The sequence below is a fragment of the Pseudopipra pipra genome, chromosome 9 (genome assembly GCF_036250125.1).
Source record: "Pseudopipra pipra isolate bDixPip1 chromosome 9, bDixPip1.hap1, whole genome shotgun sequence".
Classification (NCBI taxonomy): domain Eukaryota; kingdom Metazoa; phylum Chordata; class Aves; order Passeriformes; family Pipridae; genus Pseudopipra; species Pseudopipra pipra.
This window is the reverse complement of record NC_087557.1, coordinates 12,552,962-12,668,591: the sequence shown is the minus strand read 5'-3', so window position 1 is coordinate 12,668,591 and position 115,630 is coordinate 12,552,962. Positions and strand designations below refer to the sequence as shown.

Genomic DNA, 115,630 nt, shown 5'->3' with positions numbered 1-115,630 from the left:
TGTACCTCTAAAAAATTTTAGCATTCCTGATCACAGAAGTTCCATTTTAGAATGCATTTGCTGTGATGTTCCTTATTTACTTTGAAACAGTTCATGATATGATAGTTTATCATTTTTGTTAAAAACAACCTTTAGCACCTGTCTAGCATTTTTATCTGTCCCAAAATTACAGTAAATCACAGTCTTTACCTCACCTGCTAATTTAGTTAGGCTATGTCCAGAACAAGGGGCCACAATAAATGCCAAAGTGAAGGCTACACCCACTTGTAAATCACACAGTCCCAGGTCTCTCAGTTAGCAAGTTAAATATTTACTAGATTATAACTGACAAAGTAGGACCACAAGTAGGTCCCTTAGATGACAACTGATTTATCAGAGGAGAAGTCTTTAGCAAGTATTCCTTAGCCCACCATGGACATTTCTGAAATAGCAGTCTCCATCTGCTTTTTTTAACCCCACAAAAGAAGGTCAGATTTCGCCTGGATTGACATGTGCAAGAAGAAAGCACAATAACACAGCATCAAAGGATTTATCGTCTCAGCCTGTACTGCTCCCAGTCCTCTACTTTGTTGTCAATTGCAAACTGGGAGTGATAAATGTGACATCAAAATGCAGTCTCACACTTTGGTTTCTGAACACCAACAACAAAAAAGGTAAGGTCACAATTTCTTAAAATCTATTTAGGCTGCATACTGCTTTCAAGAAATGTGCCTATCAAAATCTGTCTTTACATAACATTTTGATTCTGCTCTTTATTCTGCTTTTCTTACTAAAAAAAAATCCTAGTTTATACATCTACAGTTATTGTATGGGTCTGGATTATGAATTTCTGTGCTTTCAGATGTGAGAGGACCTGACAGAGAACTATTTTTACGAAAGCACTATACCTTCAATGCATTTGTGCCAGCTCATAGTGGATGAGAATCTATTTCAAAGTTAGAACTACACAAATCTCAAAATATTTGTGTGACTGGCTATAGCTGTTCTTGAGAGACAAGGGGGAAATGGGGAGAGAGGATAGAAAGACAGGTGGAGAAAAAAGAAGAAAGGGTTGTCGAAATGTAGTTAAATTTAATCTAATTTTTCTAAACCTGCTTCTGTGATATTAAACAGTATTAGAGAGTGATTTTGAATACTGTAGTCACTGTGCTGATTTGGTCATCAGCAAAGCAGCAATGCATAGCAATAATCACACCTTACACAGATACAGATTGCACAGTTCGGCCTTAATTTAAACCAGACTTTTCACTGTCAAAACTAGAATAATTTATTTTAATACGAGAATCTAATTAGCCAGTTCTAGTTTAAACATTCTGTATGATCAGGAAAGGCATCAAAAAGCACTGTGAGGAGAGCCATCACCAAGTAACAAATATAAACAAAGATTACTTCTGCCTTGCTTGGTGCATATTCTTTGGACCTCAGAACTATATCCAGCAATGGATTGCCTTAAACATTCCCCACACTGAATTTCCTACTGTCTTATGTGGTTACTCCATTATCAGAAGTTGCATTCTCATGAAGCTTATGTCTGACCTAACTTCTCAGTCTCTAACCTCCATAAATTACAATTCCTGCTCATCTTTTCTCACTCTTAAAATTGGTTATTTCACCTTTCAAACACTCCAGTACCTTAATCTTCTCCTTAAGTTACTGAAAAAAGTAACAATCTTTTCTCTCTTGCTTTTCTAAATTATATCCTCAGATTGTCCTTTTATTTCAGTCTCCATTTTCTCTGTTGCATTTTACGCCTCCCCTCCTTAGCCCCCAACCTGTCAATGGAATTTGCCTGCACAGACAGAGCTTTTCTGTTGCATGAAGAAGACATTTCACCTGACTGTTTACCTTTCTATCACAATGGGCTTTAACAGTGAGACTCAGAATATTAATTTCAAGTTAAAGTCTCAAAGAAGAAAATTAACCACAATAATTTTTGCCTGCTTGTTGTAAATTATAGCCTTCAATATTCATTGTTTTCCATCTGTTTTGGTAGAGACATTTGTCTGTTTTAGGGAAATAAGCAGGTGAATCAGGAACTGATTTAGAAATTACCAAGTTTCTCCCATGCTTTTACTATAGCTGTTGGTGTTCATTATTTCATTTAAATAATACCCATAACATAAAATATGGGGGTTTTTCCTTTAATATGCTAAGCTACAAATTAAAGTGTTCTCATGCAGATTACCTAGGAATGTAGAATCTCAGTTCCACTAACAATCAACATACCATGCATGTCACAATAAAAATTGAGGCTTACACAAAGGGATCCAGGCACACTAGGTGAATGGACACAAAGATGAGAAAGGAAAATCAAAGCTGGTTAATGTGGGATGAATTCTAGGACACTTTGCTGAATTACCCACAGGTATGTTTATGTGGCAATATTTGGTCAATAAATGGACATCAGTATTTTCTTAGGCAAGTGAAGATGCAGCTGTGTACACAGCTCTTGCCAAAAATGCAAAGAGGATATGTAAAGGCTGAAACAGAATGTTAAAGAATGTTAACAGAATGTTAAAATGTGCTTATAGAAATCATTATCACAAATTTTCTAGAACATTGTATGCACTCTCATCTCTGCATCTAGGTAAAGGGTTTTTGAGAATTAGAAGAGATTTGGGGAAGGATAAATAAAATACTTTACTCCTTGAAAAAGAAAAAATACTAAAATTACTTATTTTAGAAACACTGCAGAAATAAGCAGACAATGTCAGAAACATTAACATCTAATCTGTGTGCATCTCTGTTCAAAAGCAAGGAGGCATTTTATAAAAGTGAAAGGTAGAAAAATTAAAATATTTTACACTCACTGCAGTCAAACTAGGAGGCTGAACTAGGAGGCTGTTGAAATCTATAATTCAATATTAAGAGAAGGATAGAGTAGCTATTTCCAGAATTTTCCATTTCAACTAGAAGATGAGCTTTGTAGAATTATTTAATGTTTCCAAATTCAAGCCAATCTTTAATTGCTACAGATCAGATAAGGCCCATGAGGGAAGAGCAGTTTATTCCTTCTCTGCCTACTGTGAGTCTGATAGGCCTTTGTCAGAAGTATCAGGATTGGACTGTGCAGCATTGGCAAAGGGATAACAGACATAGATCCAACTTGGTTCCCTTCTGGGATGGCATTTCAGTTTTCCTAGCCTTGTCAGTAGTCAAGTAGTCCAATAGGCTTAACACTCCTGAATGCCCATATTAGAGGGAATAAAGAATTTACATTAACCTGAAAATGCAACATGAATACTTCTGTTCACATTAAAATGTTTATTTAATATATTTTCAAAGTGTGCAGAATTTCATTTGCCCACATACTAGACTTGTTCTAACTTGCATTGTTTGGGGGTTTTCATATGCAAAGAATCAAGAACATTGTTTTGTTAACAGGAAAACTAACACGGCAGAAAGAGATGCTGTAGTCAGCAAAGGGAGTCAGACACTTTCAAGAAGCAATTAATCTAATTTAGGAATGGCCAAAGTGCCTCTGGAGCCACCTATCCCCACTGAGTGCACAGAGAATTTAATTTCTACCTTTTACAGTGAAACTTGCACATGGAATTGGTAGAATGACATTCTACCACAAACTTCTAAACAATATTAGTATGTGATTACATTAATCTCAGGATATCAAACTCAACAAAGAACTGCTCTGCTAACTTCCTGTGAGAGGCATGCAGGTTGATCTGAAGATTTTTACTGATTTTGGTTTTAAAAATATCACTTATTTTAAAAATGAAAATAAATCCAACCTCAGGAACAGAGAAGGCTGAAACTAAATTCTGGCAGCTTCAGTCCAAAAAATGGCCATTGGACAGAACGTGGCTATATAGAGCAAAAGGCAGGGAGCAAATAGCAGCGCTGTGATTGCCTGGCACTGCCCGTATCACCTTCAGGCTGGGACTTGTGTAAATCAGTCACAACCAGCTATGCAACTGATAGCAAAGTTTATCTGCACACAGAGCAACAGGAGCCCGTATGATTTCACTAATTTAAGTACTTGGAAGCAGCAAAGAAAAGGCGTAATAGGTCATGTCATGAAAGTCTGAAGGTAAAAGGGTTCAGGGGAGGGTAGGAAGGCTGGGTGTTGAGGGAAGTCTGGACTGACTCAGAGTGACAGCAAAAACAGCCTGTTCCACTGCAGTCTATCAGGGCACACAGTTTCCAGCAGTGCTACACAGCAGGACTCAGTGGTGGTCATCATAGCTCAACACCTACCCAGCTGTTTCCAGGTGGTATTTTCTGTAACAAAACAGAGTAACTTTATGGAAGCATTTGAATCAGAGTAAACTTGTACTCATGGAACACGCTCATGCCTTAAGAGAGATGCTTCTATTTGTTTAAAGAAACTTCAAGTTTTGGAATTCCGGGGGGAATTCACAATCTGCTATGGAAATACACTGTCAGATTCTCCAGTACTATATGTTTCCATACATGGCAAAGGACAATGTGATTCTTAGCAAACACTATGTATATGTGGTTATAGGGGTTTTTTTCTACCTATGGTTTTCTACATTTAGCATCAAACTTTCACTTATTATCATTTTGGAAAGTTTTCCTCTGCTTGTGCTAAAGCCAACACAGTCCTCTTACTCCTTTTAATTCCTGCACCCCTTGAAGTACCTTTGTCCATACTGATGACTAAGGAGGTTACAAAAGTCGAGTTTCCCAGGGGCTGTATGGCAAGTGATAAGTGTGAAAGGGAAACCGCTGATGAGCAGCACTTGCCTATTAGTCAGTACCTAGGGAGACTCCCACTCCATCTGTTGATTGAGGCACAGTTCAACAGGAAGATTACCCAGATTTGATAAGGAATATTCCCAGCATAGGAAGGACTCATGCTTAATAGATGGTAATAATATTAGTCTAACATTTCACGTGTGTCAAGCAGTGCAAACAGCCTCAAAAATATTTGATTATGGATTCCTTGGGGTATACATTAACTAAACTCAATGGTGCTATGCTGATAGTTTAATTCTCAAATTCGTATGTAATTTTCTACTTTGGAAAAGCCATGCATTGATTGAAATAGTCAACATAGACTTCTGGACAAATTAAATCATGAGAGAAGAGGTGAATATTTTCCAGGTTTACTTTATAACGCTGTACTTAGTTTCTGTCTATAATAAAATCCCTGAAATGAGCATACCAGCAATTTTCAGGCAATTAACAAATATAAGAAAGATTTTGGAGAGATCATTGACACAGCAAGCACCTGACAGGCCTGCCAGTGTTTTCTTATGAAAACAAACACATAGAAGCTACTGCATTTCTTTAATTTCCCAATAGTGTGCTCAGGTCCAGATATCAAGTGATGGATGACTTGTCACACTCTATTCCTACAAAGCAACCATTTTTAGTAATAGTCTATATAAATATGCAAGTAAAGTTATAGAAACCAGTACTTTTTGCTATTTTCTTTACTTGTTCTTTTCTGTCAGCTGCTACATGAAAGCTACAGAAAAGCATGCTTCCTCTGTAATATATATATATATAAACAGAATGACCATTCAGTAAATAATGGATTTCCATTTCCTAATCTCATTTTAAGATAGGGAGATCACAATATCTTAATATTTAACTGTGAAATCTGGTCTGTCTAAAGCTTGTTACAGAAAGTTGGAATATATTTATATGTCCATTTACTTGTAGTTTAATTTCTGCAGTTCTGTATTCCAATTGAGGCAGTTCTAAATGTGCAAAACTTCCTTAACTATAAAGTTTTCCCATACACTAGGTAAATCTGAGAAACAACTCAGAAGATCAACATTTTCTACCCTGAACAAAATAGTACTCAACTCTGACTGCAGATTGCAGAAAAAGAATAAACACAACAATCATGCTCTTTTGGGAAGCCTGAAAATGCTGACTAGAGGAAAAAAGGTTCAAATTTGTAGGATCCTGCAGCCCTGTCACAAAAATTATACAAGACCTGTCCTAGGTAGGTTACAGGCATCTCTGTCACTGTGGTTGCACCCGTAATACCTGACCACTCCCATTTATAGAACAGGATCAACCTACTGAAAGTATGTCAGGACACAGGCTTGGAGATCCTTGCACTTTAACAGCTGCACGTGGAGGTGGACACGTGGCCCCTGAGCCCAGTTATAAAGTTTCTCCTGATGACTGGAATGGAATTTGGGTGTGAATCCATTCATCTTCAATTCCTCTATCTAGAATGTGATAAGACCAAGCCAACAATTCAGGCTACAGTTGTGCTTCTTACTTAAATGCCTTCTTTTCCTGTTTGCCACATTTCCTTTTTCAAAAGGCCATCCTGTGGGAATAAAGAGCTCAAAAGCCAAATAAAATAATAAATTTTTGCATTTCATGATGACCTGTTTAGAGCACTAATCTTCCTTCACATTCCCATATGTTTTTCCAGCTCATGGCTATTTCAAAGATGTATTTGAGGTCTGGACACAAACAGTGATTTATTTCTATATTTATGATAAGATCTCATTTCTTTGCATGTAAAGATTACAGACGTTTTCCATTTTCAAATAGATGGCATCACAACTTGCTTCATTCAGAAGAAAGTTTCCACTAGTTTGGAAACAGCTAATGTTGGCAGTGCTAGCTGAGCAAACAGTAAGCTGGAAAATACAGCAGATGTTATATGAAAGAGAAGAAAGTAGGAAAACTAACAAGCATTTGTCTCCAAGCCTGGACTTGTCCATCAGTTAGTTTCACTGTGATGGTCTCCCTAAAGCAAGCACTTGAAGGTAGGTATTTGTCTGCTGCATAGACTGGAATGTCAAGTATTTGCAACTTGCTCTAGGTTGCAAAAGATGTGAGTCAGTCCTGTTGAAATCATTATAATGTGATGGTACGGTTGGAGTATTGGGGAAAATCTACCATGGGGATTACCAAGTACAGAAAAAAACAACTTAATTCTCCAGGAAAAAGCCATCACAAGGAATACAAAATAGTTGGAGAAAAAAAACTGAACATGGGTTATACTCTTCCTGCAGTTGTGGGATCACACAAGCATTTATGCAAACAACTTCTACTGCTTTTTGTATCAGCTTAAGAGGTAGATAAAATCAGTCCCTACTTTAAGAGTTAGGGGAAAGGAGAACAAGCATTTTTTTTTGCTAATGACCTTGACAGTAACCTAGGTCAAAGCCTACAAAGACACCGGGCCTACCACGACTTTTTACACACAGCAGAGAGTATGAGGTAAAGAGACAGCACTCAGATAGCAAAAGGAACCCTTTGAGTCTTTTGGGTATCAAGAGACCTTTAAATGCAGTAATGGAAAAAAAAAAAAAACAAACATTGTCACTGAAATGCCTTTTACCCTAGCTGACCCGTCTCCTCATCAACCCACAGCATACTGATGGGCCTAAGCAGGATTTTTAATTGTTTCATGAGATTTTTTTTCATGTTTTGCTGAAAACTGAGAAAAGGCAAAACCACTTCTTTGCAAATGCATCTTTTGAGCAGGCAGCAGTGTGACTCATGATGAATAATGAAAAGCCACGCTAAATAGTGCATCCATTAGAGAAAAACTCTCAAAAGGGGATTCTCCTGTGAGATTCAGCAGAGTCACTATACTAAAAAGCTTCAGAGTCAGAGGAGTTATAACTGTACTGACTTGAAAGACACCCAAAGAATTAATTTGGCCCTGTTTGTTTTGGTAATGGCTGACTAGCCGAAAATGAAAGCTAAAAGAATTGGGAAACACCAGAGTAATCTTATTTCCTTTTTCCCTAATGCCGCTGGTGCAGAGTTCCAGTTGACTATAAAATACCCAGAATTATGTCTTTTTTGACTGTCATTTGTCCACATGTTGCTGCTAGAAATCAAAGATTTATGTTCTCAAAAAAACTTCTTGGCAGATACTCCCAATGGTGTTGCAGAGTAATTCAATGTACTGAAGCACATTAATGCAGTTTGTCTTGTATTTGGGCAGGGGGCAAATATACTCCTCTATAGATTCAATCCTTAGATGCCATTTCCCATATTTTCTGTCTTGAGGCAACAAGTTTGAACTTGAATCTGCTGACAGTTTTTAATTATATGTTTTGAACTACAAATATTTAATATCTAGGTGCTCTTTGCCTCCTCAGCCCCTGCATGGTAGAGATTACCGTGCCCTGGGATTGCTCAGTTAGGTTCAAAAAGAGTCAGCAAATTTCTTGGAAGAAATTTCTTATAATGAGATGAGAATATTTTCTAATTAATCCTTGTATTTCAAGACATTGTTTCGCACAGTAAAACAAAAACTAAACTCTATCAACATATTACTGCATTTAAGAATTAAAATTTAGGGAGGCTTAAACTAATTATGCATGGCTGCTGTTTTGGTATATGCATTGTGATCCATGCAAAACTGAGCATAAAGATGGACACAGTCCATTCCCTAAGTGGGATTTTTAGTTCAAGTTCAAGAATTTTTGTTTCAAAATAAACACTTTCCAAGAGGTTCACAGAGTACACGGAGATTACCATCTTGAGGTAAGAACTGAACTGCAGTAAGAAGCGATTAATTCCCATCTACATGGAGTTTTTCAAGGGCTGCCAGGTAGAGGATAAATCCAGGTTGTTTATTAATTCTAGCATAACTCTACAACATCTCTCAAAATAAAAGACAATGATAATGTTCCTTACAAAGTCAATGCTAGGAGGGTAAAGATTGTATTTGTGTCTTTAGAAAGACATACACAAGAAACATTATTTTAGAAAACTACTCCCAGGAGTCTGAGTCAAAACCTACCTTAAGCATGTCACTGAAAATTACTTCCAGCTTTCCAGTCAATTTTGAGCATTACAAGAGTAATGTTCTTTTGCCTGACTCTCTCAAAGCAGATGAGGTGTTAAACTCTTTGGCTGGCCCCTCCTTCAGTCCAAGCTTGCCATATCCCAGTGCATGCTATAAAGAAATTACATTGCACAGCCAGAGCCTTCTTTAATAAATTTGATGTCACGAATAATTAAAGCTACTTCCCTCGACTCCCAGGAGCAAACTTTGGGCTGTAACTCAGGAGATGAAAGCTCTTTGGAACCTCATGCTGCTTGACAGTTCTCAGAGGTGCTCACAAACAGGCCTGATTCTGTGCCCTGTTGGCAGAAACTTGAAGGTTTCACATCAGTTTTAGGGGGCTTAGGATGGATATGAACTGATGAACAGACATGAGGATCAGGTTCTATAAACTGAGGTTTCATGAATTTCTGTTCTGTATAATTAAGTTCTAGCCACACTGAGTTGTTAGTATTAATTTCTCTATGCTGCAGGCTGGAAGGGTCACAATCAATCACTATGAAGTGTGTGCTAGCACCCACATGGCTCTCAGTCACACCATACAAGCACCTATGGACACTTCCTTGCCAACATTAGCTTAATCCAGAATAGAAACATGCTAAGGGAATTAGTGCACCCTCAGAAAGTATCATTATCACATCAGGACTTCAAAAGAGGGAGAACTCTCTCAAGCAGTGTCTTTTTGCTCTTGACAATTTTCATGAAGTCTGATGGTTGTGTCACTGTGTTGTTCCCACACAGCTACTGTGTCATCCCGCATTTACGTGTCAGAACACAACACAGCCCTCTTCCACAGGCAGTGCAGAGCCTGCGAGGGTCTGACGAAACAAGTCTAGAATGTACCCACGCACCACAAGGAGCAGAAATCTACAAGCCCCAGCAGGTTCATCCCAGGAGGAAAGCCAGTTTCTGTGCTTCCTTTTTTGAAAGTGCTTCCTTCACCACAGCTGAACAAGTAATACTAGATGTGCTGCAGGTTAACCTTTCTGGGCTCTTACTTCTCCTACAAACAGCAGTTGGGAGAGGTTTACTCTACTACTGTTTTCACTGATGCCACACAGACTCCTGCTCTGTGTCCATCCTATAACTCAATTTCTTTGTCAGAATGAGGTATCAGCTGAGCAAGCCCTGCCTCATTCCCAGCGTGGGAGCTGAACTGCTGATCAAAGAGCTTTCAAGTTGTGTTATTATATACCTGCCGAAGGCCAGACGAAAAGCCAAACTATAGATCACGAAACTGCTTCTTCAGCAACTTACTTTCTTATGTATCAGTTAACTTCTTTTCCGAGTGTTCATCATCAGTCTCTGATCCGTGATCTCTTCCCTGGTTTATGTATTCTTGATGTTCCAATTATAATGTGTTCAAGCACGATCTATTTGAATGTTTCCAGAGATACACCTATAAGTTAGTCACTGACATGAAATAGTACCAAAAGTAAAATGAAACCAAATTAATCAAAAGCAAGTAGTGGGATTCCTGCGTGCTTTCATAATTTTTTCTTTTTCTGGTCTTAAATACTTTTCTGGGGTTAACTTCCCCTCATCTTGCTCACTGTTAATACTATAGCCCAGAGAAATCTCCCAGTATCAATGAGCACTCATCAGAAACTCTCATATTTTGCGTATTTGGGACCGTGACCCACTATGCTCTACCTTTCCCATTAAAATTTGTAACCTTTCAGGTAGTGAAATGCTCTGCATCTTTCCCAAACTGGAAGGTATGGTTAGAAAAAAAAACACTATAAATACCATAATCCAGGCTATTGTCCAGAATAAATACAGACAACTGAGTCAAAAAAGGAGTTATCCAGTAACAGCTAAAGTTAAGAGAGCAGGAGGCTAAGTAATTCCAGCTAGTTTTACATGAGCTTTGGCACAATTGAATCATGTTATATTATTTAAAGTATATTAAATATATGTTTTCTAACAGCACAATTTGCCTGGTATTGATGAGGTCTCTAACATAATCAGAAAAGGTAGCACATACCAAGCATCACAGATACAAAGCCAAGACTTTCATTTTCTTAGTTCACAAGCTCCCCACTGGCCCCATTGCCCGCCCAAGTGTTTGTAAAACACCCAGTGTGACTGGAGTACAATATGTTTCACTGGTGGTACAGGACTGCACAGACTGTGTTCTATCAGTGGTCAGATCTCTGAATGAAGGAGCAGTTGTTTACAGAGATAAATGCACAAGGATATCTGAATTTATGGATTTTACATTCATAGATGCACATTTAACTAATATGTGCAGACCTCATCACCAAACCAAGTGCTGTCATCTGCTAATGTATGACATCAATCTGGTTGCTCATTTAGAGAGGGCACTAAGGTGAGATCATAGACTCATAGAATCATTAAGGGTCAGAAAAGACCTCTAAGATCATCTGAACTACAGCCCTCTGTGAAGTTAGTCAGCCTGCTACATTCAGACAGTCTTCAGCATGCAAAGAACTGAGAAGTCAGCCAAGTCACACAGAGACATTTTCTGAGGGGGACTAAATCACATGACAGGATCTTCCCTTGGCAAATCAACAGGGATGAGCTGCTTTTAGCAAGTGCAGCTACTCCTGAAAAAGGATGGTAATGGCATAAAATGATTAGCATAGGACACTGTTCAAGGGCAAAGCACATTTGCTAATTATGACTATAGTACATTAGTCTGCTGCTGGGTCCATGCCATAAAAAATAATTTGTTAAAAGGTAAAGTTCTGGACACTAGTAAGGCACAGCAGCCTATTGCAACAAAAATAAAATAGAACAGAGACACTCTCTGAAACACAGGCAGCTCGTAGTTCATGGTGAGCACTTGCTTATGACTTCAAGGTTTTCAACAAAAATCAAGCCATTCTCTCCTGGGCTGGGATGGCCTGAATTTTGGTAGCACAGAATTCCATTTTTGCTATGATTGGTTGCAATTGTTATTTTATGTGGACATCTATACATCAAAAGGCTGATTAAAATTATTTTTTCCCAACATTTACCAAATTATCAACCATGGTTTTAGGTACCAAATGGTTTTAGGTTCCAAATTCAAATCTCCTCTAAATGGTTGTTCATGTTCAACAATGGCACTCTTCTCTGTGAAGTAGGAAAGTACCATTCTCCTCATCTGTCAGGTGGGAAGCAGGAAGCTGCTTCACTGCTACACAGTGGAGCAGGGTTGATTTTCCTGTCTTACACAAACTCATTCACAACTCACCTAGGCTCATGAGAAGACAGTCAAAAGACACAGCCTTTATAATCACATTTCTTGATTCAGACCACCAAAAAAAATGGCAAATCCAGTCCCTATTTGAAAATCACTGGTTCTGGATTATAAAAGCTTACTGCTTAAGATGTACACAGTTCCAAAAGGAAGGTTGCAAGGAAGCAGATTCAGCAACTGTCACAACAAACATGTTCTGTAAATATGTTCTGCAGCTGGCACAGTAGGACTGTGGATGATATAAAACTGACAGGCAACTGCCAAAATCACCACTGACCCGGGACAAATAGAAAATTCCGCGGTCTTAAAATTTTTTAAAATTTCTCCAGGAGATGTTAAAAGTCAGAAGGTAATTGGAAAAACATCAATAAGAAATCTTTTCACATTGCACTTGATTAAGCCATTTTTGTATCATCTAATTAGTCACTTACTTGAGCATGCTAAGAAATTTCTCAGGTTTTGCCAAGGATTTCATCATTTTGCTTTTGTCATTGCCCTGGAATTACTGTCCATTGATTATAAGGTCAACGGAATCAGCTTTTTAAAGCTGAAGCAATGGTGACTACACTCAGACCTTGTTCCATCAACTTCGTAATATCCCTCTTAAAATTCTCTTCTCGCGTGCAGAAATTTGAATTCTCAACATTCAATCACTGAATTTTGTTATAATTTTGCTAAATTTTGCTTTTTACTATCAAATTTCTGTCTGTAAGAAACAGTGTGTTCCTGAAAAACCAATTAACTCTCTATTTAATGAGTTAGACTCATTCTGCAGAATATAGTTGCTATTAAATCCTTCTATTATTCTTCTCATAACAGTCCCATGAGATTTCAGCATGCCTCTTGAAACATTGTCAGCAAAATTGGACAATCTATTCCCCACAACAGTTGCACTCATTCCCAAATACAGAGGAAGTTTCAAATTCTTTAGAACATTAAACATTTTAGCTACAGGTTTGCCATCAGAGTTAATATTCCCCTGATGATTCAGCATGACTCCCAAGTTCTCCTCAGAATCTTGAGGTGTCAGGACTTGCCTTAATATGAGGCATTTCATCCTTCCTAAACACGTGGCCCTGCTTTTGATAGTATTGAAGTAGATGTTGGTTATGAACATACATTCTGCTAGTGATCCAATCACCCCATGCCAGGAAACTGTCATCTTTACTCCTTACCTCTCACAATCTCTGTGTTCTCAAGTTGGCTTTATGTAAATTTGATTACTATTTTCATTGATACCTTCATATCTATTCTATTACTTTTCCCAGAAGTGACATCAAATCAGAGTAATGGAATTTATTTCCCATGTGTTAGTACTCACTATATCACTTTCGTTTAATGCATTTTTAAATCTTGATCCAACACTTCGCCTGAAACTGATGATATTAGACTGACAAGCCAAAAATTATCTGGGTCACACTATCTGCTCCTTTAATAGCAATGCATATTTCTCTCAGAAATTTTGAACCGCAATATATGATACCAATTAAAGCAACAACTTTTTTTTTTTGAAGACAACATTTCTACTTCCTATACTAAAGAATGGTAAGAAAAATTTATTCCTCTCCATTCAAAAGAAAAATGACATCTGCAAAGGAGAGAAACCAGTCAGGGCTTTAAGGTTTTGTGGAAGCAGTTTGTATTCTCTTCAGATATCACAGCAGTTTAGTTGGAAAGTAGCATATTTGATAGAAGTCACTAGAAAATCTGTCAGAATTTAATATGATGTCGTAGATGCATAAACTCTTTCTTGACTGTAGCATTACTCATTTTTCCTTTAATGCAGGACTGCGAACACTAATTCTGATCCCTCATTGTGTTGATGGGTGAGAAAAACACATAACCCCTCCCCATTTTAGTGTTCACACAACTGCTCAAAATGTTGCCAATTTATTCTGTACTTCTGTATCACAAGTTTGTCTTGCAAAGAGTTTTTATATAGCAACGAAGATAAGCTGCAATTTCCTAGCATTTTTTATTCTTGTTTAAAGGAGGAAAGAAAAATTTGCAATTATTACATTATTTTCCCAGTCAATATATTAATCTTCCAACAAGAATTGTCTGTTCAAGATAACTAACAGGAAGACATTACCAGTTGAGTCAGATGTTTTTAGATTCCATTGCTTTGCATCAGTTTCTGTTTTCAAAGCAGTTGCCACAGATCCAGACACTGAAGAGTAAAAGAGGCCACTTACAGTTTGATTTACAAGCATAGATTTTCTATTTCACAATGGCACATCAAGATCTCAACCACTGGCAATACTGTACCATTTCAGCTCTAATCAGTACTAGTTTTGATTTATAATAATTGTAAAGTAGTACTGTCATTTCTATTATGTTTCTTATATGTGTGAGCCTTAAGAAAAAAAAATAAGATTCACTTCCTTAGCCCTACAAAACACGTGGAGCAATTTGTCATTTCTGATTTGCAGAGGGCCATGGCAAGGTTCTGTTTGCCATGTGTAGGCATAACTGTGAGTGAAGAAATATGAAACACTGCTAATGAAGGACCTTCATGAGATGTAGGAGTCCAAAGGAAAACAGAGATCTTCAGCTATTCCTACATAAGGCTTTGTTATTTATTTGAGCCTTGTGAACCACAGTTTGAAAAGAAAAAACTCAAAACCCTGATTAGGCAATTCTAACTCTTTTACTTGTAATTAAGCAGATTGGAAGCAGATGCCATCAGAGACTCTCTAAACTTATGAAGTGCTGAAATTAACCCAGGCATACTACTAATTTAGTCTACAGTTTGAGAATGCATGACAGATCTCAAACTGTTTATTAATCATCCCACATACACATGGAAAGAGATGGCACCCTGTTCATGAACTGTTGTAAACCTTTTCATTACTCATGAGAATCCAATTATTTAGAATGATTAAATGACAAAGTAATTGAATAATCAAAGTTGGACAAACCAAAGAATTAAACTAATTTCTATCCCGTCTTCATACCTGAAACCGAGAGGATCTAGTTAACAGAGGTAACTGTAAATTAGAGAGATTAGTCATTGTTCTCACTAGATAGAAGTGTTCCTGTAAATCAGGCAAAGGTTTGTTGGTGAATCACTCAAAAGGTCAAGTGAGAAAATTAAAGGCAAAACTAGATTTTAAAAAAAAAATAACTAAAAGGTTAACATAGAATAATAGACTGTAGGATCTAACTATTTTAGGATTCATTCATAGCATGCAGATAGCAGTAAAAGGGTGTGTGAGGTAGGGAATGGAACAGAAAGAGGATCCCAAAATGTTGATTTATCACAGGAGGATTTGTGTCAGTCTATAGTACATTTGCCTTTTAAATATGTTTGACAAGCTGTACTACAGGTAGCTTTTACCTACAGCAATTAGAAAATCACAAATTAATCAGTGCTTTCAAGAAAAGGTTAAGTAAAGAATTTAATTTTCTGCGAGAGAAACAATAAGAATCAACAGTCAGGATATTTTGCAGATTCACATTCCTCTTTGAAACCTCTATGTCACCAGAATAAAATCCCACTTGCTTCAGTCATGCTCATGATCTTTCAAAGTCTGTCCTATATACTACTTCTTGTATTATTCATGTTGTTTTTGAAACTGGCATTTAAATTTCACTCACTCAATGACAGTCCTATACTGCGAGCATTACAAGCATTATACACAACAAAACATAAAGGAGCAAACATTTTCAGAATGTTTGCTCTTTATCACGTTAGGGACAACTAAACGGGGAGATTCAAACTGTGTCGACTGCAGTCTGGCAGGGCAGACGGTGCTCACTGAGAGCTGTACCCTGGACCTTCCTCAGCAAATGCTGACAGAGGTAGGCAGATTTGCTCAGGCTTTATGGGATTAGTATAGGATAGGAGAAATACTAAGGATTAGGATAATGTCTAGCAGAAGTGGGAGGAGGAGGTGGGAGAGGTTGAGGCTCACACAAGGTGTTTTGGAAAACAGATGCTATCTGTTTGGAGAAAGTACCAGCCAGCAGCTCAGCTGTTCCTGTCAGTTTTGCTGAAGCTGTCCATAATAGTGAGGTAATTAAGAAAAAAGGCTGCAGTCAAAGGAATGAGGACTTGGAGGAAGAGTTGCTTTTAAGCCTCTACCAGGAACCACTGAACAGACCCATTCCACTCCCAGTGTTGTCAATTCTAATTGCAAATTTACATATGGTAGCACACAGCTGCAGTGTTAGATCACCTCTGAAAAAAAAACAGCTAGTGCAAGCACAGGACACTCATACAGCTCTGAAAATTCCCATTTCTCAAATCAAGTCCCCAGTTCACTATCTGAACACAAAGAAACTAAACTAAACATAGCCAGGAGCTGTGGTCACGAGGTGCAGAAATTTCTCCTTTTCTGATCTAAATTGCACTTCTTGAGAACTCATACCCGTATCTTACAGAATGGTTCAGTTACCTGCAGAAAGCCAGCAATTGGATCTCCCAATAAGGGGAGCTTGTTTCCAAAGTTCCCTGAAGCCAAATGGTTACTACAAAAGCCTTTTGCTGCCTCTGTCAAGAACCACCATGCCTCAAGACATCTCTTATTTGCAGGAGTTGTTGAATTTGTGATGGTAAAGGGATACTCTTAAAAATGCAAATTCATTAGACTTTTTTTAACCAACTATGCTTCAACAAGTATTCAAAATAGGAACCTGAAATCATGACCTGTCAATACTTTATTTAAATATTTACAGAATTATGAAATGAATGACAGGCTAGAAGAGGATATAAGAAAAATGCCTATGTGATTAAAAGGCATTAATTTCTCTAGATAAGACCAACATAAATGAAATGAAACCGTGTCAACCATTAAATAAATTCCACGCACTCAAACTGGTAAAAAGAATTACTTCAGAATAATATGAACTTTGATGTAGGACATTTGTTAGGACTAAATAGAACTAAGATCCCTCAGCTGTGTTTAAGGCTCCTTCAGACAGATTATTAGGTTCCCCCAAAGTCCCTCCCTCTGCCAGCTGGAGGTCTAAATTGATGTTATTAAAGTTGTTTGATCCATCTAACTTTAGTTCTTCCATTTCTGAGCTACATTAAACAAACCAACAATAAACCACTGCAAAAATTACTGAGATTTATGGTACAAATTCCAAGCAATACTGATATAAGTGGCTGTTGCCCCAGAGAATGAATTATTAGTATGAAGATACCAATTATATCATACAATGAGAGAGAGGGTATTTCCATAAAGAATGTTCCTGAATCTCAGCAGAAAAAAATGTACATGTATAAATAAATTCATTATTGACTTGTACTGATGTTTGAAGTGTAGACTATACGAAAAGATGTTGATGCTACTTACACATGGTATTCCTTCACTGAAAGGACAGATTACTGTGCCTGCTACTCATGCTTCTTCTCCCATTGATGACAGTCCACTGGAAATCAAAAATATAAAACTTGTCATACAAGCACTGAGCAGCCATGAGATACTGACAACTTTTGATTGCAATCCTGAGCTGCATTAGCCAAAATAAAAGAACAGACCAATTAAATTAGAGGATGACGGCTGTTAACTAGAGTGGTTTAATTAATTGTGTCCAATCCAATGTGACTATAAGCAAGAAACATGGATTAAATTTTTAATCCAAACCCCAACAGGTTTCTTAGTGTCTTCTAACTGTATCAGCTGTACAATAAAGCTAGATCCACCTGGCAGCAAGCTGTTAACATTGTGAAATGAGAAATTACCTGACAAGCCCCTTTTCCAGATAAACACAATGCATCAAACCCTTTTCAAACAGTAATTTTACCTACTGGCTAAACACAACAGTATTTTCAAATTTAAAAATGTTTTGTCAAAATAAATTATTAAAATAATATTTGACTCCAGCCTTTGCAGGCCATCAGTCTCCAGGTGCATTGGGACAGTGAGAAATCTATAAAGACCGTAATGAATCTCCAAAGAGACCCAACTAAAGATCCTACTTGCTATGCTGAAGAGGCATTTGCAAAGACACTCTTCAGAAATAATGCCTAATGAAGCAGTACCATGAGCTGCAGATTAGTTTGGCTTTCCTTAAGTCACGGTGTAAAGAACCTGTTCACATCTGAAAAGATATGACAAGGAAAGAGCTTTTATATTCTCCAAAATATTCTTTCATACAACTTGCAGCCAGATTATTTTTTGCATTATTCATGAATGGTAAGAAAATATGAACCTTTGATCTGCCAAGTGTTTCAAAGGCCTATTCAGCCTCCAGGGGTAAGAAAAGTAAAAAAAGAAAGTTTCCCCACATTGTGTTAAATAGTCTGTAAAGGTAAATTTACATTTAACAGTTTAGTTTATCTAACAGTTTACCACCTTTCTTCCTTCTATTTTCCCTTTCTTCCTACTTGTTCCTCCTCTTCTCCTGCTCTTTTCTCCTCCCCTGCATTTTCCAATAGCCACAGTTTCACCCTCTACTCTCTCCCTTTACCACATTTTGGCACTCATCAGACTTCTCTGGGAAATTATTTGACTTTTTAGCCTAGCAGTAGCCACCTTTTAGCTTGGTTAGTTGTCTGCCAGCTTAGTGAACAGATTCAGTGAGCAGACAGTCAAGACAGCTGTGAGAATACATGTCCAGGATAGAGAGCAGCAGAATGCCTCTCAGCACCACACGGTCATAATATCAGTTCAAACTTCTCATGTAATTTCACCCTAAGTGAACACCAAGCAAACAGCAGAATATATCACTAAGAGGATCCACTTCAGATTCAGGTGAAAAGAAGGAAGAATCATTCTGATAAGAAAATGTAGCTATGAAACAGGTCTGAAATCCTGACACTCAAAACAAATCTTGCAGGAAAAATTAGGAAATTGTACTATATCAAGTTTTTTTGCTCCTAGTTAATAATCACCCCCTAAGGTAAAGGGTTAAGTAAATATACTGTGCTGTGAGAAGCAGTAGTGAAATATCTGAATCTGTTGAATAACAGAAGTTGGTGACATACTCTCACAGGCATCCGGATGACTACTCAGCCTCAGCTGCTTGTGCTGCATCCCTGGCGCTCCTCACAGCAGGCTGGCCGGCCAGAGTCCCCTCCCCGTGTTATTCAGATGACCTACCCGGCCCTGCAAACCAACCGGGCACAGCTGAAACAGTTTGAGTGACTGACAAGCTGAGAGTTTTTCCTCAGCCGCTGCTTCCAAATAACAAACTCCACAGCAAAAACAACAGGTCTTCAATGAAGAAACTAGGCCTGCATTTGCAACACCTGTTATTTGACATAAACAATCTTATCTCTGCTAACAATAAAGTTTAGCATAATTTTATCATGTATTTTTTTCCGTTAATACTTGGAAAGGCTTACGCAAAACAAATTGTATGTGGGATATTTTTTGCCCACACACAGCACAGGATACCGAATATCTGGAAGCACAGGAAGGATTGCCAGAGTCTGAAGTCATCATGTTTCCACAGCAGTTTCAAGTTTCAGATAAATAGCTAAACACACATGCTTATTATACACGTCAGTATGAGGCCTCTCATGGTCCCTGGACCACTTGGTAAGGTAAGCCTGAGGCTTGCAGGGTGGCTCAGTTCATCTGGCCACTCATCACTGCCACAACAGTCATGTTTCTTACACTTTTCTCCTCTCGCTGCTCATCTTCCAGCTGGAATCCCATTCCTTCTTACTCCTCCCTAATGCTACTGTTCCTGTCATCTCCCATTCAGCCTATGCAGTTCACCCAAAGATTTGAGGGTTAAGGTTTGCTTTTGGGTTTTCTTTTTAATTGCTCTCCTGACAGATTAGCAAATTTAATTGGTTCACAGATTAGTCAGACGAAAGGAAGTGAATGGAAAATGTGGCTGGAAGTGTGGGAGGAGAAAGCAGTAATTTCTCTTTGCTCTGCTGGGAGCTATCAGATAAGGTTCATCTCATCTTGCAGAACATCTGAGCTCCAGTAGCTCAGACCTTGCTACAGACACAGACTGGTTAGGCAGCTTCTCAGAGGAGCAGCGGGAGAGCTCTGCCCATGCCTCCGGAGATGGGAATCAACTGACGTAACCTAGGCAGGTTGCTGAACGGCTTCACCACCTCCAGCCTTGTCCCTGTCTCTTCTGCAACACACGCTCCCCAGCTCCAGCTGCAGAAGGAAGGTTTTCTCTTAAAGAATTCCTACTTCAGCTCATGTCCTATAACAAATTATCTGTACTTCTAAGGCTTTCACCAGCAGCACTTGTACTCAGAAACCACACCTGGCACAAAGTGTTCGCAAAAATATGTCTTCCAGGCCCTAGTTTTGCTCTGCCATCTTACTGAAGCCTCTTAGACCCAAACACCACTACTGTTCTCTTTGTGTTTTCCAACAGCATCGTGAAACCAGAATCAGAATATAGCATGTAGTTTACTTACTAGTGACAGCACAGTACCTGTGGTTTTTTTTTTTTTTTACTTTCCCCAGGATTTGGCCCCGGTTATGGAGTGTTTGTTTTCACTTAATAAAACACAATCAAACTACGCAACAACTAAAGCTGGTTCTCAGAGCCCTGCTAAACATTCCCCACACAGTTGGCTGGGTAGGATTTAAAACTCTGCCCTATTCTTAGAAGTGTGTATCTGCAGCAGTTGGAAAATGCCAGGTTGCAAGCAACACATTCCACATCATGTTTAAGGCACCGATCCTGAGTATTTCAGATTCTTTGTGAGTTTATTTATTTCAGTTTACATTTTAAAAAACCAACCAAAAACCCCCCAAAAAAAAAATCCCACAAAACAAACACAGTCCTATCACTTATCTAGGCACCCAAACACTTTCTGTTCAGGGCCTTACATTTATTATCACCACAGTAATTACACTGAAACTATTCACTGAAGTGTGGTTTTTTAAGTGTGACACAACCGAGTTTGTTAAAGGTGCTTTGGAAAGGGTCCCACATTCAGAGTTTCATAAAAGATTTCAAAAAGATACGAGGCCAAGAACTAACAAGTGTCTGGGAACATAAAAAGGCTACGAAAAACACAGTTATCTGGTTAAAAAATAATCAGTGGACTTTGACAAAGGGGCAAGATGGTCTAATTTCGCACAATAACATTTATAGGTGGGTTCCACTGTGCATATAGGACACACACCTACCATAGAAGAGATGTCTGAGCCCGTGCTGCATTCTAAAACCTCTCTATAATACTGGAAGGTATCTGAACAATAGACGTATTATAAAATATGATTAAAATAATTAGTGTATTAAAAACAATTGAAGATAATGACCAATAGCTGTTTCTTTACTTTGACTGTAATGATTCAATATACTCATAGTTATGAATAGCAACAGGAAGGGAGTTGTACCAACAGAAACGTAATAGTTCAAGGCTTTTCCTCCCAGAGATTCGGGGGGGGTGTCTACTCAAGCAAGTAAAGGAGATAGAATTTAACTTCATAAAACTGTATAAAATTGAGATATTCAGATATCGTTTTGCTTCAGCGAGAGGACCCAAGAAATTCATTATGTTAGAGAACTGCCTAATAGGGCATTACTTCCCCAAAATTGGCCTTCAGGGCAAAATTTAATTCCTCCTGAGGGGTGGCAGATATTTTGTTATGAACTTCCTCTAAGATCCTAAAATGTACACATTTTTTAAAAATTTCAAATGTATAATTTGATGGAGGGACAAGAGCTTTCTTTTAGATTTTCCATTTTCTATTTCTTATTGGCTTATTGTTCACTTTAAAAGGAAAAAATCATGGTTCTAGCTGGAGAAAAGACCAATCAACTGAGGCATCTCCCATACCAGACCTTTGGGTCAATTGACAGGATGGCTGCAGTAAACATTTTCAATGAGCCCTTCACTGAAATTTATCTTCTCTCCATTCCTGCTGTCAGAGATTTAAGGCTACATGCAAACAAATGCATAGTGGCAGCACATTTGCTCACTGCAAGAATATAAAACTTTCTTTGATGCCGAGTCCAAAACACCCTTTTCCTGTTTCAAACACAGTTACCAAAGGCAGCTCATCACAAAGCAAAATAATCAAAGTAGTTAAGATTCACAAAATGTTGGTTCATGAACTCAGTAACCACTCTTTCCAAAAAGTACAGGCTATGTTTCAGCTGATAACAATCTGATCAACTCCAGTCACTTCAAACTCACTTTTTGAAAGAGTGACTTGCTCCTTACCTTTAACACAATGTTTCTTCTCAGAGGCAATTGTTTGTTTCTACAATAATCTATGTCTCACTCTATGTGTATTACCCCAGGTTAATGATGTACAAGGAGGAAGAGTAGAACTGAAGATGGTTTTGTATGTAGAGTAAGTCCCGGGAGAGCTGCTACAGTTCTGAAGTGACAGCATTTCTCTATTCCAGTACTCAGACATTGCTCCAGAAATGGACAACAGAAATTGCATTTTCAGATGTGAAAGTACTTCTGTGGTCCTACTTCCAGATTTTGGTTCTGGGTGTTGCATTCTTCTAAATTACAACCCGCTTTTCTGTAAGAATTCAAAATGCAACTCTTTCACCTTGTGCTTTGGATTTTCATTATTACTGCTACATTAGGTACACAGTGCAAAATGGAAATGAACAAAGGAATAAGTGAAGCCAAAAAATCCAACCTGTATGACTCACCATACGATACAAAAACATTTTTTGCATAAGTCAGAGAACCTATTCTACGAAAAGAAAAATACGCTTCCCCCCCCCCCCCCCCTTAAAGTTGTAGATTAGGTAGGTGGTTTCCTCTGGATATGTTTCTGGCAGGCAAGTTCTGAAAAACCTTGTTCCAAGAATCCTGCAGACTGAAAACACAGCTGTTCAGATTCACTGATCTAACCTTTACTCCATGGGTACTCCTATTGGTGAAGGAGGCTTAAGAGCAGACAAAATGACAGCTGGTCCATTCCTTCTCTTGCACATAAATCCCAATTAGAATAGGATTAAGATAACTGGAAAACAACCTATTGATTGAACAACAAATCCTGCCTAGCAAGGGGATATATATGATTTAAACAATTTAAAATGTTTCAAGTGGCTTTTAAATACTCTCGTAATAATGGTCACTTGAAAAGAGAAGTAACATTTTAGAAAACTCCTTCCAGCTACCTCAGTCTACTGGTTTAGATCAGGGAAAGACATGTTAAATACTCTTCTGGTCTGTAACTATATAACATCTACAAGTAGGGTTCTTTAAAACATTTAAATAATTTTAGGGCATAAATTTAGGAGAATACTTTAGACCATAAAAATTCCAAGCAATGCAATCCCATTGACTTTAGTTTGATCTTGAAATACAGATCTCATTCCTCCACCCACTGAGAATAGATCCCATTTATGTCAGAGTACAAATTCTGGCCCAAACCAGACTTCCTTATTTCTGATGTAAACACTTGCTGCTTTAAATATTTTTAAGCATTCCAAAGTCCACATATGTACTTAAATTTTAAGATGAACTTCACAGAAGGTAAAGATGAAATAAGTGGGGGGAAGGTTCAAAATATGATAAGGCAGACTAGACTAACTTACAAAAGCTTAAAGAGAAAGACTCTCTCCATTGGTTTCTGCAGCAAGAATTCATTTAATTCCACGTGGTGTTTGAATTCATTCTCAAATCCATACACCAAACTCATATAAATTCCCATGTAATCTATCTCTTGATACACCTCAATGCACTTGCCTTTGAACATTTGCTTTTATGTGGTAATTTTTTAAATTTCAGGTGCTGACCAAATTAGGTATACATTAATATTTAAAAAATAGAAATAAAATCTTCACTGGAGAATAAAACATGGGGTCTCTGCAAGTTTGAACAAAACCTCAGGGTGGATCACAGTATAAATAAAACAATAAAGCATCCTTAATTCCAGTGCAGAGGGGGATAATCTGCTCGTGTACATGGGTGAGTGATGACATACTAGAAAGGTGAAATTGAACTAAATATCAATTTCTATTGAATTATAAGGCTGTAATTTTACCATCAAGTGTGCAATTCTTTAGCACCTTAGAATTTGCTAGTAATGAGCCTGATTTGCCACCAAGATTCAGGTCACTGTACTGACCTGCAAAATAAACCACCTCACCAAATCCTGCTGAGTTTAGTCACTCAATGAATTACCAGGTAAAAACCCAAACATGCGGAGCGGCTCTCCTGCTGGTGTCCTTACAAAGACTTGAGTTACATGATACTGAAGGTAACAAAGAGATTCCAGATTCACATTACATCTTTATGCTGTTTGATTTGCTTAGAATTTTTTTCCACAACTGGATTTTCCTAGGGCAGTTCCACTTGTTCTGCAAGTTTCCTAGATTGATTTTGGATGGCTGACTCTCACTTAGGTAAATGAAAAGGTCAAAATGTATGCCATCCCTTAAGGCACATAGTGCTGTTTTCAGCAGAAGTCCACAGCAAGTCAGCTGAATGGAAATGCAGTATGAGAGCCACTGGCATTTTACACTCATCTTGGTAACACTGAAATGATGATCCCAAAATCCTTACTTAGACAAAGCTTCCCCTGAGTCCCAGATAGCTGATCAGTAATTGCACAGATTAACACTAGCATTCAATGACAGACCTGGCTGTTTAAAGTTTATCTTACTTTAGGTTAGCAGTTCTAAAACATTCTTCCAGCTATGAATACAGCCTTTCTAAAAATTTTATCTAGGAAACTGAATTAAAACTACTATCTCAAAAAAACCCATGCCATCTACAGTGCTAATATTACATGTTAAAACACATGCAGGTGAAATAAGTTTAATGAGAAATGGGAATACTTAATAAGTTTTAAATATCTGTTTATCACCAGAAGCATAGAGAAAGAAAATAAAAGAAAGAGAAATAACAAAATAATAAAAGTTTACTTCTATCATGGTCCTGTAAGATTCTGGTTTGGGCATTTAAGAGTTAAAGAAGCAATGGCACGCTAACCGAGCACATTAAAACAAAGAGTTGGCAGCTTCTGAAGGAAAAGGGCTTGTGCTCCACTGTTCCAACTTGTCAGTCAACTCATGCCAGCACTCTCCTTGTCTGCCTCCTCTCCACACCCTCCTTACATGTGTCTGTCTGGACTGATCTGCTCATCTGTTCAGGGACTCTTCTGACAAGTCAAAAATTCTGCCTTCTCTCTCCTCTGGAATTGGATCAAATCACCTCAGCTTTTTTTGCAGCCCCACCAGGAGGCTTTTTGCTTATGGTCTGATTCTGTTTACCTTCACTACTTGTCTGTTTTTGATTTGTAGAATGGAGGAAGCCGAATTGCTGAAAGAAAGATTCCAGGCCATAACAGTAAGTGCTTACGATTATAACTTGCTACTAGAAAAAAAAGGCTTAGAAGTAGCATTGTCTTAATGAGCTGCTGTGTGTTTGCTGAATAATGATTTATCCCAGGACAGAAAGAGATTTTATGTCTGCTTGAAATTGTTATTTTTAAATACTGGTTTATAGACTATTGCTTTAAAACAGCTAAGTTGCCTGTACTGACTTTATTATGGGTTGTATTGCACTTTCAAATTAAATTCAAAGCACTGAAAGTATGTGTGCAAATCACTACTGGACAGTCTAAAATACACGTTACTGTCATCATACTGAATGTTTGCCTGAAGGTCAAAAGCAAGCTAGAGAATTCCAGAACAAATCAATTTTCTCATTTCACAACATGACTGAGAGATTAAAGATTTTTGGTTTGCATTCTGGAATTAAATTTAATATCTGAATCATTGACAATCTATCATTAGTATCGCTGCCTGGACAGTAAAAAAGGAGAAGCCTGGATTAAACAAATTCCTACCTGTCAGTTTTCAGAGGAAGGACTCACTGAAGTTTATGCAGAAGACATTAGAAATCATTTGCAGTTTCTCTTCTAAAGGGAAATCTGAGTCAAAAGATTTATAATTTGTAAAAGGAACTACTGAGCTATTTTTAAAGTAATATAACCTAATGTAACAAAAACTGGCTGAATCCTAATTCACCTCTGATTTGATCTCCACTGAAACTTATTCAGTTACAAAAGAATTGAACTGAAGCAAATTTTGGCCCTATGGGATGAAAGGAAACCTCCAGAAGGATCACTCACTCTCTCGGGCATTTGTTTAAAAACAAATGATGGAAACAGAGATATTTTTCGCACTCTTAGCATGACAGACTAGTTGCGAAACAAAAGCTACTGGCAGAATAAATAGTGGGCAGAGTTAAAAAAAACTCATTGGAATCGAAATAAATATGAGAAGGGTAGCTGGAAATCTACAGGAATCTAATAGGTTGCGATTTAAGTTGGTTGAGTTTTAATTGTGGCACTTGATAAAAGCCAACAGATCCATTTATCGTAATTACTTGAGACCTGACGCAAGCCCACAATAGGGTAATTTGAAATGTTTTAGAGGGTTTAGAGTACATTGATTTGTTTAACTGTAACGGTGCTTGAACCAGGGTCAGAACCTGGACTTTGCCTCTAGAGTATGGGCTCAAAAGATAACAACTGTTTGGGCACTCCAGAGAAGGCCAGGCCTTACGATGTTTTAGACTCCCTGGGATCCAGGAGAAGGAATGGGCAGCACGTTTGCCTGATGAGGACTCTATGAACATGCTGGAGTGAGTGTCCTCCACCTGCACCTGTGCCTCCAGATGAATAATGAAGTATTTTTTTAAGGAACTGGGGCAGCTTCCAGTGTCTTGCATTACAAGAAATAGGAAATCATATTTAGGCCATGACTTCATTTATTACACTTGCTTTGTAAAGAAACTATTTGTTCTCTGCTTTCATCAGTCAATAGCATTTAGTTGAAACACTTGATGTATTTGTTCTAATGGACTGCAGAAATAAAGCAGCCCAAATAAGTGAGGTTATCTTCAGGCTTAAGAATCTGTAGTATGAGTTGTCTAGGAAAACAGCACATTACAGTTACAATTGCAAGTTACTCAGTGGCTCTGGGAAGATTTGTCTCAAGTAACAGGCCTGGGAATTTCCAGTGCTACCCACCAGATGTTTGCTGTAAAGGATCTAAGAGAAGAAAGCAAGGGGCACTCAAAGTAATAAACAACTGCACCTGCACTAAACCTGACTGGTTTCTGTTGTTAAATGCCTGGCTCCTTGACAGCATCTGGCTCTCACAGAGCCAGTAGGGGATTTCAAATTGTTTTTCATATCTTCTCTACGTGGCAAATAAATTAAAAAAAATATTAGTTTATGATTATATATTTTGATGCTTACATGGCTCTGAAAAAGAAACTTTTTTCTTTGTTATGTAGCTTCCACCTGCTGGTGCACATAAAATATAAGAAGTAAAACATCAGATGCATCCATTTTATCAGTGAGATTGTAATATCTTAAAATATGAAAGCTGCAATATTTTTAATGTTTGATGGGGTTTGACATTTTTAATCTCTGGAAAATTATATGAAAAGAAAAATATATTAGCTAAAACATTAGCCGCTCCTTTGACTGACAATAGGTGGCATTTGCCATGGGACCAAGACCACCAGCACTGGCACCACTGTAGAACAGTGCCACAAATTAATGGACTTGGCACACGAGACACTTCACAAGATGCTGCTCCGTGGATGCGTTTCCCCTTCTTTCAGACAGATCCACTTAGAACACAATTCATTTTTACTCTCAAAAGTCAGGAAAGATTCCCACCTGTTTCAGTAGTAGTGAAAATTAGGACCAAGGCTCAAGTCTTACCTTGCATTGATGCACAAGAGAAAGGAACAGCTGAAGGTGTTCACATCCTGCTCACAGTAACAAGAGCATAGTAAGAGAGGATTCAAGGACTTCTGCCAGAAACATGATTATCTACAGGGGCAGAGCATGAAGTTTGGTAGAAGCATGGATCATTTAGCTATCCAGGAATAAACATTTATTCCACTAGATAGGTATAGTATAGTCAAAGCTTTGTAAAGCAAGACATGATGTGCAGACAAGTTTTCTAACAGGTTTTAAAAGTTATTCTGGTGCACAACGTCAAATAGATTCCTCATACTTTTTAGCTTCTGGCATTAGATTAGAATATATAAAGATATAGACTAGATATATAAAAGACAATCTATTTCAATTTCTAGATAATTGTATAATAGATACTTAATACCAACCAGTGAAATTAAAACATGCTAGAACACCAAAGGGTACAAGTAGAAAGCTTTCAGAAAAAAAAATATTGGATGTAAAAGAAGCATAGACTTAAAAAAGGAAACAGGCAAAAGTTTTGCTACTGAATAAGTTCCTTATTACACAGTTAGTTTAAAATGCAGTTATTTATGCCTTTACACTGATTTCTATCTGCACAGTAGTTTGTGTACAAATTCTCATTTCAGACTCCTAAACTCTTATTGCATCTCCACTGGTACAAAAAGAATATTTAAATTAACTTAGAATATTTTTTAATAGTATAAACCAAGTAAAAGTTCATTTTCTGGTTAAGCGTCTTACCTAGAAACTTAGTAAAGAGAAAAAAAAAATGTTTCCTTAAGAATTGTAACAAAGCTCTTGACACTCATTCACCTACTAAATCCCAGCATACTATGAGTAGTGCTTGGCCACCTGTAGTCCTGCCCTCCATCTCCACAAGGCTAGGTGGTTTCTTCCACTTCCTTCAACAAAGCATCCTTAGAGCCTGTGGTCATGCTGCTGATTTCTAATTTCCAGTAACAGCAAACTGATTCAGCCAAGCACACCATGTCTCTTCCTGTTTCCAAATCCCAGATCCTAGGGAAACGGTGGAGAACAACTCCCAACCTTACGTCCAGCACTTCCTCACTGACTTTCTACACTCCTTACACACAGCTGGCTCCTCAGGTGGACTGGAAGGACAAGTCTCTTCCTATATTTGTGAAGAACTTACCTCCTTCCAAAACCATACTTGTCTGAAAACAGACTGTTAAAAAAAAGCTATCAGTCTTTTAACAAAATCCAGCTGTTCTAATTGAAAGGAAAGAGGCACTAGCCTCCAGTCAGCAAACAATTCTGCACAGAACAACAGAAGATTCCATTTACTTCTCTAAAACATACCAAGAAACAAGTGCAAAATATGCTATGCCAAACAACAGAATTTTACGGCATTAAGGCTGGCCAAGAGAATAGCCAATTAATACATCTTATAAAAGTTAGTTTCATTTGGCATGATTTCTTTCCCACTGGCTGCTGAGGACACAAAGTACTAAATCAGCGTTTGGCCTCATACAGAGGAGCCACAAGGGTACTCCATGTGGCAGTGCTATCCAAAGACACGAGAGGCTCAAGCATTGCCAGCATTCAGACACTGTTCACCCATTTCCTTTGTTCTACAACCTGTAACAAAAAGGATGAAGGTGGCACTATGACAGATCAGCACTACTTGAGGTTTTTCCTTTTAAAATTCAGCAACCATGAAAATAGCCTGTGCACAGGCAAAAATTTTATTTTTTCTTAAACTGAGAGGTAGCAACAACATATATGAAGCATACCACATTTCTCTGTGTTCATCTTTACCATTATCTGACTAACAAAATAAATTTCTAAGTCTTTGTTTATTCCTGTTTATTTCAGCTATTAGCCACAAGATACACAAACTCAGTGCTGGATTCACCGACAGCCCATTTCATTTAGTGATGTATCACAGCTGCACAGTGCAGACCATGCAGGCTCTTTCCTCTCCTAAACCATGTGTGGGCTGCCTTAGGAATTTGGGTCAGGTCCCATTTTTAGTCTCACTCTGCATGTACAATTCTGCTCAAATATACTTTCTTCCTGTTTTCTTCCCCTACCCTTGCTAAGAGTAAATAGTTTCTATTTTGTATCATCCCTCCTTTGTGGTCATTAACATGTTTAAACATACTTTGGAGAAAGAGCAGTGGAAACTATACCTGCGCAGGACGTGAGCTGTCGCTACAAAGAATTATGCACTGCCTAAGCATCACTTAAGCTTTAAAATAAGGCTTTATTTGCATGGATTGATTTCACCCTACTGAACAACACTTAAACGATATTTTTGTTAAAAAGTAATTTCTCTAAACAAAGTTTCATTGTTCTCTTAATTTATAGGACAAAAGAAAACTGCAAGAAGAAATTACACAGAAACGTCTAAAAGTGGAAGAGGAAAAAATGAAGCACCAACATTTAAAGGTAAGTAAAGTGTTGGATTTATGTAACTAAAGATAGCCTCAAGTAACACAGCATGAATAAAGGTTTTGGATTTTGGAGTGCAAATCTTCATGCATTTAAGTCATGCTTTTACTGTCAAATTTTCACAGCTTTTTGGAGTCTTGCCAGGACTCCATTTGACTTTAATAAGCATCATTCTTTGAAAAAAATTACATTCCAGAGCTGGTGTTATTTGATCACTTTCATGGCATAAAATGAGATCATAACCAGGAATAACTCACAGATGAAAATTAAGCCTCACATGTCAGACTGGGTGTGTTCACTCCCTAATCCCACTACAGCAACCTTACTTGGTACAGGGTGCAGCACAACCATTAAGTCTAATTGCACTGTTTTCTAGAAAAAAAGCAGCCTATTTTTTGGGGGTGGGTTATAGGCTTTTTTCAGTTTGTTTAATGACTCTTTAGTAAAATAATGCTGCTTCTTTATATATTATAAAAAAGAAAAAGAATAAATAATGCAAATATTTCCCTCAAATATAGCCTGGTAAACTCAGGATTACAAATTCCAAGTTACTAAGAAACTAAAAGATGCATCTCTGCAGAGACTTGAAATTGCAGTGATTTCTACCCAGCACCACTATTCTTTAAACACCTGTTGCAGTTTGGCAGTACGTGTCATGTAGGGAGATAAGACAAAATCTGTGCTTCCAGAAATATGCAAGTCTTGGTATTTTACATACCCTTTTCATTATGTGAGCAGATAAACAGTTTCAAGAAGATATGTTGAATCTAACACCAGAAGCGTGGCACATCTCCTCCAGGAAATGTGAGAGAAGCATATTTAAAACAGACTCCTCTTCAAAACAGACACCGGATCCTGGGTTTCATCCACCCTCTTCTTTTGTGTCAAGCCAAAAAAAAATGAGAAACTATGATAAACTATTTCACTAGTGGGCCAGGAGAGCTAACACAAAAGTCACCCATGCTCAGGTTTTATTTTTATTTTACTCCAAGGACAGGCTTGACCAACTGTGTAACATCTTATTTAAAAGGAAGAGGAATATCTTTTTCAAGTCCTGTAACTATTGAGCAGCAAACATGTGACTATCTTCACCTTAGTACATGGTTACATGGAGTACTGAAAGTTATGTTTCAAGTTTCCATGTCTATAAATTCAGAATGACTCTTTTGCCCTTCTTTATAGAAGGATAAACTGATCTGTTCTAGACAATCAGCTAATCCTCACTGCTGCTGTGTGCAGAGAGAACCTTAGGGCAGTTTCCTTACAGATGTAGTACATTTGTAGACAAAATTAATAGGTATAATGGAGCTTTAAAAGTTAAGAAAGCAAAAACCCACCTTGCATTTATTCTGAGGAAGTTTTATGGAGTTTTTACAGAGGCTAAAATGCTCCTGGAAAAATGTTACCGAAATAGTTTTCCTTTGGAAGAGAACAGAGGATATGATTCCTTTGCCTGTCCCATGAAAAATCATTCAGTAGAGTTTTTAAATTAAAATCAGTGGTATTGCATAAACAAAGTGAATCACAGATCTATAGAGAAAATTATTCACTTGGCAAAGAAGGATCAAGCATACATTTAAATACATATATGTATAAGGTGTATAAACACATACATATCACTAGCTATTTGGAATACCCAAAATGTAAGTTACTTTTTACAACTAAATAATAAGACAGGCACCCAATATCAAATGCAACATTACTGCTGAACATCCTCTGCTTGATGCCCTAGAGGTTTTGTCCTTTAATGAACATTTATGCTTCAGACTAATCTAGGTATTTCAGTGGAGTAAAACAACGAAAGGATCTAGTACATAAATTGCTTTAAAACATATTTAGACTTTTAAAACATTAGGACACTGGTAAATTTTATAGAAGAATCATTTCCCTAGTGACTGATTTCACTCATTTACACTCTTACCAATTGTTCACGGTGAAATCTAGAGCTCTATGACCTACTGAACATAACTCGCACCTGTCCCCTAGGTTAGTAAATCTCACTGTCATATGGATGTTCCTGTTAGCTGGATATCACTGTCCTGTTCCTCATTTTGTCCTTCATTCCTATTTATAACCCTTAGCAACAGGTTTATTAAAAGGCTGTTGTTTTGTTTGGGGGGAGGGGTTGGAACTTTTTTTTTAGTGTTTTTTTTTGTTGTGGTTTTTTAAAAAAAAAAAAAAAAACTTCCTTTTTGTAAGTAGGAATCTCTGTCCTGGCTTCCCAATGACTCTGTTTGCTATCCCCAAGCAAACTTCTTACTAGAAAGACAGGGATGAGGCATCATAACAGATCTTAGTTACCTGGTAGAATTGTAAGGGATATATATTTCTTCTCCATTATGTGTGCACTTCTGCCACATGAAGTAGAGGGCATTCAAGCAAATACATCTGTGTGGATAGGGCTGCATAGAACTGCAAGGGGCAATGGGGGCTGCTAGTGAGGGTACAGGGCAAATTTCATCAAGTACTTCTAGATGCACCAGTAACTAATTCTTCCTTCTATCTGGAATCCTTCTCACTGAGGCAAAAAGAGAAAGGACTAGACAGAGTTGCTTGAAATGCAGTCAACACTGATTTGCATGTACTTTCCATGGGCTTTTATAGTTTAACTTATTAAGTTTCTGGCTTCTGACAATGCCTGAACTCCATCAGTGCTCCCCTGTAGGTGCTAGTCACACACTTTCTTGTTCCAGCAGTTAACAGTGTTGAACTACATTTTCTGTGAAAAACTGAAAATGACTTATGCCTTCCCAAAAATGCCACAAGGTGAACTGCCACAGCCCTGGGAGAGCAAGACCCACAAACCCAAAACACCCTTGCCTTCCAATGAAGGATGAATCTTTCAGTGCTAGTCCAGCCTTGTTAAGGACTAAAGTGGAGTTATACCTGGAGCACACATCGTAAATTATTCACAGAATTTGCAGAATATTGTCACACTACTCCTGATGTGACCATGAACTACAAAAATAAAATTATTCCTTTCATTTAAGTGGTCAGCACTCTGGCCATTCCCAGAGTCTTACCACATCACAGTGTATAAGTATCCCTTTCCCTTAACATACTGAGCCTAATGCAAAATGAAAATGCTTTTATGTCAGTGCTATAACACATGCATGACCCAGTACCGAGATAGAGACATTTTGCCATGGAAGAAAATGCCAGACAGCAGAAAGAACCTGGCAGCCCTAAAGCAGCTGCTCCTGCACTCATTGGTGCCACTGCCTGGATGGAGCAGACTTGAAAACATCTTTTATTCAAAGGCTGTTTCCAAATACACAATGTGTCATTCTTTTAAAAATGGCTAATTAAATGAAAAAGGTTACATGGCATTCAGTTGGGAGCAGCAGCAAACTACTCCAGAAAAATGCAAAAATAACACTATTGTATTATGCTTGTATTTGGGGAGTTCGTTTTCTTGGGCCTAACCCTATACATACACAGAGCTTTTGTTGATTTCAACAGATGTTATCGGGTTTTGAGGTCTACAGTGGCAGCCCTGCTGTAAATCTCACAAGGAACTATAGATTTATTTTTGGAGATATCAATGCTAGACTAATTCAGTTCCATCCAGGATCAAAATCTCACTTTCTAGGAGCCCTACTTATCATTAAAATCTAAATAGCTTGATTGAAAGGGAATTAATAACTATGTTCCCTCCAGCTTGAGAACACAGTATTTTGTGGTCAATAGGAGTTGTGCCAACATCTACCAGACCACATAGAACTATTCTATTAAAATCTGCATTTATTTAATTAGAGCCTAAGACACAACTACCAAGAAGTGCTGCCAAGTGATTCTATAGAGTCAAGGCTCGGGATTGTCTGGAGCAGCCCTTATTTCCCACAGATTTCCTAGGATCCAGTGTTGAGAGAGAGAAAGAAAGAGAGAATACTGTCCTGAGGGACTAAGGCAACTGTAAACATTGCTCTTACATCCCACAGGTAAAAAAAAACAAAACAAAAAAAAAGCACCATGAAGTGCTACAGACTTCCCAACAAGCCTGTTCCAGACAGGCTTTCTATATCATATATGTCACACATCAAACAACTGCAAAACTGCTTTTAAATGCAATCAGATCCAACATACCTGTTCCTCTGCCAGTTGGACCTCAGTAATAACCTCATGTAAAGTACACAATACACAGAAAAGAGTAGGAAACAACAGTTTAAGTGACTCAACACAGGATGCAGGCAGGGATCCCAACAGCCACTGCAAGCAGCCTTCTTTACCAGAGCTGGCACAGCTCTGCCTCAAAGCAGCAGTAGTCAAAATTCAATTTAATCAGGTTGCCTTATGCCAAATAGAGCACAAGACTGTGGATTGGGTCTCTGGCATCAAGACAAATACAGTAAACGGTTGAATACCCTAACTCTAGGGTTCGCTTACTTGTCTGTTTTTCCCCTTCAGAAAAAGGCCTTGCGAGAAAAATGGCTCTTGGATGGCCTAAGTTCTATGACTCCAAAAGAGCAAGAAGAAATGCAAAAGCAGAATCAGGAGGACCAACAACGGACTCATGAGTTGGAACAAGACATTTTCAGGTAGGGTAGTAGCCCTGCCCTCGGGTCTGGGTTAAAATGGTCCCTTCTGAAGAGTCCCTTATTTTGTAAAGGATTAAAACATCAGCAAGGGCTAAACATCCAGTTTACACAGAGTAAAGCAAACTTTGTTATGTTTTCTAGGCAGCTAAAATTATAGAATACACAATGCAAGCTTCCATACTGTGAATTTTATCAACGGTACAATAAATATATTGCAGAGTATTTGTTTCTCTAATTCCAGATATCCCTTCCATGCTGTATTCAATAGACATAAGCCACAATACATGGGTTTTGCTCTGAGATAGCAATTGTTGAATCAGAACTTAAAAATAACAGTAGATAGATTTAAAAATTCATCAATTTTACTAGGTCCTGCACAGCCTTTAGTACCTGGCTTTCACCATAACACAGCACTTCACAACAGCACAGGCTGCTTAGCCCCAGTAATATCACTTGCCTTATTTTCACTTTTCATGCTGTTTTGTATTCAGTTTATTCCCAGAAGCCTGCTATAGCAAAGGTCTTTTCCTACCTTTCATTAGAGATGTTCCTACAAATCTCATTGCCCAGTGCCTCCCTATCCCATAGAGCTAACATTAAACTGCAAAGTCTCACAAATGACTCCTTTATTTACTAGGAACATGATTCTAGGTTGATTGATAACCACAGTTGTAGAGTCTTTTGGTACTGTTTTTGCAGTAATTGTCCTGAATTTGTCATCAGCTCAGTGGCTTTAATTTTTATTGACTTAGATATCAAAACTGAACACATATACTGGGTTTTACTTTTCTGAATATAGCCATTTAAACTTTTTTTAGGATTACTAGAACTTATCACTATTACAAATAGTGAAACAGTAATTCAATTAGAGTTTCAAACCTGAAAACCACCTTTAATTAATGTATGAAAATTAGCATCAAAGGAATATTCCCTCTGCTTGAGACCTACAGACCCAAAACTTAACAAGAGGTTATAAGTTTTAAAGATTAGCTTTCAAAAAAGATGCCCATAGGAATTTGAAAGAAGATTTTTAAATATATTTGTGCTTTAAGGAAGGAGAAATCAAAGAGCCAAACCCATCATTGGTTCCCAGTTGTTTTCTTAAACAGGGAATTTTGTGTGTGTGTGTTTGTTGAGGTTTTCTGTTTGTTAGTATTGGTGGTTTTTTAATTTCTATTTTTGTGCCTGCTTTTAGCAGAAATGTAGGTAGGTATGAATTCTTTTCCTGCATAGTTCCAAATTCAGCTAATTACAAGCACAAGTAATGTTTGTATATCTAGGTGGCTGTTCATGTGACCATAAAGCAGCAATTTAAATGCTAAGGAAAATTAATTAAGTAAGTTTACTTGCAACTGTAAGCACTGCAGTGGAAAAAAACTCCAATAAATGTTTGCTTGCAGTTGCTGGGCATTCTCCTCTTATTAAAAACATTCTTCTTTTCCCAAGAATATAAGGCTATTTGTTTTATTACGCTTGTTCTTTAATAAAACCTGTGAATGGTTATTCTTATATTTTTTTTATATGCTGCTCTTTCACAGCAATTAATTTTTTCATGGCAAACTAAGCATTTTCACAGCTATTTGTTAATACCAGTGTTACCAACCAACTTTCCCTGTCTCTGACCTTTTCCTGGGAAGTTCCAAGAAATTGCTTCCTCCTTAAAATTACTCCTTTTTCTTAACATAGATATGAAATGATGATTAAGTGACAAGGACAGTATAACACCAAATGACATGCTGTCTTCACTCTAACACAAGTATAACACATCCTAGAAAAGAAAATCAATACAGAAATGCTCCCTATTACATTCCTGAGCCACCCTGCTTTTAATTCACCATCGGTGAAGTTCTAAAGACACTTTAGATATTTGTAAGGCCTTGATATCAAAAGAAATATTTTCATTACTGATATATTTACTTTCCTTAGAAAACAATATATACACACCTTAGCCTTTGGCAGCTTTTATCTTCACAATACACAGAGGACTCGGACAAGGACATTTGATTTTACAGATGGAGAATGGAAGCAGAAGAGCATACCTGGAGTTGTGTGGGAACTTTCCCCTGAACTAGGAATTTACACAGGTTTATTCACATCAAGCATTTTCTGCTATAAATATTTCCTATCATTCCTCAACAGCTGTCTAGCAAAGGCCTCTAGAAAAACATCCATGTTGCCTTCCAAATAGCATTACATTTTGTTTATACATACCCAGGACAGTTTCAAACCAGCCAGTAGCAATACAGAAACCTAGTAATACAGAGTTCAGTGTGAACAAAGTCCACTAAAAAAACCCATAAAATATGCACTATTCAGTACTTGCACAGGGCCTTTGCTATGCCATAGATATCACCCAAGCAAACAAAAGCTTGCTTGACCTTTGACCTATCCTGTAAACCAAAGATTGCTGACCTGATCATGTTGACATGTCATACAGTAAAAGTAACAAATTTTGAGAGGCTCAGTAAAATTTTTTCTTTTAAGCATCTGACAATTAAAATTCCCTTGATTCAGATACATTCTGTCTCCTGTGACATACAACCCCCACATGGGTTTTATCTTCAGTTAAAAAAAATCTGAATCACTTTAAAGACTTTTTGAATACCCAATACAGTCTTTGTTTCTTTCTGCTGAGAGGACAATTGCAATTGCAGAGAGATTTACAGTAGCATCATGATCCTTCCCATCACCCTCCTAAATGGGACCTCTGTTTTGAAACACACTTTACTCCAGTGTCAAGTTGAGCTAGTGTATGTCTGCTAATCAGTTCAGATTTGAGTATTTTTTGATAAAAGGGAGAGTTCCATTCCCTGTAACAGTGACAAAACAGTGAACAGCAAGTGGCCTGAACCACTTTGCAGACAAATGGCTGAATGCTTTGGTTGCAGACAAAAAAAAAATTGCATTTACATTATCAGTTCTATTAACCCTCTTTACATGTTAGAAGCTTCAGTGAGCAAGTGAACACATCCTGATCAGGGTACAAGCTGAGTGAAGAACTAGGAGTCCTGTTTTCTTGTTTAATCTTCAGCTGGTAACATTCTTGATGGAATTAGTTGCTAAACAACATACTTAAAAATGCAAAACAACTAAAGTTTATTCAATTGTTTGTAATGTGATACATGAAGGCGGACTAAGGCTATACTCCAGAGCTGCAAAAGCATTTGACTCACCTCAGAACATGTGAAGACTTGCTTAACTGCCTTTTCCTCTTAGTCAGGAATTCTTCAGGGTGGTATCCTCCTATCTGCTTTTCATTCTTAAGCCCTTTTTTTTTTCCTGGGGTGGCAGTGGTGCCAATCCCAGCAGATCAGCTGGTGGCCAGCAGCAGCCAGGAAAAATCCATAGATTTTCTTAATTCAGCTACTACTTTGGCAGAGAAATCTTCCATTTAGTGTCTTGGCTTCTAAGGTTTCCTCTTTCATCCACTTATTTTTCCCTCTCAGATAAGCACTACTCCAGAGAAAGAAAATATTCAAAGGATTGATTTAATACTAATATTAAATAATAATTTAATAGCTATATCATACTTCCATTTCTTTACAAAAACCAGAAGCCCTGTCAAAAAGATCATTTCTTAAATTGCTCATGTAGCTCCTACACCCTTTCAAGACAAATACAAACTGTGATACAACTTCATAAAGATATCATTGATTCAGAACTTTCTAAAGATTTAAACACACCAGAAAGATCCTGCCCTAACATTTTAACTGCATAAAGTCCATTTCTTTGAACTATACAAATCACATATCTTAAAAGTTTTCTTTACTCAAATTCCAATATACACATTTACAACATCCTCTGAAAACAAACCACCAAAATCTACGTCTATATGAGTGCAAAAGAGATGCTTAAGGTCTAGATGCAATCCCAAGTCATAGGTATGAGAATTTTTCTCTAACCCCACTGAGCACTGAATCAGTTCTCTTTATTACCATACAAAGTGGGTGTTAGTATGGGTGTGAGAGCATATATAAACTTTAATACTTTTCTTGATCACCCAGCTAAATATATGCAGTTTATAATCGTTGATTTATTTGCGGTTGTGTTTTCTCTCTCTCCCCACTCTCTCTCTTTTTAATATCTCCAAGATTTTTCCTCCTCTTCTTCCACCTGTGTGTCTTCAAGTGTTTCGAACCAAGAATAAAATAAACCCACAGTATAAGTTAATGATTTTTCAGTTCATTATGCTTATGTGCATTTTTCATTATTAATTTTCACATTATGATAAAATTGAGATCAAGTCTCATCTAAAAATACAACATTTCAATATATTAAATGAAGACTGTTCTGTAAGAAGTGGAGAAATACGGCGCACACCGTCATTACATTATTTTATGGCTGTCCAAGTATATTCATCCCCCTCATTATAAAATTTTTAAGTTTTAGCACTATAATCAGTACCTTTGATCAGGGTTCTAAGGCCATCTTGCAGAGCTCAGGTCTGAAGTGTTGGTAGCTTTTACATATTTTTTTTTAGCTTTTACTTTCATCCTGAATTTTTATTCACATCTCAATTCCAAGATCTGTGATACCAAAAAAGATGTTTTCATTAACAGATGAAAGTCCATGTAGTACTCTATTAGTGTAGCTCTACTTATCTGAGTTTAAATAGGGCAAGAGTCATAATATTAATTCAGATTCCTCAAACAGTCACACAGAAGGAAACAAATAATGCCTATCTGCTGGCCTGCATTCAGCTCTTCCAGTCTGCTTACTTTAGAAGGGATGACAGACTTTTATTATTAATGTTGACTGTGGTGTAATATTGTGAATCCTGGCACATAGTAAAGAATAAGTCAAAATACAACACATTTTTTCCCCTCAGGGTTATAGGCCAATATTTCTATTACCCTATTTGTAACTGTGTCTCAGATCATCTAACTGTAACTATTCTTACTGATCTCAGCAACTAGTGATACCAGTTGCTGCTAACTTAAGTCTACAGTCATCAATTTCTGACATGGATTCAAAAGCAAGGGAAGGCATGTTTCACTCAAATGTGGAAGGTTTTGAAATTTTCCTTTTATTTCTTTAAGGTTTTTTTCTTAATCATTGTACTCAGGTTTAACATGTAAGAAACATATAATATAGACTTAACATATAAGAAGAATGAATCTGTGATGGCTTTTAAGCAATACAAACCTACAGCAAGTGTCAGTGGCCCAAAAGAAATTCTGACTGCTGAGCCTCAATCTTCCTTTTACGTAACAATAATTAGCCTAGCAGCCAAGATTAAACTGGCAAAATAGTTCTGGTTTACACTGCTAAAATCTGACAGAGAATATCCAGATTGTATATTTGATATCATTAAGAGGTAGGCTTATAGCTCTCAGACTAGACCTGGGCACAAACAAGGCTCCTCCTCTAACAAAAAGCCTCTCAAAAAATCGTTCCTTAGTGTTGGAAATCTCACTCAATTGCAATCTTAGAAAGGGAATGCTATTAGCATTTGATGCAAAATGTATCACACCTATGTGAACTACTCAGTTTTCTCTTGCAAATTCCCTTGTGAGGATGTTGCTTGAGCAAACAGTGCAAACATGACCCTTCCCAGCTGCCTGTCCTAGGTGCACTGTACCAGTGTGCATTACATGGTTGCCACGCTGCTGAAAAGAAATGCTCCACAGAAATGAGATTCCAGCAGTTTTCCCAGAGAAATAAGAACACAAAACGCCAATGAGTGACTAAGGACACATGAATGTCAGTAAAAGCCTTAGTTCACAGTGCCAAAGAGAAGCCCTTAAAACTTTCTAGTGCTTTTAAATCTGTGGCTACACAAGCTCTGGACTAGACCATTATGAATGCTACAAATAACATCAGATGAGCATATCTTGCATTTTTAATCAAGATTCTTCCCCTGAAGAATCAACCTTCAGGCTGTCAGTCAAGCACTGTAACACTTGTTTTATCAAAGCAAAGAATTTTGAAATTCCAGAACCCACATTCACACATGTAGAACCGTGGAAAACTATCTTAGCATCTTGGATCTGAACACAGACAGACACACCCTCAGAAAGCCCCTGCGTGATCCTGGGTGTTTGCAAGGTCTTCATTCTCAATCCCATACAGACTGGAAAACAATAGAGTTTAGTCTTTTGAGCAGGTTTCTTCCATTTCAAAATTCACACCATTATGAAGTTATTACTTCTTAAAAGTAGTGTGAAAGCACATTGCTATTATTATTTATAGCTGTATTAATTTTCATAATAGAAAGTTAGTTAGGAGTAGTTTTATCTACATGTACTTGCAAATACCATTATTATTTTACCAAAACATGATATCTGTTCTACATCTCAGAAATACACATGCAATTTGATTTCCATTGATAGACATGGTTCTCCTGAAATTGTAGCTTCTAATTATAGACTGACTGGAACTTTTCTCAGGGGGGGATCCTCCAGAATATGGTTTAGCTCCAAAAAATAAAATACATATGAGGTGATATACTGTAGCCCTTTAAGTACTACTGGGTACAAGAACATTCTCCTGACTCTCTTTTCAACAAAAGAATTTGCTTCTTTTCATAATCTGTACCAGTATACATGCCAAAATCATGATTCCAGTGTCTGTATACTAGATTCCTACATCTTAGTTACAACAGAAAAATCACATTTCTTGAGACAATGTAGAAAATTTGCTTAGAAATGAGGAAATTATGTGCAGGGCCTATATTCCTTATCTATTCCTTCCCTAAACAAGATAATTGCAGTCACTGTTTTCAAAGTAGGCTCATAAGTAATCTATGGCAGGTTTTGTTTGTTGTTTTGTTGGGGTTTTTTAATGAAAATACTATTTCACACTTATTTTCCAATGCATGTGAAATTGTAAGCTGACGTCGTATTAGAGCAAAATTTTTCAGGGTAAGTAAAGCCAGCTTTACCGATGTCCATATTCACAATGTATCAACTCTGCAGTGCTGTTCTCTGGTATTAAATCAAATGCAATTGTGATTGCAGACTGGAGAAGGAAATTGAGGCTCTGGAAAGACAGGAAATGGAAGTCTCAGCTAAGGAAGAAGCGATCTTAAAGAAACTGAAGTCTGTTGAGAAAACAACAGAAGACATAATAAAGGTTAGTTCCAAATTATTCCAGAAATAGAGTTTATTACTCATTCATCATCATAACCAGGGAAAGGGGAACTAGCTGGATCCCATGAGTGGTCATAAGCTTTTGTCTAAAATGACAGCAGTCACAAGAGGGGCCAAGATATTCTATTGTTTAAGTGCCCAGATGTCTCAATTTGCTTGTTTATGGGGGTGGGGAAGCAATTCCTATTATTACTCATCTATAGCACATTGCCAAAAAATAGCACTGCCACTGACACCAACCAGCAACTTTGCATCTCGGCCACAGACAGACATAACAGGTACAGACCAAGTACAGACACAGGTGTTTTCATACTCCTTCAGGTGATGTGCCCAGCTAAACTGCATCATGCTTTCCCCTAAGCCCCTGAGAGGTTGTGATGAGACAAAACTTAATGCTAGCAGTCATGAGTCTTTGTCAAAAGATCATTTTAGTATTTTAAAATCATCCTAAATCATCTCAAAAAATATAGTGATGAAACTAAACTTCAGTTCTCCAGTTGTTCTTGTATACGCACATATACACACGCTCTCTAAAGATACGTAGGGAGATAAGTAAAACTGGAAAGCCAAAGTGTAACCTTTGAAAAATCTTTGAAGCCAACCAGGTTGAGCCACAGTGGGAGGCTAAGTTACTGTTTAACACTTCATGATATTTTGTCCTTCCCTGTATGACTTGGAATCATATTGGCAAAAAAGACCACAGAAATTTCACTTTCTCCCTTGCCATGCTCCAAATGAGCATGTTTCACTTTTAGCCCCTTCTCTGTATGAAGCTGTGCACTCAAAAGGGTAAAACTATCAGGGAAGCCTAAGCACTGTCTAATTACACCTTAAAACTAATTATCACATTTATTTTTAACGGTTCTCTTTCCCACCTAGTCTGTGAAGACTGAAAAAGCAGGATTTGAAAAAGGTACGTTTAGTTAAAAGAATATTTTTTTAAAGGTTCTTGTAGAAGTCAGTTAAAACACACTAATGCTTTATGGATCTGTGGATGTTCTTTACTCAGAGTCAGCAGACTACATCTATGCCAGCATACCTGACCTTCCCAAGCACTTCAGGCCTTCCGCACTGAGAAGTACAGCACATGCTGCCACTGACGATGAAGAAAAGAGAAAAGGTACTGCTTACTAATAACTAGGTGTCAATATGTGCAAAAACTTCCTATTAATTGAATCTAATAAACCTTAAGCAAAGAGTAAATATTACAGATATGAGACACTGCTGTTCTCATTTAAGCTGTGTTACTGATTAGGTCATCAAAACTGAGAGGTGAGAAACTGGTGTAAGATATGTGCCACTGAGAATAAGTCTTTTCACTACTGACCCTTCTTTCCAGCACTTCATTCCTTTGCCTGGCAAAATTTTAAGTACATCCTCCCTTCATATCATACATTTCACATTTTCTACCCACACTTACAGCTGTTGGGCAGCCAGCAGCAGCCTGGTTATTTCCCCAACTACCACAAAAGCCTCCTAAGCTTCAGAGTGCCCAAGACTCTTTAGCATCACAGCACATTGATCCTTTTCAGCTGTTATTGCTCAGCACAACACCAGGGGCAAGGTTAAATCTGGATTTCTCAGTCTATCATGTAATGCAAACTGGCTCCTCAGCAGTTGATTTTTCCTCACAGAGTTAGATCCAAATGAAAGTATTTTTTTCTGGAGGATGACAGGGGACATTCAAAATGAGAATCCAATATATTGGTTGTGTATGTGATAACATCAAGTATTTGATAATTCATTCCAATAGTCATTCTCTATCACTGTCAGAACTCTTCTATATTTCTTGTAGCTGCTGCATTATCAGTTTAAGCACTTGTTTCTTTCAACAGCATTGTTTGCCATGGAAATTAAAGTTGAAAAAGATATGAAGACAGGAGAAAACACAGTGTTATCAACAATACCTCTTCCATCAAAGGAGTTTAAAGAGACAGGAATTAAAGTCTACGACGATGGCAGGAAGTCAGTCTATGCAGTATCTTCAAATGGCAGCACAACACAAAATGGCATGGATGAACTTGCTCCTGTTGAAGTGGAGGACCTGCTACGGCAGGCAACTGAAAAAAATTCCCAGTCTCCCACAGAGTATCATGAGCCTGTGTTTGCGAACAAATTTTGCAGGCCAGTTACTCCTCAGAAAGACAAATTAGTCCCTGGACCAAAACAGGAAGACACTGACAGAAGAGAGATGAATGGATTCAGCAATCAGACAGAATTCTCCCCCAAAACAGAGCCCTTTATGCAACAAAATAAAGAGAACGGGCTTGATCTGCCAAAGGTAATACAGCCAAAGTCTCCCTCTCCAGTAATTTCCCATTCAGAGAAGAAAGTGCACACTGATACTGAGAACAGGATGATTCATAATGAAGAAAGAAAAGCTGGACATGAGGAATTAAAACCTTACCAGAACATAAGAGAAAGACATAATGAGACAAGGCTTTTAAGTCCCCGCCATCTTAGTGAAACATCCCCTGCACCTCAGGAGGAGGAAGATGTTCGATACAACATTGTCCAAGCTGTGCCATGTTATGTGGATGATTCTGAGCCAGTAACAATGGTTTTCATGGGTTATCAGCGCATTGATGATGACGATGCAGAAGCAGACCAAAAGCTGTCACGATATGATGGGGTTATCCGTGCAGAATTGGTTATCATTGATGATGATGATGAAGATGACAGCAAATCTGAGAAACCAGCATATCATCCCATAGGCCACTACAGTCAGGTTTATCAGCCACCAGGCAGGAAAATCACAGAAGCCCCACAGACAAACCCCGTGAGCAGTCTGGGCACAAGCCTGAACAAGGTACCCCACAAAAATTCCATCTCCCTACAAGAACAAGAGGAATGCTTAAGCTCGCCAACACGCCATACTCATCTTCATGGCCAGGTGTCTGGAGACGGTACAGAAGATCCCTCACTAACAGGTAACAGAAAAGGAAAATCGTGTCACTGCTGTTTGCTCATGTAGCAAACTGATATTGCTCTTATCTGCTGGCAACTGTTTCACTTAGTATATTATTTGGATTGTTTCACAGACTAATATGCTACTAATAATCATTTCTTTGCTCTTGTTTGTTAAGAAATGCCAATCTACATTTTGGAACTCTTGAATTATTTTGTCTTTAGTAATGCACTAGCTACCATACCAAAATTTGGAAAATAAAGTATCTCAGAAAAGCCATTTCTGTAACCTTCCAAGATTAAAAGTGGTTCTCTTTAAAGTTCTATTAATGCTACCTCAATTAGCAGAATTCATTTTCATTTCTACCAGGTAACTAACATCATTGCTACTTATTGCTTCCTCCTCACTGGAATGTTTCCGTGCCTGTCTGCATCCCAGCTACTTCCTAGATCATCCAAATTGCTCTTTAAATGAGAAAGACAGCTTAATAACCAGCTTTACCTTGTATTTTTCTGAAATCAGCATTGCCAACATTGTCTTGACAGTGTTTATGCAAATTTTAACCTTTTTTCATTAACCTGAGTTTGATATTTTTATAGCTTCATAAAGAGAATGAAACAGTTTTCATCACTACATATGGTTAGTCCAATAGTCCATAGTATTATTTTTTAATACTTTTTATATTCTATTATTACAAAAGGTATCTATTTCTTTCTATAAAGTTTTTATTATAAAAGTTAAAAGAGCAATACCAAAATCTTCCAGAATCATGGAAAGCTCTTCTTATTATTAAACTGCACTTAATTATACTTACAGAGCAGCAGATTTCAGACAGTAGTCACGTCCACATCAAGGAAAGAAAGAATACTGTGCTTGAATTACGGGAAGATCAGGGATCTTGATCCCACATGTTCTCCCTCCAGACTATATTTCTGCAATTCAGCAACAGAGGTGTAAGGTTGGGCCCTGCCTAAAGCTGTATTAACAGCCCAGCAATTCTTTACACTACAGGTGAAGCCAAGAGAGAGGGTGATCATTGGATCATGTGAGGAGTTTTGAGTATTTTTGCATCAGTAGGCACTGATTATTCAGTAAACAATGCTCTCAGCTTATTGAAGTATCAACCTCATGGAGTCACGTACTCAACAGCTTGAAATACTCCAGCAGTGCTGCCCAGACTTTCTGATCAATAAGGTCACCACACCTTTTTATCACTTGATAGACCTTTCCTTCTCTCAAGCACCAATCCTGCATATTTCCCTGTATCCTCCCGTACCAAGGGCTGCTGCCAGCAGCTCTTATGCCAGCAAGTGAAGCTAGTACAGGCAAGATAAACCCCTCCAGCAGCTGCTCCAGCCCATTATAATTTGGGGATAGCTCTTTAATCCCCACATAACATATATATATATATATAGGCAGACAGAGAAGTGACCCACCAGCAGGTTGCTACTGAACAGTTTTTTCATCCCACAGCCTGCTGAGTGGGTGCTCCTGAACAGACCCTGAGAAAGAGTTTTTCAAGTAGTAACGATAAAATCACAGTACCATTCAGGTGGGCCATATACAGACCATGAGATGTTAGTTGAACACCTCTATCTGTAACCATCTCTGCTTATTTTTGTCTCCCAAGAGAAGCATCTGAAACTTCTACATTTTGCCCTGCCACTTGAACACTTCCCAAACAATCTGGGTTCTCTTTCGAGGTTAATGGAAAACCAACACTGACTTTCAGGAAAAGGGGCTAAGTGTAAATCCAGCAAAGACATTTGAGAATCTTATGTAAATCTGTATTGGGTCTCACTCATTTTCTTATAACTATTCCAACCACCAATAAGTAAGTAGCCAATTAGGAAAAAATTATCCCAAATAAATTAAAAGCAGTTGGGCAACTGCTTCAAAAATTCTCCCAGTCAGCACTGCCTCCAAGAGAGTGTCTTAATGCCTAGTACAATTTGGAACTAGGCCATATTCTTCTTTACCCCTCCACCTATTTATTGCCACTCCCTAGGACATTTTTGATCAGAGGAAAAAGCCAGGAAGTGACTCAATTTTTCCCAAGCAGTCCCATAATCCTACTGAGACTTCTAAAAGGGAAACAAAACCAGGAAAGCCTCTCAGTCTAAAACAATGTATTACACAGAGCTGTTTCTTAGAGAAATGAATTGTTTTCAAAGCTGATGTCCAGCCTAGCAGGTTCACCCTAAACATCACCAGTGAAAAGAGAGAAGTCAAAATTATTTTTGGTAACTCATCACTCATTACTAAAACAACAAACTGTACAACAGAAAAAAAAAACCTCTCTGAAATTAGAGCTTTGGGAGGCAAATGCAGCATTTAAGCATCAAACAAGCACTGAGAACTCTCTGAAAGAGAATGGAAAGCAAGGAAGCACAGGACACACAAGGAAGACGGTCCCTTATGTAACAATCTTGCTTTGGGAAAGAAATGAACCTTTAGAGCAAGTTACTGAAAACATTAGGGATGGCCAAGGACAACTAGGAGGTAGAGAAATTGTTCCATGTGCCAAACTGTATAGAGAAATATCAGACTAAATCAGGAGCTTTTGGCATGCCCCCAAACTTACAAAGATGTAGGACATACCTCTTTCCATATAGGAACAATTTTCCTTTCCCCCTAAGCTTGGTGGGGGACCAATATCTCAAAGTATGTGCCCTCAGAAAAACCATACAGAGAGAAGGATGACAATGCTATAATTAGGACACCAGTGTTTTGCATTAGTAGAGCTTATTTTCTTCTTTAAATTTCAGGCAAATTAATTCAAGTGCAAATGTTTTGAAGATTCAATACTCATTAGGGAAATAAAGAGTCCTTGGGGGGAACAAAGGCTAGACAGAGTAAAATGAATAAGGAAATGGAAAACAAAAGCTGAATAAGCAGCAAAACCTACTGACAGTGTGGAACAGGCTCTCATGGGCACAAAGGCCCAAGGCTCTTGGCAGTCTAGATGAGCTATTCTGTTTCCTTACCACTGGAACCTTTGCAACCTTCAAACAACACAATGGAGACGGCTTCATTTGCATTGAAGAAAGTAACATACAAAAATCCTTTTTAATGAAGACTCATGCATGCCATCTACGTCTGTAATATATAGAGTAAGACAAAAACGGACCAGGACCAGGACTTGAATCCCTTAGAATTCCTCAGCCTGCAAGCAGTACACAGTCTTACAGGGCCTTTGTAAGAGCTAAGGTTAACATCACTGGCCCTATGATATAAAGTTACACTCAGATGCCTCTACAATTTGCAACAACTTCAGCATTCAAAACATAACTCAAGCTGGACATTTGCTGACATGTATAAATCAAGCAAACAGCTGCTTTGACCCCCTGTCTCAGTACAGAGACATATGCAGGATGAAGGAACGAGACAGGCTATTTTGGGTGACTCTTCAAACTAACAGGTCAGAGGACTGGAGATTATTCCCACTGCATTCTCAGCTCAACTGTGTGCTGGGGGGGGAGGCTCTTACATATCAAACAACGGCATTATATTGCTGTTCTAAAAATAACCTTAAATCATTTGCCCTGCGCTGCCACTTTCAAAGTAACCCACATTATACCCAGTTGCAGGCAGTAGCCATGCTAATGTTTATACAGATACTGTTACTCCATCAGATGGAATCAGGAATATGACTAACCTCCACTCTGACTCAACACCAGGAGAAAAGACAGTTTTCTATGAACATCAAGAGAAAAGGAAAAAGCTTCCACACAGTTACAGCTCCCACTGAGGAGTTTAGTTTAAACAAAGAGTTTGTTTAATTATTCATGCATCCTTTTAATCTGTCAGCATTCAGCCAAGGACAATACCATTTGTGTTCAATGTGTTAGTGAAGGTAACAGACAAACAGAAGATAGCTGCACTAATTTTCAAATAGCGATAATGGAGTAATTGCTTAATATACTTGCTTTATTGCAAAATTACCAGAACTAACACCTTCTACTGATTTCTTTCTATAATATTAAAACAATGCTTATTCTGCTGGATTAACCACTGGAGGTATGTGTATTTTTTTTTTCTAAATTGGGAGATTTTCTTCTTTTTCCTTCAGAAATAGAAAGAAAGTCTTAAAATGTAATGACTTTGGTTTTTCTTTTTCAGCTCTGAGGATGAGAATGGCAAAGCTGGGGAAAAAGGTGATTTAACAGCTGTAGTGACATGGAAGTAAAATTTATTACTCAAAGCAGAATAAAGCTAAGAAGACTTTCTTCCACATGCTTTTTCTGGATCATAATGCTTGTTTTGTCCTCTGTTTTATGGGCTATTTTGCCCTCTGCATAATCCAATGGACTTTAACAGACTTTCAGATTTGACCAACAGCCACATACACACAAATCACATCCTGGATTTTGTTAAAAGTAGTGGGAAGTTACCTAAGGCCATAAATGCAGTGTATATACAAGCATGAAGATGTGTGCATATCTGTTCCCACAATCAGGAATATGCTGTTGCTATATACACAGAGCAGATAAACACCCACTGCCATGGAACTTCATGGGACATTGCTTCACATCAAAGTGTGCCAATCTATCCCATTTTAACCAAAAATGCCATCCCAGCATTTTCTTTTTAAAAGCACTGGTTAATAAAAAGCTAAACATGAAAGAGAAGATCTGGAATAAATGTAAATATAAAAACTGCTTTCCAATCATGCTACCTTGGCTGAAATTTAAAGCATTCCTTTTTAAGTGACAGCAGAACAAACCAAAAATAGTTAAGTCAGCATATTTAAATATTTAGCCACCTTCTAGAGCTCCACAGTCCATTCACCCTCCTATGTTACATACAACAGTGTAGCCATCCTCAAACCTTGCTCCCTTCCCTGTGTCACATATGTGCTGCCCACTCACAACCCCATAGATCAATCCTGTATATAGTACTACAAACAGCCTGACCTTCTGAGCATAGTTTCACCTCCCAGCTTGCTCAGACAGTCCTCCTTTTCCAAGAAACTGGTCGCCAGACAGGCAGTGCCTGTTCGTCAAAACAAACAAACAAACAGAGACCACAAAAAAGAAAACCAACCACAGTGTTTGGTATTCAGGTTTCAGTTGGCCAGGGAGCTAAAATTAAGCAAGCCTCCCATCAAAAATATAGAGTTGCCAATGGCTTATCCTGCAGCCCCAACAGAAGGTCTGTTATAGCTGCAGCCACTGCTGGGCACAGCTCTCCAGCAAGGTCCAAGGCTGCCACCAAGGAACAATTCTTTTCATAAGGGAGGAGCTAAGGGCCCTAGAAGCAGCCATAAGGTACAATCATAACTAGAAAAATAACATCCAGGGCAGATTTTTCCAGTACATAGTTTTGGGGGGAAAAAGTGCCTCATAGCACACTACATACAGCCTTATATTCAAATCAGTACAATAGCTTTAATTTGCTAGGCCTTAGCCTGGTTTGAAACACTAAGCATATAAAGCTCAGGTTGTGTTATTCTATCATAGCTGACTCAAGTTATGTACCAGCAAAAAACCACTAACTTTTTCACTGGTCTTCTTTTCAAAGCAGGAAACTGAAGCTACTACCTCATACTGAGGCATGATAGTACTAATTGGCTGACTTGTAGCCTCTAAACACTTGGTGGCTCCCAGTCTGCAGATTGTAATAATCTCAAATTTTAAGACTTGTCAGAAATGGTTACCTGGAGAGTGAAATAGTAAATAAGAACAAATAAATTTAATTGTAGTACACTTCCTCTATGTCTATCCTGGGTTTTTTTTGTTGTTGTTGTTTTACAGTGTTTTTTTTTTCTTATGCTGCTTCTGTTATTTGCTGGTTGTGAGACCAGAGAGCTTCACCCTCAACCGAAGAGTTGGACTTGATGATCCTTGTGGGTCCCTTCCAACTCCGAGTATTCCAGTGATTTTGTGAACTCTTAACAGGATACACCAAAAAGTGAGAGAGTAGGAAAGCAACATGATTTAGCCACGAGCAGTTTTTGTAACAGCAGCAGACGGCTATGCCTTCCCCCACAGTCTGTGCTATTAAACTTAAAAGCTCTGGAAAAGAGAGCAAAAATGCAATGACCAGTACTAGTCAAAGCAGTTCAAAGGAAAGCAGACTGAAAAGAGACTTCACAATAGGGAATTCATAGTAATCTACAAGTGAAATTCACTACCAATACATGAAAAGTAACGTAAGAGAAGCACGTTCCGAAGAACTTGTCCTGTGCTGATTGTGCTGTGCCACTTCCTCAGGTATATGGAACAGTTCTTCCCTTCACACACACCCCTTAGAGAAGCTGGGATCAGATTGATGTGAGTGAGCAAAGAACTCAGACATACTAGCAGAATATCCCTGTTAACCATCCCTCTACTCACTTGGACTCTTCCTTCAGTCTGTACCAAACATCTAAAATCACTGAGATATTAACTTCTGCATTGAAATACTTAGGAAAAACTGCAATATCCTGTAACTGCCATTTCTCTTAAGTTATTTGGAAAGGGATGTTTCCACACAGAGCACAATTTACATGCATGACAAAAGAAAACAGTCCATACCTGCTCAATCAAAAGCTTAAGCACAGGTATCAAGCAAACATCCATTCCAAAATGTCCATCCGTACGAGCTAACTTGAATTTAAAGACTGGAGTACCTTAATAAAGCTTGAGATTCTTCCCAATTAGTTCATTTAGGAATACTTCCTATTTTGGACAGCCTTTACACGTCTCAAGTTTAAAGAAAGCAAGTAAATGAAAAGCACTGTTATCTGAACAAGGGCGCCACGCAGTGTTACAAACCGGGATGGAAAACACAAGGCAGGCGATCTCTCTCTAACCTTCCCTAGGTAAATGAAAAACATGGCCGTAATTACTCCGAACATAATTACTCCCCATCTTGTGATTTTTGACAAAACAGGAAACAATTTAGAGCTCAGTGTAAGGAGGAGAAACGAAGTATACCTTTTTCTGGCTCATTCTGCAGCCTGAAATGTCAACGAGCAAAAACTTACTCCAAGTAAAGCACAGCAGCAATGAATTCTATTGCACTTGAGCTTTGTGCATCAATTAATTTTCCTTCAAAGCATAGGCACAGAACATGATTTGTAGCTAAGCCAAGAGCAGAGGACAAGTATTTGGAGGCTGCACCTAACAACTCAATCAAAACAGTAAATTACTTGTTGTGAGACTGATCACAAATTTCTACTTGGCTGGGAGTGTTTGCCTGTCTAGAAGAAGCCAAACAGAAATATGCTAACTTTAATTTGTCATCACAAGTTTGAGATGAAAAGAAAACACTGAAACCTCAATCTCTTCTGGCAAAGAAGTTTTCTTGACCTCATTGTGACTCTTTTAGGAAGCACAGCAATGGGAGTTTTAGAAGAAAATGCAATATGCAATATTGTATATTATACAATATACAATATGCAATATTGTATAATTCAAGGGGAAAAAAATATAGCAGCCACTAGTGTCTCTAAAACAAGACTACCTGTCACCTCTTTTCCTGCCAATATCAAACACTTCCATGGACTTTTTTTTTTTCAAAGGAGTATACCAGAAATTTTGGAAGTCACTAAATACAATGACATTTTTCTTCCTCTTATCAGTCATGCAGGAAAAGGGCAGAGGTGGTTATGTGAACAGACATTACATAAAATTAGCAAGTCCTTCAATCAATTCAGTTACAATACTGCACATAAGGGCTCATGTAAGAAACTGCACAATCTTACAAGCAATGGGAAGAAGCAAGTTCTCCAGAGCAACTGACAAATTTGCCAATTGTGAAGTTGTATTAGACATTGAACAAGGAATTTTTCTTATTCCAGAGGAAAAGAAACTGCATTATGAAGTGAAATTTTAATATTAAGTTTCAATACTAGTTTGTCCGGGAAGGATTTAGATAGCTTTAATTTATAAAACAACATTGACAAAAACCAGACAATCCATTTTGCTCCCAGGCAAGACTTTTCTAGTTTCTATTTGACAGTGTTTTCACATTACTAAAAAGGGCAAAACCTTCTACTGAGATATTTACATTCAAGTTTTAAAACCCCTGTTTATGTGTTCATTGTCACACATAAATGAAACAACACACAGTACAGCTCTTTGTATTCTTTGTACAGAAAGAACTGCCATTGCCTTTAATTTAAAAAGCCATCAGTCGTATCTATGTTGAGTGATTTGTCTTCTATACACATGATATATGAAGGAGTCCCAAAAAACTGTAGCACTAGACGGGCCTGAGATTCCCAGGCTTTTGAGATCAGAGTTCTCTAAAAAACCCACAAACCCACACAACTGGTCCTATGCTTCTTGCCCTTCAGCCTGAGTTGTGACTCATTTCTTCTTAGTCCCCCTTTCCCAATCGGACTGACATGACTTTTTCAGCTTCCAGGAGGAAGGTGGATGATTCAAGTTATACTCACTCACAGTCAGCTGCTGCTGATGAAGGGATTAATCTCAGCTCTATAAATGTCCTCATAGATAAATCATACACTTGAGCAGCCAAAAAGAAGATAACCAACTACAAACAAACTTGTAGTTTTGTGAATATTGTGTCCCTGCACTGTGGACTTGGGGAGATGGAGGAAGATACAGAAATAGACAGCTTTAGTAAATGGAGAGAACCACCATCTGACCCACACCTACAAGTATTTTAGAGCTGTCCATCAGGTAGTAGAGACATGTTGTTGTAAAAGTCTATACCAGGCCAGGCCTTACTATTTACTATTCTATCCAATACTTCAACACCTTCATTCCCAGCTAGCTTAGTAGCCCTGGACTGAAAATATATTTTGAAATGTTGCAACTGAAAATCGATAATTTCCAGTACCAAAAATGAAGACACGTGGAAACAAGCTGTTCAGGGCCATAAAACAAATGTAAAGTACTGTACTGCATAGCATATTAAGGGCTTGTTTCCAAGATGCCATTTCAGGAGTGTCCTTCCATACTTAGGCAAACCATGAACCAAAAAGGTTAAACAATATAGTCTCTTTCTGTTCTCTGTACCTAGTTCATATACTTAGATAAACCTTTTGACTAAAAAAAATGCCCTCCCCTACTCTTAAAAAATAGAATTGTTATAGAATTCTTTTAGTTTCGTCTTCTAGATATGGCAGCTAAGCGACTCTCAACATTAACAGAAGCTGCTTTTCCTTAAGTCATCCTAACTCCTAATCCACATTTCACTCAATAGCACAAATACAACTGCAACATTCCTGAGCAAGCATTTTCACTTCCATTTAAGCATCAATTGGCATCGTACTCACACAGAAAAGTAATTCAGAAGCCACAAGCAACCAGGGACAATAAAACACAGAAATCCATACACAAAGAGAGGTTCTTCCTGTTTGAGTTTTGGATAAGTACAACTGGGTTTAATACACTTATGTTGCAAATGCTTTCTCTTTATGGTTTAGAAGCACTGAGGGGGGTGAGATGGAAAAGTATTCTGAATGAGGCAGATGGTAGTTTTACTAAAGGACTGAAGTTCCCACGCTGCTATGTTTGTCATGTAAGTATACTGCTCTTAGAGCACAGAGAGCATTTCTTGCTTTTAACTGTTGTGTATTTAGTTCATGCCTCAATCTGAGTTTGTGACATTTTTTCACTAAGTTCTGTATTTTGGTTTTGGGGTTTTTTTAATGCACAAAACTATCACAAGCAGGAAGTAGTCACATCACATACCACACAGTGAACAGATACGACAAAATCCAGATCAATCTTTCCAGATTCCCCAGTGATATTTACAAAAGGTTTAGGGAATTGATGATCAAAACACTTTCAGCACATCTTCTCAGTCTTCTTAAACTATAAGCTTCAATCAAGTTAACTACTGTGCTTAAAAAAAAAAAAAAAACTTCATTCCTTACTCAGGCAAAAATTCCCATTAAAAGTCCTGCTAGAAGACAGCTTTTGTAGGACTGCAGCATCCTTCTATAGATTTGAATTTCAGATCTCCCTAACACCAAGCATGACACACAGGTGCTATTTTTCTTCCATTACATCTTCAGGGAGGTGTTGAGAGAAAAGTTGTAATAGAAACCATTTTTTTCATATTTTTTGACTGCACAGTATTTCATCACAAAATTTTCCATTACTTATTTCATATTTTGTTGACTGCTATCAGAAAGGCAACAAGGAATACTATATTTCCACAGACATAGATGGTTAACACAACCTGTTTAAACAGATGACCCTGCAAGAAAAGGGGAAAAAAGTCATTGAACTGTCAGGTTTTTTATTGGTTTAAACAATCATCTCATTTCACAATAGTTATTTACCAAATTGTGACTCACCTCTGCTTCTGCAGATGTTAGTGACTGCAGTATCTGTACTCTGTCATCCTCTATCACTTCAACTGTTCATGGGAAGAAAAAAGAAGTTAAATCTGCTTTTAAGAGGAAGGGGGTTTCATTTTTATACCACAGAAGTTTTGATCCTGTGACAGTCTTGCACAGCATCAAGTCTGAAAAAGGACCTGGAAGCTGCATTTGACACTTCATGGCCTGTGCTATCATACTCACAACACAAAAGAAAAATTATTCTGAGGCTGACCTACAAAAAGTAAATTCTGGACACTGAAGTGGAAAAACATTTTGTCTCTTTTGCTAGACTGAATAACCAAAACACTGAGTTTTAAGTTAATATCCTTTCCTTTTACATGTTAAGATAACTAGAATTCATTAAGAAGTATTTTTCATTAGCCAACATCAGAAAATTAATTGTTCAAACATTTCAGATTAATTTCTCTATTTCTAGGAAGTAATTACTGCAGTTAAATCTAAATTCACGTGTTTTATAATCACTCCTATTCCACTTGCCACCTTACACAACCTCTTATTTAATTACACCTCTTCAATTCTGCAGATGTCTCATCTTTGACTTAGATACAGGTCATTTACATGCGCAGTCATCTCCTCTCTGTGACACCAGCCAGTGAAGATAACAATTCCAAGGAAAGTACTACCTGTCTCTTCACTAGACACACTAGAGTCAGGATTTCACCTTCATTCTCCATTCACTCAAAAGTGCAAGCATCTAAGCTCAAGTTTCTGATCATTCTGTTCACGCAATAAACAGCCATTCATAGCAGCAATTTGTCAACAATAAAATGCAGACTAAATCTGTGACTTAGCCTAGACTTAACATATCCACCTGGGATCAAAATTGCCAACAATGACAGATTCTTAGAAGATATTTATGCATGTCAGTCTGCCCCTATGAACCGTGGTTTGAGAGACGAGAGGCTACTATTTAAAAAGGCACAAACCATTTTTCAAGACAAAAGCATTCTAGAAAAATGGGGGTTACTTCCATATTAGTTTGTACAGAAGATATAACACTATTACCCAAGAGTTACTCCTTTTCAGCTTCCGAGTTAGAGGCCGAAGAGCACTTCCTGAAATTCAATCCACACTTAACATTTTTTATGCTCAGAGAGCGAAGTGACAACAAGAATTGTTCTGGATTTGTACCTTTACGTATGAGACAATAGCTGTGTATTTCCAGAAGAACATCAATACCAACATGCCAAGCTACGAAGCCAATCATTGTATAGGTGTCCCATGTGTCTGGCAGGTCAAGGGCTGGTAGATCCATTCCCAAGAACATAGTCACCACTAGTCAGTAAAAACAAGACAAAAAGATGCTAAGAATGCTGTGCCAGGCCACTTCTAAAGCGCTCTCAATGCTTTTGGCAATAGATTTCCCATGAATTGCTTACAACTGCTAGAGTAATGAGGTTAAAGGAGTTCATGCAGCTGAAAGTTTTTTGGTTTGTTTTTTTTTTTCTGTTGGGGGGGTGGGGGGTTGTGTTTACTTGGTGGTGTGAGAGGCAAGACAGGAAGAAAAGGAAAAGGCCAAGACAGTGCACTAAGTAGGTTGAAAACTAACACATTACAGCATTTGTGACTTCCAGCAAGACCACAGCACCACACTATTTGTGCTTAAGCTGCCTGTGGAAACCTGTCTCTATTACTAGAATTAAATCCAGCTTCTGGTTCAATAAGAGACTTCCTTCTCCCATTAAATAACATTGAACTATGTTACTGTAAGAACATTATCCTCAAATCTTCCAAGATAAAAAGAAATTACTGAAAATAAGAACAGATTCTCATTACAGAGATATTTCAGATTTGTCAGTAATTTTCCTCTCTAGAAGTGGTACATAAAGGCCACTTAAAACTCACACAGGAGATGGCCAGCAAGAAAAAGAATCTTCACACATGCCTGGACTGAATGTCCATAGATGTTTTAGACCAGTAATAGGCCAAACAATGAACAAAATTGCTTTAAATCAGTTAAATGGAAGTTAAAACTATTATTTCTACTCACCAGCTAATATTCTAGCTGTTGTGCCAGTACTCCAGTGAAACCAGTTAAACAATTGCCTCCTACAAAACAATTACACACATTTTATTGATTACATAGTTGGGGGAGGGAGGAGGAAATCAAAAAAATGTTTTTGCCTACTTTAAAGTTGTAAAAGCTTTTTGTTGTAAAAAGAATTTGTAAAGAAACAGGCAAGTTTAATTCCTGTGGCTGTAGCTTGATGAGTTAGTTGTACCTTGGGGCATGACGAGATGGTCTGAAACCTGCCATGAGTGGTTGAAAGATCGTCAAAGCCATCACAGCACAGCCAAGATAGGGATGAAAACCTGCTTGCTAAAGAGAGAGGACACTTTTTAAAATATCATACCTATATAAGCATAGAGAAAAAAATACCAAAAGGTTGAAAATTTTATTTATTCTTTTATTAGTAGGTTACAATGGTGGAGCAACACTGGCAGAGGCAACAGGACACAGTAAGCTGCCCTGCAGCCAGATGGAGATTGTTTACCTTGGCAGCACACACATTAGTATGTCAGCCCAGGGCTTGTCCCACCTTTTTGCTGTACTGAGAAATTCTACAAGCTGAAGAGCAGAGTAATATGACTGTAGAAGCTATGCTCTAAGCTCTTCAGCCTTGATTCTGTGTCTTCAGGAGAGGCTTATTTTTTTTAACTCCTCCCAGCACGGTCTCCCTTCTCACCCTGTCTATTCTAATATTAATCCTAAAACACTTATTCAATTTTCCTAGCTCCTAGTTCATATCTGTGACCACATTCTCCCATCTTGAATTCAGATAATCTCTAGATTTTCCAATTTCTGGTGTCACCTTGTACCAAATATAATACAGATGAGAGCAACGGGTATATAATCTCTATCTACTACTCCAGACTAAGGTTATCACTGGATACAGGTACTCACATCTAAATTCATAAAAGCACTTATTTCCAGCAGGTTTACCACACTAAGGTCATCCTCACTCCCCTCCCAAATTCAAGCTCTCCAAGGAAATATGAAGACCAAAATAGTATATAAAGAAATCATGAGCAAGGAATTATTTGGGAGAAAGAGAAAGGAAGGAAAGCACTGTCATTTTTCAACTGCAGGTAAAGGAAACAACATTCCTCTTTTGTGTTGCTAGGATTTGAAACCAGCCTACTTAAGAACTCCTTTCACAGCAATTTGCTTGGAAATAGTCATAATGTGTTAGTCATCAGTGGACCTCTTTCTCATTCATTTGGTCCCACCTTTGTATTAGAGTTAACAAGACAAAAGCACACACTTACTTGGCTCCAACCTCCTCGGTAAATGAAAGGCAACACAAAAGAAATGCTTGTAAGCAAGACTGTGGTCAACATAAGCATACGATGCACCTAGAAAAGTTAAGTTTGCTTTTAGAAACTCTACAGCTTTCTTAAGACATCATTGAAAGACATTAAACAGACATCAGTTAAAGGTGTTCTTGGTGCCCTCTTTAGACTTTGCTTTTACTAGTAAAGTAGATAAACTGATTCATAATTGTTTCATTTCATAAAATCAAAGAAAGATGTAAATCACACCATATTTAGTCTCCTATTTCTTGAATTTAGTAGGTTTATAGTTCTACTTACAATAATGCTAGAAAACAGAGCTGGAGATATGGGTATTTTGCCCACCTGAAACCACATCTCCTTTCCAAACAGGAATGAATGAGCCCAAACAGGTTTGAAGAATCGTGCAACAATAACACCAATACTAACTGTGGTAATCCAAGCAACAAACATTAGAGCTCCTGAAAATTGAGGGGAAAAAATACAAGGTAAATTAGTAACTTAAGAGCGCTTGAATACAACTTAAAACACTATGTAACAGTTCAGTCCCTATGCTCAGAATTTAACAATGAGTAAAAACTTACCACCTGGTTCAGACTACAGCCTTACAGCATTTATCTTGCTAGAGGGCAGAAGCATCCATGTAAAAGATAATCATACTATGCCCACACAGCACAACAGAGCAGCTCTGTTCTATACAAAGTGCACATTTCATACATGCTAATACAGTCCCTGCATACTGGTGATAGACACCATTCTGTCACCAACTCAGACGTCAGAGGATGAAAGATGACATTCCTACAATCTGTGTGAGAAATAAATGAGTGACTCTCATGGACCTGTGTTAAAGTCCAGTACTGTGAGAGAAAATTGCCATTAACTTCAGTGACTCCAGACAGCCAGTTGAGTGGTTTCTTATTTCAAATAGAACTAAGCAAATAATGCAGTTAGAACAACTTGAACCAGAGAGTAAGAGGTAAAGAGAAACAAGTCCTAATCATAAATTTTAGGGAAACGGCAAATGCAGGTTCGTTTTCCAGGGCAAAAAGAAACAATGCTGCTCTTGAAATGAAAAATTATAACTTCACTCTGCCACCACAGTAGTGGATCTTGCTAGTCAACATGAATGCCAGAAAAACAGGAGGAAATACCTACTCTGCAATAGCTCTACAGTCGCAGGAAGTCTAGAGCTGGAAGACAAAACTAGAAGCTGCAGCTTACCATGAGCCTTGATAAGTCGTGGGGACCGGGAGCCTCCAATATCCCGAGGAGGACCCGTGACATTGTACAGTCTGTCGGTGATCAGGGGCTGACGACGATGTTTGTATATTAGTCCACCTAAGCAGTGACACAAAGTGGTTTATTTATTGCTAATGAAAGCCACTGCACCTGTAAGTGTGCCCATTCCTTATTCATGAATGTCGTGCCATTGAGCATAATTGTACAAACTAAATTTTGACATGCAATACACTAAGAACCTAAGATGTCATCTAAGGTATCTTGCACACTTAATGTACAAGAACCAATCCACCACTCTACAGGAAATATATCTTTCTCCTCCACATGCACAAGACATGAAGAATAATTCCCTTAGATGCTAGTTTCTATTTCTAAAAAAACAATGTGTCCAGTTCTCAAGAAGCTACCAATTCCTAGCATCAAGTGGGCACACAACAACACATACATGAGTAAGTTTACAACTTCAAAAAGCAAACCCATGATCCAGAAAGGTAGTAAAGGTGTCTAGATTAAGGCCCTCAAACTTGGGAACCTTAGTTCAGACACTAGTTCTCAGCTAAGCCATATCTTACAGAAGGGTTACTAACTCATTTAGAGCTGTTTAAAGAAAAGCAACCACATGTAAGTTAAAGTTTACCTTCACTAGATTCCCCATCTGCCAGAAAGATGTAGTAACTGGCATCCAGATTAAATCTCTCTTTATATGCAGGAAGATGAATACTCCTTCTGAAAGAACATTGAAGAACACCATCCACAAGCCTCCATGACACATCTTCAAGGGCATTCTGTGAAACAGTAGATACTTAATACCCAGTGTTTTCAGACTGGCAGAGTAATAGGCTTAAAAGTAACCCTCCAAGAGTTACTTAAAAGTAATCCTGCACAAGAATGTCACTGTTGCACAAACAATATCAATGATCTGAGGAGGGGGAATCTCTCTTGCATGCCAGTAAGTCAATACGGCAACATAGGGGTTGGACTTATTATCACCAATTTTTCCAGCTCATGATCTCCTCTTCCCTTTCAACCTTTAATCCAAGATATATCAATTGCAACTGCAGCTCTAGCAAAGGGATAGAGTAATAATAGGCAGAGGTTCTCAATCCAGTAAGCTCCCACCATGTGACTTATTTTTACAAGTTAAATTTAGACTTCCAAAGTTAACATTTACTATAAAGTAAGAGTCCAACCAATCTCACCTTAACAAACTATGGATCCACCTTAGTATTTGCATCTGATGTGCAAAATAAAAGCACAAAGAAACACTATACCTTACTTCAAAACTACATTTGTGGAAGGGTCTTAGTTGTTTTCAAACGTACCTCCGAATCCAAGAGAGGACGACTTCGTCCCGTCAGATGGGCAGTGCTCACGTGAACACGGCGGTCCTCATTTATGCACAGATATGCATCATCACCACCCTGAAGAGTTTAAAAGAAAAATACATATAGCTGAATAAAAAACGCCACTGGCAGTCTCCAAAAGCTCTTTGATTTAATATGGGCACAGCAAGACCTCAGACAGATTTCTGTAGTTATCAAGCTATTATTTCCCATCTTTCAAACACATCAGCATTATTACAGAGGAACCACATTAAGTCAAACAGATGACATAGAAACACACACCATAATTTGCACATCCCTCCCTTCCAAACTAACAGACATATTATCAGAAGTTTCTTTAATTATTTAGAATTTACTGAATTAACTAGGCAAGACAGAGATGGATGTTGATGTTATTTAAAAATCCACTTCAGTTACATGATGGTTTTCTTCACAGTTGTAAAGACAAAGTGTTGTTAAGAACCAAGTGTTCCTGCACTAGGGATATGAATATAAACAGCATCTCCTTTGTGCAACAAGTAGTTTATGGATTATGCATTAGTCAACAGCATCATCCCTTCACTAACATCAATTCAAAAAAGGACCTTTAAACATTTTTTAAGATTGAATGGAGTTATTTCTAGACAAACAACCATCAAAATGAAATGGTTTTCAGAATAACAAGTCAGCTTCTAACAGGTGAGGGGTTTTGGCTAGGTAACAAAGAAAGATTGATTTAACCAGGAATTTCAGTCAACAGACAGGCTGGATTCTGCCATAGCAGATATCCATAGGGAAATTCTACTGCAATTAGTCCTGAGCTAAAACTGAATATCCACTACAAAAGACAACTTCTGTTTTAGCACTATGGGAGAGTCACACTTCATCTGACATGTTACATTATTTCCATTTTCCATATGCATGTTTTAGTAGAGTACTACTCAAACTTTACTGAATTCACAAAAGCAACTATGGAAATAGAATAGAAACTCACCATCCACTGGTCATGGGACAATGCAAATGCTAAATAGCCTTCACTTGGACCACTCATTTCAATAAATACTGAACTCTCTTCTTTTTGGAAGGATAGAAAAAAACAGGAAGCACTTTCAGGATCACAGTTTGAAGGGTTCCTAATGCAGAACTTCATAATTCCACAGCCTGAGGCACTAAACTAGATAATTAAGGAAACAAACAAATCAAACAATGAGAGTTTCCCTCCTCTCCCACCCTTTCTACCTATTCTAGAAAAAGCATACAAGGAACAACAAAGTGACATCTGTGTCTACACACCAATCTCTTAACCCGTGTCTACAAGTGCCCTAGGACAAGTAAGATGATGATGAATTCCAAGTTGTACTTTTACTCAAGCTGAACTTCTGCCTTAAAGACATTACAATAGAATAACTTTGAAAAGGTAGTAAAAATTTCAGAGAAATTTCCTTTACTTTAATATTTAGAGAGGTAATATCAGCTGTAGGATAAGAAAGCTTTGTGTTTCCTTTTCAAAGTATAAACTCCACTGATACACACTGAAAAAAAATACATGGATTAAAAGTCACAGTTATCCTGGATCAAACAGTGATGCTTGCTCAATCCATTCAAAAATCAGTAATAGAAGTCAGTAACACAGACAAACTCCCAGGAAGAAGGTTTCTGAGCCTGCAGTTGCTAAATAGGAAACTGTTGGTCAAGACCAGAGCAAGTCTTTCCCATCTCTCTTCAGAGTTATGCACAATATTTTCTTATCATTAAGTTCTAAATATTCTATCTACCTTTTGACCTGTGTGCAGCATGAGAACATTTAACCCTCAGAAGTTCAGGCTACTCAACTAATACAAGAGGGTAGCTGGTTACATTCTTAGTCTGAGATATCAAAGTTACTCAGCTCTCCTTTTCTGTCAAGAGCCTGTATCAATGTAATCATGTTAGATCCCATTAATCATAAGCATTAAAGATAGATTTATTTATCATTACTTACCGGCTTTGATAAGTGGGAAACTGGGTATGAAGTTGACACAGCCTCTGAAGTTGCATGCAAAGGTGTTGTTGGGGACAGCACATCAGGTTGAGAAACAATGGGACCCGGAATCTTCACCCAGAAAGTCCTGTATTTCTTGACAACTGTGGCTCTTAAACACAACACTCAGTCATTACTGTATACATCAACAGCCAGTTGCTACTTTAAAAAGGAAAAGCTTCTATAGTTCATAGAACTTATTTGTAAAACTCTCATATTTATGTAGACCTCTACCATTTTAGGGATTGAAGTAGGAAAATATCTTAAATGTCAGTAGAAAAAGAATTTTAAAACATCATACTGCATGCTGCAGTGGATATAAGAAACATTCATGCCCGCAGCATAGATTACAACTTCAGAGTTGCATTGCATTTGTTGTAGTTCACAAAAAGCTAGTAGTGTAACAGAGGGGTATACAAATAGTTTGGTTAGGTACAAGCAAAGAAAGAAGATTCTTAACACTGTACATTACAGGCATGAGAAATGAGAAGTTATCTAGAAATACTCAAGAATTCAGCCTCCAAACTCCCTGCAAAAAATCAAAGTAATCACCTGCAAGCTCTCCCTAAAGAACAAGTGCCTGTATTAATGCAAGCTCTGCAGCAAGCAAGGGATGTTGACTTTTCAGGCCATTGGTCCAACTGACTTTTCAGTTGCTGGCCAATATATGACACAGACAATGGTACAGTTTTACCTTGTTTGCATTTTAATAAACTAGAACTGACACTAGATTTACTTACAGAAACTGTACGTGTTTTGGTGCATCTCCAGGAGCAATCCAATAAACTTTCATGTGTTTCTTTTTTGTTTTACTTGTCTGACTGACGGATGAATTCTGAAAACACACACATGTCAAGAGTTACACAGTGGATATGCACTAAAGAGATGCTAATTAACACAGTCAGCACAGATTGCAGCTAAATCCTAAAGAGACACTGCACAACCCCAGTGCAACTGGTTTTCCCCAGTCAGTCATGATCAACTCAGATGAAGTGCACCACTGCAACTTACAAACACTGACAGACTTCAAGGCTAAAAAGAACAACTTTCAAGCCAGAAGACCCCAGCAATGAGACAAAGGCTGCTGCAGCACTTATGCAAAAATGGTGGGGTTTTGATAGCAAAACATTTTGACAATTTTTTGACAGTAAGACGATGACGAGACAGTGCAGTGACTACAGAGAGAACAGAACTAATATTCCAGAGGACAAAACCTGTAAGTAGTCTTGGGATCAAATCATTTTTCACACAAAATAAACACATCAGACACAGCACTAAGTCCTCTGAGCACAGAGGGCACCACCCAGATATCCCCATGGCTTTACAGCACTGATGAATACATTGAGTGCCAGTGGGGGACAGGTGATAGAAGTGGAGAGAAAAAAGTACATCTAGGCAGATTAAGAATTTTGTCCACACCAGCTCAGATGACACTGTACATGTCCATGAATTTCACACATGTTGCTGAAACACTAGTCAGAGTTCATCTCTCTTGCACATGAAGCAAATCCACTTATCTAAAACAGATCTAGCCTGTTACTAAGAAGGCTCCACTAACCAGTAAATGACAGAGCAATACTAAAGATTATAGCCTAGTGTTTGGCCAGGTTGGAAGGGGTTCTCAGCAGCCTGGAATAGTGGAAGGTGCCCCTGCCCACAGCAGGGGATTGGAACTAGATAATCTTCAAGGTCCCCATCCAACCTAAACCACCCTATGAAATAGCGTTTGTTTACCGCAACAATGGCCCTAAACTTTCCTTGCTCTAAGACATTTTCTCTGTCCTTAACAAGTATGAAATAGCAAAACAGACCATGCCCCCCTCCTTTTAATATTAGGAACACACTACATTCATTATGCACAAATAAAAATTATGTTACAAAAAAGAACAGTCCAACAAGTTGCAGTGAGTCTGCCTCTATACTCCAAGCTGGACCAATTTCCTGAAAGACTTACTAAGCTCAAATAAAGTTATGTAGCTTAGCTCTGTCCTATCACATAGTCTAATACAAACACCTCAGTGCCTCATGCCTCATTTTAGGTCACTAGACTATACCTTGGTAAGACCACACGTCAGAAGCTGAGAAAGTCTCCGGTCAACTAACATGAAAGAACCAACTGCAGGGCCATCCAGGTGTTCTGCATCCCGGGCTTGTATGAAAAATCCTTCAAAATCTGGTCCAGACAGACTAACTGAGGCAAGAAGAAAAATAAAAGTAAGTTGAAATGTTCTCCAAAGGAAGAAGGAAATATTTCAACAATAACTGCCAGATGCTCATTGTCCAAGTACTGAATGATGGTTAATGGATCGTCTAAAGAACATTCAATTGCTTAGATAAATCTAGTATAGCTAACTGAGTAAAGACATCTACAACACAAAGAAACAGCAAATCAAACTCTTCAGCTCTAACTGACCTTCTATGTTGTCCCCTGGTTTAAATTCAGTCCCGTTCACTGTGATGGTGTGCTCAGGTGACAGCTGTGGAGAGCCACCATGGCAGGGTACCATGCTAGTGCAGGCTGCTCTTACTTTTCCATTTGGATAGCCACCCACAGGTGCACAGAAGCAAACAAACATCCAAACAGCAACAGCAAGACCAGATAGCTCCATCTATATAAAATAAGATTTACAGGCTGTTAAATACAATAAGTATTTATATTACAGGTCACAGCTCATCTTTGGAAGTCAGTTGAATACAAAAATTAAAAAAATGTTAAAAAAAAAAAAGAAGGCACCATTTCCAGCTGCTGAATAACTTCTGCTTCTGATAACTGCCAGACTTTGCAAGAGAGTGTTCTGATACCATTCTTCAGGCCCTCAAGAGTACAGGTGTAGAAGGATCCCTCCATCCACTGGATGGATTATTTCCCACTGTGCATTTTGACACCACTTTTAAAGTATCTTTTGCCTATCTGTCTCCTATTCTTTCTCAGAAAAAAAAATGAAATCTCTTAAACATCAGCACAGGACAGATGGATCTTAAAACTTGTTTCACAGATATATAAAGGTCAAAAGTATTGAGGAACTATACGGTTAGTATGAAAACCACTCTTTTATTAATCATAGCTCCAATTTTGCATCATTAAAGGCTGCCTTTCTTTTTCCACAACCCGTGTCTATTTCTTCACATATGACAAATAATTCCCCAGTAACAAGTTCTTCTTTCTGGAGAGAAACTAAAGTTGCCAAGTGTCAGAAATAAGTTTTATATATGCAAGACTGAGAAACTGGTATGAAAATTTCAACAAAGAAATGTGTATGCTTACTGCAGACAAGCACAAGACTTTTCCTTCGAACTCTTCCTTTTGGACATTGGGCCTCCAGACAATTAGTCAAACAATATCATTGCTTGTCACACTCTTGTTAAGGGAACAGTACAGATGAAAAACACGTGGAGTAGTAGGACCACAGATCCTAACACAGTTAGATGAACCCCTGATCCCAGCTTTCATCACAGTGTTTTGCTCAATCACAATACTGTTTTCATAAAAGCTGTGGCAATTGTTTTATTACTCTGTTACATGCAGGGTTTACAGATTTACAGTTATTGTGGTTTTACAGAACACCTTCACCAACAAAAAAAAAGCATTTCCATGTCCAAAGGGCCAGGAGAACAGAGATGAACTTCCTTTCAATCCTTAGGCACAAGAAAGGGCTATCTAGCAAAACATAGACACAGAACTCTGCCTCCTGGACGAGCCATGCCCATTTTGCACCAAGTGATAAGAAGTATCAGGTTATGCAGTTCCCTGACAGCACACGTGGACCTGAAGATAGGAAACACACTGAGCCATTTCGGTCTGAATTCTAGAGACCTAAAAAGCAGCCAAAGGAAGACAAGGCAAGTCATGATTCTTACACAATAAGAGTCATCAACTCTTCCAAAGTTCTCATACATTCAGTGCTAAAAATCCACAATATCCAAGGCTACATTTGTACTTCAACTTAAGAGCTCCTCAACAACTTTAAACTGGTAAATAGAAGAAAATCAGAGGCAGGAGAGGTTTGAACAATTAGGTTTCAGGAACCAGAAAATAAAAACCCAACACTCAACTCCTCCTCCTAAATATTCAAGATAACATTATGATCATATCTTTAACTTCTACTTAAAGTGAACTTTTCGTTCTACTTCCAATACTCTGCAAACTGTCACAAGTATACATCAAAGTGATTTTACTCACAAGTTAAAAAATTGTACAGAAATCTAAAAACTAAGGTTCAGTACAATTATATGTACCAGAGAAATCTTCAAAACCAAGTTTCTGTAAGAAGAGATAAGGCTGCATACTGCAGAGACGAAAAATAGTAGGCTAGAATTCTGCTTTAACTAGCAAAGGATGTGGTAGAGATTTAAAATGAAACAAGAAATATTCTTTGGCAGACTTAACTAACTCAAGAGCTGGCAGATGAGAAAGATTAAGCAAAGATTAATGCAATAAAAAAAGACCAAAACCTGAAAGCAATCAAGGTTTGTAATAAACAAACACAATGAACTGCTGAACATTTAACTTTTTTCCTGCTATTACCCTTTGCAGAAAAAACAGATGAAGACAACTAGATCTCACAACTACCTACATAAGTACAACTCTGAACGAAAAGCATTAGGATTAATGGCATGGAAAGGATTTGTTACAGAAAGGTTAGGTTTAGGAAAGCAGAAGTGTGACATGTGAATCATTCTTAGCCTTACCACAAAAGAAAAAATCTCTTTTAAAGATTAAAGTAAAAACAAGTCTTCATCTGTAACAAAAAGGACCTGAGTGACTGATAAAAGCTATCATATCTTACAGAACTAATTCCTTCTACTATTCTACTCTTTTTAGAAACATGTCTAAATTTGAAAAAAAAAAAAAAAACAACCAGTTAATTTGCTTTCTAATAAAGATCAATCAGCAGATCCCTGCAAGATCATCTTCACTAGATAAGGACATAAAAAACTGAGTCAAAATCACCATGTGTAGATTTAAAATGAGAATCTACATTAACTCAAGTTTTGAGGTGTGTAAGCTGTCAAACAGCCGGCTGTTACCTACAGCATTTGAAAATATTCTCCATTTGCATTGTAATTTACTACAAATTTTAGATTTGCCCATCTTGACAGAATTGGCTTGCAAGTATTAAGAAGCTTTGGCCATAATGGCTTATTTATAACTCTTTGAAACAACTAATTCTTGAGAGCCAATAGGAATTAGCAAACTGCAAAACTCCCTGTACTATAGAGGAATAGGAATAACTGACTTTAGGACTGAAGCATGAAGAGATTAAAAATCAAAAGCTAAATGCATCATTTTTCAACTGGCAATTCTCTAGTACTTACTATCATTCAAACAGTCTGGAAGAACACGGAGTTGAAGGATTTGTGCACTATCCAGTGACTCGTTTTCCAAAATAAATGCATTACACTGAAATGCTCATGTTAACCAAGATCCTTAGAGCACATGTAATCCAGGTCCTCTGTCCTGCCTGCATGCCAGCTGCACACTCTGTGGTAGCATCAGTAAATGCCCCAGTCAAGGTTACAAATGTGTGCTACAGAGCATATTAGCTCTGTAGTCAGCACACAGTCACATACCACTGACTGTTGATTTTACTTAGTTTGTACCATACACAGATTTTTCAGTATGTTCTATGTGATCAAAGACAGCACAAGATCCAGGAGTCTTCTCTCTACAGACACTAGCACGTACGACACCGTTACAGTATAAGAGAGTTATTCATACCTTTATTTAGAATGGAAAAAAAATACTTCAATACTCATTAGTTTGAAGCATGACTGCAAATGTGTTACTTTACTCATCCTCCCTTCTTGAATCTTCAGTATACTACATAACCCATCCCCCCCGGCAGGAAAGAAAGCTTCAGAACAAGTTTTTCCAAAGAAACTTCATAATTACTTGTGATTCTAATGGTGTTTCAAATATCATGTCACTCTTGGGGCAGAGAGAGGGAGAGAATTATGTACTTGAAGCTATTTATAATACAGCATTCTGTCCTTTCTACTGAGGAAATATTAAAAGAGAACTTCAAGCATTCCATCCTTCAAAATTACTTTTTAGTAACAGTTTGAGTGTAGGTACCTACCTTACAGTCAGTCCTTCTGTTACAACGACCAAGTCTGAGTAAAATTGCCATTGGCTCTCTACTTGCAGTACAACAACTACTATTACATTATAATCTCTTCTATTTGGCTTGCATGTAACAGTATGAACTTTTATGGTATCCAGGAAGCTTGTCTGAAAGAAGAAACAATATGCACACACAAAAAGCAAGATGACTTATAAGAGTGTTTTTACTCCAGGCACACATTTTATACAGCTATCCAAGCTGAGCCCTTAAGACAGCACACTTTATCTGAAATGTATGAAGTTGTAATTAAGCACCAACCCTGTACATCATTTGCTTTGTCAAACATGCACTTCTACAGACCTCAAAGAGTTTCACATTAAATAATTAATTATATTCTGGGGCAATTAAGGGGAAAAAAACCTACAAACAGCTTTTGATACCTTCTTCCTCAAAATATTAGTTGACACAAATTTGCAGCATGATTTTAAAGTTCATTCTGCATTTACTTTCAGTCAGAGACACTTTCTTCTAGAAGAGGAATAAACAATCTTATGAAGAAATATGGTAAGTTCACCTTTTGTCCATATAGCTCACCAAGAATGAACAAAAGGCAAGGATTTTGCCCTGTTCAGTTATTTACTTTCATTATTTTAGTTGGGCAGTTTCTCTGCATATAATTTTTAAGGCCCCTTGCAAACTTTTATCTATATGAAGAACTCAAACTTGGAGGATGACCTAAAAATGACAGTTTGTTACCCCAACAAGTAAATTCAACTACAGCATCAGCACACTTACTGTCACAGTTATCATACAGCCAGCTCCTATGTACGTAAATGAAGAAATAAAATAAGAAAGTAATATTCAGATAACATTAAGAAGCAAACAAGATGCAAGAAGAATATACTTGGTGTGGCTTCCAGATAAGATAAAGCCACCTTTATTCATTAAGGCACACAGGCTTAGGAGTTTTCTCTAAAGCAATTCAGAAATGCTTGCACGAAAAACAGCAGCTACAAGATGCTTTAAAAGCTTCACTAGATTTTACTTCGCTTCATACCTGCTGCAGATATCCTATTAAGCAAATACACTTTTCAAAAAGGCTGCTCATCCACACTTTGAGCACTCACAGGCGTCAGAGTAACCAAAGCGCTCCGGCGCTACTGCAGCTCCTCAGCCCCGACAGCCTCCGCTCCAGGGAGCCCCACTCTCCTCTCCGGCACTGCCCCCACGGGGACGGGCAAGGGGAAGGTGCAGACAGACCAGCCGACCCCCTGCTCTGCTCGAGCCTCTCCCCGCGGCAGCCGCGGATTTCTGCCCGCGCTGTGGGCGGGGCCGGGCGGGGCCGCGGGAGCGCCCGGAGAGCCGCGAACGCTCCGTGTGCCCGCCCGAAGTGCTGCTCGCTGTGGCCATCCGGAAACAGCGCCTTGGGAAACGTGTCAGGGCTCCTGATTTCTTTGCAGCCTCCAGATGCTGGGGGTCTGGGTGGCCGTCCGGATTTTGCAACTGCAGTCTTGCCCCATGGGCTTTACCGGGGGATTGTCCTTGTCAAAGCTTGCAGAGCTCATCTGCGGTGCTATTCGTGTGACGAGAGGTGCTCCCATATACAGGCTTGCAAAATCAGGTTTTTCTTATCAAGAAAGCAAATAAATACTGGCTGTAACTGGGGCTCTGCCGGCAGAAACTGCAGCTGCTTACACAGGTTTCTCTGACTTCTGCTTTGTTTTAATCAAAGTCCTCAATTGCTCACAAAGTGGCACAAAAGACAATTACTTAATAAAAATCCAGCGGGAATTTTGCCCTTCCAAAGCATAGAAATGTTGTGTTTGTGTTAACAAACATCTTGACTGGAGACTTCCGGTAATTCAGTTATTTATTAGTAGTTCTGAGAAGTTCTAGTGACCTTAAAACCAGTGACTTTAAATTAGTAACATTTTCAAAAAAAATTCTATCTACTAAAATATAGCAGATAGAAATGCTCTGTTAGTGTTTCTCAGTTTCTATAAAAGCAGCATTGACCTTACAGGTACCCTGTAATAACACATTATAAGACATATTTAATGTGAAATCTTACAAGATATATTTAATGGATTACTTTGCCTAATTGGATAGATGATTTTACTCTTATACTTGTATTATCTTGCTCATGGAAGTCACTGGGAAGCTGAGATCTCAGTGTATGGCAACTGAAGAAACATAACACATAAGCAATAGCTTAAAGTTAAATATGGATATTTCCCCTGGCTGGGGAAAAAATAATTCTATTTACAACTGCCTTCATAAAGTTCCCTTATATGAAAGAGTTTGATAAAATTGTAGGCCTAAGTACATACATGCTTTGCTAAGAGCTTGTGTGTTTCTAACTAATTTATGCTAATTAAAAACAGCTTTCCTTGCAGATACATCATTAGTAAAAGAAATAATAACATAAATACATTTACAGTAAGAAAACTGGTGACCAGAGGGACCAATATTCTTGACAATATTTAGGTTCATAACTTTCACGGATTACAGTGCAATTAATATACAAATGTTTTTAAGACCTTATTTTAGGGTCTTGGCTCATTGACAGAATGGAGTGTACATGTCTGAAAAATTGTAATAAATATAAGTATATACGGAAGTAATTTCCTCATTAAGACCCACAAGGATGAAAATGCAAGCTACAATTATGTTAGAAATGGTAATCAGAGTATAAGAAAAAAAATCATTTACCTGTGAAAGGTAAAGTGGGTAAGGGAGGGAACACTGTTTTGTTTCTCATTGTAAAGCTTCTCTTACTTCAGAAGGTATTCGCTATTGCCAAAGAGCTGTGAAGCAACAGAACCAGAAAAAAAATTACTCTTTAACTACTGAGTACAAGTACTCACACTCCTGCACAGGCAATCATCAGTGTGTCTGGAAGGGCTCTTTTCAAACGTACCAGTCTCCTTAAAAAAAAAAAATAAAATCAACAGTTCTACAGCCTTAATGAAAATGTTTCTATGAAAGGGTACTGCATGCTAATTTGTTAAGTGTCATATCCAATATGTATCAAGGAAATAAAATGCATTAGGATATATGAACTACAACAAAGTCCAGAGCTGTATTTTCTTTGTAAAGTGTACTGTAATTGTGTGTTTGTAATAATTCTGCATTTATTGCAAAGCAGATGTTCCTAGCTTAACCAAATGAGTTAGAGACAGAGGGCTGGGGGTTGGTTTTGAATCTTCTTGTGGGCCTGAAGAGAGAAAAAGATATGTAACTACTATTGACCTGTGTCAGAGGATGATGATGTCAAGTGGCAAATCAACAACACAACATCTAACATGAAAAGAAGCTGATGACTTTTTTTTGGCATAGTTTGTTAACAGGGCCCTAAGGAAGTAAGTGAAAGCTCATAATTTTGAAAGCAATGGCAATTTCATAAAGGACACTTTATGCCAAGTATATAAAGGGGAATTTCTGTTGCTTAAGAACTGGAGAAACAAGTAAAATACATATAATTTTGGAAATTAACTATTTGGCAGAGCAATATTTATTTTTTAAGCCCAAAGCAATATGGAAAACAATAAGCCATTGAAGCTAGATCTGAAGAGAACCCATGTTACTATGTGGTTCCTTGTAATCAACTTTCCACTTAGGTATTAAGCTAACTATATAGCATAACTGTGGTATTTTACTGTGGTATTTTAGAAGGTCAGACCTTGGTCAAGTTTCATATATGTGTGCACTGGGCTCCATGTTACTGGCAAGGGTATCACCATAAAACATCACTTGAGTTCAAATCAAGTGATGTGCAAAAAGGCATACCTATCAGACTGTTTTGATGATGGATAACTTGGATTTGAGCATTTTTTGTTACTAGTGTTATTTATTTTGAAATGCTGACGTGTTTGAAAAAGTGCATTTGGGTTTTCCTGAATACCTGCTGGATACTAGTCTTGCTCTGAAGATAACAGTCCTGGCACCCACATTTATTCACCTCCATCTTGCATATCTTACACTTATGAGGCTAGGTTTCAGAGTATTTCAAGCTTTTCATTTATTGTCTTAGCTAAATATGTATTAGGAATTAATAACAATAATGTTATCTTAGATAGGAGGAATTCTTCCTACCAAATCAGTTTGTATACGATGGTGTTTTTTCCCTCCAAAGTGAGGGGAGTGTTGAATCATTGAAACAATCCTGACCATCTAAAAGGAAATAAATTATGATAAGGTCACAATATAGGATATTTTTCTCCCTAATTAATCAGTTCTTTTCCCTTGAGCTTTGGCACTGTTTCATACATACCTGTTTTACCAACTGTCTTAAGCTACAAGCTAGATAAATGTGTTCCCCTGATGTCCAGAAACATCCCTTTCATGTATGCTTTTTTTTGTTGTTCTTATTCCTCTTGATTAATCAGCCCCTTCTACTTTCATTAATTTTGGGGGCTTTTTATGTCACACATAAAAATTCAGACTTGGAAACGTATTTATACAAAAATACTTGTTTACCGAGAGGTAAAACGTATTTTACAGTTTTCAGTCAATGACTGTAACAAGCCACCTGGTGGCAGTAGCCACTCAGTAAAATAAGGTTTTCCACTCGATTGCAGAGATACCTACTTTCTTTCTGTATCTCTCGTCTGACACAGTAACAGCTGAAGTACGCACACCATAGCTTTTTACCACAATACGTATCCACCTTGATTAAATAGATTAAAAACAACACAAAACAAAAACTTCCTTGCTAATTTGAAATCAAATAATTAAGATTGGTTCCCTCATATCAATTAGAGCCAGGTCTATGTAGGTGTTCTGATACAATGATGGACAACCCGTCACTTTTGTGAGAGAGCCTCTACTCAATTCAATGCACAACACGAGTGAATCAATGGATAAAAGACTGCAGTAAAATCATTTCACGCACTTCAAGGGATGTGGGCCATTGCTTTATCAGATGCACACTATGAAGTTTTACTTGATAAAAGTACTGAATTGTTAACTTTATTGAGTTTTCTGTATTTTTTTAACCTTGCTGTGATGCTTTTTAAAATCATTAACTGTATTATATTAGTGAGATGTGATAAGTTCCTATTGTTCTGTTTTACAGGGAGCAAAGACCTTGCTGGCAAAGGCATTGACCTGTAAGTGCTTCAGTTTAAGGCACTTTAGACCTGATTACAGAATTCATAATGTGACACTGAGATGAATTGAAATCTTGTACAGTGCTCTTTCACACACTTATCGGTTTCTTTGCCAGCCAATCTCAATTCCACCTTTGGCCCACAGCTTTTTTCCTCTTCCTTTTCTCTTGGACTAGGAACTGATTTTCCTATTCTTTTTCATCTCATCTCAGAGGTCTTTTCACAGACAACCCGTTTCCAGTCTTTCAGCTTTTCTCAGCAGCTCTTAATTTGACTCCTTCATGGCTTCTAAATGCATTCCTTGTTCAGACACAGTATATCTGTGGGTTTTGCAGTTGCTCTTAGTTCAAGCACAAGCACGAGCAATCCTGCTGTAGGGATGATGCATGATGCACAATGCTGTTGGTTTAGCCACATGCTTGCTAGTACATGCCCAGTGCCCCTGTGGGGGAACCATGTGGTGATGTTTGAGTACACTTGGCATGAATGGCTGCAGGGATTTTAGCTCTTACTTTGGCAAATTTCACCTAAATATTTGCAGATACCTTCAAAAGCTAAAAACTGGTCAGACCGCAACAGAGCTGGTAAAAGGCATATCCAATGTGGGAGAGTTGTGAATAAGTGAGAGAAGATTGTTTCATAGTACTTTTCAAGTCCTGTAAGCAGCAATCCTTGCTTGGCGAGCACAGGGGAATATCATGCAAGGTGTGAAGTGACTCAGTCCAGACACACAGAAAGCTGCCTCCTGCACAGTCAGGTTAGTATATAGTCACTTTGCAAGTCAGTACCCCCAAGGAAGTTCCAAATTTTGGGGGAACCTGTTGCACAGCACCTGCAGTGACTGAATAAATATATCACTGACATTCTCAGAAGCAAAATACCAAATCTGCACTATTGTACGGACACTGATTCCTCCACCAACAAGAATCCAACTGGAATGAAGAGCCAGTAGTTTGAGCAGAGGTCAGATACTCAAAAAAAAACTGGGCAGCAGCAGCACTTTGTCCCAAAGTACAGTAGTAATTCCTAGGTCCTGGGAGTTCATATAGGAGGCACTGCCCAGTTATGCTGATGACTTCTCATCAGCAATCCTCAGCTTAAATTCATGGATAACCAAAAGACATGATGATATCAACAAGACAAACATTAAATAAGGACTTTTACTTTCTGTTAGCAGTGTTTGGTGATGGTTCAACTGGAAATGTTGAAGTAGATGCACTGATTGCCACATTTTAAAAGATCTGTCAGTTTGAATTCTATCTTTGTAGTGTTCTAGTGCAAACCACTCCTGTATCATCTTCCCTATTCTCCCCGCTCACGTTTAACTTGGTAATCAAATGCATAAACTCGTTGAAAGGCCTGGGACTTGAAGTGATTTTGCAGTGAGAATTGAAAAATTTGTTCCAAGGTATGAAGAAGAGAGGAAAAATATATTTGAAAACAAATGCTTGCTGTAGTCATATGTTTGGTGAAATATTCTCTTTCTTCAACATACTATGGCCTGTTAAAATGCTTAAATTACCATGGCTTGAATTCTGCCTGCACTGAAAGATTACAGAGCAGGCCTACAGACCTCAATACTAGCTTTCAGATAACTTCAGGTTATGTGGAGTAGTATGTAGTTATTTCTTCACTTAAAAATCAGATGTCAGTTCTACACAACAGAAAAGCACAATCAGTTATTTAACATTTGAGTGTCAAGGGCTGGCAAGGTGAGATTTTAGGATGATTATTATTTTAACGGACTAGGAAAATATTCATGGTAATCACAGCATATCTCACTAGTGTTGAACAGAACAATTTACAGCAAGATAAAAGTGCTCATAGTGGGTCAGCACACTGGTATGATATTTTTTCCTTCTACAATAAAAATTGGCCCAGTATACCTGAATTTATTTTATACTTAATTAAGTTAAGTGGTACAAGAGTACCATTCAGACACTTAGTTTTAAATTTTGTTTGCCAAGTCACCACATTTGCAGATTATTAATATCAAATTCATGTTATGCTGTTAGCTAAAGCACAGTCAAACATATCTTAAGCAATTATGTGAAAAGCTACCTCTAACAACATTTTATATGGACCTCTGTAAAGATACATGCATTGAGTTTTATGATTTTCTATTAAAAATTAAACTCCATTAAAAATTAACTTTATACGGAAGTTAAAGCAAAGCATTGATTGTTTGAGCCCACACAGTAAGAGAATGCCAAACCGGGATTAAAAACTAACCAAAAATGTTTCTGCAATCCAAAAATTCCTGATGACACCAGGTTAATCTTTGAAAGATCAAACCAACACTGCCGAGTAACTACAGGAAAGGCCAGTAAGAGCAAACTGAATGGGTTAGTGTCCTAGGCTGTCCGTCTTATTTGATTTCTTACTTATATAGACATTTTTATTCCAGTCTACTATTTATTCACTGCCTATCCTGCTATTGCAATCTGTTTAGCTATTTAGAAGAGATTTTAAAAGATAAGTTACAGGTGATTACTGCAATGTTCTCACCAATGTTTTCACTCAATACTAGATTCTAATGTCGAAGAACATATATAAATTCCTGCTGGGTACACAGTTGTCTAAGAACAGCACTTGTTTTCAGTCACTGCATAGCAAAGATCTAACTCTCAGAAAAGACTGCAGTTTAATCAAATTGCAGACATACAGTTTTAAAGAAAAGGAGTTTTCGTTCAGGTTTGCATTTCTGGTTGAGATCTCCCCATTAGAAAACAACAACTAGACAGAAGATTCAAAACCTCTTAAGCTTTCTATTGTTTGAACAATAACACAGTGTTAATTCATGAATTGACAGGGCATGGGTGTGGAGCATTGAGAAAAAATGTGCTATCACTTTAAATTTTAAAAAGTCTTGTATCTCCTGAATACAGGCCAAAAGAATCTACTTTCAATTTTAGTTAGCTGTCCAGTTACATTCCCTCTGTGCTAGTTGGCTTTTATTTTGTTATTGGGAACACTTTTTCTGTTATTAAAAATAAAAAATGAGTGCCATTATGTAAGTACTCCAAGTTCCCACACTTTACAGTCATAACCTTTAAAACAGGCACAAGCGATATGACATCAGTGTGATCTGACACCCGCTGAACAGCTCCCCAAAGTGCATCAACACCACTGCCAGGATAACTGTTCTTTAACACTGTGCTGCAAAACAGAAGGCAGGAGGGGAAAAGGACTAGGAAGGTGTATGTAAAAGGAGCAAGGGATTATGGTATGAATAAATTTGAAAAAGCTGCAAAATTATTTCCTGATAATAACTTTGATAAGATATGCACTCTTATTCTGAAGCAACTCTTGATCATTTCCTGCTGTGGTATATCATATCACACACTGAGAAACTGCAAACTGAAGATAAGATGGTGCTGTGAAAACCACCCTTTAGATACCAGTGTAGCAAATGCCATGCACACTTGCTTTTGGCTGTGTAGACAAAATCTGCAATGCTCAGTGGTAGCACTTGTGCACTGATGTTCCCATATACAGAAAACCTGCTCGATTTAAATCTGCTAAACTACACAGACTCTAAGTCTGTAAGGGATGTGCCAGCATAAGAGGTGATGCTGATGGAGAAAGGGTTAGAGCAGTCTGCTCTGCTTTCTTGATTAAACTTCATCAAGAGACCTGCAATATTCATTACCTGTGTAATAGTATTTTTTTTATATTGAACTGAATGCCAATGAAATGATATTGTTCCAATTATTAAGTAACTTAACAGTACCTGGGGAACTTTTTTGCTGTGTAGTGGATCAAGTTCTTCATTTACACTGTTGACATCTGGTTTAGCTACAGTCACAAATTATGGTCAAAATAACTGATTCAGGATTGGTTTCCTAATGAGTTTTGTCCAAGACACTTAAAAATCCTTTTTCATAAACTCAGATAGATTTCAAAACCTGTCTCAATGTATAGCATAGAGGAGATGTGGCAGTGCAAACCTAGTAATTAGGGTAGGGTGAGTTTCCTTATTGAGTAGTAAAATCAAAAGATCCACATTTTAGAACTTAGTAGCAGTGGTGAAATTCCCTTCATAACACTCTTTTGTGTTTTTCTTCCTCTTCAAAAAGTATTCAGCATGCACTTTTGGGTAACTATGTATGCAAAGGACTTGGCCACATGGGCATTATTTGCTCTCCCCCTCTTAGGGCTGTTCTGTGTAAGCAGGTCATGAAAGTCCTAAATCCCATTCCGTTTGCAGTACATGACAGAACAACTGCAAGCCTGGAGGAAGGACCACTTGTGCCAGGCTCTGAGACAGACCAACCTCAGAGTCACTTAAGGATACCAAAGCCTTCTGAGGACACCAGCAAAAAGATGGTCCAGGTCCTTTCTTCCTTTCTAGGACACATCAAATTCAGAGAAAGCAGCCAGCATACCAGGAAAGTCAGGATTCTGTTGGGTGCAATTCTGTCCTGTATACAAATACAGGCCAGCAAGCTGAGTAAAGACTTAAGATGCTAGGAAAGACAAGGACAATGGGAGAATCCTACTAGGCCCCAGGAAATATCCATGTAAAGTATCTCAGATTAGAAGTATCACGTTTGAATCATATTTGAATGAACCTCACTGAGGCAAATGTTAGGGAACTGCACTCACAGGGGAGCTTTTACTATGAATTTTTCCCCTAATACTGTCAGGGGCATACAAGTTGACATATTCACCTACACCAACATGAAAACCTTTCTCAACAATACCAAAAAATGTGAACTGCAATGATGAAGAGTCAGATTTCTTACACTGTTCGCAGGGAGAAGCAGGTGAAGGGAAAAAGAAAGAAAAAGAAAGAAAAATAGCTACCAAAAGATAAAAAACCTCTGTTTGACATGGATGGCAGTGTTTCCATGAATATCAAGGCCTTTGAACTGTCCCTAAATGCACTGTAATTGGATGAACTTTGAACTGTCCCTAAATGCATTGTAATTGCATGAACACAACGTGGTAAAACACAGTTATGAGGGTATGCATGGGGTGACTGGAAGTAAATGGTTTAAACCTAAATGGTTTTGCAGACTGCTTCCAGTTCTATGAAATATCCAACCTCTACGAAGAAAAACAAACAAACAAACAGCTCAGTATAACATAGTGACTGTAATTTGAGAAGCACTTTTTTAAAAAATGTATTTCTAGGCAATAAAAATAGACTGACCTTCCAAAGATGTAAGGCTGACCTTTACACTGGGGTGCAGTTAATGACTCCGGTGGCGAGAGGCCTGGAGAAACTGTTCCAGGTGTTCTGCAATATAAAGCAATGGTAATGCTTTATACAGTATGCTGCAAAGTAAGGGATGGGGGCATGTTTTGGTGTTGTCTTTTTTTTAGAAAAAACACGCTACCTCTTGGTCAAAGACAGATCCACGGAGTTTGTAGTCTTGTCCACACACTATATATAGCACTTAAACCCTGGCTGACATCATGTTTTTCCCGCGGCGCAGCCTATCAGCACGGAGCCGGCCGCGCGGTGCGGTGTGCCGGCCCTGGGGCGGCCCGGCGGGAGCGCTGAGAGCCCGGCGGTCACGGCAGGGAGCGGCTGGGCCCGGAGGCGTCAAGCGGGACACCCCGGGCAGCCTTTAGAGCCACCGCGCCCTCAGTGGAGCGCCCGGTGAGTCACACAGAGCTCCGGCTCCAGATGCCCGGGCCCCTGTGGGCATCTCTCGTGTCTGCGCGCCCCAGGCGGGTGTAAAGGCGCTGGCGGGGCGGTGGCTGTACAGGCTGGGACAGGACACAGGTACAGCCGTGCCGCGCCGCCCGGGAGCCCCGCGGTGCTCCAGGGCACGGACCCGCGGAGAGCTCAGCCCGCTCGCTGCCGCAACAGCGCGGGGCAGGAGTGTCGCCCCTGAGGGAACCCTGGGGTACCCCCGGGGTACCCTCTGCCCTCAGGGCGCGCTCCCCGGGTCGGGCTGGCGGGGCGGGGCCGAGAATGGAGGGGCGGGGCCGGCCCGGAGGGGCGGGGCTGAGGACGGAAGAGCGGGGCCGTACTGGGATGGGCCGAGGGGCGGGGTCGGGCCCGCCCGGGGGGCGGGGCGAAGAGGGGGCAGGGTCTGCGTGGGGGCGGGACGAAGAGGGGGCGGGGCGGGGCGAAGAGGGGGCGGGGCGGGGTCCGCCTGGGGGCGGGGCGGGGTCCGCCTGGGGGCGGGGCGGGGTCCGCCTGGGGGCGGGGCGGAAGGAGGGACAGCCCCCCCCGGCCCGGCCCGGCCCGACTCGGCCGTCCCGCAGCGCCGCCGGGGCGGGCCTTGGGCTCTCGCGGGAGCTGTGCAGGCGCCGCCCGTCTGCGAGCGCGGCGGCTGCGGAACCAATAAAGTTTGTTTCAAAAAAAGGCAAGAAAAGGGCAGGAAAGGAGCCGTGTCGCCGCGGCTGTGAGCAAGTGCGTCACTGACCGCCTGGCCAGCCCGGGGCGGCCGCAGCGGGCGAGGGCGGACGGGCAGCTCCAGCCCCGGCTCCGGCTCCTCTCGGCCGCGGCAGCCGTCGCCCTCCGCGGGGAGCGGCGCCGCCGCCGCTGTGCGGGCCCGCTCGTGAGTATGGCGGGGCGGCTGCGGCGGACAGCGCTCCCCGCGCAGGGCGGCGGGGCGGCCGTGCCGGGCCTGGCGGGGTCGCCGGCGGTGCCGGGGCGGAGAGTGACAGGTGTCAGGCTCCCCCTCCGCGGGGACACCCCCGCCGCTCTGGCTGCGGGCCGGGCCGTGCTGTGGGACAGGAGCTGCTCCCGGGCTGCTGCCGGTCCGGGGCCGAGGCAGCGCTGGGCGCCGGCTGACAGCTCGCCCCGTGCCCGGCTGCCCTCCGCCCTGCCCGCAGCGCCCGTGTCCGCAGCGCCCGTGTCCGCGCTCCCCCGGCGCCGGGGAACATGTAAGCGCGGACGGCGGCGTGAGGCGCTGCCGAGCGGCCGCTTCTTGCGGGGGGTCGCCGCTGACCTGCGGGGTTTTGTGTGTGTTCCCTCACGGCAGGGCTCGCCTCCCCCTCCCCGCAGTGAGTGTCCCGGCGCGGGGGCAGCGCCGGACGGGCGACCGCGGCCATGCCGGGCGGTAAGGAGACACGGCTGCTGCACCTCAGCGAGATGGAGAAGCTGGACAAGACCCTTTTCAGGCTGGAGCAGGGTAGGTCGGGGCGGCGGGGCAGGGTGGGAGGGAAATGGCCAGGACCTCGGCACCGTCTTTGGACGGCAGTGGAAACGGAGTTCAGCCTGTTTTGGTGGGGGTTTTGGGGTGTGGGGGGGTTGTTGTTGTTGGTTTGGGTTTGGCTGTGGTTTTGTTGGTTTGGTTTGGTTTTACTTTTTCTGTTGTTTTAATGTGAAACAATTTCTGACGCTCTTGCTTCCACTGCAGAGCTCTATGGGCTCCAGACACGGCTCGGGCTGACTCATAAAACTCTTGAGAAATGAAGAGCAGATTGGCCTGGAGCCGTCAGTCTTAATGGGAGCGAAGTACAAAGCGTTTTTTGGACGGGCTCTGTCCCTCTCCTTTTATAGCCTGTACTTCAGGGACCCGAAGAAGTCTCATAAGTCAAGATCTCCAGTGTTTATCTGCAATGTCTTATGCAGCATCCCATGTTTTAATATTATAATTCTGAAATCTGTCAGTGATACTAACATTTTGCAAAGTCTGAAAGTTTGAGGTATTATTTCAGAATATAAGCTCTTTAGCTCCTCCTAAATCTCATTGTCAGATTTCTTAGCACTGCTGAATACTTTTAAGAACTTGACATTAGTTCTCCTTGAAGTGTTCCTAAGTCTACTTGGAAAACAAAAACAAAACACCAAAGCAAATAAACAACCCCCCCCAATTGGTTGACTGTTATGCCAGTCAGCAAATTCAGACTATAAAACTAAAATCACTGTCTTAAAAAAAGTATTTTTAATGATGAAACAATTTTTATTATGAATTTTTATGGGTTTTAGTACTGTGTGTTACTGATCTAGTAACCTAATATCAAAGTGGTTTAGTAAAGGAGCAAGATTTTGGTTCTTGAGAATAAAAATTCTCTTCAACTATATTGATTTCAAAATTTTCTTACAGTCTAATATAAGAAAATGTCAGTACTGAAGAAGTGCAGAGTTGACCCTAACCTCCATTTTTAACTCTTCCATCCAGTTGTGTAGATTTTCTTGAGTGACACAGAAGTGCAGGACTGTCAGACATTCAGAGTGCCTTTGCCAGTAGAAGTCTCCAAGAGGGCATAGCTAATTTTGAGCACAGCATTCCTGATGTCAGTATTACTGTTACAGGAAATAAGATATCAATGGCATATATCCCTGTCCTCTAATTTTAGTAATCCCTGTAACAAAATGTCAGGTCAGTACTGAAAAGAGTATACTTAACATTCCAAAAGTGGTGTTTTTTTTAATTTTTTTTTTCATTCAAATAAGCTTTATTTTACCTGCAAGACATTCAGATCTAAAAACCATTGCTCTGCATGGTGAGTTTTGGTGCAGTGGTGATTGTTAGTAAGAGGAATGCCAAACGTGGTCAGACATATTTAAATGTGTTCAGACAGTGAATTCTGGTATTAGAGTCACCATGATTCTGCTTAATAAGCAAGTGGGGTTTTTTTTGAGTTATGATACTGGAACTTGACATCCAGATATTTTATGCTTTGATTCATTCTCTATGTATTAATAACTTTCTCTTTTTTTAAAAATACTCAGGTTTCTTTTACTCCCTATTTTGTAGACTGCTAGAGCTAGTACGTGTTTTACTACTGTTACCTATGTGACTGGCTTGTAATTTAGAAAAGTCACTGTGCAAGAATTTATATCCATTTCATTCACTTGAAAGAACCCTGTAATTAGCCATGCTAATGGTGGTGCTAATTACATGGTGGCCCTCATACCCGCAAGTGGAAGCATATTCTGAAACCTCTTGACTAAATTGAATTTTTTTTATATCCAGCTCAACAGACTACATGTGATTTTAGGTCCTAATTTTTTAACTCAATTTTTTCTCATTATCCAGGGGATCTTCAGCCTAAACTTAAGGCTCTTTCTGTGTGTGTAGCCTGCAGCATGTATACAAAACTCTCTCTGGTTTGTTGAGCTCTCTGAAAGTTTAAAAATTTGTGTATTGTAGATTACACACAAGTACGTATAATTTTACATTATAAATCATTTTATGTATAAAAGCATAAGGAGTTTAGCACTGTTTAGTGAACCCTCAGTGAATAATGAAGGGATTTGAAATATTTTCTGCTTTGAAATGTGTTCCTAATTTTTTTGCAGGCATTTTCATGAGTCAACGTGTGATTTGGTAAACCTACATACTTAAAGACCATATAAAGACTGCATAAAATTTCATGCAGTCTGATGATCACTGTGTTTTCCTGTATTTCTTTTTTAAGACTTTTATATAGCAAAGAGAAACAAATAGGAAAGGAGACGAATAATGTCATATAAGTAAAGGGAAAAGGACTATATGTAAAGTATGCAAAGAGCCATGTTAGGAAGGTAGGGAGAGATGATGCAGTTTTGGGTGCCACAATATAAGAAAGATCTAAGGCTATTATAGAACATCCAAAGAGGAGTGATGGTGAAGGGCCTGGAGGAGAAGCCGTGTGAGGAGCAGCTGAGGTCACTTGGTCTGTTCAGCCTGGAGAAGCGGAGACTGGGGGGAAACCTCACTGCAGTCTTCAGCTTCTTCATGAGAATAGGAGGGGCAGGCACTGATCTCTTCTCTGTGGTGACCAATGACAAGACCTGAGGGAATGGCCTGAAGTTGCCTCAGGGAAGGTTTAGGTCGGATATTAAGAAAAGGTTCTTCACCCAGAGGGTGGTTGGTCACTGGAACAGGGAAGTGGTCACAGCACCAAACCTGAGTTTAGGAGGTGTTTGGACAATTCTCTCAGGCATGTTGTGCTTCCTGGGGCTGTCCTGTGCCAGGAATTGGACTTCAGTGATTCTTGTGAGTCCCTTCCAGCTCAGGATATTCTATGAGATTTTGCTGTAGAAATATATCATTCTGCTGAAATTCTTGTCAGATATGTTGGTGCTTTCTTATTAACATGATATCAAAGTAGGAGTTATAATAACAGACTAGAAATACCTACTCATCCTGATAGTGATTTTCTTTTTTTCTTCTTGAGGTTTTGAACTGCAGTTCCGACTGGGCCCAACTCTTCAAGGCAAGCCCGTTACTGTGTACACAAATTATCCAGCTTCTGGAGAAGTGTTTGATCGCCACAAGTTCAGGACATTATCATGGCACAATCCTGCAGGAAAGGAAGATGACTCTGACAAATACTGCAAGCTGGATCTCCAAATTTCTGGGTCATATCAGTACTATTTTAGTCTTGGGTGAGTGAAATTCTTATATTTACAGCCAAATGCAGTCTGCTTCTACACTTTAACTTGAAAAACTACACAGTTTTTCCATGTGTTTTTCAAATTGCAACCATTGGGCCAGACTGACTCTGGTGGTTTTTTGAAACCTTCTGATACAGAGATGTTCTGAAGAATATACAGAACCAAGTTAATTTTCTGTGAATGCTGGAGAAGCAATCTATTTTTACAAGTTTTCAAATTCATCAGCATTATGAGCATATGAATGATTAATTTGTACGTTCTTCATTGACTCTGAGGTTTGTTTTCTACCTTTCTAGCACGGAAGTTCTGGCATTCTTTACTTGCATCCTTTATGTCCTCCTTTGTTTCAGTTGGACAACTGAAGAAGAGAATGCCAGTAGCTGTAATAATTGTAGTCTGGTATTTGGAGTTTCTGGAAGATGGGTGGTTAAATTCTTCCAGGCTTAGAAGGACATTTACCTGAGGATGGTGCCCGAAATGGAGATCTTTGTATAATAGATGGGCAGTCAGGTTTTCTGTGTTTCTGTCCATATGCCAAAGGGAGGAACCTGTACTCTGTCTTAGCAAATAACAAAGGTATCTCACTTTTGCAGAGAGTTTAAAGCTCTGTATTCCAATTGCATTCTTTTAATTCCAGTAGAGAGATGATGCCTAAGAGATGAACATTTCAATGTCTCCTGTTTTCTTCAGGTGCCCTGCAGTCCTGTTGCTCCTCTCCCCCCAACCCCTGTACTGGGCTACTGTGTTTTTTAAATAGCTGTACTGCTTGGATTCTCTTTGTGAAACTGGCCATGGCTATTAACTGTACCAATGAAAATTAATTTTTCCTAGAAATGAAAAAAGCGGTGGAGGTTACATAGTTGTGGATCCTATTTTGCATGTTGGAGCTGATAATCATGTACTACCTTTGGATTGTGTTACGCTCCAGACATTCCTTGCTAAGTGTCTGGGACCATTTCATGAATGGGAAGATAGACTTAAAGTTGCAAAAGAAACAGGTAATGCCAATACACCTATTGAAGGATATAAGTTTTTGTCTTATGATCAAAAACCAAAGTTACACTGAAGAGCTTCAGTGTGAGCAGCTCATTTATTCTTTTTTAGATTAAATATTCTCTACTACATTCAATTAACTGATTAAGTCACTGAAATGATTAAAATATTGCCAGAGGTGCAAAAATTCAGGGATTTCCTAATATGGGAAACCACTTCTGTTTTATTGTTTTGATTTCAGATAAACTTGGAAGTTTGTAGAATTGTCAGGGTGATTTTAAAGCTCATGTTATGCAGAATTTCAAGGGGAAGATTCAGATTAATTTATACTGGTTATCCCAAAAACCAGCTCTAAGTCTGTGCTATAACTACAGCTTATTAAGCTTCTTCCAATTAACTTTGTTTTTTTTCCTCATTGAATAAGTGTTTTTTTGTTACATAGGTTACAACATGATTCATTTTACGCCACTGCAGAAGCTTGGACTGTCTAGATCATGTTATTCACTGGCTGACCAGTTAGAAGTAAATCCTGAATTTTCAACCCATAATAAAAAGTGCACTTGGAGTGATATAGGAGCTCTTGTGGAGAAACTGAAAAATGAATGGAATATGCTTTGCATCACAGATGTAGTCTACAATCACACTGGTACGATTTTTGTGTGTTAATAACCAGATTATTTCTATAATTATATTTCATTATTTCCCTTAACTTGTCCCTCTTGAATGCATTTTTTAGTAGCTATTTTAAGCAATGTAGTTCTCTGCCTTTGAATCTCTCAAGTCCAGAACAACTCCTTACAATTATAATTGATATGTCTCTGTAACAGGTGTAAAAGAATATAGTATTGTTACTGAAAGAGTCAATAGAGCCCTTTTTAGAGGATTAATGAGCTGTGTATGTGTCTATATAATATGCTTATTTTCATGAACTGTGGTGTGCAGTTCCCACATATTTGAACAGAGTCTGCATTATGAATTATTTGGTGAACATAAACTGAGTACTTGTTAAACTGGGTATTATTCTTGTAGTTGCTTAAAAACTCTGATTTGGGTCTAATATGCAGATGGTAAACAGAGTTGGGACAAGAGGCTGCGATTAAGTAATAGAGGAAATGTTACAGCTCAGTCTGTGGGGAAAGAAAAAAGAGAGCTTTGAGTTGAGGGCAGGTTGTTTTTTAAGCATAGATATGCTGATACATCAAAGGTGTTACTTATTTGCTTGAGGGACAGTGGGTTTTGTTCTGTGTTGTTATGCTGTAATCCTAAAGATCATAATAATTAGAATTCTTATAGCAGAGTACAACAAGTAGTTATGTATACTGATGTCTTTTGAGGCTTAAAATACCCTAAATACAGATATATGTGAATTTCAAGCTTTAATTGCTTTGGTTCTTTGGTGTTGACTGCTGCCAAACATTCCGATCCAATCAGTCTGCAATGCAATGTGGGCTCTGTTTGCCTTATCTGTTTGTTGAAAAGTTACTAAATATAGTTGTTGGCTATGTGTCTGAGGGAATTAGGCTTTTAAACATTCTCCCAATTCTGCATAGAAAATTTCTTGCACTTGATCAACTAGAAGTCCAGTTTCTGTTACATATGCTTGAGATCCTGTTTGTACAGTGTATATTTGCATGGTAACAAGGAGACAGTTTGGGGTTTTTTATGCATAGAAATACCTAGCTCTAAAATTTAGACGCCAGAATATATTTAAGAACAATGTCACATTATTTGGCTACATTTGTAGAAGGACTTTCTCAGGTTACATTCAGAGTTAGTCATCTCCATTGGGATGGATGACTCAACATTTGTACTATGGTGAAAGGATGCTGAGAAGTGTTTTCTAACAGGACAGAAATACTCAGATGATTGTGTTCTGACTTACATCATTAAGCAAGGTATACTTGCTGGCTTTGCTGCTTGCTTTTAAACTTGAATTTCCTCCCCCCTCCTTTTTGTTGTTTATAATCCAAACCTCTTGATATACAACTGTCTCCAAACTTTATTAAATGATAAATGTAGCGTTAGCCAAAAGATATGTCGATGTTATATACTTGTGGAGCTTTTTGGATTTCTTTTTGAAGTGAGAAAATAGGGAAATAGTTTTTGGGATTCTTTTTGTCTGAATCTTGATTAGATGGAAATTTAACTTTTTTTTCCCTCTTAATTGAATAGTGATTTCCAGTAGTTCAGTTAATTAATTCCTGCACATTAGGGTGGTTTAATTGTAAAACATGTTTTATAGACTCATTTGAATATGAAAGGCACAAAATGTATAGTCCATTATTTGAGCCGATTATGGATACTTGCACATCATTATTAATTCTGCAGCATGTCTGCCTGAGAAGCTTAAGTTGTCTCACTGTAAATCCTCTAATGTTGTTAATTCAAACAGCTCATGACCCCTCAGCTTACACTGGTTCTGTCTGTTGGTAGTTTCTTCTTTCTAGTTGAGAGTTGTATTCCCCTCTGTTCCTGTGGGAGTCAGACAGCTCCCTTTCAGGAGCAGGCATTAAGGTGTTTGGTGTTCACACGGGAATGGAGACCAGGCTGCTTGCACAATAGAGAGCAGTGGGAATCAGTTTTTGTTGTTAGCATCTCTGTTAGGCTCTAATGAAAGCCAGCATCCATGGCCTGACTTCAGAAGTGAGGTCGTGCACTGACGTGTTAAATGTCGGTGCACCTTTGGCCTCTTCACAGGAGTATCACAGATAAACTGCCAGACTCTCTCTGGGACCTGCGTAGATGCAAGTAAGAAGTACATGTCAGCTGGCATTTACTTTTCACTGGGAGACAGAAACAAGAGATTTGGTTTTTTTCCTTTTCTGAGCTTTCAGTGGCTGTAATAAATTGTATAAAGGAATAAAAATAAACTGAGATAAATTTTATAATATTTATCTTTCACAAGAGGCTACTATTGTGTAATGGCAATATAGTACTGGAGTAAATGCTACTTTCAAGCACTTAACTGATTGCATCAAACAGCACCTTTTTCTCAGCTTTAAAAAGAATTTAAAAAAGAGGTCTTGGGCCATGAGCATCACTACTAAATATTAAATTGGTGTTTAATTTATATAATAATGAGTTAGTAATTTAAAGAAATAATTTCAAATTTTTCAAAGAAGAATTTAATGAATTTTAGAAAATTTTCTGTAATTTCTTGTCTTGGAATTTCCGTATTCTTACACTTTACTATGTACTACACACACACACATACATATATATATAGATATACACACACTCTCTATACTATACTTATTTTTTCCCTAGCTGTAGCAAATGTAATCACCAGTAATGTTTTGGGCAATTTTTTTCCTGCAGGGTTAGATTTCTTTTGGTGTTATGTTGTGAATCACTGAAGCTTGCCTTCTGATCAGGAAACATTGTTCTGTTCCATAACAGAATTATTGGAAGGCCTGCTGAATTTTTTTTTATGTTAATCCCTTAGATTTAAGTTATACATTGCCTTTTTAGAATTAATTGTATTTACTCATGAAAGTCATTTATAGTAAATCATAGTTCTCTATAGGTGAATAGTACAAGTGGTTTTGCTTTTTGGAGAAAAAAATTTTTTTCAGCCTAGCTGAAAAATTTTTTTAGGCCTTTATCAGCCTAAGCTTATTGTTGCTTTATGTAACTTTAAAATGGTGGGTTTAGTTGTAGGGGTATTTAAACCATGAAGATCTTAATTTCTACAAATGGTTTGACCTTATAAACATGGAATTTTGCCATGTGCATGACTGTCTTGAGATATAATGTTAAAGGGTGTTCAGAAGAGCTGTTCACACTATGGACTGAGCTAGGATATCTTTTCTTTCCCTTTGACATTTTTGTTTTAACTTCTTTGAACTAAGCAAATTTGGATTTTAGGTGTTATTTGTTCTGCTATAATTCTGGGCATGTTAGTGACTCTTCATGTTTCCAATACAATAATTTATTATATATTTTCCCATGCATTAAGTACTACTTCTGTTTTCCTCTGCTTTGCTGAAAACCTGGGTTTTATTCTTAGGCATTCTCTGAGTTTTGATTCTTTTTACTTAGTTTTTCAACTGCAAGTATTTATTCAGAAGAATATAACCGAAAGCATTCTATGATTCTATGAAATTTATTTTCAGTTAGACAGTGTTTAGCACAGCTTCAAAAATGAAAAGAAATGAACTCTTGGATTTTTTCTTCTTTCCAAAATCAAATTGTTCTACTATATGTATTTAATCATATTGCTACATGCACACTGTCTATATTAGAATACTACACTCATTTTTTGGTGAAGACTCCTTACCTTCCCTGAGAGAATTCCTAATGTTCAGCATATTTTCTGGTGCTTGTTGATGCTACAGGGGAAACTTGGAAAATAGACACAGAGTGTAGTGTTTGATCTCAATTAGTGTTCCATTTGCATGCACCAGACAGTGCACTCATCCTCCTGTGTAAGACTCAGTGGCATCGCTTCCCACCACTCTGCTTCTTAAAAGTATCACAGCTAATCCTTTCTTAAAAGCACGTTTAACCATATTTTTCATTAAATTAAAATTTCATTATGTTTTGGGTGCTGTGTGTGCGCTCTTACTCTCTGGTTGTGTGTGATGAATATTAAAAATTAAACAGCTTATGTCATCATAAATCTTGGTTTGGGATGTCTGTTTGGCTTTCGACACACAAAGAACATCATCTCTTATTGGTTATTTGATGTATTTCCTGCAAGAAAAATGTGATTTGTTTTCTTTTTTTTTTTTCAGTGTTTTATAATTGCATATTTTTATGTAACTAACAAAAAGTTTCCCTGCAGTTTCTGCAGCTGTGTTTGTTGCAATAAAAATGGCAATCAGGAGGAAACACTTCTGCATAAAACATGGCTTTCTATTGACATGGAAAACTTAGTTGAAATGTGAATGAACTATATGTGCCATAGTTCCCTAGCTTCTTGGTATGAAGATGATTGCAAAAGACAGTGAAGTGTTCAGCTTATGTACTTATGTTTTTGTTTGAGTTTTTTTTTCACCCCCCTTTTCCTTTCTTCAATAAGCTACTAACAGTGAATGGCTCAGGATGCATCCAGAATGTGGCTATAACCTTGTAAATTCTCCTCACCTGAAGCCAGCTTGGGTATTGGATAGAGCTCTGTGGCACTTGACCGGTATGGTGGCTGATGGGAAGTGTATTGCCAAAGGGGTCCCTCCCTTGATTGAGAGCGATCAACACCTGAATGTAAGTGAATGAGAACTAAGTATAAGCTAATCAGCTAATAAGCTGATTAAACCTTTCAGTATTTCTAAGTTTATACACCAGTATAAAATGGTGTATACTTTGCAGATATATTTAGTGAAGTAAGCCTTTATTCTCCAATTTTTTTCTAAGCAATTTGCGTCAGTGCTTAGCTTTTTTAGAATATATGAAGCAACATTTATTAACCAACATAATTTTAATTTTTACAGTGTTTACGTAAAATAATTCATGAAGATATATATCCAAGAATTAGACTATGGGAGTTTTTCCAAGTGGATGTTAACAAAGCTGTGCAGCAATTTAAAACCCTTCTAACTCAAGGTAAAGGAAGAGTATGGTGCTGAAGCATGTGAGTTAGATATTTATAGTTCAAGAGACAGTAAAATGGAAAACAAAATAATGCCATTTTTTGCTATGTGAGATATCTACCATGCTGACTTAAGCATCATACAAAAGAATCCTTTGAGGGCTAGGAAAGGCTTTTAATACTTTGTACCACTTCATTGCCTTTATCCACCCTTATCTTTGCTGATACTAGAATTGTAAAAGTTCTGTGCCCTTTGAATGTAATTCCTATTTTTATTTTGAGTACTCTTTTTTCTGTCTTTTTCCTAGGCAAAATGAGCACTAAATCTGATCCAAATCAACATCTTCAAATACTTCAAGACCCTGATTATAGGCGATTTGGCTGTACTGTAGATATGAATATAGCATTGGCAACATTCATACCACACAGGTATTGTATTATTGACTGCAGGTTAAAATCACAAGTGAAGTTAAATTTGTGAAGCCAAATCACATTATTTTCAGAGATGAGAAAAAATTTAATTTTTTATTCCTTTTAGTTATATATACTGTGTGTTGTTAAAATAATTTTTTCTAAGTTTTCTTCTTTTATTGTCCTCCTGATAAGCAATGGACCAGCTGCAATAGAAGAATGTTGTAACTGGTTTCGCAAGAGGATTGAGGAATTAAATGCTGAGCAATACAGACAAACTACTCACCATCAAGAACAGGTGTTATAATTACTGTGTTTTCATGCTGAATTGTTTCAAATTGCAAACAAATGCAGGCATTTCAATAATGCATCATTTAATTACTTCTAGGCTGTCAATTGTCTTGTGGGGACTGTGGTTTATGAACGAATGGCTTGTGGTGGTCCTAAGCTGGGTCTTATCAGTAGAAAAAATCCCTTAGTTACCAGGTATATACATGTTTTTTTGTTTGTTTGGAAACTATTAGAATCTATCCAGGGAAAGCAAGTTCAAAGTTCATTAAAAGTTAACGCTAGTATGTATAATAAGTGCATGTTTTCTTTCCCATGGACAAATGCCAGTTAATGAATTGACAGGGTTTTTTAGGCAACAGTGGTTACTGTTTAATAAATAAATGTGACCAGAAAGCATGAGACAGTACTCAGAGCACATCAAAGCCTTACATAGTGCACATTGCTGTTGTAGGTGGAAGAGGAGTGGAACTAAGAAAGTTTACACCTTTCAAGTTTTATGTACTCAATGCCAGTCATTTATCTGAAGAGCTAGGGCTTTAATCTTATACTACCAGCTGACACCAAGATAGTGTCAGCATCTGTCCTTTGTTCTTCAAAGCTTGGTACAAAATAGAAAACTCCCCATCGTTTATACAAGCTGCTTTTTTTTTATCTGTATTATGTACAACTCAGTTCCTAGAGTACTTTAATTTCAAAGGCAATGGATTGCAGCTTAGGTTACCATATGTTTTTGGTGTTTGTCTTTTTTTTTCCCCCTCTTAATTGTCTGTCTATTCCATAGGTATTTTACGTATCCATTTAAAGAGATGACTGTGGAGGAAGAAGAAACTATGATACATCAGCCAGATAAAGCTTGTTATTTCATGGCTCATAATGGCTGGGTTATGGGAGATGATCCTCTTAGAAACTTTGCTGAACCAGGTTTGCAAAAGAACTTTGAATTTACTTACAAACCATTTGATATTCTAGCCAAAGCAAAAAGGATTTTATTTAATCTATTTTTTTTCCAGATGTATTCCTATGAAGCTGCAGAATAGCAGATACTAAGCTTATAGCACTTTAATTTCCCATTCAGCATACAGATCAGCTGTAAGAACTGGAATTTGAGGTACAATTTTACAAGATTTGAGAGGGAAATTACCAGCTTTTTGCCACTGAAATGGGGATGTCCTGCCTCCCCACTTTTGTCATTGTCTTTGTTGCTTACTTTGTACTTTGTTCCAACACCAGTGCTTGTTGGCATTTCCATGAGACAATGACAGTGTGGCAGAAAACTAATGCAATGAAAAGGTGAATAGTATTTTACTGCATTAGTGAGCAAAAACTGGATCCTTGAAAAGTCCACTGAGTGGTAGTCAGACAGTCAAGAGATGAACCAGTTAATGCAAATTAAATATGCAGTTTACTTGTGATGGTAAAATAGGGTATGAAATCACCATGCACTAAAACATTGAAATGTAACTCCTTTAGGGACAGTGTTGATATGCAATAAAAGCAAAAAAAGCTTGTGTTCAGGCTAGTCATTCACTTTCTAAACCAAATCAAACAAAGGCCAGTTTAATTATAATTAAAAACAATCTAAGAGTTTGGGACTCTTTTGGAAGCTAATCTGTTGATATTCCAGAGTGATCCAGAGTTAGCAAACATTTAATTTTTGCATAGTAATCTACAGCCCTTTCACTGCATTTTATTTACTTTTATTCTCCTTCTCAAGGATGAAGATAAACATGTTTCAAGGGTGGTTTTGTTCAGTTGCCATTCAGCTTATTGCCCTTTCTTCTAGGCAGACTGTTGTATTTTTTCCTTCAGTCACTGGCTTTAGTTAGTGTACTTAATTTGCATTACTGATTTCTCTCTTAATTCATCTACAGCTTTTTGTGTTACGCCTTTGTTTTGTGCCACACATTATTTCAAATGAGAACACAGCATGAAAATATGGTACATAAGGGCACAAATAAAGGAATTGCAAAACAAATGCAGCCGGTTCTCTAAATGGTCCTTTAAAAGTCACAGTGTACATCCAAAGAAAGCAAATTTTTCTGTCCATGTGGCTATGCTGCTGTTAGTGAAGACAAGGGTCGGCTGTGCTTAAGTGACTTTTTTTAGAAGTAGTGGTAATTTACAGTCCCTGCTTTTTACTTACTAGCTTTGGAAATTCATCACAGTGTGCTGTTAACAGAAGATAAAATTGTAAACCATGGCCGTCACAGTTTATGTTGGCACAGTGAGATGCTTTTTTGAATTTGGCCCGTATAAACAACCAAACTACTGATTTTGTTCATTTGTTTGCTGCTCTTTTCTTTTTTCAAAGTAGTTTTTATACTACTTTGAAGAATTTTAAAGGGATTTCTTTTTCAATCTGAAGAATTATTTCAGTATCACCATAGAAGCTAAACATTCCCTTGGAGGAGTCTGAAATTATACCATATATTATATCATTGTAGGACATATAGATTTTGAGTTGATATGGTTATTGTTAGAATTATTATTGTTAGGTTATTGTTAGAATTTTTACTCTTCATTACAGTGTTGTTCTACTCCTTAGCAGTAGAAAATAAAATACCGCATTTTGATTTTGCTGCACATTGTATAATATATTTACACCGAAGTGAATTTATTTCCCTTACAGGTTCAAATGTTTACTTGAGAAGAGAGCTCATTTGTTGGGGAGACAGTGTGAAACTGCGTTATGGTAATAAACCTGAAGACTGCCCATACCTCTGGGCACATATGAAAAAATACACTGAAATCACTGCCAAATATTTCCATGGTGTTCGTCTTGACAACTGTCACTCAACGCCTATTCATGTAGCTGAGGTACGGAAAATTGTGTTTATTATAAAGCAGCTTCTGCCTGTGAAATAGGTCCTGCACTGTTGCTACAAAATCTGCAGGATCTACATGGCAGAGTCCAGGTGTGAATGAATCTTCCTCATAGCATAGGTTTCTTTTCTGGTGATGTTTAAATGTGGTTTCAGCGACTTTAAACGAATAGTAGAGTGGTGTAGCTATTGTATCTTTTAATTCTCTACTTTAGCTGAAATATTGTGGATGTGGTCGGGCCTGGCTAACTTTTCCCTCACTTATCTATGGACTTAGTGCAATGACTTTTAGTATCCAGATTGTCAGTTTTAGATGGAGTCATTGCCAAGACTTGGTTGAAAGTCTGGGTTATTTTTTTTCCATATATATTTTTCTGTTGCTGAATTGAAGAGGAAGTGATTCACTTCCCAGAATTTAAAAGTTGGTTAAGAACACCTGCAAAAAGTTTAGTCTAGCAGGTATTTTTTTAAGACTAGTGCTTATTGTTTTCTATGGAGCTGACTACATCGAGAAATTGTGCCTAGTAAATTGGCTTTAAATAGGTTTTGAGTAGTGCAGCTTGTTAGTGCTTAGTCTTAGCTTTGTTACAGAGTTTATCTAAATCTATGAAGAGCTCTCTAAAACAAGTTGATTTCCCTGTACAAAAGTTGTAAGTGGCTCTTAAATGCAGCCATTTCAAAACTTCTGCCATTCTTTCATTTATTGTTACTATTTTTTGAGTGGTAACTACAAAGTCTTAAACTGAAATCTTGCTCAGATTCCTTACTTCAAGAGACATCTCTTTTATCCAACCTTTGGGTTTGCATTTTGAGCTAAGATTTTGTTTAAAAAGAAGGTTTTAATTAGCTTAAGGTCTACAGAAAATTTCCTAGAATTACTCCATCCATCAATAATATCTGTAAAATATAAACCTATTTTTATAAAACTTACATGTTAAAAGTATTTTTAATGTGCTGCATGTATGAATGACTCGTTTATTTTTGGTTAACATTCCTGTTAATGATTGTGTATACATAGCTGACAATGGATGTCTTGCATTAAAAATGTATTATGATCTATAGGAGATGCTAGCAACAGCCAGATCAGTCAGACCTAATCTTTATGTGATAGCTGAACTCTTCACGGGCAGTGAGTACATTGACAATGTTTTTGTCAACCGCCTGGGAATTACCAGCCTGATTAGAGGTACAATAAGCAGTTGAAAATTATGTAGGATTGTCATGTATGGTTTGGAGTTTTAACTGTGAAACTAACATTGGTATGCTTTTTTATTTTTCTCACATATTCATGTTCTTTGCTTATGCCATTACCTTTTCTTCATGTTTTGTTTAACGTCTCCTGTGTTGTGTGCTCATTCTTGGTTTTGCTTATGTTTGTGTGTCCTTTTCTGTGTAACAACTTGTTTTGTTCCTTAATTTTGGCTTTCTGTTTATCTTTGCTGCATGGCATTTTCCTATTGTCCAATCCCTGCCTAGCTTTGAAACTTGTCCTTTTTTGTATCTACCTTTCCCCTTTCTGTGGCTTTTTTGGCTGTGCTTTTTGCAGTACATGCTGGACACAGCTAGAAAATTGCGAGCCGATTTGTATGTAGTGGCTGAACTGTTCACAGGAAATGAGGAGCTGGACAATATCTTTGTGAATAGGCTGGGCATTACCTCCTTAATAAGAGGTAGGCTTGCTGCGTGTGTGGTCTCTTTCCAACGAGAGATTATAGATGATGTACTTTTTCCAAGAAAAAGTTTTCTACTGAATTATGCACTTTTAATTTCATACTCCATGTAATTGGAAGTACAGGTTTTGTATTGTAACTCTTTTGATACTCAGCAGAAAATACAGTACTAGATGTAAAATAAGAGAAGACTTCCTTCATTAGTTTACAGAAGGTTAAATATTTCACTCTTACTCTAGCGAGAGGAAAAAGAAGTTGTAGCACAGTTCTGCTATGTAAGTGCTGCATCGTGTCTGATTTTTGTTGCATGAGTTTTTTTTAAAGCCTATGAGAAACAGTTTGATCTCTGCTTTTTTGTCCTTTTTCCCCTTTCTCTTCCTTAATATATTATAGTCAGTAGAATACTCCGAGGCTGTGTCCGCATTGGAGAATATAGTTACATGTGATTTTTTGGGGTTTTTTTTAATGATCGAACACACCTAAATAACAACTTCTAAATGCTGCATTAACATTTTTGTGCATGCTGTTCTCTGTGGTAGCTATTCTTAGGCAAACACTTACGTATTTTGTTCTTTAGAGGCAATGACTGCTTATAATAGCCATGAAGAGGGAAGGTTAGTTTATCGTTTTGGAGGTGAACCTGTCGGCTCTTTCGTTCAGCCGCGTTTGAGGCCTTTGATGCCGGCTATTGCTCATGCACTGTTCATGGATATTACACATGATAATGAATGTCCAATTCAGGTGAGCACTTAAGCCAAAAAACTAAGTTTACATGTAATATTTTCTGAAGTGATATTTCTGAACCATGGGATGGCTTGATGCAATCTGGATATTTTTTCTGAATTATATTTATGGGAAAAGAAGTGTTTCAGATGTTCAAGTTTTCATGTAGTGAAGAAAATTTTTTAACAATTCCTTCTAACATTCAAGATTTTGTCTTGCCAGGGGATAAGTATAAGAAGTTACTAAATAAACTGTTTTGAGTCTTTCATTCCAGTTTCTGTAAATGATTCTGTCTCTGCTTGTTGATCTGCTCACCTAAGCTTCTGTTTACAGGAGAGAATGAGAGAGACTGGTGGGCATTGAAGTGCTTATTTTGATGGTTTTTCTTAAGTTGGTTTTCTTAGTCCATTTGTAGTAATTTTCTTCAATAATTCTGTTGTGATTGAGAAAATAATGATCATGAGTTAGCACTTCCTCTGTTAAATATATCTTCTGTATGCTGAATTGAGAGGGTTGAATTATCTTTGTTTCACTGTTTATTACCTGTGTATCTTTTAATGCAGCACCGATCTGCCTATGATGCTCTTCCGAGTGCAATGATTGTTTCCATGGCTTGCTGTGCTACAGGAAGCACCAAAGGATATGATGAACTAGTGCCACACCAGGTATGGGTCTACAGTTCAACTCCTAAGTTGCTTTTCAAAATATAACCTTTTTCTTGTCCTATAACTTGTATTTTAATGTTGTTTATTTGAAATTTTAAGCAGTTTACTAGATGGCATTACTTTATGTTGTCTAGTTGCATATGAAATTTGAATTTGTTATATATTTCAGACCTCAAGGCATGATAGTTTGAGGTTTTTTCCTCAGAGTAATTCATATTTGCTTAAATCTTAATTTCTTTACAGATCTCTGTAGTATCTGAAGAGAGGTTTTATTCAAAATGGAATCCAGCAGCACATCTGACTTCTGGTGAAGTTAATTTCCAAACAGGAATTCTGGCAGGAAGGCTGGCCATAAACAGGCTGCATCAGGAGCTGGGGGCTAAAGGCTTTAATCAGGCAAGAAGTGAGGGTGACACTGTGATGGCTTCATGTATATGCTCTGAGTGAGCACAGTTGTAATGGGATGTCTTTTCCAGGTGTATGTAGATCAGGTTGATGAAGATATAGTCGCAGTGACAAGACATTGCCCTACCACACACCAGTCTGTCGTGGCTGTGTGTCGAACGGCCTTCAGGGATCCTAAAACTTGCTTCTATAGTAAAGAAGTACCTGAAATGTGTATCCCAGGTAATCAGTTTTCTTTTCAAGAGATGGCAGGCGTACAAAAAATTCAGGTTATTCTAATTCCATGCTTTTGCACTTCAAGCACATGCATAGGAAATCCTTATGAGAATTTTAAGTGTATAACAATGCTTTTATCTGTCCTAATATGTATGCACCAAAGTGGAGAAAGAAACCTCAAATTTGCCTTCCTTAGGGTTTTTAAAAACATTCATATTTGAGTATACTTCCTGCTGCAAGCTCCTCATGAGGTTGTGTTATTGTTTATAGTCTTGTTTGTGAACTAGTAATAGTTAACAGCAAGATGGTTAATTGTACAGACTTAGGGGGATTACTATTTATTAAGTGTGTTATACTGGGGAAAAAGGCTAAAATCTTACTGTATTTGTTGATATCAACTAAATTGTAGTTTTAAAATACATCATAAACAACTCTGTAGTGCATAAATTAATATAAAGATAATATATATGCAGTACATACATAATATTAATTAAATATGCAGAGTATTGACTGTACTTAATAGTAGCAAAATATAATGACTTCTACACATTACCTGGACATATTTCTGAAGAGAAGCTTTCCAAACTGGCTTTTTAAGTATACTCAGTTCTTTGAGTGCATGTGTGTGTGCCTGTTTTAAAATCAGTTGCGTTATATGTTAAGGCATTTACAAGATTTGTATACCTTAGAGAAAATTAGAATAATTGCATATTAATAATAAATTGCTACCCTTTAAAGATAAACCATCTGTAGCTGCAGTTTGGAAAGCAAACTAGCACAGTCTCTAAAGGATAATAGGGAAACTAAGAAAACTGGTGACCAGTAAAAAACAGGTTGTAATTCACTAATTGTTGTCTGATATTATGGTTAATTTATTATAAAATAACAAAAATCACCATTTAAAATACAATACACCATATGAGCATGTAGTGAATGTTTATAAGATATTTAAGACACTTCCCCATATGTTTCTGTTCTTTTGCTGTGTGACACAGACCTGTATCTTGAATATTTAGGTTTTTAGTTTTAGGTTTTGCTTCATAATTTCAAAAGAATCACTTTTCATTTGAAGTATCCTAAGACCTGCAACATGATTTAACTTTTTTTAGGAAAAATAGAAGAAGTAGTACTTGAGGCTAGGACTATTGAGAGAAGTGCTAGTCCTTACAAAAGAGATCTACATTTTATAAATGGATTGCCTAATTTCGCAATGGAACTCAGAGAGCATATCCAGGTAATTAGCCTCCTTCACTCATGTTCTGATGTAATATTTTGTCATTTGTTACATTAGAAAAAGACACTGAATTCCAGTTGCAAATTTGTTTTCTTTTCTAAGATAAAAGACAGTAAAATCATAAAGCAAGCTGGAACTGCCATAAAAGGGCCAAATGAATTTGTTCAAGAAATAGAATTTGAAAAATTAACACCGGGAAGTATAATAGTATTCAGGTACGTTACTGTCATTGCCAAAGGGCTGCGTTACTGAAAATAACTATTCTCAAGTCTCCTATCACTCTATTTTAAGTGCTATATTTCTACAAGATGTGCTTTCATATTTACAGAGTCAGTCTTGACCCAAAGGCACAGGAGGCTGTTGGTATACTCCGCAACCATTTGATCCAGTTCAGCGCTCATTTTAAATCTGGAAGTCTTCCTGACGATCATTTAGCACCGATTTTAAAAACGCCATTTTCTTCGTGAGTATTCTTTGAGTTTCTGAAGTAGAACTGAGAGAGATACAATGGGAGCAAAGAATATTATGTAAACTTAAAGTGAGGAGTTGTTGGATTTTTTTGTGGTTGTTGGTACAGATGGATTTCGATTGTGAGAGTGCAATAAAAACTCTGAGATATTCTTCTTGTATGTATAATACTAGGTAGGGTTAATACGAAAAACTTCCCAGTTCTGTGTAATCGCTGCCTGAAGTAAACTTTCTAATATGGACTGCTTCTCACTGTTGGGGTGGGTGTGATTGTTTGAGTTTTATACTTAATAGTGTGTTTCTAAGTAAATACTGAAACATCTGAGAACATCTTTGAACATCTGAAAAATCAAGCTCTTAATTTCCAAGACTAAGTGTTGTGAGAGTTGTATATATTTTAGTATTTTAATGTAGATCTGAAATTAGAATTGTTTGTGAAATCCTTTCCCCATTTCCTTACTTTCTTTTGAGTTTCATTCTTTTTTTTCTCCACTCTTTTTTCAGTATTGCATCTAAACTAACTTTGGCCGACCTAAATCAGGTGCTGTATAGATGTGAGGCAGAAGAACAAGAAGATGGTGGAGGGTGTTACAATATACCAAACTGGTCACCGCTGAAGTATGCAGGCCTCCAAGGTAAGAGCTTCAGCATTTCAATAAAAAAAGTGAATTAGAGCTGCTCAATCTAGATCATACCATAATGAGTGGCTGTTGTATTGCCACTGACATTATTTGAATAAAAACCAGTAAGTTTCTTCTACTTGACCATGCTACTAATCAGTGTTGTACCCAAGAAATCACACGCTGTAACAAACCCCCTCTCTCTCAATACTCTGAAACTTAACTTTGCAGCCCAATATATGTTTTAACACCAACGCCTTGGCTTTTAAAGTAAAAAGAGAACAAATATACCTCCAGTGAAAAGTTGCATTAATCAAACCCTAGGCATTACTGGATTGTTGAGGGCTGTCTGTCATTTATCAAACGTATGAATTCCATCATGCTAGTTATTCCACCATGATTTACATAACTTTCTAGGATGTGTGCTGAGGAAACGACAATTGAGTGGCCTAACTCCTTATGCAGATCAAAAGAAGTAATATTCAGATCCAGTTAAAGCATCTGTTGCTGTGTACCTTTCCCCCCTGAATTGTAACAGCTGTTTGTGATAGGGGTGTGTCTTTTAATACACAGTTGGGTTTGTATCTTCAGGGTTAATGTCAGTGATGGCAGACATTAGACCAAAGAATGATTTGGGTCATCCATTTTGTGATAATTTAAGATCTGGAGACTGGATGATTGATTATGTCAGTAATCGTCTGATTTCACGTGGTGGAGCCTGTGCAGAGGTCAGTAAAAATACTTATTTGGTGACTTTGGGGTTTTAAATTGCCACTTTGTTTCATTTTCAACTACTGTTATATTTTTAAATTCAGACTGTGTATAACATGTTTCTTGTATAGGCAATTTCTTCTAGGTGATTGAACCATTAATATGTTTTTCTTCCCTCCCCTCAATCCTATTTAAGAATAGATAAATACAAAAGGGAGGTGAAAAATTTGTGGAGTGTAGAGGGATTGTTAGCTCTTGCATAAGGGCTAGCAGGTGTCACTCCCTGTTTATTACTTCTCCCCAAATAAAAATGAAGTTAGTTTTTGGGTTTTGTTTTTTGTTTTTGTTTTTCTTTTTTTTCAAGAAAGTACTTTCAAAAGAGTGCTTAAGTACTACTAAGGCACACATGAATATTATACAGGTATAGTGTTATATTTTGACAGGTACAGTCTTCATCTGCAAGGTTTAAATCTTTAGCGACTTCCTAGTAGGTTGTCATGATGTTATTTAACAGATCTAGAAGGAAAGAGAAATACTTTTCAGATGTCAAACATTTTGCAATGACACAAGGATATGCATGTCCGGAATCCTGAGTCCTAGACCCAGATCTGCAGTCATATTCACTAGTGGCTGTACATAATTTAGCCTTCTGATAACTTTTCTATTCCTGATCTCAAGATTCATCTTTTCAGTCCTATCTTTTTAAACAATGAGAAACCTCCTTCCAATGCTTGCGTTATAGTGATGCCTTTCGAGTTGTGGTTTCCTTTGCTACTCAGTTTTCATAACAACTTCGTGATAGTTCTTTTTTTCCCATAAGACTAGCAAAATATAGTCACTTTCTATACTTAATGTTTTGGCCCATTTATATGTGATATTACAAATGAAATTTTTCCTTACTACTTTTCTTAGAGTTCATCTCTCTTAGCTGAAATTTTGGAGCAGGAGGATGCAGCATAACTTGGGTGTAATACATGTACAAAAACTGTGACAAATACTGTAACCATATGGATCATGAAAGTACTGGGTTTTGAGCCCTGATCTTATCAAGTTCTAATTTTATTGTATTTTTAATAGGTTGGTAAATGGTTGAAGGCCATGTTTGTGTACCTAAAGAGAATTCCCCGTTACCTCATCCCGTGTTACTTTGATGCCATATTAGTGGGTGCATACACAACACTTCTGGATGTGGGATGGCATCAGATGTCTAGGTATGCTTGGCATATCAGAGCTATAGAGGTATCTGTATGTATTTGCATCTTCAAGTTTTGTTTGCTAGAGAATGTAATTTGAATGTTTTCATACTCTTCCAATGTAAAAGGGTAAAATGGGTAGTGAAAGTCAAATCCTTCTAACAGTGGTGGTTTGGAAGTCTGAGAGTTCAGATTCCTATCCAGGGTTTGAATTTATAATTCCTGTTGACATTGTACAGTAGTAGGAGGAAACCTTAAACCAGCATTTCTTTGCCAGGCTTTGGAAGGGTTTTTTGCCATAATTTTAGTACCCCTGCAATGATTCCTTAAAATTCAGGTAGGTAAGAAAATATCAGATTGTATTTTATACTCATGCTTTGTTCAACATTTCTTCTCTGATACAGCTACATATTCTTCATTGTCTGAGCACTTTGCTTACTTCATAAAATAACTGTTTAATCTTCAGTGTCTGCTGCTCTGTTTCTTGCAAAGGGAAGGGAGATTGATTTAATAGAGGCTTTTTCCTAGCTATAAACATGCTGAACAAGTCAGTGTTGTTTTGTGAAAATACAGATATTAAAATGGGAATAGAATTCAGTATGGCTGTAAAATCATGGACCATAGTATATTTTCTGAAAATGCTTGAAGATTAACTAGTCAGGAATGCAGATTGCATTATTTTAGACAATGTGTTGTCAAATTTTCTGATTTGCAGTTTTTGTGTGTATATATGAATATAAATAAAAATATGATTTCGAAAAAGACTGACTAGGTTTCACAGATTTTTGTTCATAGTAAAATATTTTTATCATATTTTTGAAGTCTTAGATCTGTGTATAGGTATCACCTAAACCAAAACAACTTCTTTTTAACCCTTTTTTCTGGAATATTTGTCATAAAAACTCCTGTTAAAATTAATAAATGTTAAGACTAATATTGGGCACACATTCTGGGGAAGTGAGTGATCTACAAATTAAATTTTATGTAAAAATTATTTAATGCAAAATACTAGCATTAATTCATTTTAATACTAGTATTAATTCATTTTTAGGTTTTATATTATGCATAATACTTAACATAGCCTTCTGTAAAAGAAAAAGGGAACATTTTATAGACTGATATTGTCAAATGTAAAATTAATTTAATTATGTTGCATTTCAGCTTTGTGCAAAATGGATCAACGTTTGTTAAACACCTTTCCTTGGGTTCAATCCAGTTGTGTGGAATAGGAAAATATTCTTGTCTGCCAAATCTGTCTCCTTCCTTACATGATGTTCCCTATAGGCTCAATGAGATTACAAATGAGAAGGAACAGTGTTGCGTTTCCTTGGCAGCTGGTAAGTGAGAACAACCTTTAAAAAAAAAAAAGTCTTCTAAAATAGTTAAACTGTTTTTAATAATCATATTAAAATTTTCTGCAATGTGTTTGGGATCCATATGTCAGCGACCATGTATGAACTATAGGTAGCAATTTCACTCACTTCTGCCCTGTGTGTAAGGTAAAGATTTGCCCTATTAAAAATATGGGAGTTTTGTCTAGCAGTGCTTCTTGGGGACAACCATTTTGTTACTGTTCATGGGAGTTGGGAGTTGTAAGCCCTTTATTAAAAGACATTTTTAGCTGTCTTTGTTACCATATTCAGAGATCCACAAGTATGTTTTTCTTTACAGCAGACTTGCTTGAGTTGAATATACTTATCATAATGGGTTTTAGTTTGTTTTCTAAACATGAATTTAAGAACTTAATTGTACTGGAGTAATAAGAGTGAATTTATTGTTTACAAGTTCTCAGAAAAAGAACCATTAGCAAACCAGAACTCCTGATCTGAATCTGTCTCCCAAAGGAAAGAGAATAAAAGCAGTCAGCAAATAGTGTTTTTACCTCCAAATGTTCTGCCAGCATCTGGCAATCTTCCTATGGGCACTTTTCTATGTCCCAAGTATTATCTTCTGTGGTTTAGAATGAATTTATTTTTGTTCTGAGTTGGCCCATTCCTTTTCTGAAGCCATAGAAACTTTTAAACATCCACAGATGCAGTGGCATCTCGTTTACTGGAGTGTTTTTCTTCTTTTTTTGCCGTCTGCCTTTCGTGTAGTTTTACTGCTTTTAGTTCTGGATTTTAGTAACATTCCATTTGCCTGCTTTAGTGTTACCTAGAAGCACAGAGGCACAGTGTTCCCTTAAACTGGTCATAAAGATTAATTATACTAAAGGGTTTGGTTTTAAATATTCCCTTCACATATTCACTGGGAGTTGTGCCTGAGATTTTTGATTTGTATATGGATTGTCATTCTCAAGTGCTGCTGCCATGTACTATAAAATTGCAGAGATGTGGAGGCAATATTTAAGTATTAGCAAATACTGTATTTAAGTAAGTGATAGAAGTTAAAATATCAAGCATGCACAAGAGACTGCTAGTTTGAAACTTTCTGTTTGAGAGATCAGAAAAGTTAATAAATGGAAGAAAAGACAAATATGGACCTTACTGTTGTAATTATTATGCCTTGTTATTTAGAATCATTCTTAAAGCTATATGTTATAATGTTTGCAGTAAAAAGTAGTTCTATAAGCTGCTGGAAAAGAAAAACAGGATGTCTTTCATAGTAGCTGAGAACAGTCGTATCCCCTTTATGCTACTGAGATGGCACAGCTCTCATAAATAAACTCTTGCCAATAAATTGTTGTAATCTTGCCGTAGTTCTGACTTTTTGTTAGTTTTCTTTCTGTTTCTTTTAATTAGGGGATGGCACTTGGGTAAGTTACCAAGTGATTTAATACAAATTTAAATGTTACTGATACGAGAAATGCTGTTGTGTGATCTTGAAATTCTAGAAGATATTGTTCTAGAATAAGGTGTATTTCATTCTGTCAAAAACTTGGTCTAGAAGACTGTTTACTTTAAATATCTTAGTCTAGGAAAAAATTATAAATGAGAATATATTTTCTGTTTCTGGTTACTTTATACATACTTGTATGCTTGGAGGTTTCTGCTATATCAATGAATTAGATGAAAAATGACATTTCTTTTCAGGTTTACCTCACTTTTCTTCTGGAATTTTTCGTTCTTGGGGAAGGGACACTTTTATTGCACTAAGAGGTCTAATGTTAGTTACCGGGCGCTATCTCGAAGCAAGGTAAGACTGACTTAGCCTTAGTACTTATTGGCTCTGTAGGTAGTTAGGAAAAAGCAGTGCTCTCAAAACCTGAGATGACACTCAAGCTTTTTAGAAACAGCTGATGTGCAGTATGAAACTTTAATGGCACTAGATGTATTTGGGAGCTCTCTCTAAGTGGTATTAAAAATAGCACTAAAATGATTCTCTTTTGCTTTCTTAGTGCTGATACAAAGCTGATGTTCTGTATAGATTAAGGTAGTTTTAACCTCTGTAACACTACTGTTTGTCCTTAAAGTGATTGTTTCACATTTATTTGCATCACTGTTGCTGAGAAATATTTTCTGAATTTCTTATGTAAAAATTCGAAGTAGCAAGAGAATATTATTTTTATAAGAAATGTGTGATTGCAGGCATAATTTTTTTGTAACTGCTACTATTTGGCTGTTAATACTAGAAATCAGCTAATTGTGGTTTGTTACAATCAGGTATCTGTAAATGTTTAACCTGATAAATAAGCCGTACATAAGCCAGATAGATTTGATATTTTGATTAATTTTAATTTGGGTGGAGCTTGACACTGATAGAAACATAAAAATTAGTTGTTTTAAATTAGCATGTATTTATGCTGTTGAGCATTTGGCCACCTATTAGCTTTCTCATGCAGTGAGATCTGCAGTCTAGTAGTATGTTTACCTTTTTAAAGCTAGTTGGAATCCATGTGTTCTGCAAGGTGTGCGCAACGGTTCTCAAATGAAACTTCTCATAACCTCAGCTGCTGTCACCTCTCTGTATTTTAATAGGAAATTCCCATCTACTCCTGCCCTCCGTCCCCATTCCACCCCACCCATCAGAATGGATACCAGGGTAATCATAAACAATATCAATAAAAACCTTCCCTGTGACCTCAGTGGGATTTGGATTTAGGGTCTATATCACTACCTGTAAAAAAGCAAACTATCTCTTCCATATTAATAGATTTTGTATGTTTTGTACCAACTGATTTAAATGTATTCATGTTGAGGAATTTGTAGGGATTGGGTGACTTCTTATTGCAAACGAAGTTCATGCTAAATGGAGTAATTTGTAGCTTTCAACAGCAAACTTTTGGCATCTGTCTTTAAAATCCTCTGTCTTCTTGACCTACCTTGCTATTAAGGTAATCCTGTATGCTTTGTGCTTAATATTTGTCTGGTAATGGCCCTGAAAGCAACTTAGTCAAGACTGTGGTTTTCTTTTGTTCTAGAAACATCATTTTAGCATTTGGTGGGACTTTAAGACATGGTCTCATTCCCAATCTGCTCGGCGGGGGCACACATGCCAGATACAACTGTCGAGATGCTGTGTGGTGGTGGCTTCAATGTATCCAGGACTACTGTAAAATTGTTCCAAATGGATTAGACATTCTCAGGTGTCCCGTTGCTAGGATGTACCCGAGAGATGACTCTTCTCCTCAGCCTGCAGGCACTGTGGTAAAGATAATTTCTAAGTATTTAAAACAACTATAATATTTTAATGATGTTATTTTTTTCTAGCTACGAGAATCTGTTGCTATCTGTTGTTTATGGTGAAGTTAGATTATAGCACAAGAATTCTGCATTTTAGACAATTCTTGCTACATCTGCATCACTGATTAGACAAGTGCAGGGGGTTGGGAAAGGAGAAAAAAATTCTGTCAGCTTCTAAATTGTTTTGTTGATTTTAGTCTTGGAAAAATGTTTATGTGAAAAACTGTACACAGCATATTGCCATTGTTAAGGATGCTACTGGAAAATGTTTGGTGTTTTTCTTTTGAAAGATCATAAACTAGAGGCTTAAGTATTGCTACTATTTGCACATTAGATAGAGCCTTTCTACTTGTTTTTCATCTTGCCTTTCACATCTCATCCAAACATGCAACAACTGTAGGATCAGCCACTTTATGAAGTAATACAGGAAGCAATGCAACGACATATGGAAGGCATAAATTTCCGAGAGAGGAATGCTGGTCCACAGATTGATCAAAACATGAGAGATGAAGGTAACATACATTGAACATCTACTGTACAATTCAGAAGTTGATGATCATATTTTATATTTTGTTTCCTGTAGCTACTGAGCATATTTTTTAAAAATTATGTTTACTGTAACTGAAACTACATTACTTTAAATTTACTTAATATTTTAAAAGTGCCTAATTAATTGTTTATTATTGGCAACTGTTTATATGTTATGATACAAGTTATCTTTAAAATTTCACTTAAAGTGCACTTGGTCTCAGGAACCTACCTCAGATCTCTTGTTTGGAGGTTTTATTGTTTATTAAGGAGGTTTGAGTTGGCAAGGTCAGTTGGCATTTTGTTTTGTCCAAAAACCAAACTTCACACCTGATATTCTTGCTTGGCAGGATTCAATGTAACTGCAGGTGTTGACCATGAAACTGGCTTTGTGTTTGGAGGGAACCGCTTCAATTGTGGCACTTGGATGGATAAAATGGGAGAGAGTGAAAAAGCACGCAACAAAGGAATTCCAGCTACTCCAAGGTATGAAATCGAGGCTCTGGGGATGGGATTTTTAAATCATGTTTTTAATTGAAATTCTTCTGCAGAACTGCTACTGGGTCTTCTATTAATACATCCAAGAGGTGATATCTCAAATGTTCTAAACGTTTCTGCCTACTGAAATGTTAAAGGAATTTTTTTTCTTTGTGCTGATTTGAAGTAAAAAGGTCTGTTCTTGGCAGGTGAAGCCCTCAGTTTCCGTCAAGGTCTTAGCTCCATGCTGAGAGTTGAATTTTGAATTCCATGAAGTAAAGTGTAATTTAGGAAAAACTGTATACTTGTAATACTAGTAGTGCTTTGTTATTTAGACTTACTGTAGGAGATACATATTGATAATTGTGTTGTTTGAATAATTCTTTGAATTCAAAAATATCTTCAACATCTACACTTGTAGAGTTGAGTAGGAAAATAAGGAAAAAGGAAGTGTCTAAATAAGATACTTAAAATCTGAATTTTTTTCAGCTACTCATTGAACTTTAATAGCCCTCTTAAAGTAATTATTGGGCTTCTTTATCACTACTATTTTAGAGATGGCTCTGCTGTGGAAATTGTTGGACTGTGCAAGTCGGCTGTCCGCTGGTTGCTGGATTTATCTGGGAAAAACATATTTCCATTCCGTGGAGTCACTGTAAAAAGACATGGTAAAAACAGGCGCATTTCATAATTGTATTACTGGGGTATAAAAATAACTAAAACAATGAAGCTGGGACAATATAACCTTAGGGATTACTATCAAGCTACCCAGAAAGGTTTAGGGGCAAATGGGGAAAAACTTTATCATTCATTACAAGAATGCAAAGTAAAATGATGCAGGATGCATGTCTTTATTTTCTCTTTCTGTTTTTTCCCCCCACTATTCAGAACACAGAAAACCCCATCCTGGGAATATTTACATAAATATCATTGCAAGTCCCCTATGTTCTAGAAAAAATACTCTTCTAATTACAAAATTACTTTAAACATACCCAGCCCAAGTGAATATGTGCCCTGTAAAGACTCTGTTGTGCTAGTCTCCCTAGAAGTTTCAGTGAGCTGTTCCTATGAAATGTAGAATTGGCCTAAATGTGGGGAATCACCAGCTGAAGAGAGGTGATCCTAGGACTACTCCTGTTAGGTGACAGGAATTTGGGAAGCATACTTCTGGTGTTGCCACTGTGGCTGTTTTCAGGAAATGAAACCTGTATATAACATCTTGCAGGAAAGGAAGAGATTATCACATACGATGAGTGGAACAGAAAAATTCAAGGACACTTCGAAAGGCTGTTCTTTGTCTCTGAGAATCCAGCAGATCCCAATGAAAAACGTCCAGATCTTGTTCACAAACGTGGAATTTATAAGGACAGCTATGGAGCTTCAAGTCCATGGTGCGATTACCAACTCAGGCCAAATTTTACAGTAGCAATGGTTGTGGTAAGTGAGGGGGAATGGGAGGAGGACTTTGCGCTTAAAATTGTCTTTATTATTAAACTAAGGTGCATTGTAAGGTCCATCTGCATGATGCTATAGCAGGAATATACATTGCGCTTTTTTTCCCGTGCTTTTAATATTGATTCATCTTGGACTATCTCCTAAAAATACAGCATGACAGGACTTACCAATTTGCTGTGTTCGCTGTATTCAGAATGTCTTTTTAGATTGGGTCTGGGAGGCCACTTTTCTCATCAAATTGGCTAAAAAGCATGGTCTGCTTTTGGATTTTTGAAGAGCTTCAGTAATAATACTTGAAAAGTGTATTTAAAGTAAAATTAAAATTGAAAAAAGCACTGGATAGCTTCTGTCTTCATGCTTACTGAATCAAGTTATGGAACCTACAAGTCAGAGTAATGTAAAACTCAGGCTTTTTGTTGTCTTCTGAATTTACATACACAGTCTTATGTACATGCACAGAGATTATTCCTGAAATCTTTATTATTTTATTAGGCCCCAGAGTTGTTCACACCTGAGAAAGCTTGGAAAGCTCTGCAGATAGCAGAGGAAAAACTACTCGGTCCATTAGGCATGAAAACCTTAGACCCAGAGTAAGTACACTAGAGATAAGTGTTAATTACAAAACAGGACAGTAGGAATTACTTCTTGGGGGGGGGGGGAAGGTAGTGTGTAAAATCCTCATACCTGTGAAATAAGGCTGCAGGAAGTACTTCCAGAACAATCATTTTTCTCTTCTAAAAGTTCACACAATTGATTTTTTTGTTTGTTTGTTTTGGATGCCACACAGTAAGCAAGTCAAATTTGGTATCATAAAAGATGTTGAATTTGCATCTTGGGACATACTTATATATGATAGAGTGTACAGCACTACAATTTGAGTAAAAGCATAAGGACAAAATTAGGAATTTAAATCCTTCAAAGACATTAACTGTTTTCCTACTAGTTTAAACAATATTTAGAATTCCATTATTATGTAAAATACAGAACCTTGTGGAAACCTCTTAACCATCATTAAATGTAAATGCCATGACAAATTTTTTGGTTAATTTCTGTTTTCCTGTTCTGTGTATCATTTTTGTTAAGGCTTTGTTTGCATAATGCATTTTTTCTTTCTTGCAGTGATATGGTGTACTGTGGAGTATATGATAATGCTCTTGACAACGACAACTACAATTTAGCCAAAGGTTTTAATTATCACCAAGGACCTGTAAGAGCCCGTTCCTTCAATTTTAGAAAAAGTGTTGTCAGCTTTTCAAACAGACTGCTTTAATAATAATCTCTTTTCATGCCTTGTTTAGGAGTGGCTGTGGCCAATTGGATATTTTCTTCGTGCCAAATTGTACTTCTCTAAGTTGATTGGTCCAGAGATATATGCGAAAACTGTCGTTATGATTAAGAATGTTCTTTCTCGCCACTATGTTCATCTTGAAAGGTAAGATACCTATTCCTTCTAGCTAGTGTATCTACCTACCCAATTCCAAGTAAAAGTAAAAATCTACAATATAAACAGATATTGCAGATTGCAAGTCAGGTTTCAAATACAGGTGAGATCTAGTGCCTTTTATAGAGTGCAGAATTACCAATACCCATGTAAAGACTGGATGAAATAAATCTTATGTAAAAATTAGGATCTAATTTCAGAAAAAATGTTGGTGAGGTTTTTTATTTAAATCAAAATATTTCAAAACAACCTTTAAAACATATTGGTTAAAGGAGTAGTAGTGACAGAAGATAAGATGATGCAAAATATTGTTAGGATTTCTTGTGTTATAAGTGAGAAAACTAAGATTCTGAAACTGTCATAATATCTTGCTATTCTAAGAAGACAGAGGAACTTGCTTTTTGAGTTCTCCCTCAGACCAAACCACAAAACCCAAACACTGTTTTTCCCCTTTTGCTATTATAGTTTTAGTTCTTAAGGATTTCAAACAAATTAAAACAAACAAAACATCTTGCCCTTGATATCCCTTCCATGTAATCTGTTCTACAGCACATCAAACATGCATTTATTTGTACCCAAAAGAGCAATTCAGTAGGACTGATCATGACAGAAAAGTTTGTCATGAGGAAAAAAAACAATATTTTGCCTTAGTTTTTGTCTTTTCCAAGTCTCTTATTTGGTAATATCACATACAACTTGCAGTTTGGTAACGCTCTTTGTTTTTTCTGTCTTATTAAAGTAGTGTACTTTCACTCTGTTATGATATTTCATAGTGTACAAAATAATTAATAAAGCAACAGGCTCTACTTAAGAGTTTTTCTGTAAGTATGCTAGTTTGTGGGGTTCTTTACTCCTAGGGAGGCAGAAAAGGCTTGTGTAGTCATACTACCTGCCAGATGTTGTCATGTTTTAGTACCATAATTAATTTCAAGTGTAGTTTGAATACCATTCAGGTGTCTCACAGATCATTCATATTCTTCCAAAACCAAAACTACCTGAATGAGAAACAGGAGCAACACGCCAGTAGTGTAAGTTCAGTTATTATTAGTAGCAGAGTCTGATTGGAAGATGACACCTCCACCACAATTCCCAGCTGCAGGGGAAAAAATATTTAGATATTAATTGTTAAAGGACACACTGTGGCTGTAGGAGAGCAGACCTTTAGTCGTGCTTTTCAGTTTCCTACTGACTTAATCTTTTAAAAGGTTTTAAATTGTTCTTTTAATTTCAATCTATAATCTAACAACAATACTCACTTGTTTTTTCTTTTATTAGATCATCCTGGAAAGGGCTTCCAGAACTAACTAATGAAAATGGACAGTATTGTCCTTTTAGCTGTGAAACTCAGGCCTGGTCGATTGGTGTTATCCTTGAAATCCTTTATGACTTGTAAAAGTTTATTTTGATTGATTTGATGAAAGTTATGTGGTCTTATTATTGGGCATAAATGAAAACTTGGCTTACACTGCAAGGGAAATCAACTGTTCTGCACAATCACTTAAGCTGTGTCCTGACTTTCAAAGATGCTGAATGCCAGCAGCTCCTGTGTCCTATAACTGTGTGGGGCTTGGATTTTTTGAAAATCAGGCCATGACAATAAAACTGCAGTGCACACTTGATGCAGAAACTTTTAGTAAGGAGCAATTTTGAGAATATGCACAAACTAATTTTAACTAGCTTTGGTTTTTTAGCCTTTTCAAATCAAAATCTTAATGTAACAAAGTAGCTCTTTCCTGAGCTAAAAATAAGTAGCACAGCTCTTATGTTTTTTTTTCTTTGTCTCTTAAAGAGTAAATGGATGTTTTGCAAATGCATGCTTAAAGGGGAGTAGAATAACCTCTAACTTTCTGAGTTTGGTATGCTTTGTGCTCTAGCACCATACATTAATGAAGGCATAATATGTTGTCTCTCCATTGAACTGTAAGATGGGGATTTTTTGTGTGTGTGTTCAATTGAGCACTTCACTAAGCAACCACAGAAATAAAGTGTATTAACTGTAATAAACCAACCTCTGAAGTTATATATAAAATTTTGAGGACTTTGAGAGTTAATTCAAGCAATAATAAGATAATGTTCTATGTTAATCCATCTTTAGATTTATTTAAATACTGTGGGCCATGTAGCAAACCTATTTCTTCATTTAAATCTGGTTTTCACCATGAGTAATTCATAAGAAATGTGCCTACAATGCACAGCCTATATGCTAGGGGAAGCCAAAGATAAGTCAATGTGCTTCACTGCTTTATTAAATGAATTTATTGAAGAGATACGGTCACCTCAGCCCTTCGTTCTTGAGAAAGTCCTAGTTCTGTTGAAGCAGGTGGAAACACTTAATATCAATGGAAAGAGATACTGGCCTATCATCAGAAAGGAGAATATGAGGTTTCTGGGCCTTTTGAAATTACGCCAATAACAATAAGCATGCTACCTCTGTGTGGTGTCCTTTGGGAATAAATCCAGTGACCATGAAGCAAAACATGTTTTTTCGTATTTGAATGCCTACATGCCTTATTAAATTCAGTTCAGTATTCCCAGACTGAAGGGTGGTTAACAGAAGCTGCAGTTGGTCATTCTCAACTCTATTCATAAAATTTTTCCATCTTAATGCAATGAACAGGCAGAGAGTGAGGTTGAAAACACTCCCCACATCACAGACAGGAAAGCAAAAGCACTATTGCATTTCTTAATGTTAAACAACAAATGCTGAAAAAAATAGATACAGGATGTAATTATAATGCACTAAACATGTAGATCAAGATTTTATCATATCTGTATTTTAATGTTTCTGTATCTTGTATAAAGTACAGTGCCCACGTGCCGTCTTGTTCAGGGAGATGTATTACACAGGGATACATGTGAGGGCAAGTTAGCAGGCTGAGGAGAGATGAATTGTAAGAAGTGGCTATATTCACGCTATTTATTTGAAAGATTAGTAAGCGTTTGAACTCCCTTGCTGAAGTGTTCAGTCCTTAGAAGTTATGAATAGGAAAGGTCTATATTATACCTGAACTTCGGAGCTGCTGCCGTACAAGGGTTGGGAAATTTTTATTTTCTCAACACAATGCATAAGAAATGTCATTTGATCAAAAGTGTTACTGAAATGTCAACTACAGATTATTTTTTTAATATGCAAGAGGCATATAAAGTATTTTTCATACTGTACTGAACTTTCCAAAATACTTGATAGTGATATTAAGGTTTGTGTCCTGCTGTATCACTACCTTTTTACTGTTCTCCTAGATATTTATTTCCTGTTTATTGTTTCAAGGTATGTTTTATAGCTCCTTTGACTTAGAAAGCAGGAACAAGATGGCAGAAAAAACTGTTCTTACTTCATGAAAACATTCTAAAATTGTAAGTGCAGCTTAAGAGCTTTGACTGTTGAAAAAGATTTCCACCAGGTATCAAAATTAGATACATTGGCAATAACACTCTTTAAGTGTTTGGAAAAAAAAACATGAGAAATTTTTCATCAAAACCTTCCTATGTTATGTACAGATTACTTTCCACTTTTTTTCAAACTGCACTGCTGATAGAGACTGCATATTTGTCACTGCTAGGGATTTTTTTCTAATTTAGTAGTAAAATTTTAAAGATAAATCACTGCTGTGTACACAAAAAGACATGTTACGGAACTTCTAAACGTGCCCATTTATAATGTTGCTTCTGCACTGATTAGTTGAGCATAGTTTTAGTGACAAATATTTTAAATAGGGAAAAAATATGTATCGGTTGACTTTGCTGTTAAGTAGCAACAAAAGTAAGATTTAAGGTTATTAACTTTAGAGGGAGGTGGTTTCTTGGTTTGGGTTTTTTTCTTTTTTTTTTTTTTCCTCAAAAAGCTACTCAACACTTTGTCAAGCCAGACAGTTTAAAAATGAAGAGGGAAGAAAACAATGTTAAATCTAACACAAAACATGAGCTGATATGCATCTATATTGTCATTATCCCCTAAAATTAGCTGACTTCTGTTGAATGATCCTGAGATGTATTTTCATTTATTATTATCATTTATATTTTGCACTCAAACTTCTAGTAATGCAAAGATATAATTGGTAAAATATCTTTTAGAAGTAAACTAAAGAACTTGGTAAGAACTGTACATCCATTGTGTTCCAGTTAGTGCTTGATCTGTATCGTCATGTGTTTTTTTTCCCTCCCAATTGAAATAATTTTAACTGTTACCAATGTTCACACAGTTTATAGCTCTTGATTTATTCAAGGATGATTAACTTGAGAATTCAAGTAAACTAATGTATCATTCTCATACTGCATGTTGTAATGTAAAATGGAAACATGTTTTACATGTATGTCTATCACAGCAACAACTGATTTTAGAAAATGTCATTATTCATTTCTGAAATGCACAAAATAAAATTCTTTAATTCAGAGTTAACCTTTTCATGTGGTTGTTTGAAAAAGTGAAACTTTAGAGCTGATGTTGCTTGTTAACTTGTAGCAATTTTGCATTTTACACGGGAGAGATCATTAACTCCTCAGGTCAAATATTAATAACAAGAAATTTGTCAACTTATTAAAAAACTGCATAAACTTGAGCCCTATACTCAGATTCTTGGGTTGGTGTCAATGTAAGTTGTCTCAGCTGGGTTTTAGGAGGATTTGGGCTAGAAGAGGTCTGTGTGTATCTTCTCCTATAAGTGATTATATAATTTTAAGTCATTGTATTGCAAATTATCCAAGAGGACAGTCCTGATTAACTGATTTACAGCTGCTGAAGTGATACACAGCGATTAACTTTCCGTGCAAAATTCTTATCACTATAGAGAAGGCATTTTCACTTTTCAACTCTGTTTCATAAAAGCAGAATCTCACATCATGAATGAGTGGTATACTGAATGTGTTTTGCAACTGCCCCATTTCATTGCCTTCTTTATAAAAATAGGATTTTTCTAATCCTCTATTCAAGCATTTTATTTAAGAAAGTAGTTTATTATTCTATTGCATACTACTTTTAATA

At 37.7% G+C, this 115,630-nt stretch overlaps 3 protein-coding genes across 12 annotated transcripts; 2 read left to right on the top strand and 1 right to left on the bottom strand.

Moving 5' to 3' along the window:
* The first annotated feature begins 342 nt into the window (after positions 1–342).
* Positions 343–50,235, top strand: PALMD (palmdelphin). Its single transcript, XM_064664674.1, has 9 exons — positions 343–653; positions 25,128–25,173; positions 29,903–29,983; positions 34,394–34,524; positions 41,484–41,598; positions 42,495–42,528; positions 42,625–42,735; positions 43,451–44,545; positions 48,646–50,235. The coding sequence occupies exons 1-9, from the start codon at positions 610–612 to the stop codon at positions 48,687–48,689; spliced, it is 1,701 nt and encodes a 566-aa protein (XP_064520744.1). The 5' UTR covers positions 343–609; the 3' UTR covers positions 48,690–50,235.
* On the bottom strand, positions 46,588–79,368 carry FRRS1 (ferric chelate reductase 1). 5 transcript variants are annotated; one of them, XM_064664669.1, is made up of 19 exons: positions 79,229–79,368; positions 79,042–79,128; positions 71,485–71,579; positions 68,788–68,939; positions 65,121–65,316; positions 64,762–64,898; positions 63,448–63,542; positions 62,669–62,819; positions 61,682–61,861; positions 60,688–60,786; positions 60,003–60,150; positions 59,348–59,464; positions 58,472–58,587; positions 58,103–58,189; positions 57,055–57,152; positions 56,823–56,881; positions 55,964–56,107; positions 54,785–54,846; positions 46,588–54,684 (listed from the first exon to the last, which is right to left on the bottom strand). In XM_064664669.1, the coding sequence occupies exons 4-19, from the start codon at positions 68,836–68,838 to the stop codon at positions 54,592–54,594; spliced, it is 1,833 nt and encodes a 610-aa protein (XP_064520739.1). In that variant the 5' UTR covers positions 68,839–68,939; positions 71,485–71,579; positions 79,042–79,128; positions 79,229–79,368; the 3' UTR covers positions 46,588–54,591. The 5 variants fall into 5 exon arrangements, with proteins under 5 accessions (XP_064520739.1, XP_064520738.1, XP_064520742.1 ...); XM_064664668.1 differs by lacking the exon at positions 71,485–71,579; XM_064664672.1 differs by lacking the exons at positions 68,788–68,939; positions 71,485–71,579.
* Positions 79,363–115,043, top strand: AGL (amylo-alpha-1, 6-glucosidase, 4-alpha-glucanotransferase). Of its 6 annotated transcripts, none has more exons than XM_064664662.1 (34): positions 79,363–79,494; positions 80,831–80,980; positions 83,958–84,168; positions 85,009–85,175; positions 85,613–85,816; positions 90,194–90,375; positions 90,603–90,714; positions 91,009–91,129; positions 91,307–91,409; positions 91,500–91,597; positions 92,184–92,323; positions 94,032–94,219; positions 95,287–95,410; positions 96,472–96,635; positions 97,181–97,282; positions 97,526–97,678; positions 97,759–97,909; positions 99,013–99,137; positions 99,240–99,352; positions 99,466–99,600; positions 100,110–100,240; positions 100,817–100,953; positions 102,014–102,147; positions 103,291–103,466; positions 105,162–105,264; positions 106,490–106,715; positions 107,152–107,263; positions 107,630–107,765; positions 108,312–108,424; positions 108,982–109,193; positions 109,704–109,801; positions 110,331–110,418; positions 110,510–110,643; positions 111,928–115,043. In XM_064664662.1, exons 2-34 carry the CDS (start codon positions 80,899–80,901, stop codon positions 112,043–112,045), a joined length of 4,593 nt encoding a protein of 1,530 aa, XP_064520732.1. In that variant the 5' UTR covers positions 79,363–79,494; positions 80,831–80,898; the 3' UTR covers positions 112,046–115,043. The 6 variants fall into 6 exon arrangements, with proteins under 6 accessions (XP_064520732.1, XP_064520736.1, XP_064520734.1 ...); XM_064664666.1 differs by lacking the exon at positions 79,363–79,494 and adding an exon at positions 80,093–80,209; XM_064664664.1 differs by lacking the exon at positions 79,363–79,494 and adding an exon at positions 80,123–80,256.
* Positions 115,044–115,630: the final 587 nt, after the last annotated feature.

Bases quoted from the DNA above. Each gene is read 5' to 3' on its own strand.
- PALMD (XM_064664674.1), top strand. From the start codon at position 610: ATGCAGTCTCACACTTTGGTTTCTGAACACCAACAACAAAAAAG. The intron at 29,984-34,393 runs GTAAGTAAAGTG...TTTCCCCTTCAG, and splicing joins TGAAGCACCAACATTTAAAG to AAAAAGGCCTTGCGAGAAAA. The intron at 44,546-48,645 runs GTAACAGAAAAG...TTTCTTTTTCAG, and splicing joins AGAAGATCCCTCACTAACAG to CTCTGAGGATGAGAATGGCA.
- FRRS1 (XM_064664669.1), bottom strand. From the start codon at position 68,838: ATGGCAATTTTACTCAGACTTGGTCGTTGTAACAGAAGGACTGACTGT. The intron at 65,317-68,787 runs GTAGGTACCTAC...TATTTTATATAG, and splicing joins ACAGAAGGACTGACTGTAAG to ATGGAGCTATCTGGTCTTGC. The intron at 60,151-60,687 runs GTACGTTTGAAA...ACTGTTTCACAG, and splicing joins GTCCTCTCTTGGATTCGGAG to AATGCCCTTGAAGATGTGTC.
- AGL (XM_064664662.1), top strand. From the start codon at position 80,899: ATGCCGGGCGGTAAGGAGACACGGCTGCTGCACCTCAGCGAGATGGAG. The intron at 85,817-90,193 runs GTACGATTTTTG...TTCTTCAATAAG, and splicing joins TGTAGTCTACAATCACACTG to CTACTAACAGTGAATGGCTC. The intron at 90,376-90,602 runs GTAAGTGAATGA...TAATTTTTACAG, and splicing joins AGAGCGATCAACACCTGAAT to TGTTTACGTAAAATAATTCA.